This window comes from Anopheles maculipalpis, chromosome 2RL (assembly GCF_943734695.1).
Source record: "Anopheles maculipalpis chromosome 2RL, idAnoMacuDA_375_x, whole genome shotgun sequence".
NCBI classification, from domain to species: Eukaryota; Metazoa; Arthropoda; class Insecta; order Diptera; family Culicidae; genus Anopheles; species Anopheles maculipalpis.
The window spans coordinates 51,195,353-51,337,479 of NC_064871.1; the positions used below are offsets into that span (position 1 = coordinate 51,195,353).

The 142,127-nt window shown below is 41.7% G+C and overlaps 11 protein-coding genes and 1 long non-coding RNA gene across 16 annotated transcripts; 6 read left to right on the forward strand and 6 right to left on the reverse strand.

The window, feature by feature from the left end:
• Positions 1-3,707: 3,707 nt before the first annotated feature.
• On the forward strand, positions 3,708-35,338 carry LOC126558320 (allatostatin-A receptor). Its single transcript, XM_050214314.1, has 8 exons — positions 3,708-3,984; positions 10,876-11,030; positions 11,137-11,267; positions 11,610-11,757; positions 30,518-30,636; positions 34,348-34,423; positions 34,511-34,666; positions 35,075-35,338. The coding sequence occupies exons 1-8, from the start codon at positions 3,738-3,740 to the stop codon at positions 35,177-35,179; spliced, it is 1,137 nt and encodes a 378-aa protein (XP_050070271.1). The 5' UTR covers positions 3,708-3,737; the 3' UTR covers positions 35,180-35,338.
• A 3,914-nt stretch (positions 35,339-39,252) lies between these two features.
• LOC126557864 (uncharacterized) lies at positions 39,253-45,654 on the reverse strand. The gene is made up of 4 exons (XM_050213773.1): positions 44,908-45,654; positions 42,741-42,978; positions 40,125-40,210; positions 39,253-40,039 (listed from the first exon to the last, which is right to left on the reverse strand). Exons 1-4 carry the CDS (start codon positions 45,446-45,448, stop codon positions 39,432-39,434), a joined length of 1,473 nt encoding a protein of 490 aa, XP_050069730.1. The 5' UTR covers positions 45,449-45,654; the 3' UTR covers positions 39,253-39,431.
• A 9,862-nt stretch (positions 45,655-55,516) lies between these two features.
• On the forward strand, positions 55,517-60,586 carry LOC126557758 (F-box/LRR-repeat protein 7). 3 transcript variants are annotated; one of them, XM_050213638.1, is made up of 5 exons: positions 56,282-56,390; positions 58,107-58,133; positions 58,924-59,248; positions 59,323-60,313; positions 60,387-60,586. In XM_050213638.1, the coding sequence occupies exons 1-5, from the start codon at positions 56,346-56,348 to the stop codon at positions 60,520-60,522; spliced, it is 1,524 nt and encodes a 507-aa protein (XP_050069595.1). In that variant the 5' UTR covers positions 56,282-56,345; the 3' UTR covers positions 60,523-60,586. The 3 variants fall into 3 exon arrangements, with proteins under 3 accessions (XP_050069592.1, XP_050069595.1, XP_050069593.1); XM_050213635.1 differs by lacking the exons at positions 56,282-56,390; positions 58,107-58,133 and adding an exon at positions 55,517-55,693; XM_050213636.1 differs by lacking the exons at positions 56,282-56,390; positions 58,107-58,133 and adding an exon at positions 58,635-58,790 and having other exon boundaries at positions 60,387-60,585.
• Positions 60,587-61,169: 583 nt separating this feature from the next.
• LOC126559136 (prenylated Rab acceptor protein 1) lies at positions 61,170-61,971 on the reverse strand. Its single transcript, XM_050215250.1, has 3 exons — positions 61,853-61,971; positions 61,564-61,773; positions 61,170-61,472 (listed from the first exon to the last, which is right to left on the reverse strand). Exons 1-3 carry the CDS (start codon positions 61,936-61,938, stop codon positions 61,181-61,183), a joined length of 588 nt encoding a protein of 195 aa, XP_050071207.1. The 5' UTR covers positions 61,939-61,971; the 3' UTR covers positions 61,170-61,180.
• A 531-nt stretch (positions 61,972-62,502) lies between these two features.
• On the forward strand, positions 62,503-67,837 carry LOC126557625 (dual specificity protein kinase CLK2-like). Of its 3 annotated transcripts, XM_050213470.1 has the most exons (4): positions 62,503-62,787; positions 65,506-66,597; positions 66,699-66,934; positions 67,628-67,837. In XM_050213470.1, exons 1-4 carry the CDS (start codon positions 62,543-62,545, stop codon positions 67,714-67,716), a joined length of 1,662 nt encoding a protein of 553 aa, XP_050069427.1. In that variant the 5' UTR covers positions 62,503-62,542; the 3' UTR covers positions 67,717-67,837. The 3 variants fall into 3 exon arrangements, with proteins under 3 accessions (XP_050069427.1, XP_050069429.1, XP_050069428.1); XM_050213472.1 differs by lacking the exons at positions 66,699-66,934; positions 67,628-67,837 and adding an exon at positions 63,600-65,114 and having other exon boundaries at positions 62,646-62,787; positions 65,506-65,790; XM_050213471.1 differs by lacking the exons at positions 66,699-66,934; positions 67,628-67,837 and having other exon boundaries at positions 62,646-62,787; positions 63,600-65,560.
• Positions 67,838-69,130: 1,293 nt separating this feature from the next.
• LOC126559889 (uncharacterized) lies at positions 69,131-70,620 on the forward strand. The gene is made up of 2 exons (XR_007607044.1): positions 69,131-69,266; positions 70,435-70,620. It is a non-coding gene; the product is annotated as an uncharacterized LOC126559889 (long non-coding RNA).
• Positions 70,621-72,481: 1,861 nt separating this feature from the next.
• On the reverse strand, positions 72,482-73,471 carry LOC126558634 (hatching enzyme 1.2-like). Its single transcript, XM_050214685.1, has 2 exons — positions 72,829-73,471; positions 72,482-72,756 (listed from the first exon to the last, which is right to left on the reverse strand). The coding sequence occupies exons 1-2, from the start codon at positions 73,469-73,471 to the stop codon at positions 72,485-72,487; spliced, it is 915 nt and encodes a 304-aa protein (XP_050070642.1). The 3' UTR covers positions 72,482-72,484.
• Positions 73,472-74,994: 1,523 nt separating this feature from the next.
• On the reverse strand, positions 74,995-76,502 carry LOC126567231 (CAP-Gly domain-containing linker protein 1-like). Its single transcript, XM_050223464.1, has 4 exons — positions 76,207-76,502; positions 75,950-76,119; positions 75,124-75,881; positions 74,995-75,042 (listed from the first exon to the last, which is right to left on the reverse strand). Exons 1-4 carry the CDS (start codon positions 76,500-76,502, stop codon positions 74,995-74,997), a joined length of 1,272 nt encoding a protein of 423 aa, XP_050079421.1.
• Positions 76,503-77,154: 652 nt separating this feature from the next.
• On the forward strand, positions 77,155-78,599 carry LOC126567233 (tropomyosin alpha-1 chain-like). The gene is made up of 4 exons (XM_050223465.1): positions 77,155-77,429; positions 77,517-77,686; positions 77,750-78,471; positions 78,534-78,599. Exons 1-4 carry the CDS (start codon positions 77,155-77,157, stop codon positions 78,597-78,599), a joined length of 1,233 nt encoding a protein of 410 aa, XP_050079422.1.
• Positions 78,600-78,814: 215 nt separating this feature from the next.
• Positions 78,815-81,662, reverse strand: LOC126558202 (uncharacterized). Its single transcript, XM_050214170.1, has 3 exons — positions 81,605-81,662; positions 79,993-80,099; positions 78,815-79,899 (listed from the first exon to the last, which is right to left on the reverse strand). The coding sequence occupies exons 1-3, from the start codon at positions 81,660-81,662 to the stop codon at positions 78,817-78,819; spliced, it is 1,248 nt and encodes a 415-aa protein (XP_050070127.1). The 3' UTR covers positions 78,815-78,816.
• Positions 81,663-89,486: 7,824 nt separating this feature from the next.
• Positions 89,487-96,595, reverse strand: LOC126557062 (protein TRC8 homolog). The gene is made up of 7 exons (XM_050212710.1): positions 96,266-96,595; positions 93,467-93,743; positions 92,699-93,388; positions 92,383-92,524; positions 91,841-92,015; positions 90,522-90,718; positions 89,487-90,442 (listed from the first exon to the last, which is right to left on the reverse strand). The coding sequence occupies exons 1-7, from the start codon at positions 96,528-96,530 to the stop codon at positions 89,576-89,578; spliced, it is 2,613 nt and encodes an 870-aa protein (XP_050068667.1). The 5' UTR covers positions 96,531-96,595; the 3' UTR covers positions 89,487-89,575.
• A 748-nt stretch (positions 96,596-97,343) lies between these two features.
• LOC126559876 (SAYSvFN domain-containing protein 1) lies at positions 97,344-98,065 on the forward strand. The gene is made up of 2 exons (XM_050216051.1): positions 97,344-97,528; positions 97,596-98,065. Exons 1-2 carry the CDS (start codon positions 97,385-97,387, stop codon positions 98,028-98,030), a joined length of 579 nt encoding a protein of 192 aa, XP_050072008.1. The 5' UTR covers positions 97,344-97,384; the 3' UTR covers positions 98,031-98,065.
• The last annotated feature ends 44,062 nt before the right edge of the window (positions 98,066-142,127 follow it).

Genomic DNA, 142,127 nt, shown 5'->3' on the forward strand with positions numbered 1-142,127 from the left:
CATTACAAATTACATGGCTGAAGAACGGCCAAGCCTTATTGCAATACAAATTAAACTTGTTTTCACTATTTTTTATACTATAACCTTTGTTTCAAGTACTGCTCCTTACAGATCATTTGCACTCTTTTGTGGCATGTATTTTATGTACACAATACACCGTTTTCTTTTTATTAGGAGGATATAAGATCTTTTCATTACTACGAATTTGATGTCTAAGTGAAGAAATTGGAAATGATCCACATTCTGATAATTGCTAACAACTATGTAGAGTTTATTTGCATTTTATGATTTCTGAAGAAAGTCACATTGAAAAACGTTTTCTGATCGTAAAATGTGTCAGCTTTATAGTTGTGAGACTTAAATCCATGGATCAGAGAATCCGTTTAAAGGGGGGAAATTTGTAAAAGATGGATCAAGTTACTCAAAACTCGCCATCTGTGTTAGGGACGATGTCGCCTCGATGACTGATGACACCACTGAGAAATATCTTTTCGACAGTAAACACGCCGTCAGTAGAAGATACACACAACTATCCTCTGATCAATTGACACAGCAGCGACCGAAATATATTTTTTGGTCAAACTTTTATGACAGGATGAAGCTCATTCATTCAATACAATACGAGAGAACAAATAGTCATCGCAAGATCACTCTCAATATTAGCTTGAACAAGAACAGACGAAGAATTGTTTTGCAATACTTTATTCAAATGATTAACATCTGACACATCTAATTTCACTTTCATTTAAAGGTGTTTGTATTTCCTTAAAATCTTTCTCTACCCAATAAATAAATGATAAAATCTTCAATTCAAGACTTGAACAGTGATTTTCTTTGTTGCTCCTACATATGAAATGTCCCTCACAAGAATGAATAATTTTTTTCATTCACGATAGGTTTCCCAACACTTCACAGTTAAACAGTAAAGATTCAATCAAGGAAATATTACATTGAAAACATTGCATTTAAACATTCTTTTTTTTACCGATTACGAAAAATTCCCTGCTGGAATAGCGTTTCAAAATTTCTTCCACAATAATGGAAGCCTCTAAAGCTAAAAAAACTGTTTTTTTCTATCTGCGTGTGTACATACCATAAGTTCTAGACGTAAAAGGACGTAATTTGCATTTTTCGTCCCTAGTGCGATGTAAGCAAACCTTTGGGATACTTTTGCACATGTAGGTAGGGTTTTTTTTACCGACATTTCACATGCTAAAATGACACACGTCGGCACCGCTCCAATATTTTCCCTCCATCTCATTAAACTGTTTTCCACGCTTCTCTATTTAAAAGATTTTACCGCCGCGTTCACTACGCGTTTACCAGCTGTTAATGAGAAATATTGTTACGAAAACACGGTTCACTACGGTGTTCGCGATACGTTGCCCGTAACTTTAAGGTAAAGGAAGCTTTATCGGAACCTCACAAGGTTCTTCTGGCTAGGTTTGAGCATAATCCAGTCAAGCTCCAGAACGCTAACCACCAAGCGTGCCCACAAATGCTTTCGGGTACGTGTACGCGTAAGATCAGCCAATCGGTTTTAATATACAAAGTAAACAGACTTTAGCTTTTCACACGTTGCGCTGGGTGTCCGCCCGGCGAACAGCAGCAAACACCAGCTTACTGGTTTTCGCAATTAATTTATCCCTTCTTGTGCCACCCGTTCATCCACCATGTTCCAATAACTAAATGAAACAGGGAAACCAGCATTAGAATATTCAATCAGCCACCAACTATGGCGTCACTTTGATACCAGCTAATTTCTTCACATTTCCATCTAAGAAAAGTTTGTCTAGAAGCGATCAGAAACGGAACGGATTTATGCGAAACGGTAGGACAAAGAGCAGCACCACCGCTAAGCAACATCATCAGTTAGCGTGTGTTGCCGATACAGTGCAAATGTTTGAGCAACTGGGCCGAAATTGCGTACCACGGGAAACGGGGGAAGTCGCGTCCTTGGACGGAACGCACACGACCAAATGAAATTCGATACCGGCCCCAGGACCAATCACAATCCTATCACGCTCCATATGTTGCGGCACACAGCAAGAAGCCACAACAGGGACGGACTCTGTGATTGATGAGGGTTGTAATTTATGGCGTTCATCGCACAAAACTGCTCAACAAGTACAATTACATTCATTTACATTTTGCTCTCGATCGAGATCCCCCTCGGAGCGGGAAGGAGAGTTTCTTGTGAATGCTGCCGATGTCGGTGATCGTTGCTAGAAGATAAAGTTTAGCCGGTATATATCGCGTAATAGTTTTCAGTTGAAAGTTTCAGGAGTTTCGCCGTATCCATCTATTTAAATCTCGTCAAGCTTTCTGAGTTTTTTTTTCTGAAAAAGCTATGAAACATTCTACGAACTTTGCTTGGTATATCCCATTTTATTCTGCCTTTACTTTTCTATAAATCGGGCTCCAACCGATGCTTGACTTTTGCCTTTTTCCTAGTACATTTGAGGTGAATGACTTGAAGAATTGTAATTTAGTTCAAGAGAAATGCATCAAGCAGCTATGGCAATTATCAGAAATGTTTCGAGTTAGCAAGAAGTTATAAATATTTAAGATGTTTTTTTGTAAACATATTTATAAACACTTTGACTCAAGCAAATCATAGATTTCCTAGTAAATAGAATTGATTTCATGCTCATAACTCTATGTTATATGGTATGGCAGTTCCATTTATGGATCAAAATATTTTTAATGTAGGTGCAATATGCAGTCTGTACCTTTGAGTTTATTGAGTCAATACAACCTGTTGCGCCAAATCAACGATAATCACTAACCAATTTTTACCTCCTTTTATGATGTATCTCATTTAATAGTCATCAATCATCATGAAGCATTGTCAGATAATGTCAACCAGATTGACATGAATGATAATCGGTTATAGGTCAGATATCTGGCCATTGTCACTATTGCGCTTAAACGAATGATTTTTATCCTGGTCAATATTTTTCCGTCATACCTTTTTATCAAGTTTCATAAAGTTACGAAGAGATTGAGCACTTTAATCATATAGTTTTGCTCGGAGTATGGTTGAACATACCTCTCGCTTGGGAACGATCGTTCAATAATCGATAAAAATATTTCACCAACAGAACAATTCTCAACATTTCTCGCAACGGTAGTAATTCTCAGTTGCGCAAAAAAATTGTATTCTTTGCAAGTAAAATGGACAACAAGCTTAACACGAATTTCTTTTTCTACATTTTGCAGGACCACAGTATTTGTGCCGTTGCCAACAGCTCTTCATAACACATCTGTGTTTGTAGTGCATGCTAGTGCTTTGTTTACCTTCCGTTATACACTGGACCAACGCCATCATGGCAGCACAGAAAAGATGGGATAAAAAATCCCAACGCAAGATCACGTAGAGAAAACGAGCGCTCTTAAGCCTTTATTTATCCTAGCAGTTAAAATGCAGCAAAACACAAGTTCGTCGTTTTGTGGATAAAAACATTGTGCAAATGAAGATGATTTAATCGAAAGCAGTATCAAGCGTCGTGATAGCAAATAAAAAATTCGAGGCATACAGAGGAAAAAAAAACAGTTGCATTATGGATTAAAGTGTTCAACGATAGTGTGAAGAAAACTGAATGACCACAGCATAAATAACGGAACATAATTTTTCCACTCACACCTGCAACCAGCGCTAGCAGGTGGTGTGCGTTTTTTCGCGAATCAGATAATCTGCCGATTATTTCAGATAAATCTTCTTGCGTACATCGGCGATGATGAACGATTCTAAAATTACATCCACTGAACCGCCCGGGCTGCATCATCAGCTGCAGATGCTAATGTCAGATGGGACGATGAGCAATAGCTCGTGGTCGGATCTGTTGAACTACACCTTCGAAAATGAGGCTCTCTACCACGTCAACACATCCACCATCGAGCGGATCGTCTCTATGATGGTGCCAGTATTTTTTGGTTTCATTGGACTAGCTGGATTGCTTGGTAATGGATTAGTTGTACTTGGTAAGTAACCCATTTGCTAAGCAAATCAAGGCTAAGCACATCAAATAAAATATTTGTTTTCTGAATGTTTCTTTAACCATCTCATTAGACTCAAAACCCCTACAAATATACAAAATCTGCTTTTTCTTATACCTGGTCTTCGAATGTGATCTGGATGGAGGCGCCCAGTCAATTTTAACTCAAAGATTTGTATACCTGTAATTGTTTTCATGTATGGCTTGCACTGAAGTGAAAAGAAGGGCAATTTGATGGCAGATACGATGTAAAATAAAAAAAAAAGATTTTCAAAAGAGATTCAATTCCCATCCGGGCCGTTCCTACGTAGTTATTGCTGACTACAGTTAGCCATCAGATGGCTTGCAAGATCTGGTAGTTTGTTAGAAGAGAAAATAAGTAACGAGTAAGAATAAGTATTAATTATACGTTGTGTAGCTTGGGTAGTGAGCAAAATGAACTGTTTTTATCTACAGGTACATCATATTTAACAGCATTTATTATTTATTTAGTAGCCCTTACTTTAGCTTAATTTTGATGAGTAATTTGATGAAGAATATTGAAAATACAATTAAACTACCTTAGAAGTCTTGGTCTAAGGGGTTTCCCCTTGGGCCTCCTTGGACCTTGGGGTTTCTTCTTTCCTTTAACTTTTACCTAGTATATATTCAATATCATTCTTTGAGGCTCGCTCGAAACTGCTACCAACTATTCCATCTCGTTTATCGTTCTGCCTATCAGGATACATGACAACAACTCGAAATATATATTATTCTCTTCCAACAAGTATGGTAGGAGCAATTATAGAATCATGATATAATAGCATAGTAGACAACACGGTAACGTGCCGTCATTCTTAGTCGTGAATAAAGAAATAAAATATAATAGCATAGAGCAAAAGGCAAAATTTGCATTATTGAAAAATAAGCATAAATTTTATGAACAAGTTGAAACTTAAAATCACAGAAGTAACAATTATTTGAGCTAGTTCTTCTTTTTGATTCTATTTCGTACACAAACTTAGGTTGTTCTTGTTCTACTGTTTTTTATTTTATTTTATTGGCTTAATATTGTTGGAGACTCAATGCTTCTTTGTGTCAGATCAGCACTTTTATCACTTAGGGATTGATCAATAGGAACTATTAAATTATGGAACTGGAACTCAAATCTGAGTCAATTAGTCGTTTGTCTAGTTTGAAAGCACTGTTTGAGTTAAACCTTGGCGTGGTGTAGGCGGCGCCGGTGTTCAAACGGCAGGACCGGGGTTCAAATCCCACCCGGACCGTCCCCCCCTTGTGAGGTCTGACTTATCGCACTACGTAGTATCTGTAGTCTAGTAAGCCATTTCGATGGCCGGCATGATCTTAGAGGTCGTTAAGCCAAGAAGAAGAAGAAGCTTAACTTTAAATTTTTGAAGTACAAGATGGTTTGTCGATTATGAAGATTAGTTTGTATTTTTTAAACAAAATTTATTTGAAATTTCACACCAGCATTTTTTGTCACTCAGGCCTTTAGCTCAGTAATTTAGTTTTTTGATGAATAGTAACAAAGATTATGCACCCACACTGCTTTCAAACATGCTGTGATTAATGTACGGACATCAACCAAAAGGCGAAACAAATAAGATATCAACGCTGCTTATGATTTCGACAAGCTTATCACACAACGCCCCCACATGTTAAGCTGAAATGTTAATTTTGTCTGCTATCAAAAACACTCCCAAACACGAAAAACAATTCTCAGAAGATATGGTGCAAAATTCGAAAAAATATCTTACCAGATACTGCGAGTATGTACCCCCCGTGGACCATGTTCCAGTAATGAAATTCAATACCATGCTTGAGCTTTAAAGATCGGTACCATCGCCGAGCTGGAGTATGAGTACGGAGCAAAAAAATAAAAAAATATATCCTCACTACCCTGCTAAGCCTCTGCCGTTGGGCAGAACCGTGAAACCGATCCATCTTACGCCCTCGTATGGGCGTATCAATGTTTGATGCCCCAAGTGCTTTCCGCCAGGCTCTGCCGAACGAAACCCGATACCATATACTAAAAATCAATCTCACTGATGTTGCCGAAGCACAAACACCAGTCGGCTTTGGGGCCCGGTAGAACGGAAACTATAAAATCGACCCTTCAACCAGAATGAAATTCATTGGCTTTTTCAAACCCCACTCAGTCAGCGGTGCAAACGCTCAGCTACCATCAATTGTTGATTTTTTTTGCCAAAACAGCTAAAACACACCCATTCGGGGCAAACATAAATCTTGTACACCGTGACGGAGGATGGTTTCGGAATTTAGAGTACTGAAAACAAACGCTGAAATAAGGACTCTTGAATGCATCACGCGTGTTCTTTTGGAGGTCTGTCGACAGATTAGATTACTGCAGATTATCGATACATTAGAGAAATACAATAGTTTGTTTAGAAAACCTAGCGAAAACGATACCGCTTCTTAAACTAGGCAATCTAAAAGGATCACACAAGCCTTTGTATTATTTTGTTTAAAAAATCTCCCTAGCACTTTAATCGCCACGGAGCGATGATTTATTTTTTTCAAGGTGGCGCTTCTATCCTCTTTTTTTGCTAAGAAAACAACATCGTCATCATGGTGAATGTGTTGTTAAGCTCACTTCGTGTAACTTACACTTCAAGAGAAACCGATAACTCGAAACCAAACAACACACACACACACACATCATGGTACCCTATCAATCTTCAAACCCGCCTTCTTATGAACATCCCGTTTGCCTTTTTCTATGTTTTCTCTTCCATTTTCTTTGCATATGATTCAAACACGTCCGATTTCTGCCGCACCATTAGCGCCTCTTACGCTCGTTCACAGCTCGTGCAAAGATCGACGGTACGGTTTGATAAGGGTAATTAATCTTGTTCGAATGCGCTGGAGCCGGGTTGATTTAACCCTCCCCGAACACTCCACGGCGCATTATTACATATAACCTTCGCCATAGCTTGCGTCCACATTACCAGCACTCCAGAGCGGCATCCGTACGTGAGCGTATGAATGATGGCCAACTAAGAGTATCTTTGGCACCTCTCGGCTGATCTCATCCTACTGGGCCCATTGACTCATAGCAAAGTGATGAATGAAGTTGTCTCCCAGTGAGCAGGGACGGTGAAGAGAAGCCTCGAGCAAGGAAACCTTTTCTACTCACGGCAACCCTTTATCAAAGGGATACGGTTGCTGGTCCTCGGAGGATATTATCTTCCACCCAACAAACACGGAAGGTCAATCTCCAACAAAATGTATTGGATGGTGTGCGACGTTGGTATGATTTAATGAAATCGCAGACATTTTCTGTCTTTCATCCCTGGCTGCACTAAAGCAAAGAATGTGGCTCTTCTTTCTATTCAGTAACCGAAGTAGCTTACATTGAACTTTGTTGCATTTGAAACATTCTAATAACTTCAAATGCTCCCACGGGCTTGTGCGGACAACTTTGAGTACATATTTTCCCCTAACCGTGCACTGCTGCATATCAACACTCGCTCGCATAATACCGTAGACAAAAGAAAATGCAAAGTATGTGAAATTATTTCTACAGTACACTTTTTGGACCAGCACTAGGAACCTCATTTGACATTGGTGCACTCATTGCTTTTCACAGAAAGCAGTAGTTTCCTTTTTCAGCATAATGACAACATCTTACTCATACTAGAAAGCTATGCATCCTCAATGCAGCATAGTTGCCATGAGAAACTGAACGTTAGAAATTGGGGCAAGTGTGCCTCGTTAAGCAACTGCACGCATGGTGTAACTGAATAAAACTTGTTTTATAAAAGGTAAATATGCTTTCACTGTCATTTGACATTTATTTCACGTTATTCATGTATTAGAGCAGCCCTGTGGTGCGGTGCTTATGAGCTCCCCGGCAGGCCGGAGTTCGAATCCCATCCGGCCTTGTCTTGCCTTGTAGTTAGGACTGAGTATCCAACTACGTGGTATCAGCAAGATTAGTAAGCCAAGATCGGCGTGACTTAGTAGGGCATAAAGCCAAGAAGTAGTTATTCACATATTATTCAGTAGTAGAAAAAAAATAATGCAAAAACATATGTTTTGACAACTCAGCGATAAGCCATAATACAAAAACATAAATTAAAAGTAACATCTGTTTCAAAAAAGGTTTAAAAATGGTAATTTTTTGTGTATTTGAGCGTAAGAGTGCCACTCATTCAGGGTAAGATGGTTACATAAACCACATAGACATAGATAAAAAAATCATGAAAAAATGGAAAAATAACAGATTAGGTGTTGTGTCAGGGGTACATTTGCTTCACCAAATCCTTGTCTTGTTGCGCGTTAAAAATAGTTTTGCCTCGACCAGTACTTAGCTGTAAGCTGTAAGCTGTAAGGTCTAGGAGTTGATTCGTTGGACTTCAAGTATGTGACATGTGTTATCAGTGTGTCCTAGTAATCCTGAACGGTTCGTGTCAAAGAAGTGATTTTTTCGGTCAACGATCTTACTGCCAATTCTATTCCATTCCATGTAGCACACAGTTTTTCGATTTTTTTGTTTCTATATGCTTTGAGAGCTTATTTGTATTGGTTGAAATATTATTGTTGTTAGTCAATTTATTGTTATTTGAATTTTTTTTATTATTTTATACTTAAATACTTAACTTACTCATCAGCCACTACAACCGCTTTGCGGTCTGAGTCTGCCGCAGAGGAATCCGGAACCGCTCGCGGTTCCGCGCCGTCGTCCGCCAATCTGTTATCCCGGCCTTCATGGGGGATGATTCCACGCCATCCTCCCTCCTGAATCTGGGCCTATCACGCCCAGATTGACGCCCTCTGTCCTTATGGACGGTATCAAAGGACTATCTGAGATGGGTCGTCCGGTGCCATGCGTATCACATGGCCAGCCCATCGGAGTATGGCGAGTCTTATTCACTGCACGACGGTGAGGTCGTCATACAGTGCGTGCACCTCTTCGTTGTAACGGCTCCTCCATTGTCCTTCCGACGTTCTCTGCCTCCTGCTCGATCCTTTGGTAGGCCTCTGCTACCTGCGAGAGCCGCAGACCTATGAAGTCTATATCATCAGCGTATGCCAGGATCTGGGTTGACTTATAGAAGTTCCCGGTTCCCGAAGTCTCCTCCTTCGAGTCACGGATGGCCCTCTCTAGCGCCAAGTTGAATAGCAGACAGGCGAGCCCATCTCCCTGACGCAGGCCTTTGGTGGTAGCAAAGGACCCTGAGAGTTTTCCATCCACCTTCACGTGGCATGTGACGTTGGTCATGATCATTCTAACAAGCCTGATCTGTTTGGCCGGGATTCCAAAGGAAGTTTTACCCTGGCTATGCTATCATATGTGGCCTTGAAATCTATGAAGAGATGGTACATCTTCATCTGCTGTTCAGCCATCTTCTCCAAGATTTGTTGCATGTTGAAGATTTGATAATCATAGATTTTCCGATTATTTGATACACTTTATCTAATCAGATGTACTAACAACTATGTACACTCTCTTAATTACCTTATTGAGTTTTTACTGAATGTTTTTTTAAAAATCTCACTTGCTTCCATGTTAGAAATAAACGAAAAAAAATCACTTGACATGTACAATCCCGTGACATGTACTTGCCTCAACTTCCGCAGAATGACTGGGCGTCTCCATTGTCGTAGCAGCTTCTTAAAACATGGTATGCTGATGAAATACAGCACATGTTAGTAAAGAAATAACGAAAATTTAACTATTTACAACGGACAATACAATCATTTGGAACAAACTAGCAGACTTTTTTACAATTACCATTCCACCATAAAGTCAACAGAGCCAAAATTATGGTTTTTCACAGGTTAAATGATAAATATAAAAACTTTACAAACATCTTATACAAATCAAGACATAAATTTAAACCGACGTGTTTCTCATCGCCCCATAGAAAACAAAAGTTAAGATTTGTCCACAGCAAACCGGTTAACCATTGATGAATTACCTCTCACGACGCCATCACTCACGGAAACTTTCCTTCTCATTCATGTTCCGGAACCACCCACAAACTCTTGATTGGTTTACTTTCTGTCGTTTTACGTATTGATGATGCCCTCTTTCCCTTTCTTTCGTTCGCACCCTCTTTCTTTCGCTTGCTGCCTACATCCCTCCGTATAAGTAAGCAAATATTCATTTCCATTTGACACACCATCCAACGAAGGGACCGTGATCTAATCTGCATTTAACTTGCTCTACTTTATTGCATTGACATAGGATAAAACTTTTCCCTACCGGTGCGGTTGGACACCTCCAAGGAGATCATGCAAATTGAAAGCAATGTCTCTCATCTTACGACCATTTGCTACAAGCAAGAAAGCAATGCCAAGTAGCGAAAGATAATATTCGCCCGTGTGAAATTCCCTGCGCGAATGTTTTAGAAAATGAACACCCGAAATGGAATTCCGAAGCCAAGCGAAGGGCCAATGGGCAAATGGGATGAAGTACGCTTTTCAATTTAGTCCAATGTTGCCGAAGGGAAAAGCATAATAAAAATGATTGATCTACACGTTGAGTAGCGCGTGGAAGTGGCGTTCAAAACATCACATTTTCTTACTCTCAAGTAGGATCTACCTTTCAATACCCAAGAGAGAGAAATAATATCTTAATTCATGCGTTTATATTGACAACAGAACGAAAATAGAGTAGCTTTTAGGGTGTAGATAAAAATTAGATAATCTTGAATTTTTTATTATTAGCAGTAAAATACTTAAAAAAATTACAAATTCACTTCTCAAAACACTCCTAAAATAATCAATCATCCTTCATGATTACCTTCATTGGAACTGATGACAAACATGCTTTTTAAACATACCATAGAATGTCGGGGAAATTTTTTATTTCACATTTTTCTCTTATCTCTCATCTCCTTTTGAACAGTGGTTGCCGCAAACCAGAGTATGCGATCGACAACCAACTTGCTGATCATCAACCTGGCTGCTGCAGATCTGCTGTTCGTCGTATTTTGTGTGCCTTTCACCGCTGTCGATTACGTCTTGCCCGAATGGCCGTTCGGAGAATATTGGTGCAAATTTGTACGTGACGCAGACGAATGACACACTTAGTAGAAATACTGCAATGCCACCATGAACGTCCTTTAGAATATAGCCTTCCACTGCTGTTTCCTCTCTTTGCGGACAGGTCCAGTACATGATCGTGGTCACGGCACATGCCAGCGCGTACACGCTCGTCCTGATGTCACTGGATCGGTTCCTGGCCGTGGTACATCCCATTACCAGCATGTCGATTCGAACCGAACGGAATGCTTCTATGTAAGTTTATCATCTGTTGTACTCAACTGGCTGCATCCTTTCGGCACGTGCTATTTGTCCTCGAAGCGAATGCGAAGCTTAATGTGGTCCTTCATGCTCCATTGACGGCTCCAATTGATTTTCTTGTCCACTTGAGGCTGATAAATTCTGCTTCGTGTGCATGCTACAACTTAGCATAATGAATAATGCTCATCATCACTAATAGAACATCGTACGATACTATCTACGTGTTGCCAAAAGCAATCATACGATGACAATCCGTTTCCTATTCACTATTGCTTAACATTCGATGCTTAACTCAATCGATTTTCTGTTACTTTTTTTCTTCTTCTACTTCTACAGCGCTATCTGTTTGACATGGTTTGTCATCCTAACGACGGCCATACCAGTGGCCATCTCGCACGGTGTGCTGTTCTACCCACGACAAGGTGGATACTACACTGCATGTCTTTTTCTGCACAATGAAGGATATAGTTTAGTTGCCTTCCATGTAAGTAGTTCTATTAATTTTATTGGTGCTTTGTTCATCCATTTAAGACGTTTATGATACATTCAATTATTTCACCTTCAAATGATTTGCTACGTTGAGCGATAATCGAATAATTTATTTTCTACCGAAATCATAAATGTTTTCATGAAGGTAAAAATAAGAAAATTACAATACGGCACTGGACCGTCATAATTAATTATAAATAGATAAAAATATTAAAACTTTGCCTAAGTGAGAGGTTTGATTTTCGGCTCGTAATTTTGATCGTGTTTTACGGGCTAAGTGTAACCAAGTTAAAATAAAGTATTTTCATTTTCTGCTTGATTTTTATTTGCATTTAAACCCGTAATGGGTTTTAAATAATCTCCAATTTTGTTCCCTCTATCGGACATCAAATCGAACATTTTAATGTCGGTAACGATGACTTTATCACCGCTGAAAATCACAAAACCTTGATTCAAGCTACGTTTCGTTATCTTGAATCCATGAATAGGAAATTATGAACCCAATTTATTTCTAAAGCTTAATTTTCCATACGTTTTGTTTGCAGTTTGCCCATTTCCTTCATCCCTGCGTAGTGCGCTTTGCAGTGGAAAAACGTCTCTCCAGACGAGCCCTAGCCGATTGGGCTCGTCCAGTGTAACAGTTTAATGAACAAATAGTAACCGCAATAATGCGCCTCCGCACTTTGCGACCGAGGTAGCATATTTTCTGCTTAGGTCAAGCAAAATATTCATAAAACGATATTTCGATGCCCGGCCAGTCGGACGGAGCAGGGCCAAATAGCGAAGAAAGCATCGTAATATCCATTGTGAAAAGAATAGAAGACGGACGGAAAACATAAGAAAAACAAGATAGAAGTTCCGGACACAACATTGTGAATGGCCTCCATTGCCCATGGGAAGCATGCATACGGCTACGGCTCCAAGTGCAAGTGTGATCTCGCACCGAATCGACCTTCAGGGATGCAGTAGCAGCACCACTAGGTCGCCGAATAAGTACACCTCTGAGAAAATGAGCAAATAAACAATCCTCCTACGGTTTGCTCTCTAGGCTAGCGCTCCCACCCGACTGTCTATCTTCGGGATGGGGCCCGAAAAGCCGCACATGGAATGCAATCTGCCCGTTACCAATGTTCTCCTCATCCAGGGAAAACAAACACTGCATGTAAACAAATACATACGAAGCAAATACATAGCACAGCACGCTTCCCTTCCCTGCCGCGCCGTACGCTTGTGGTGAGAGTTCGCTGTAAAGTGCTTCTATTTCCACACGCTGCGACAAGATAAACACGTTTTTGCAGTTTCATACTAGCTGGTTCATACAAACAACTTCGAGGCAAAAATTGCCACAAAAATAGAGCGTACATGGGTCGTGTATGGGGTGATTTTACTCGGTAGAAAAAGGAAGCAAACATAAAATCAGCTTCATAGCAGTCCCGACAACCGGTGCGGTTGAACTTCACCCCGGAACGGACATTAAGCTCCAGGACATGCTTAGTTACATCGCGCTACACAATCTGAAAATGTAGTGTAGTGAAACCATTGCCGGCGAGCGGTTTCATGCTTCAGCTCGTACATGTCAATTTTAATACTATCAGCAAGGAATGTGTAGTGCACGATGAGAAGCAATTGCAAAGATCATTTATCTTTGTTTGAAATGGAAGAACAGTGAAGTGAAGCCATTATCTTATTGTTGTTTGAAATTGTTTAAGATAATTCATGCATTTCATGTTATAAAATGTAGATTTATTTGGAGTATCAGTGATGTGCTTTTAATTATGCTTTTAATTATTTCTTAATATATTTACTAATTTGTCAGGAGCCACACCTGTTTCACGGTCTTAGCTTACTGAGTTTTTGATAATGGTTGTCTTCTAATCCTATATTTCGGAATTGAACGACGGCTCCATTTCTACATATGCCTATCATTATGCCTCATTTCAACCCGCTACCATTTACATGGCGTCGCCTACAGTCTGATGAGTATAATTCATTCTACATCTAGGTCTTTGTACAGCTTATGCAAAGTATTGGATAAGTTCGGATACACAATCAAAATATGCGATAGAAATTTAAATAAAGGCGGCACAGTGGTGTAAGCTGTGCCGGTCTTAAAACAGCAGGACAGGGGTTAAAATCCCATCCGGACTATCCCCCCATAGCAAGGGGCTGACTACCCAACTACGTGGTTTCAGCAATCTAGTAAGCCATTCGATGGCCGGCGTAACCTAGTAGGTCGTTAAGCCCAGAAGAAGAAGACATTTAAATAAAAACTCTACATTGGTTTCTGACTTAATTTGAAGTACTGAAGTATTCAATATTCAGAAAAATAGCATATAAACTGAAAGCTTAAGACGATTCCCAAAAGAATCGCACGCGTTACGAAACTTGTCCATTGGCATTTTGTTTGGAAGTGACCTCTCTAAACTGCTCCATATGATGTTCGCTTCTCACTTTATGTTTGCTCTGCTCTGTACGATCATACGTAGAAGTTCAGAGGATTAAGATCAGGGGTGCTAGCAGGCCGCATATTATTTTCGATAAAATCGCTCAAATTGTCCTGACACCACGTATGGACGATACTCGCCGTGTGGGTGCACCTTATACTTGAAAAAAGTAATGATCCTTTCCATAAAGTTCCAGAAGTGACAAAGCGAAAAATTCTTCAGAATTTCGGTCTTATTTTCACTAACGGCCCCCATACTATCACGAACGCGGAGCTCTGAGGCCAAGAAATTTTTGTTTAGGATGAGGGAATACTGGAATATTGGATGAGGTGGTTATTGCATCGTTCCGCGATAGTATCTGTTTGACTCTGTCCAGCCTCTTCTTGAATCGCATACCTTCCGTTATCACGTGAACCTGGCGTTTCTTGTACGGTTTGTCCTTCGTCTCCTTCGAAGATCCTTCGTCATGATGGTCAACAACGGGCATCGAACATCGAACAATTTATTTTTCGGTCAATTTGTTCCTTAACCACCTTGATGACTGACATCCTCACCGAATACGGCCGTCCTGATCACGCAAGATTTTTGATCGAGCCCATCTCCTGGTACCGAGTCGCGGTACATCGTCACCGTGCTTAGTAAACACACTACAGCTGGACAAACGACAGCTAAACGATACCATGCGTGTCAGTTAGCCCATATAAGGGGATAAAGTTGAAATCAATATTAAAACAATGAATGCACATATAGCGCAACCACAAAAGTATGCAAAACTGTACATGAACTTATGGAACATCCTCTATAGCTCGTCATTATAGTGACTCCACGCGAGCCGGAATCTACTTAACAACTATTTACAATCTAAATTACAATATTACAATCTTAGTTTCGTCTTTTGTGGCAGGTATTTTGAATGGAAAAGTCTCCTTAGACTATAGTACTGTGACTGTGATCAAAGTTAAATTTTAACCCAAGTTTTATTAAATTTTTAACGAATTCAAAGGTATGAATCATCTATTACCCATTTGTAATTCGATACTAGTTAACAGGACCGCTTGTTCGTTATCTTATCCCTATTCCTAATATTCAAACGCTTTGCCAAAATGCATGGATCTAGGATTTCAAGATTGCAATCGAGTAGTTTTGACGCTCAAAAATATTCACCACAAAAGTTATAAATACTTATTCTTAACACAATTTTTCCAAAATTTTTTTGTTCTGAAACGAAATAAAAGCGATGAATCCTTGTACGAAAAATGAACGCAAGCGTGCACACGAAGAGAGACAGAAGTTTTCTAGTAGAATTTTGATAGATTGAACAAGATTGACACCTGGGAGGGTTGCGTTACGTGGAAAAAGATATTTGAAAAGAAGGTTCTGTTGTATATACGTCCTAGAGTATGTTTACACTTCGGAGATTTGCTGTGTAGCTCTTTAACAGAGTCACATTAACCAGTAATATTAAACAGTATCATAGCGAAAGACAGTTGCATGAATTTTTTGTTTACTATCTGGATGTTTCACCAATTCTTGGAAAAAAATCTGCTTCAACAGTTACAACCATGATGAAAATAATGAAAATCTCAAAGAAAACATTTCAAAGAATATTCAAAGCCGTTCCTTTCGTGGGTAGGGGGTAAATTTGTCGTACTTGTTCGTCATGTTAAGGAATCGTGTATCTTCATCACAAAAAGCTAACCGTGGGCTGTTCTTTGATCGTAGGATATCAAGCATTATTGCGAGCGCGAGATATAATCCCAACGAGGGTGGATATCCGTTGCACTATTTGAATGCTACGTTTTTTACCCTGACGATAAAACATCTTGAGAACATGGGCAAAAGAAATAATCCAGTCCATTTTTTTTTTCTTCATTCATATACGTTGCGATTCATGTATACTATTTCAAACAACATTCGTTTTCATAGCCATAGTTTGTAATGGAATCGAAATCGATAAAGAGTCTTCTTAACAATGTGCTATTATTCATTGAAACCAAACATGTTTACCCATTGCGTGTAAGCGTAGCATACAAACACATTCGTACCATACGTTCCACGGAATGTTTTGGATGTACATGTAGTGTGGCTCATGTAAGGATCGTACCTCGAAACTCGCTGTTTCATTATGCGCTACTATAGCTTCCATCACCGTTGATGATTAGTTTTCCTACAGTCAGGCCAAAGCGCTATTCACAACTTCAGGTAACGGTAGTGCTCATTAAAACCAGCACCAAATCGCAATACGATGATCTCAGCGCCGGATTCGCTTTTCTCAAACCCATTAAATGAAATTAGATCGAATCTTTGGAACATTGGACCGGGTTTTCATCCATTGCTATAGCTACATCAGAATTTGACCAAAAAGCAGACACGCGTCGGCGTGGTCACACAGAACGATCCCATTTCTGCTCGGAGGCTACAGAACGCTACTAAATGGTAGTGAAGCAGAAAGCACAAAGCGCCCTGCAAGAAGATAGAAGCATCGTTAACACACTTGGATGCATTTCCGATTGATTGGACTTTTCCTCGATTTTATGGGAAAATGGGTTTCCCCAAACCCATGCATACGCACAATGGGAGGAATTCGTTCATCGAACAGAAGCAATAGAGGGGTTCGCTCGCTGTGCAGGTATGTCAGTTATTGAATTTAGCACAAATGCTTTTAGCATACGTACAAATTTGCTTGGGAAAAGCTGAAACTTTTTCGCCCCATCACTGGGCCAAAAAACCAGGCCACCAACATACAAACAAATACTTAACTATATTTGCCCAATCCAGCTAAGCGCTCGGCTAGAAACCATAATTTTATTTTCTAAATTATGCACAGAATACGACACAAATAGACTGGCGGGAGAATAATTTTCCAGAAAAGCAATTTACGTCACCCATTCAACTGGAATCATCATATCGGGTTCTGCTCCATCATCGTGCTCTCTAAAAAAAAAAAAAGCAGACCATAAAATTACATCGCACAGCACATTACGGTAATTGGTGCGTGAAATTTTGTGCCAATAAAACTTCCATAAAAACTGTTAAAATAGGAATACTGCGGCAAAATGTGCCAAGACGAACCCAGCTACTGCTGGGAGTGTGAAACCATTCACTTGTGGATTTCCACTAGAGCACATATATACACGTACACATACTTCTGAGCCCATTCAAATGTGAAGCAGACTCCATCCAAAAGCTGGTAAGTGGGATGCCAACATATGAAGAACTCGAAACTAAAGATTTGAGAGTATACAAAGGGACACACAAAACACAGCCATACGGACGCTTTGCAAGAACTTGGTGAAGAATATTTGTATCATCTAAAAATGGCAGTGTGTCGCGAAGCGCATCTGCTCCACCGGCGCATGAGGATTCCGGCAACGTGCGGCTTAGTGCTATGCTAACGTTCAAAGTTTGGCTCACGTTTCAGGCGCGATTGAAGAATAATTCTAAATGATCCTGTTTGTAGTTCGTGCGGACAAACAAGTGTGCAAGAGTTTCGGTATTTCTCGCGAGTGTTTTATTGTTTTTTGTTGCTTTCCATTTCTGGGAAAACATTTGCTTGATATTATGTTTTTAACACTTGACACCACCGAACACAACTAGCAGAACCGTTCACTGAGGAACGATTCCAAAAAATAAAAAAATCGTTCAAATGTGCAATGAGTTGCAAATTTATTCACCCACAAATTGGTGCTGTGAATCTTGCATTTGCGAAAAGGAAGCCTGTTCTATTAGCTTTGAAGGTTTGAATTCCGTTTTATTGCTAGCTTTCGTTTGTGTAATATGAGAAAGGAATGAAAAGAAAAAGGGAGAAAGAAATTGAGAAAATGACGAGTTACATTGTATATTCTATTGTACCTTTCGAAAAAGAAAGGGGTTGAACGATACTTTTTAGCATGGTAATGTTTTCACTTTGTCACAGAGGAGCCTCAACTGAACAAGCTTTGAGCGATTCTTTATTCATAAGCGGTCGTTGTTTTGATAAAATGCATGCAAGGCAAAACAGTTTTACAAATATACATTGAATACAATGTTGACAAAAATAAATTGATTGCTTATGATTGCATTTTTTAATGTGGAATCATTCGTTCGAACAGTTCCAATGATTTGCCATTTGCTAGCCGTTCCCGAGGCAATCGATCCTAGACAGATATACAAAATTCAATAAATAATCAGTCGAAACAGTCGTTGTCGATTAAATTCTGAATAATGAATATGCAACAACCCGCACGCACCGCAAGCTCATCATTAAACATCAACAAAGTGTATTGTATTGCCGACAGACTTTAGTTCCAGCGCAACTACTGGTGTGGGAAAAATAAAATGTAGCAAATATATTATGAAATGTTAAACAAAATATAATCGCAAAAACAACTTTTCATCGTAAACCAAAATCACACATTTTGTATATTAAACCAAAAATAAAAACACCAAAAAACACAGCTCATAAAATCATCGTACGAAACTTTACGATCTGCGATACGTTAGGCAAGCGGACATATTTTGAGCTCTACTTTTTCATACCAAGGCAAGGGTTGCAAATAATCCTCTTTCCTCTATTAGCCGGTGGCATGATTCGTACCGAGAATTTCAACCGTTTCTTTTTTCTTTCTGGTGTTTGGTTTACTTAAGCAAAATTTAATGGGAAATTTATGCTGCGCCCATCCGGTCACTCCTAAATCCCCAGCTTAGCGTGGGAAAAGCCTCTAGCGGAAAGTGCTTCTCACTGTTTTACCTGTAAACTCGGAAGACCGGAAGGCACACAATTTTGCACAACAAAGATCAAATGAAAATTGTCGAATGTTTTCAACGCTCAACAGTTCAACTAGGTGGAAAATATGAGACAATTTGTTTCATTTGTTGCTTACGGGAGGGTATGATATGAAGTGCTGTTTATTAATCATTCTTTCGTTATCATAGCATATTCGCTATCTGTTTACTACTGTATTTTATTGATAAAATTAATTGAACGGCTGTTACGAACACGGAAAATGAAGGTTTTTTAAGCGATAATCAATCAGGCTTTCCCATACCGTGTGGCTGTGTATTAACTATTAAAGACTTATTATGAAATTATGCTTAACTCCTTTATTCAATCAAGGCACAAAATGTTTCTTTGTGATTCATCCAAACCTGCATAGCAAACTACCATCTCGAACGGAAACACTAACGCAACAATATTTACAACGGTGCCAGGCAACAACATTCCAGTTTTTGAAGAGCCAATCCATTGGCTGGAGGGAAAAGTCAATCTACTCCGCTCCAGCATCCTGTCACGGGTACAAAATTCCAACATAAAATACGTTAGTCTGATACATTGAAGAGGTGGCACAAAATCTGGACAAGCTTAACTGCTGCTGCTTGTCCGACAGTACACAAATACGTTGCGACAAGTGCTTGCCCCATTTTTCACATGGAACCTCTCAAGTGTGGTGAACCTTACGGAGACGGCAATGGCATGACCGTTCTGGGAAGGTTTAACTCGGACTTTGCTTCCATCGCAAAGTCTCACCCGGACCGCAGAGATCCATGTTTCATGACCCGGATCGGCGGTACGAAGCACCCGAAAACTAGCAGTTGATTGCAAAAGATAGCTTGCGAAGGAGATTTACAATCTTAGAGCATGTAATCGTGTAACTTGTCATATTATGGAAAAATTGACAAATTTCATTGACGGATTTGTGTGTCAATATTCTCATTTTCAATATACTGCATGTTAGTTTATTTTTCTGTAAGCTTACATCTGAAATCAAGGCACATTATGGTTGACTAACTTATTGCTCCAATGATTTAGGTGAAAGGATTTGAAAGGTAAAAGGGTAAAAGATAATTAAAAATGATGATAAAAATACCATGATTGTTATAGAATTTAAAATATAACTTGGTCTTGACAGTACGACGACGTACCGTCCTACTTAATAATAATTTGTCCTATTGACTGTGGCGTGAAACGAGGCGCGATTCCACTAACAGTTTGTTTTATACTTCTAAACAAAGAAAATCCGCTGTTGAAGTAATATTTGATTCGTTCTCGTTCCTAATTTGATTCGTGGTTGATTGCTCGCTCCTTAACTGATCTCAGGGCAGACTTATCCTGCCCTTTTCCGATCGTTACTCTTTTTCTTTTCCTCTCTTGTTCTCTTTTTTATTTTCTAACTGACCATGCGTTGTGAACCCCAGAAAGTTTGCGACATTAAGGGGCAAGATTGCTCCGCGACACGGGGCGAGATTGCTCCTTGCTGGATCACTTCTTGACGTAGGGGAACGTCGTACTCGTTTTGGCGCCTCTAATTCGTTCCTCGTCATGTGCCGCGAATTCAACGCCGTGTGTAATCGTTTTGAACTAGACCTGTCGTGCTCTGCGTTCCTTAATTGTATACGTACAGTGCGGCCAATTACTTGTTGAATGTAAAATTGTATATGTTCACTATAAACGTAAAACGTAAAAAAAAATCGCTTCAAGGGGGCCACATATAGTTCGTTGAATTCAACAAATAAAATAACAAATAACAAATATTCACATACAGCGAAGTTTTGAAACATTGATTTTGTTTTTCACTAATCGTTCAAAAACTTAGTAAGTTATTAATTTATTTATTAATAATATTCTACTAGCAAATAAATGTTCATTCGTATCGAATAATAAAGTAAAAACTCATCCGTAAAAAGATGGACCGGTCATAAAATTGGCAACGATGACGGCAAGTGTTGACACAAAGAGACCGGTATCAAATCCCGTCCAGTTCATCTCGCCATACATTGAGTAGACTATTCGGCTACATTACATCGTGGTAAAGAAACCCAGATCTCTTAAGATTGTAGAGTTAAAAAAGATAAATTCTGTAACAGCGGTAACGATTGAGAAAAAATACAGCTTTTTCTTTATCGAGAACATGCCGGCCATCGAAATGGCTTTCTAGACTGCCGATAACCACGTAGTTGGTTAGTCAGTCCTCACTATGGGGACGGGACAGGACGGACCGGATGGGATTTGAACCCCGGTCCTGCTGGTTGAAGACCGGCGCCACTGTCACCTGTACCACCGGGCCGGCCCCAGCTACGAACGCTTGTATTACATATAAATTGTATACTACCTATACAGCGCAGAACCTGACTTATAAAATATACAACATTACTGAACTCAGCGAACTATGCGATGTTTTCAACAGTATACCAAATATCTTTGGGATCTTTAGAGTAGCACACGCTTAATATATTCAATAATTAAACCAGTTAACGCAGAAGAAAGTTTGTTGAAAAAAATGGTCAGAATTCATGCTTTTTTAATTAACGTTCACAGTAACGGTAATTAAATTAAAGTGCATCGCATTTGAGAAAAGTGCCTTCCTCGGTACATCCGGTTTCATCAGTGTGCTTCCGTCCGATGCTTTTAGTTCTTAGATCCGCTTATAATTATGGCTACCGTGCACTTGCTTCATGATGCGATTCGACAGCATCAATAGAAGAAGCGAGCGAATGAAAATTAAAATGGTCTGCTCACCCAATGCACTATCATTAACAGGTCCCCACACGCGGAAATGGTGTAGAATGTGGCCGACGGGATATGCCAGACTGTCCGTTCGCTTGCTGAACCCAGCTCGCTTCAAGCATCCCGACATGTTTGCACTCTTTAATCCATTTATCGATGCGCGCATCCAGTAATGAACCAAGCGCCAAACGGAGCGATCCCGACCTACTGGGAAGGTCACGTAACGCTGGATGTCGGTGCTGTTGGTTTCAGTTCTCGGAATGAATTCCGACGCTGTCGATGATTATTATCCACCATTGTTGGTGGTAATGTACGTACGCTAGAAAAGAGAAACCATGCAAAGCAGTATTTGAATAGTAACCAGAATGGAGTGGAATTTTGAAGGCTTTGTTTTTGTTTTTGCTCGTTTTTATTCAATTCTTGCGTAGTTTTTCTCTCGTGCATGTTCCAAAGCGTCTAGTCAGAAGTAGTCTGTGCCACTCAAAAGTGTTCCAACTCTCACAAAAAGAAACATTATCACAATATTTTCAAAGCAATGACTATTGCGTCCACTGTTTGTTACACAATAAAACAAAAACAATCATGCAACTGTCAAAAGTTTTAAAGTTAATTTCATGGGACAGAGAGAAGAGTAGGGAGAGCGATTTGGGATGACAGAATGTGCCTGCAGGTTTAAATTTGTTAAACAGAAAACAAGAAGGACACTTGTGAACCGTGACTGACATCTCGTGTAGCATACGATATTAATTGCTTCTCTGCTTTGCTAGAACCTTCCTTCAGACGACGTCTGTTCAATTCGCTTTCGATAGTTGGTTGTTCGCACTTCCGCTGCAAAAACCACATCCTGCCCTTATCCTGGTCCCTTTGCTGTCTAAAGTGCTCCCATCAGCACAGTTCCACTCATCACAATCAACTGTTTGAAAGTTTTTCCGGCGGTCTCACACAAAAAAAAACTTTCTTTTTCAGTGCGCACAAATCTTTACCAAAACATTCTGCCAACATGACTTTGCCGTGTGTCACTGTGCTGCTGGGAATTCTCTTCTGGGCCATTGGGGCTCAGTTTGTCTTAGGTGTCACTGCAATAAGCAAATCCCAATGGAACCACCGTTCCATCGTGTGCGGTGTTCTTTGAGGGTGCAAAAGTTTGAATCTAAACTTTACGAACTGGCGCCAGGCTCCTGTCTGCTGTCGTTCATGTTGGGTAAAAGTTTTGCCCTGAACCGGATGGGATGGTCGATGATTAGCTCAACTGTTTTTTAGAGCTCTCGAAGAAACTTTCGTCCGCTTTCATCAAGCATTCCAAAGTGTCAAATTATCTTCCCTAAGATCGTGAAACGATAACGGCCCTTTCAGACATGAGCTTTGCTCCAGTTTTTCCGTTACCATCGAAACTGCACTGTGGGACAAATTGCGGTAACTCTAAATGTTCGTCCTTGGATAGAGAAAATTAGAACATTGAGGTTTTTGAGCTCTTAACTCTTCCGTTCTCTCCGTGCCACTTCGACAAATGGTAGCTTTGCTTTCAAGATTTTCTGCAAAATTAGTTCCGTTTTAAAGTACTTTCCGTTTTCTGGAAAGTTTCCTTTTTGTTTAATGCTAAAAATAAAACATCCTTGAAATGAACTTTGCTGATTGATGGTACAGTTGGCTTGGGGTTTTGTTGTGTAAAGTTTTCTTTCAACTTTCCAATTACATTTCTCGTGATATTTGTGGCTTCTAAAAATAACATCTCTAGGCTGTCCCTCGTGTAAACAAAAAAAGCATCTCCAGCTTACCAAACATAAATCATACCATAAAAGCTAATCTAGCTAAATCTTTCCTGAAGCGCGTTTAATTAATGTTCATAATTTCATTAATAAATTGTAAACATTATTGCTTTAACGTTTAATTCGCGTAATCTGCATATTCAAGGTCTCATTAAACTGCAGAAAAAAAAATCGTTTACTTCAACTCATTTATCATAAGTTTTTCTGACGAACAAAAACATTCCAAAGTTTCGAAGTTGAAGGAGGAAAATGCTTCCTACATTTAGTGCAAGTTGCAATAGTAGATCAAAACCGGCCGGATTTCATCGTAGAAAACGTCGTGCTGGGATCCTTCTCTAGCACTAACAATTCATCAAAATTAATCAACGGAATTAATCTCGTCTAACATCCTGCATACCTTACCGTATCATTAGCTAAACTACGTTGCCGTTCCACAGCCCACACAAACGAATCCTAACTTTGTGGAAAGGTTAATTGATTCGCCTTATCAGATATACTTTACGTGTTCGTTTTTCGCAATCTAATAAACAGTACAATCTTGAATCGATCATTGGACACACAGGCCCGGCATGTCGAAGGTAATGTGTACGAAGGCGTGAAATTGTTGCATGGAAAAATCTTCGCCTTACGTGTAAACATCCCGGCAAAAGCATGAGATGAAACGATACTTATCCGTTTCCTCCAGTAACAACCATTTTTCATATGAGCATCCTTTCCACCCATGCTTGTCGGTTGGTTAAAAATGTATGTAAATTGAACACCGTACGTACCACCCAAATCTAACCCCTTTCGGCGGTTTTGACTTTCCGAGCACGACGGTAAAGTTTGTCGCTCACGCACATACACATTTAAGCAACACAAACCTATTCTGTGTGGGCACCTCTTCACTTCGATCCTATTTTTTCCCGCGGGTTTTGTGGTTCATGTTCATTCTCTGTTGCCCGCCTTTTTTTCCGTTCGACTGAGCTGCACGTGCTAATATAAAGCTCGGAGAGTAGAGAAAAAAATAAGGCCCAATTCAAATGCATCTATTATGAAACGTACGGCTCGTGGTGGTGTGGTAGAGTGGGCGCCGGAATGGATGAGTACGGACAGCCAAACACCACATTTTACCGGATTAGCGCAAATTCCATCCGTCCATGGAAACGAATTTTCCACATTGCTACACTACGCCACGTACGCTCGTGCCTGCGTGTGAGCGAGAGTGAGCGTCGGTGGTGTTATGGGTCGAAATTTTCAAATTTTCCTAAAAATGTTCACAGCGAAGCTAAAGCCAGAATAGGATAACCAACGTCCTTTCCGCCAGGAGTATTATCATGTCAATTTTCGGCCCTGTGGATGTGTTTCATGGAAACCGGGATGATTTTGCATCATTCGTATCTTTTGCGATACCATCTTCGTTACCCCAAATGGCTGTATAGGAAAGGCAAGTATATGAGGCGTGAGGCTAGTCTATGCGACAGGATTGGATGTTTGTTATTAAATCGTTTTTGAGCAAAATTATTAGAAAGGCATGAAAAATGTGGAAAATTCTTCACCGATTTATTGATCCTACGTTCCGCTTATAACAACAAGAACGAATAGATTTAAGGTTATAAAACTTCTTTAAACGTTAAGTTGATCGCAACGAATGAAAGAATCGTTAACAATTAATTTTCCTTTAAATAGTTTTTTTTATACTTTATTGTGTTATAGTTTGCAGTATTATAGTTTGTACAATGTTTGAATACACATTGTTGATTCATTAAAGTATTTCATTGTCAGTTGAACGACTAAAAGTCCTACGAAAGTTATGTAAACATGGCATTCTTTTGGGCAGGATATAACTATAACTAACTAACTTCTTCTTCTTGGCTTTACGACCTTCTAGTTCACACGAATACAAGACCTAGTCCAAGGAACAATTTACAAAAATATTGCCACCAGATGTCAATCAGTTTGAATCTTGAAGGCATAATGAAAAATAAGGTCATCTCATTCCCCAACACTCTCTTTTTTATCATTGAGGTGATTTGGTAGTCTTTTCTATCGATGACGCGTCCACCGTTTGACATTTATTTCTCATAAGCTTCGTCGGTGGCTCATACGGAGGAATTGTCAAACAGATGACTTCAGTTTCGGTGGCTTAGGCGATATACGACGCCGGTCTGGCCAACGAAGGATCGTAAATCAAAAACTGACGATTGATTATTCAACTACAATGTTTCAATAAGTTATAGTAAGCCACGAGACGGCCGGCATGACCTAGTAGGAAGTCGTTATAAGGAGAAATGATCAATTTTGTACGGCTCATTGATACTTTTTCAGATACGTAATAAATCAGGCGTAAGTGTTATGTTCTTAGTGTCTGTGCACTACACTGCACTGCAAATAAGCATGCGTACACGGATAAGTACAGTATAACACTTAACAACCTAAATTTATGATGCAAGTTAACTTGGTTGATTTTTTTCATCACCACAAACTGATCTAGCTTTAAAATTAAATTGCTGACCAGTCAGTAGTTTAGAATCTGCAACTCGCGAACACTTGGTTGTTTTCATCTACCACACTAGGTATGTGGAAACCTTAAAAATATGCAGCGTTCTATCCCGCGAAAAAAAAAAACGAAAAACAAAATGGTGTAATTAAAATACACAAAACAGAATAACAAACAAACTGATCTCGTTAGCAAAGGCACGCATACCACTGGCAGCAAACAATGAAGGTAAATGTTGTGGTTGGGGTTCCAAGTTTTTTTTTGGTTTTGGTATTCCGTTTTGTAGCTCCGTTTTTATGCAAACAGACAATACTTCGGTATCGGTGAATGGAAACCACTGATGATTTGCGAAATATAATTGTATAATGATAAAATGCGTACGCTCCTAGTTGACTATAAGTGCTTGTCCTCCAGTCGAATACTTTATATTCTCCGACAGTTTAAGCGCTGTCGAAGCATTAAAATCTGTGAAGGCTTTTAAGAGCCCGGACCACTTCGTAAAAGAAATAACAAAGATCTTAAGCTCATTGTTTGAGAAATCATTCTAGATATAACGCTTGTTTGGTTGCCTGCACATTGCGGTATCTTTGGCAATGCAAAGGCAGACTAATTGGCAAAAAAGGGTGCTTCGGAAGGGTCCTTTTTCGACAGGCTTATCCTACCTCACGAGTACATGCGTGCCCCACAGTCTCTCTGCATGGCTCGGTGGCAGAGTTTGTGGGACACCGATGAGCTCGGGAAGTTTCTATATTCGATCACTCCCCAAGTGTCCTTGAAGCCTTGGTTCCACGGCATCTCAAGTGATCGCGTGTTCATTCGAATGATGCCTAGGCTTAGGTCTAATCATTTCGCTTTGGGCGCGCATCTCCAGCGTATTGCAAAGTTACCAAACATTTAGTCTACCGGAGAATAATCTTTCTTTTTTGCCGTGCTAACGGATTATTAGTGTGATCTCCCTCCCCCCTCTACACCCACTGTTTGTCTGTCTTACATGTGTTGTACTTCGCTTGTATGAATGATGGTAGATGAATGAGTACGATGCGTGAAGGGTTGGGTACCATATGGAAGAAGTTGCACCGGCCGATGCTATGGATGGACATGCCAGCGAAAGGGAGAGGAAGACTTCAAGATTGGACACAATCAGGAACCTTCGAAATGGAAAACGATCAAGACCCCCGCTACCATCTGACATACCCTGGGATACGGTGCCCTCACACGATAAAACCCTCGCTATGAACACGACTTTGGCTTTGGATGACGGAACATACGCAACGGAACAACCGAGCACCCCTGGGATATGGTGCCCTTTCACAGCTCGGAGAAGGAAATGTCTCCCAGCAAAGATGAAAGAAGTATACTAATTTTAAGTTTATTGCAAGCAATACGGCCTGGCCATCCTTTATGAATAAAAAATGGGTACGCTCAGGTGCGAATCTTAGTATAAAGCCAACTAAGTAGCTTCTTGAATCATCACGGCCCCAGTAGCATCATGGTGTCATGAGCTCCTCGCCAATTGTTTGTACTCGGAATTTCCTTGGGGCTCTTTTTGAAAAGTTTACGAGCATTCTTCAACTCATTGTTTTAATTTTTTTGTAGTTATCTTTTGCGGTTCAATGCCGTATTGCCATGACCTCATGGTTTCCTATCAAATTATTAAATCTGTTACTTTTACATGTACATGTTCTCGCTACATTACGGTATTGTTTATTAAGAAATGTCCACCATTGGTTTAACAATATTGTAAGTTCTTAAAACTAAACGTAGGGGTTGGAGGTAGAGAGAGAAGTGAAACACTTATGAGGAAGCTGGAAAGGCTAAAATTTAACGGAGCATAATTATTGTTAAAGCAACGAATGATACGCAAGAACGGATCACGGGCACCTATTGCCGTGCGGCAAGTTTCTACAAAGATGGGAGGGCGTGGGCTCAATTGGAGCAACGGATGCGTAAAACCCAATTGAGGACAAGAGAGGAGAAACGTCAGAATGATTAAGGAGTATGTAATCAATTAAAGAGCCTTGGACATGGAATGCGTCAAATAAGGTGGAAGAGCACCATATGGTATTCGTATGCATTGGCAGATCGCTAAACGGGTAAATGCCTTTTGGATGCGAACGATATCCGAAGCAGTCGATGGGGTCCAAATGATGGACGCATATTCTAGGATCGACCTAACCATCGAACAGTAAAGTGCTTTTAAGCAATCCGGATTAGAGAATTTAGATGCTAGGCGTCGAATCAAACCTAGACACTTGTTCGCTTTCGGTGTGATTATATTCAAGTGATCAGCGAATGAAAGTTTGCAGTCCAACCAGACACCCAGATCCTTTACCAGTTGGACGCGGGTCAATGCCAAATCGGCTACTTTGTAAACGTGTAAAATCGGATCGCGGGATCTGCTGAAACTAATCACTGCGCATTTCGGGACAGATAGGAGTAAGTTGTTTGACAGACACCACATGTAAAAGTTGTCAAGATGGGATTGTAGGGACGAACAATCAGAGTGAGAGCATATACAGGAGAAGACCTCGCGTAAATCGTTAATAAATAAAATAAATAGACATGCACTTAACGCACTTCCTTGGGGTACGCCAGAGTGTGACATTAAGCATGACAAATAAGTATTGCCAAGTTGGGTTGGACCGGTGGTGTAGGCGACAGCGGCGCCGGTCTTCAAACGGCAGGACCGGGATTCAAATCCCATCCGGACCGTCCGTCCCCCCGTAGTGAGGACTGACTTACCTCACTACATGGTATTAATAAGTAGTCGATACGGGCCAGGCCGTTCTTTACGAAAAAAAGTATTGCCAAGTTTGACTTGATATATGTACACGGTTTGATAAATAAGAATAAAGCCACGAGAGAATGTCGTCCGACAGTTCAAAATGTTTTCATTTTTTTAGGCAAATATCGTGAGGTAAACGGTAAAATGCCGCTTTGAAGTAAGTGTAAATTGTATCAATTTGGCAACCTGAGTCAAGTGCTTTGGATACAAAGATATTCATATTCAAAGCATTTTGTGTGTCAAAATAATTTGACAACAACATTCAGCAAGTCTAAAATTTATCTTTTTTTCAAGCATGATGCTAGCCTATGGTCGTATTAGTACAGAATACTAGGTACAATTATAAAGTTTTTTTCATTTCTGCTGTCATCGCAAGAACTACAATCTACATGTAAAAGCCAAAGTACAAAAGGATACTTGGAGCATCCATATATCACACACAGAACGTCACTTCGCTGTAATGTCACAAATTTATTTCCAGGGGAGTATATTTTCAAACAACATGTACATTAAAATGTACGTGAAACATGAAACACAATTTCTAGAAATACATTAAACAATTGTGCTAGTATCCAAGTACAGACAAATAGCAAAGGAATACTTTCAATCGACTGCTTTATACAAAGCTCCCTTCAAATTAAACGAATAGCTTCACACAAAATCCCCACCCCACGCTGAACATATTGCTTAGAAATCCGCTTAAAGCTAATTACTCAGAAATTATGATTAAATTTTAAGCTTCGGGCGAACAAACATAGACCATTGCGAACTTAGCGTGCCTCCGCAAGGCAGCAAAACGCACCATCCAAACGTTCCGCTTTGAAGCGGATTGCCGCATTCAATTAAGCTTTTTTAACTCTAACTTTCATCGCCATCGTGTAGGATGTATATTTTCAATATCAAGCTTCAGGCGCACGATTTTCCGCTCAACCCACAACGGGCGCAATAAAGCTTGTTTGATGTTTCGCGATGGAGTGAACTAGATCAAATTATCTGCCTTTATTTGTTTGCAAATCGACATTACGTTCAATGGAATTTTCCTTCACTTTCAATCTCTCCACCTGTGCGGATCAAATTCACAAATCGGTTGGAAACAAATCGTAATCGCTGCTACGATCATGTCATAATCTTTTACGACAAATCCTTGGAATAGATTCCCTTGTCACATTTATGCATTTGTTCCTCGAGGGTTTAACCGTGAAGCAATTATGTTTGATGATTAAAAAAGATGCTCAACGTTGAACATTCGTTGTTAAGTGTATTTAAAGTGTATTTAAAGTGTAGATAAACTCTTGTACTGTATGTTACTAGCATAATTTGATATTTTTTTACAAGCAAACAATGTTCTGATTTGCTAAAAATAATCGAAAATTTCATCAATTCAACACATTCAGAAGATCCGCTCAGCAAACAAAAGGAAATTGAGTATCACAAATAACTGTGTGATGAACTTGAGCGTACAATAATGTATGAACTAAATGGGTCTAAATTTTAAGGTAAAATTCAGCTGAAACATTCGCAACAAGTAATGAGTGTCCTAGCGTCCACGTAGCATAGCGCAATGTAGACGCCAGCTCGTCCTCTCCCCTGATATCTGTGTTTCTTCCTGGTTGTCACACTAGCTCCTCCAGGGATCAACCTATATTTGCCCGTGTCAAATCCACCCGTCTACTGTAATCACTTCATCTGCCATTTTCTCGGACCCGTACGCATCATCTCTGTGTACGTTCCGTGCGATTGTAGCGAGTTTGTTTTCATGACTGAGTATTCTGTTTCTTCCATTCCTTTTATCCTTTAGGTGTCATTTTTCCTGTCATCGTACGTGGTACCGCTGTCACTAATATCGTTCTTGTACATGGGCATGCTGGCACGTCTATGGAAAGGCGCCCCCGGAGGCCGTGCATCAGCCGAATCCAGGTATGTGTGCAGTATGTTTTTTTTTTCTCTTCCATTTCACAAGCCACGGGCACCTTTCGAAGAATATGTCAGCCATACAGGAACAGGGGAAAAAAATCAACAACAAACCGTTATTACTGTCTTCCCACGAGGCGGGCCATAATGCCAGGAAATCATCACGATGCTTTTGCTGTTGGGGACATACTCGAAGCGTTAGCATGCCACCGGCCATGCCCTATTTAATGTGGCTGTCAACACGACCGCTCGCTACCCCTATTACAGCAATCTTGCTGCCTACCTGTTGTTGTTATTTTCTCATCGGCAGGGAAGACACACAGAAACCTGTAGCATATTTAAGACAGTCGTTTGGCTGATCAACCAATTTTAGCATTATTCAATTTTCGGTCCACACAGCATTATCCAGCGCACCGTAATGGAGCTCCATGATTTCGTCTTATGCTTGTTCTTGTACGTTGATACCATTAGAAAGATCTTTAAATACTGTTATTTGTTCTCAGTGCTAGGCAATTGCTGCTTGGCCTGAGATGTGATACACAGAACTAACCAGTAATAGCATTCCATCATCAGTTTAAATATTTAAACGTTTAATTTGCAATTTTTTAACAGTCTGTTTTTGCACCATCCTTCTTTCCAAATATCCATGGCATGCTGCGCCCGCTGGCGGCGTAGATGTGTGTGTACAAGCAAATAACGTAAAGTTGGCTTCACTTCGTCCTAGAACACCATTACCGACTCTCTGTGGAAGTGTGTATTTAGGTGCACCAATTTGATTTACGTGCCATCAAAAAGTTATAAGTACGAAGCTCAGTACATAAGGCCGAGTCCGGGGTTCTGAGCACTCGACAGTAATGCAATGGTAGATGCTGCTCAGAAGATGAGCATGTTTATGAGTCTTCATTAGAGCTGTTTCAGCTACTCTAAGATGGTGTGTTGTGTATGAGGGGGGAAAAAATGTTAAATTACCCCAGATGTTTCTCGTTTGATGTGAAATACAGCGGTCGTACGTGGCCTAAGTAGAGTAGCTCTCTGTGTTAAACTATCATGGAATTTTAGCACATCACATAAGGGGTATTTGAAGTAGTATTTTGAAATCAAAATTGAAATTGTGTTCCATTTATGTGGCTAAATAATTTTGAAGTTCCTTAATAAATTCTATATTGCAAATAATATTATAATAATTGAGTATAAATATGCAAAACCGGGAAAAGCAATCAATTTAAGAACATTTTCTCCTAACAATCATGTTTTTCTTTACACATTTTACTACACCTTCCAACATACGATTTTTTTGTATAAAAATAAAATTTTCCCTCCCACCAACAAATGTCTGTCGACCAATGCTCAGTGTTTTCTTTTTTTTATTCATAAAGGACGGCCAGGCCGTATTGCTAATGCTCAGTGTTCTCCTGATTGCATTACATTGATTGCCACCAGTTTGCTGTGGTTGTGCATTGTTGTTTCAAGTGCGAAAAGTGTAAAGGCCCGCAGGCGGAAAATCTTGTCTGCGTTGAAGAAAAGGAGCACCATCGTTCAGTGTCAAACGAAACAAGCAACAACAAAAGTGCTGTAAGGTACCATTATTGTTACTAATTGGCATGACCGTGGTCGAGTGCGCCGCACGTTTCAATCACCGGGCAGGAATGGAAATTTAATTCAATTTATTGATAGCACCGTATGTCGCACGACGTCAAAGCTATATTTGCTGACGCGTACACGAAAATAACACAACAAAAGATGACACTGGTGAAGATAGTTGAAAAAAACAAACCCCGCCGCCAGCTTACCTGCGTAAGAAGCGTCAAAAGAAGGAAAAGTTAAGTAAACTCCACGAAATCATGAGCAAGGTTGGCCACGAAATTCCATTCATTTTGATCATTGATTGTCGTGAATCAAAATGTATTTCACTATTAACTTCCATTAGCATACATCAAAATTAAAGCTCAAGCACGAACTCTTTCATGTTCGAACGTTCATGGCAAGTGTCCGCCACCAGGCGGCTCCATCTACTAACGGAACCTTCACGCTCGGGAGTGCTGCTTCCATTTCAACATGTTTCACACAAACACACAAACACACACAGGTTCCATTTCGTTTTTATACTTTTATGTTTTCGGCACCAGTTCTATTTGTTTTCATTCTGGACAGTTTTGAAGAAAAGCAGCAAGCGTCCAAATCACGTACACGTGCAGAATATCCGCATTCGCATCGTATCCTCTCCTGTCATAAACTAATTTATTTTCAACCTCCGTTTCACCCTGCTACTTCACGACCGGTATGTATGGAATGGACCCAACGGAAAAGAGCAAACGAATCACAACGGGTCACCTGTTGTGTGTGTTTGCAAAGTGTGAACGGAAGAGCACGCTCCACACATAACTTTCCCTGCCGAATGCCATGTTCGTCGATTCGTGCCTCCAGGCAATTCGTTGGCGTTCGATTGGCTTTGGGCCAATTTTCACCCAGCAGAATGTTGAACTGCTGAATTGAAAGCGATATCGAACCGTTAAGGGGTGTGTCGATGTTACGCTCCGGTCCGGTACAATTCGAAACAGTAATAAATTCTGATCCAACACGGACTACTTCTGGCCATGGTTGCATCATCATCGGAGTGGACGCTTCTCGCACACTTATTAAATATGTGGCTTTCGAGTGAAACTGCCATTTCCACAAGACCAAGAACTGAACTATTTGAAAACCCTTTGGCAACTCCAGCATGACTCCTTTGAGGTCGGATAGTTTGTTAGCAAGCAGAACCGGATGCTTTCGACCTATTTTTACATCGAGACGGGAGCGAGAGTGCACCACAACGACCATCCGACTGGCAATTATTTAAACAATGCCTACGGAACTTTGTGGCTAGTGAAACGTACTATATAAACTTATATCTGAGAACGCCTGGACGGCACTGGACGTGATGGGGCGACACTATCAGGATGGAACTACCATATATGGCTACCAGACCGAGACTGGTTCGTACCATCGTATCGTAGTTAGTAGTTGCATAACGAGTTGCTGCTGTAAAAAAAAAAAAAAACAAATTTCGCACTCGACCACACAAATGAACAGTAATTGATGTAGGTCAGCATGGTTCGGTTTACGCCAATCGCTCAGTGTCATCAGTCGATTGCATCAGACATCCCAGTAGCCTTAACATCTGCTTTCAGTCGTCAGGTTTTCGATATTTTTCAGTGTGAGCAAAAAAGCGATGTATCTTCGATACAGAATAACATTGGAATACATTTTGTAGCACAACTTAGAGAAATCTTAAATTTATTATACTGTCTTTTTTCTCAAATAGTATTGCTTTTGTGCTTTTGTATAAAAATTAAAATATGATCAATTTATAGCGCATACCAGCTTAAAACACGCCAGACTTCTTGGTACACTCAACGTTACGTTCCCCAACGTAGCATCTACTCAACAATTTGTAACGACGTGATATAACGCATTCGAGTTGACTTAATCACTTTGTCACTCGTTCTCCCCCGAGAACGAGATGCTACCGTCCCGTGCCTTCTAGAGAAGTCGGCCAAATGGAAACATGTCCATCGTGTGATGTATGTGTAAACATGCCTTGACGCACATTGCCCTCGCCCACAGCATCCATCTCGCAGACACATTTCTCCCCGAGACAATTTGCATCGCCTTCCCAAGGCGTTCTACCACACATCTACCGACATTCATTCAATACTGTCTTTCTTTCTCATGCAGGAGAGGCAAGAAGCGTGTAACCCGAATGGTCGTTGTTGTGGTGTTGGTTTTTGCCTTCTGCTGGTGTCCCATACAGGTAATGCAGTGATGGGTGATGGGTGTTGTACCGTTGAAAGAGCAAACTAATTGAACAAAAACTTTATACCACGTTGAACGTGTTCAGGTGATCCTGCTGCTGAAGTCACTGAAGCTGTACGATCTGACGCATGCCAGCATCATCTTCCAGATCGTGTCGCACGTGCTGGCCTACACCAACTCCTGCATCAACCCCGTGCTGTACGCCTTCCTGTCGGACAACTTCCGGAAAGCATTTCGCAAGGTAAAGTTACCGCTTACGGTTTACGGCCCAGTCTAGCCGTTGCTTGTGTTGGCCATGTGGAGTTCGTCAATTGTCGAAATGATTTATCAGTTCTTGCAGCTCATCTTTCACATCCAGTGTTTACGGTGCCTCGATAATGATCGTCTTGATCGCTTTCTGTTGTGAATGTTATGTGTTCCGAAAAAGTTACAGCCTCCATTTTGTTGTCTTATGTCCCCCTGCGACCCCCCCCATCACTCATTTACTGCACACTTGTGTAACCCTTGCCATCGTGCGTCCCAGTGCGTGATTTATAGCCAATATGAACACCATGGCCACCGTAGGCAATAAACAACGCTTTGGCCACTTTACACAATGGTAACTAAAGAAAATGTTTCTTGCTCCCCATACACACAAACACGTTCACAGGTCGTATGGTGTGGTAAACCACCACCACCTACCATCCCACCCGCCGCACAAACCAAAACTACGCGCACCACCGGCAACGGTACATCGAACGCGGACGCCTTATGAGCGGAGGAGACGCCGGCCGTCGACGAGAGCAGATTTATGATGGAGAAATACATCGAAATCGCGAGCGTCTGAACAACGGCATCCCGGCGTCCTCCTGTAGCTTCCGCAGAGCGGGAGCGTTTGGAATTTTACTAAAATCATCCTGAGAAGGAGGCCAACGCCACACGGCAAACCAAGTCTGTAAATATTAATTTGTTTTGTTGCGTTTGCTTTTATTTTGCCAAATGGTACCAAACACAACTAGCGGCTAGATAAATACACTTCCCATTTTAAAGCATCTTGCGATGAACAAATAGCATTACCTCCTGCCAGCACTCACACTACAGTAATGGCGCAAGTGCAAAACTTTGGTAATTATTTTAGCTTGCTCCAGAGCTACACTGCTCTAGCAGCGCACGTAGAAGGTCAATGCTGTATCCTGGTGATACCTTGAACACTCCACGAGCCACCGCAAATCTCACGCTACCACGTCCGACAGTCGAAGATCTCAGCTATCAGCCCCCTGGGTTCTTCGGATGCGAACGCCAGTCTGAGATCGTGGTGGTCGTTGACTGTCGCTATCCGTCCTTCCCTTCTTCCTTCTGCTCCAGGCATGATTATCGGAATTCTCGCTAAATTCGCCCAATACTGAGGCTGATTGATTTCAGCAGCAAACCGGTGGAGATTGATTGCACGTAACATTCTTCACATGGAGCGTATACTTGCCTTCCACATCGTCAGCTGCACTGTTGTTCTGCAACAAACTGTAACATCTTCACTGGAGGTGGTCTCGCGCGCGTTAGAAGGTTGCAAGTAAACAAACAAATAAACAAACAAACGCGGTTACAATTGCGAACCGCCATTTACGCTCGGTTTGGTCCACCAAATTCTGTGGCTGACATGTACGAGTGACAGTTGTGTTGATGTGCAGGCCGCGTGACTCACGCGATTTCATTACGTGCTTCTTACCGCCCACTGGGAGCATGTAATGACATTGTTTTGGGGTCGTTCCATTGGCAAGCGAAATTGGAAGTGATAACGCCAACATAATCCGTCTCCCGGATTTCTAATCAGTACAGCTAAACGCTTCCGGGAGTTCTGAACGGGAGACTAATGGCTTGGCAGGAGCATCATCGCAACAGTCGCGGTTGGAGCTCTGGGGCGTGACGTTTGATTGTGAGAGACGCCACAGTGCCGGCTGCTAGCAGTAGATCGATGATTTCTAATTATAAGCCTATTAAGTAGTAAAAGTCTGCCGCCTACATCCAGCAGCGCGAACCTCCCGAACGAGATAATCGAACAGATGAAGTTCCTGCTTAATGATTAGAATATGGCCCTCCCGGGCGTTAAACAGGCGTACCCATCAGCCCATCGCACGCAATCGCGCGCAATGGCCACGGACCGAAAAGTGATTTGCTTATCGATGCAGAATACGATGGTCATTAATTGCTGCCGGCTGTACATCTAATTTTACTGCCAAATGCTCAAACGTCCGAATCCGAACACACCAAACCTGGTGCTAAATGATGTGTAAAACATCCCACTGACACTGAAGTCACAGTCCGGAATTGTCCGCAGGTGTGCCATGTTGCGTGTGCGGAAGTAAGGAATACAAGATTTCCAACGTGTTCGATTCCTGCATCCATTTCGGAACAACCTGCTGGGGCAATGGCGCATTTTATGGTACCACAGATCATTAGCTCGCGTTCATCATTGTTTGCCACAATACCCGTGGTGCGCGAGCTGACGTCAACGAAGGAATGGTGTTCCATCTGATCATACACAAACAACCTGCGTGAATGGTCCCACGATACTGTAGATTTGGTGTGATGGACCGATTATGCACACCATGGGAGATGGAAGTGAAAGTAGATATTAATTTAACACAAGCACACAGACCGGAGCGTGTGCCTAAACGTTTAAACATTTGCCAGTATACTTGTCACGGTGATGGAATACAAGTCAAGTGTCCAGAAGTGTAATTATGTGTACAGATGTTATCTTCGAGCGAGGAACAATGTCTTGAAAGCACTACAAAGATTCGTTGCTGTTTGCTGGGGTAATACTAGAAACAATTGTAGCTACCTGACATCTAGTAAAAATGTTGCCAATCTTTGGCAATTGGCGAAGCGACATCGGAATGTTTTGCGAAGCACACGGTGCTCTAGAGAGATCTTTCCTGTTTAGCGTAAGAATAAGAATGTTTTTGAGATGTAAGAAGACGAATTTTATCTAACACTGGTTATATCAACTAACAACTAAGCTACTGACTCAATTTATCACGTTCAACAAACCTGTAGTATAACTATAAAATTACGTTTAATCTGGAATGTAAAATATGTACAACAATAGCTGTAAATCTGTCCACTCCTTTATATCAACGTGAAAAAGAGGATCAAAACTCTAATTTGTATAAAAACAATGTATGTTTCGATATGATGTTATCAACAAATATATTCTCAATTTTTTACTGGTCATTCACTATATTTGTTTGACATTTGTTTCCCAAAAGCTATGGGTCATATCCACAGATTTGATAGTGTTTTCACATCTTGAGAGCAGTATCAAATCTGACATGATTTTGAGCATAGAAAACATCCGACAGAAATGCCTATAATTTAATAAAACATTTTTTAAGAGTAAAATTTAGAAAAAAAAAATTGAGAAATTCATATTGCATTGGTAAACTTTCCACTAAAATGCTCAAATATATGACATTTTGAAACCCCACAATTTATTGTTATGTAGAATAATTTAATCACAAAACTAGTTTTATCCAGAAAATTCACTTACCAAACTTATTCTTTTAATTATGCGTTTTTTTTTTTCGTAAGAACGGCCTGGCCGTATTGCTTGACTAATGAATACCACGTAGTGAGGTTCCTTATCCTTACTATGGGGGGACGGTCCGGATGGGATTTGAACCCCGGTCCTGCCGTTTGAAGACCGGCGCCGATCTCGCCTGCACCACCCTAAGCCACCCCAATTATGCATTATTTTGATTTAAAATTTTTAGTTTAATGTTTTGTAAACCAGAATAGAAAACAAATACAAGGAGCTAGTAAAATTTTAAACCTCTTAAGAGCCGTTCAAAAGGCGGCTCAAAATCTTCCCAATGAAATATTTCAGGCTTGGCTCACGTGAAATGTTTCGTCCACCGTGAAAGTTCCAAGTTATTACTGAAGATGTCACTAACCTGGGCATATTACAAGCAACATTTAAAAAATAACTTTGCTGCATTGGTGAACATTTTATGAAGATGTTCAATGTTACTGATATTTTACATTCAGTTTGTTATTTGTTTTCAAACAACAATACATCGCTAAACCGTTATACTTTAAAAAAATATTTGTTTTTCCACTTTCAGTTTCGGATAATAAATTACAAAAAGTTACGCATTTTGGTGTTTCACGACAGGTTTGTATTTCTATATAATAAAAAATAATATAATCTAGGCTTTTCGTTGCCGCAATGGCCGAAACAACATTAATATCCAACCTGTGCAGCTGCACTGCGTAAAACTTACAATATTGCTTAATTGAATCGCATCTTTCGATCAAGTCGATTAATGTATATAAAAACGGTCGAACTTTTAGATTGCTGTTCGGTACGAAGCTGATTAAAAATGTTCAAGACTTTAAGGTACAAAAATACGCACCGCGCAGTGTCAACAAGTATTATCGACTCTGTTCCCTCTTCAATAACTATGCACAGCTACAATAAATACTCTCCTTAAACATGTATCACTCGTTGTCCGCTAAAGGACGTTTGAGCGCAATTATGTCTGATCTATCTAGCAGTATCTGCCTTATATGCTTCATGGTTTCCTACTTATTTAACGGCAAATTTGAGGCAAACATAATTTGTACAAATTACTATGCAATGTGGCTAGCACATCACACGAAGGTCTGTATAACGTTCGTTAGAAAAAAAAAATCTCATCGAAATTCAGCTTTTTCGTGTAAAACTGGACAACTCTTGTAATTGCATAATGTAACTGGGGACATATTAAAGTCTTCGAACGAGTCAGAAACAATCCCCCTTTGAACTAGCGCCACGTTTCTACAAGATTTGTTTCTATTTTCGATAGCATAGATATTTTTTTGAAAAAAATATCCAACATCGAAACGTCCTTATAGCGCTTTCCATGGTTCATAAACAATCAACTAAACACGTATCGCAAAAACCGCCGATACGTCGAGTGTTTCATGTGGTTATCTCCATACATCGACCGTCAGTTTATTAACGGTTTTATTGCGGTGGGTCACTACGGTCAGACCAGCGTCGACAGTTCGTGTGGCGAGTTGGCAGTCGTAACATTGCTCATGTCTAGGTTGTTGTTATTGTTCGCGCCACTGCCAGGCATGCCGGGACTGACCGAACCAGACGCATCCCGATTTAACAACGAACCGATGACCTTCGGCGTCGGCGGTGTAGCCGTGGCGGCCCGTACACCCGCGTACGGTGGCGGAACGTAGGAATGGTTGAAGCTGATGTGCGAATGGTTCCCGGACAAGGGCGTTACCGGTGTTAGCTGTGTAATCGGTGTCGTGTGGCTCGCCTGCGAGTTGTGAGTGAGTGGCGTGTGGTTGTGGTTGCTGTACACGTGGTTCAGACTGATGTGATGATGGGCGCCCGGTGCATGTCCGTTCTGGTACTGGTGAGCCGCAGCAGCCGTTGCCGATATCGTGCTTATCTGTGGCGAAAGGGTGAGGTTTAGGTTGAGCGGTGTCTGCCGGACACTGATTGTCTTTTCCCGCTGCCAGACGAACACGTTATGCACCATAGCGCCACCGCAAAACACGATCCCAACGCCGATTAGTATGCTCGTCACGATGGCCGGTGTCGAGTGGAACTGGGTGAATGTGTACAGGATGATACCTAAAACAGACGAAAAGAGGTAAAAATCAATCATCAGAAAGCTAATAGACATCTGGTCGATTACATTTTAAGGATCATTACTTACCGGTCAAAAATATTGGTATCGAAATAAAAAACCCGCCAACTGCACACACGCGACTGACGCTGGACTTTTGTAAGTATTTGTTCCCCCTGGAAAAATAGAAGAAAGTGAAATTATTTAAATAAACCTGTCGGTATTCAAACAACGAATATCAGCAGCTGATGACGCCCGTAAAATAACTATTTGAAGTGTCAGTGACTATAGTAATTTTTGGAGTAAACCTCTAATATCTCCTTTTTGGTTATTGGCTCAGTCATGCTGGCCAACTGATGGCTTGCTAGATGTATTGATACGACGTAGTTTGATGGTTACCATTTGGTCAGTACTCTCTACTATTTTATGCATACATTACTACAACAATTACAATGAATGTACTGCTCTGAAGTAAACTTTCCCCCCATTTACAAAGATTAACTTATATTGCACTTTCCTAAGTCGCACCAATTCCTTCACGGATGGATGCAACACACCAATTTATCTATAATTAAATCTTAAATCCCCAAAGCGCTACCATCTGCTCTCTGCCATTCTTCTGCCGAATCGTCTTAATCGATCTCATTCCGTTCCGAATCGTTTAGCTAATGAATCAATAAAACCACACGTTCAACAACATATAAAACGTTGAGCGTACCGTACCGGAATGTGCTAATAATACACGAATCGGTCGAAGCCCTAGAGCTACAGCAAGATTCAAAGAAAACACTAACCCTATATAGAGCATACCTGCAACGGAGTGTGTTTGTGCATGGCAGGCACATAAACATGGATCAAAACTAACTCCGGACTGGGTGGGACCAGCTAGTATCCGGATTAGTCTTGCACTGGTCGACCGTATCACATCAAGGTAATGCAACAATGCAACAAATGCTACTAAAGGAGCGCTACGCAATCACACCACCAACACGTAATCCTTTCACGTATGGTAATCGAATTAATGCGTGCCGGGAGAAATAATACCGTGTTCAAGGAATCAAACATGCCAACATCCGAGGTCAGTTATGTAAACTTGATAACATTGCTTTCGAGTTAAGGCTTTGAAAAGTCCGGATGGGTTGTTAATGTAGGTCGCTCGGTCAATCCTAAGATTGATTTAATGTGGAATCGTTGTGCCAATTTGATGTTGACACTTTTAAAATTAATTTCTAGATACTTACTAGATCGATAAATTTAAAACCCAATTAACTTGGTAGATAATTCTCACACCCAAAACGCATGAGAATTAAGCAAATCGAGCGTAACATCTTCTTCATATCCCGATCTCTAAATGTACATCGCTGTGTGCGCCTATAATCGACCAGGAACACCTCAATATCTCCCATCATCAGGTACAGCAGGTGCTAATGCTGCTGCTGGTACGTATGGGTTAAATTTAGTAGCCAAAGCATAACGAGTAAAAACCATCAAAAGTATCTCCCAAACAGCACCCAAAACGCAAGGAATGCAACCCTTTCGTTGGCCTTTTTTCACGTTCAAGCTCTTCAATACTCTCTACGCAGTAACCTCAAAGACTTGTTCCCTATCCGCCCTGAGTGCTGCCTCATTAAAGATTACAATCGCGAACCAAACCAACGCCAACGGAAACTGTACTATTGCCGGTCGGCGATACACACTTACGAAATTAAAAAATTCGTTCCTCAGTTGAACAGGCCAGTACGGTTTGAAGAGAACACGCCAACAGACTGTCGAGAGGGTGTTCAGGCCAGACGCAATTGTTCGATTGCTTATCGTTTGTTGCAATTGAACGTGGAGTCTATGGAGGCAAATATATGATCATGCTTAACGCTGTAACACTAGCGCTGCAGAATAAAAGTTTGCAAACCAGAAAAGTATAAATTTAACACAAAAATATGCCTTAGCAAGCGTTTCTGTCTGTTTGTCTCGAAGCTGTCCCTTTTATTCTACGCCCCCTCTATACAACCCTCTTATAGCTACTTTGTAAGGGAAGGTGCATCAACCGTCACCAGGACATTGGGTATAATTTGTTTCGCTTTACTCTTTTCTCTACCTTGCTTTAGTTTTCACGGTTCGATGAGCATTTTCCGTTAAATGGAGAAAAAAAACTACCACGTGCACAACAAGCCAAAGCGTTCGTCGTATCAGCTTTCCACACTTAATGTAAACTAACGAAAATTTACAAATTTAAAGCCAGCAGAAGGGGTAGCTTAACTATCTTCCCTAATGTTCTTTTTGGGAAGAATAAAACAGGAGGCCTCAAAGTGAGCAGTTAAGTTCAATACACAGAGAAATTTTAAAAAAAAATGGAATACAGCACGTGTTTGATGTGTTTTTGTTATTATTGCTAGAAGGAGCTGAGCTGCGCACAATGCAATTGGTAAAAAGAGGTTTCCTGTCGATGTCCTGTTGACCGTCTCGAGGACCATGACTAGTGAGTTCAATAAAAGGGGAACTTAATAAAACCGAACCACTGCCTTCCGAACTGGTCTAACATAAAAAAAAACGCTTATATTTGCTCTCTTGCCCTCTTGCTCTTGCTCTCTTGGACAAGAACAACTAAGTGACGTGAAAAAGAAAGGTAGAATGATTGTATTCTTTGTAACGAGAGAAAAAAACTACAGCAAATATGCACCCCTCAGGTTGCGTTTGTAACAAACAACTTACCTTCCGGTCGTGGCAGGTGCGCGGACCAGCTTGACGGCGAACAGGAACTGAATGGCACACACCAGCAGGCAGCACAGGTTCAGCGAGAGCGACAACGCGCACAGGGCCAACGTCACATCGTACACGATAGCGTAATCCTCCAGGACGGCAGGACCGATTGTCGGTGGCGGTGGATCACGGCCACCGGGTGATATTTTGAGCAGAAATATCAACGAAAGCAAAGCCAACAGAAGTGACACTGTATATGTGGACGATTCATTCGGCAGATCCAGATGGTTCGTAGAGACCATCCAGCGTACATGAAATGAAATAGAAAAAAAAAAGGTGAGCTGAGTTTCGTTTTGTCGAATCGCTCTATGTTTGTCTATTGCTTTGTAACTGACGATGTGACTGAGCTTGTGCTCTTGTGAAAGAAAAACTTGAGAACCCGCATGAAAAACAACGAAAAGAAACATTTTTTAACCGCTCGAAAGAACCATAAACCAATTAGCTCAAACGGCATCTAGCAGGGGCAGGAGGTTAATGTCAGTAATGTGTGTAATAGGAAGAACAAACGAACGAAAAGAAGGATCTTTCCACTTCCAATAATCGATGATAATTGATTTAAAAGCTGTGAGTGGATCGTTTAAAACTCTATCGACTCTTGGGAAAAGTTTTTGAATGTTTGTTTCGGTACAGTGACATCGTGAAATTTCGACTATATCCTTTTGAGGGTAATGCATTACGCTTCTTTTAACTTTTTCACTGTTTTACCGCAAGGAAAACAATTTCAAATAACGTTTTTGGTGTTAGTAATTGAGTACTTTCGCTTTTTAAAAAATCTTTTTCAAATGCTTTACATGCACTATCAAAAGCATACATTCTATACAGAGGTAGTGTATTTGAGGCACATAATTGTTTAATATTCTGTTTCCTTTTAGATTTTACAATCTCAAGAAGCTATCAGAAAACTTCTTGACTTAGATTGCCAGTAAAAGTTTTAAACGGCAAGTATGCTTTGAATATTTTTGTTTTTATTTATTACAAAAATATTTGAAATTAATCAAATAAAAGATAGTATTGATACGAGGAAGTCCGTTTTCAGAGCCCATCCTGACCGTTCCTCTGTCTACTGAGGCGGTATGAACTGGAAGGTCGTTAAGCCAAGGAGAAGAATGGACTATTTACTAGCTTGAGATTTTTGAGCGATGCTTAATATATTTCATTTAATTTCTTTTCCGTTTATTGTACGCTGCAGTCGTAAGTAAGTTAGTAGAACTTAGTGAACAGAGAAGTCTTTTAGTTTCATAAGTTTTCAGTCTATTTTAAAACATAATTCCTTCTTCTGCGAAGCATGTTGCAGACAGAACTGGAATCTAGATTGTGACTTTACTATTAAACAAAAAAATACAGCAGTTTATTTCCTGCTCACTACCTACACTATTTTGCCGTAATATTCGTCTCACTGACGTAGGAGTATGGCGTGTAAAAAAATAAAATAAAATAAAAAACAGAACACACTCAATTTAAAAGACGTGTCCTTGCATTTTTCATTATTCCATACGCATCGTGCAGTACGATGGAACAGTGTGTGACCTTTAAAACATTGTCTATATTCATTTGCTAACGTTTATAATGCTAAGATATAAAAATAAAAAGCATAAAATATCCAGGAGCTCGACAAATTAGCACAAAGATCAAATACACATCAATAAGAATATTCAATATTGACTTTACAAACATTGGAACACTGTGGTAATCTAGTAGGAATACTTAAATAAGACAACAGCTGCGAATATAGCGAATAGATCATCCGCACTATGGACAGCCATGCTGTAAACAGTGACACAACAAAGTGTTACGTTTTACTGCAATCTGAAAAGACACGCTTGATTTGCACTTTCCTCTCGGCTTCGTTTCACACATGTGTTTCCCCAAAAATAGCATTGCTCATCAAAGCAAAACAAAACAAAAACCCCTTTAGCTTAGCCTGGGAAATCATTTTAGGTGGCGCTTGCGGGAACATTTTAGCCGAAAGGCAGTATGAGTCAGCTTATTCCTGTGACCATCTGGATCATCATGAGAAACATGTTGCTTTCGACAAATGAATTCCTCTCAAAAAAAAAAAACTCCAAAGAGTGACGTCATCATCATCACACAATTACAAACAGAAGAGGATAACACATACCCAAGCACAGCAGCCCGAGACTGGTCAATGCTTCCCGTGCTCCTAACCGGTCCTTGTTCATGTTGATCGTGCTGCTGAGGATGTTGTTATTCGTCGTCGAGTTGTTGTGATTGAATCCAGCCAGGCCCATCGCTCCTCCTCCACCGCCTCCCCCACCACCTCCTCCTCCGCCGCCTCCGCCAACTCCACCGATCGCTCCGTTGCCCAACGCAACCGACAGCCCACTGAGTGCGGACGCGTTGTGTAGGAGGTTGTTGCTGTTGTTGGTATTGTTGTTGCCGGTCCCATTCCCCGTGGACGGAGTGATGAAGGAGGATGAGAGCAGTGTCCGTCCCGGTGGTCCTCCGTTCATGTGCTTCGTTCCGACCGCACCGGATGGTCCGGTGTTGGTCGAGTTGACCGTAGCAGCCGAGCTGGCCGACACGGTCGACACGTTCAGCGGTGGTATGGGTCGACCGAGACCGCCTCCACCACCGGCCGTACCCCGTATGGAACGGTTTTGGCCCGTCGTTACGGGCCCGGTATGTATGTGTTTTAGCATTGAACATGTAATGGATCGGTCCGACCGGGTGCTCGAAAATGTAGCCTTCCCGGTTTCGCTCGTGCTGGACGGCTTCTCTATCGCAATCTCATGCTCACTTTTGCGATGTCACGCATGCACGCATCAAAAGCATGACCGCGGCACTACATACCGATCGTAACTAATCGGAAGCTGGAACCACACCAAAAATAGCACCCTGTCTCACTCTCCCGCCCCTGCTTTTGTTTTTCTCCGGGATGGTCGACGATCAATCTCTCGATTAACAAATGCACAGGTGGCCTTGATCGCAAGAAGCGCTTGACATTTCTTGCTTTACACGTAAGTAACGCGCGCACAAACAACACCAGCAGCGTCGTAAACTTTTAAAGATATTCTTTTTATCTTCGACACCAAATACTTTCTGATCGGTAAACTAGGCTATGTTGTGTAGGTTTCTCAAATTGCTTCCCATTTTGTAAATAAACTTTACTCGCAGCCGGATGGCAAGTAAATTAGTAAGATCACCAATGAAGCAGCACACGATAAACACGTAACACGTAGCATCAACTGAGAGAACGACTTGTTTTCTTCTTCTTCCACATTAAAAAAGCGAACGAATGTGTGTGAGATGAAACACGCGCATTCGAATTACACGACGAAGGAACTGGCAGCCAGATTGTAACGGAACTTTTGATTCTGAATTGCTGAACACGTCTTGTTTCACTACCGAAACTAATGGGCGCTTTTACTCTGACAGTAAGGACCCACCAAACACTTTGCACTCAAAATGACACTACCAATCCAACACTCACAAACTAATCAAATCAACTATTTTATCGGCCCAACACACTCACTCACACACAAACACGCGAGAAGCACTTCAGTTCACCATGCGATCGATCGTCTCACGGAAGAACACAAATTCGAACGATCTGTACAGCCTGGCGTGCTTTTAAAGCGGTATTTTAATAATATTACCAACTGTGAACACTTCTTGCCCGAGATCGTTTAGCTTCATTCATCACCGATCACACACCACATCTCGATTGCGCTTGATCGAGCACCGCAACGAGCACTGTGAAATGCACCACGTCACAGAAGCGTTGCCGGAGCAACCACGATCGAGCCGCCAACAAGAAGCGAGCGCGTTCGAAGCGAGTCTGAACCGTTGCGACGACCACTACGACACATCGAGACGAACTGGTTCTGTCTCTCGCGAGAGTCGCGCTTCTCCCGCTGGGCTGAGCGTGGATTGCGCGCGGTCGGCGCAGTTGAATGGAAATGGGACCGCGCTTCCGTACGGGTTTCCACCCTTGCGCGATCAACTATTTCTCGAACACCGCAACCCTTCGGCGCTTTTAGTGGTGAGCGTTTCGCACACCCTGACGATGCGAATAGTTTGGCACGCAGGCAGACTTTGCTTCAGGGATAGTACGGGTGGCAGACTGAGGGCTGTCTTTTTTCGCCGAGATGGATGTCCGCAAAGATGCCAGGATGGTGCTTACGATGAGACCGCCTCACTTTCAACGTTTCAACGACGGAGCTCCCGATTCTTGGCGCAGCCCGTACACATGACTGCAGGACAGCCAAAGGGTGTCGCTCGGTTCGTGTCTGTGGAAAGAATGTGGTTGCAAGGAAGAACAATGAGCGAAAGAATAACAACAAACATCAGTGGCAGGAGGCTCGGTGGAAAAACTGGAATCGTACCGTGTGCGAACGAGACCGCTGCCTTTCCATTCAGAAGAACCCACCACAGCATTGGAGTGGAAAGAATGACCGATCGAGTGGGTAGGTTGACCGTGGTTACTACGAAGAAGAAAACCCATCAGCTAGGAACGTCTTTTGGCCGCCTTTCCCACGACATCCACTACCCTGTTTTGAAGGTGGTTGGTGTTATGTTTGTGTATGCGTGTGAACGGGTAGGGCGCGCACAGGTAGAGGCCGTTCTTTCGTCTTCCCTTCGGGTGAACACCAAAAAGAGAGTATGATGCTGGCTCGAGCCAGAATGGAAAAAATAGGTATTTTACCTTCCATCTCAGGCAATCCACCTGAGAGAGAGAAGACCATTTATTTGTCGAGGTGAGCCCATAACGTCTGGAGGTAAGACTCCGTAGGGTCTTTCACAGAGAAGGCTCTTTCTCTCAAGCGTCCATTCCTGTTTATGGTTCTTTTTTTTTTTAGCTTATGTTACAAACTGCAAGCCACAGCAGCCCGAACCGAACCGGTAATATGTGTCAAACATACCACAAAGTTTTCCTGTTACGAATTGCTTTTTGCTGTTATTGCAAAGATCATAAAACCATTTACGATTGGGGGGATGACCAAGCTGACGATCGAGAGCAACAGCGTTACCGGAAAAAGCGAAATTGTTTAACCAACTCCGTTAAGCCTCATTAACCCTTTTTTCGTTACTCGCAGGGAGATATGAGTATTAGTGTTTGCACTTGTTTCGTAAGTAAACCTTCCAACGAAAAGGGCACGCTGGAAGGGGACACATGTTCCGCTGTTCTGCTCTCTTTCTCCACATTCCACGAGACATTTTTCGCGCGCTTTGTTTTCTATCTCACTTTCCCATCTCTTTCGGCAGGGGCTCAGGGCCGAACGAGGGTCCTATAAGGTCTAAGCACACCCATACACATACCAATCGAGGCCCATAGTGTGGTGTGTGAGTAAAAGGTCATCCGTTGATCAACATGTTCAACCGATAACGGTTGACCGGCAGATCCTCTAGCACGTTTCCTTTTCACCTGCTGCAGCTACCTGTAATGCAGTTTCTACGCCGCATTCGGGGTTTTTTTTTTGAAAGTGGAAAATAATCGAGCCCGGTAAAAGAGATACATTTTTACGACAAGCAATGCAACTGAGCAACTCAATCGTGCAGTGTAAGGTGTTTTCGCATCTTGCATCCCGTTGAGGTATCATTTTATACCGATTGAAAGGTCTTTGCGTGCATCCATCATCATCATCACCTTCATTATCTGCGCCGTACGGAAGGGGAAAACCTACATTAACCCTTTGAGGCAGGATATGTTTAATGTTTGGTAGAACAAAATATTTAATCCAACAACTAACAAACTTTTGTACAAAAATATTGAAATCATTAAATTTGTGTAAGTTTCTATGGAAGTCACTTTTCGATTGAAGATGAACCTCTAAATTTTTGAATTTTAAAAACCTCAAGCTTTAGCTCAATTACGCAAAGTATCAATTTTCTTTTCGCATCGAACCGTCGAAACCTTTGTACCATAATTGCAGTGTTATGTTTGGCGAGTTTGGTGACACCGTGAGCACCATATTACCCTCTTCTGGCAGTCTCAGCTGTATGGCTTCGTTTTGGTTACGGTGCCTAACCATAGCCGCTTCCGAAAGGTAATAACGCCGTAAAAGAAGCAAGACAAAATGTCAACTTCACTCGTCCCACCATCATCCAACCTCACCGCTGGCCAATGAACTGTTCCACTGGCCAGTAACTCAATCAAACTTTGTACAGTCTACAGCAGCTTTGCTCGGTTTTGTTACTCAAAAACGGAAAACAACCGGAAAGTAAAACGAAACATTTCCACCACTAGCGGATGCATCTCCCAGAAGCTGCACCGGTATGCACCGGCGATGTTGGGTTTGTTTGTTTACACAGTTCGTTCCGAATATTTTCGGACGAATGAGTCGTAGTTTTTTGGTTTATGGTTGGCGAGTTACAACATTCCCGTCCCGCGTTTTGCTTTTTATGTAGGTGAAGCAACTTCATCAGAAACGATGCTCTTTTATTTTGTATTCTGTTGCAAACTAGCCTAATTTTCAAAAAAACAGAGATGAGTTTGAATTTGTCTTGCAGAAACGTTACTCGATTAAAATTTGTGAACTATGTTATTAAAACAATAATTTTTTTTTCAAAGTTACACAATTCGGTTGCGACATCCAATCCGATTTTTCTAATTCACTCAAACTTCGCTTCATCTTGCATCAACAGAAGATCCAAATTTGAATTGCCCACCACCATTAGTCAAAATCCACAGCAGTCGCACCGAATAATTTAAAAGATTGTCATTCATTAATGATAGCACCGATTCCCGTTTCAAATCCAATTATCAGCGGGCTCGAGTTGAATCCACTACCGTTACACTGAGGTAAAAGCTCACAGAATAAAGTCATCCAAGATTTTGAAACTGCACATCAGACCCATTATAACTCGCAGCTCATTAAAATACGTTTGCCATTAAATGACCAAAGACGAGGGGGGAAAAAGGTCAGCATTGTATACACATCTTCCGTCCCAAATCATCTTCACACCTTGCACAATTGATGAACCTGAACCCGCCACAAATCTCGTCCAAAGTATTTGTCCAAACGAGCCCGCTTCTAATGCTTACAAATGTCTGTTTTTGAGGAGAGAGTCTTTTTTTTGTATTTGTTTTCTCTACAAAATAGAAACATCCCACCACACCGTGGCATAGCGCATCAACCAGCTTTATTGGTGGGGAATGTTGGGGACCAATTCATTACATTCCGTGCAGGCCAGTTTTTCCACGATCTCTCACTGACCTTAGACAGTAGCGGGTGATGCAAGGCAGGTGTTTTTCAGGTCGATTCTTGTGCCGAAAGAGCCGAAGGATTTATGATAATGGCCGATGCTAGGCCGTGTCTTCTGACGTACCAGGCCGTGTCTTCGGCAGTTGCAGCAACCTGTGGCTGGATGGCATAACCGTAGCACGACGGTCACTACGCTAAATACAATAATTGAATACGAGAGTTTGAACGATGGGAAAAGAGTCAAGTAATTCCTTTCTCTGCTAACGATAAGCAGCGTGTCCCAGTGTACGGTGGAAACAACAACCCATTTCCACCTTTATTTTCTTCACGAGGTTGGCCAAAGGCGCTGTACGAATATCTTCATCGTACCAAGAACTTCACTGTGGAGCGTTTTCAAAGCAAATGTTCCATGGGAAACTCTTATGAAATCTGAACTAAGACCGCTTCAACAATTGAATTCAATAATATACCCAGTTCAGATGGGCAAACAGGCTGGCCATAGGCGGAAGAGAATGAGTGACAGTTATTTTATACTGATTTGTGAATTATTACTGATGACTTTTTCGTGCAAGATAATTATGGCAAATTTATATGAACAGAAAAATATCGTAACATAGTTTGAAGTCTCTGTAAGCTACAGAAGCTAGCTTTCGTCTAATTAATCTGGAATTTTTCTTCTAACCGGTACCAACCGATGTTCGGAGAGTTCTTGACGGACTGTCCAGAGCTATGGAAGCATAATGGATAGTAATTTTAACGGATTTCATGTACAAACCGTTCCCGGAAGTTTCGTGGTTCGACGGATGCGAGAGATAAATAATCGTTTGCACTACAACAGTGGCCAAGCTATTCGTGCTAAATGCTTAACAAATCGATGTATTAATTTGGGAAGGGTTGGGAATCTTATAGGCCTTGTAAAAATTTGTTCATTTTCAAACGGAAATCTTCAGTTGTGCTTGAACGATGAGTAAAGTTTTTAAAGGGTTCAAAAATGAAAATTCTTAATATTTGCGAAGCATAACTTTTTGCTATGAGATTCATGCTATGAGGTACTGACCAAACCCCTTGTACCAAATAGAAGATAGCTAGTATAATTACCCTGCCGTCCAAAGTGGGAGCATCAGCGAGAAAGAACAGTAAACTGAAGCAGGAAAAAACACACACACAATCCCATGTACGGCAAGCGAACTGTCCAGCGGACACCAACTAAACATCATGGGCGAGTTTGACCGGAAACCGGAAAGCTTCTCATTCCACACACTCTCGGGGTCTTTGCACCTGATCGGCAAAATTGTTCCTTTAGCGACGGCCGGCATGCATATGAGCGGAACATGAAAAATCCGGCCACATAAACAGAGCGCGCTGTGTCTTGCGACTCGCGACTTGCCGCAATCTTACCGCGGGTCGCTTGCTCAATCGGGAGGAAAAGAAATAGAACGAACAGGTCTATAATCTGTGCTGGTGCATAATTAATTCAACGACTACGCCAATCTATATTCTACCATCATTACACCTGGTTCCACCACTACACTGCCTCCCCTAGCTAGATGATGCGATCCAGTAATTGAAACAACACCTAAGCACGTAACGTCTATTGAGCGTACTGCTGGTATGATTTTTTCGATCTTTTCCTCCCTTTTTTCCAACATGACAGACTGCTCTATTTTCCACCTGTCCCAATCTTAATGGCGAGCATCATATACTGTTACAAGGCGGAAGACCCCGGGAATCAACAAAGACTGGGAAGAGTCAATACGAATTATGTAAGAAAATAAGACCTTAGCCGACGTACTCAGGACCACGAATGATTGGTACTAATTATGCATGGTAGGAGAGTTAAGCTAACGATCGATGAATGTCGGTACAGATCTAGTTGATCTAGGAACGTTTTTTTAAATACTCCAGAATCTTAAAGGCATTGTAATCGAGTTACTCTACTTAGCCAAACACATTCATTGATTAAATATGCATAAAAACATGCAAATAGATGAAGGGATTTTTTCAACATTACATTTAGATTAAACTTGTAACACAGCCCATTTTTGGTGTGAAAATTCCTCAATCATTTTGTAACATGATTTAAATACTATGATCTTGCAGTCTTGCGACGTAATACCAGCATTAAATTGACCCGCAGACTACACTATTATGTTATGGCCCATGGCTGGTAACCTACTTTTTCCAGTTCTTATTTTCCATACATAATCAAGGATATATTATTCATAGTCCGAAAGTAACGTTACCTCTCGTTGCTCATTACCTCGCAATTATGCCTCGCCTGTTGTTGTTTTTAATAACCGTTTAATAAAACAGGTTTGAGGAAGATAAATTTACCAGAATATGATCTATTTTTCCTTACTAATTTTCATAACGGATAATGAGTCCATAACTAAACGAGGTTGTTTCGGATATTTTAGCATTCATTAAACGGATGCATTAACACCTACAGCGGGTTAAACACAATTTCTTAACCGGCGGACGAACCGGTGTAAAAGATTATTTTGCTGATTCATAAATTGATTAATCGCTTCGGACTGATAGTTTGCTAGCAATTATTCAATTCATCCAATCCGTTCATTGCTTCAAAAACACTTTGCCGATCCGAAAGCCCGTACCACCGGCTGCTAACGCAAAGCATGAGTGTGGATGTATGTAAAAACTAAAATATGCTCAAAAGGCATTTCGAAAATGTTGCCGGGCAACGGGGTAGACAAAACGAAGATTTCAAAAAGAAACTGGCAAGCGCGCATAACTGCTTGGATGTCAGAAAAAAAACCGGTTTCGCTGAATTCGGTTCGTTTTTGGCAATATCATAATGAAAGAAACCACTCCAACACGGTCTTACCGGGGGGCTTTGATTTTAGGGTTTTTGGATGTACGGTCGTAAAGGAGGTGACTAGCGGAAGATATCACGTTTTACGTTATTACTAAATAGGTGGATATGCATTTTATGATTTAAAAATTTAAAAATTTTAATAAACATTTTTATTCATTTCATATAGAAAACAATTTTTTAAATCTAAAGATTCTAAAATAATTTAATTTTTGATTGCTGATCACAACATTGTACATGTGCGCCGATTAAAGTCTTGTACACAGGCTGTTTACTTAGTCAACGCTGCACAAAGACATCCCTTTGCAAACGACCCTTGATTTACTGTAAACATGCCATTTCAACGATTTCCTTTCGCATTCGCGTGGTATGTGGTTTCCTGCAAACAAATCCTCAACATCCAACCGCTTCATACGGCCTGGTGTAATAAAACGACACCCAGTTTAAAACTGTTTGCTATCTGTTTAACACACGTACCTACATGGATATGTTTGTTCTGCACGTTTACTTGGACAAGGATGCACAAAGAAAGCGAGGAGGCAGATGCTATCTAGTCTAGATGCAATTTTGATGTGTAGAAAAAGGCTTCTTCAATAATAGAACTTCCCAAAAATCGTTCAGTTAAGATCACTAGTAAACAGTTGAGTAACTGTTTTTTATAGACTTTACGCACCTTTAGTATTGCGCCCTTTTAACCACACCAATCTTGCGATGCCGCCACGAGACACAAAAAAAGAAAATACGCAACCACCTCACAACAATATACGCGCGAGAAAGGTAAGAACGACCGTTACAACGCGCGCCACGCGCAACAACTACGCTCACGAGCAATCCGAACCGTTTCTGAGCACAACACACAACTCACGCAAGGGGAACGCCAAACGCGCTTGCTGAGGCAGTGTTCTATTAATGAGTAGAATACATAAATTGAGATTATTTAGGAATAAATATCAAAAACAACAATTTAAACTTCGTAAGATGCTGTGCAGGTTTTCCAACATGGTATAATTTTACTATACATTTTGCCTAGTATCTTCAATGACATATTTGCTCCAATATTTACCTTCAAATTACATTATGTTAATGGCAAAAAGTGTGTGTTTTTGTCAGTTCGTAACGTCCTAAATATTTCTTGCTAAACGTGCTAAACTTGCTAAACTTGCTAAACGTGCTAAATATTTCTTATTTAGCATTTCTCTATTAATAACTTAGTGCCTGTTCAACGAATTACCTTGGACTGCGCCAGGGTAATCTGGACTCCAGAGGTAATTTTAAGATATGGTTCAGATCGGCGATTATCAGTTCGTTGATCCACGGTTAGACCATCTCTGTGCGTGCGTCTCATTTAATAGGGATCGCCAAATGTTGGACTTTCGCCTTCCAATTCCCCACCAGTGCCTTATAACCATACATGTATTAATATCCATTTTTCCCCTACCCTAGCTATTAGGAGATCAAAATGGCCAGTGGCAGACAATCATAGCATTTAAATGAATAAATTTGCAGTCTACCGATTGACCACCGATATGGAATATTTTTTCTAAAATGAATTTTATGAAAAATGCCTGCAGGAAAACACGAATGTCATGTCCTACCTTTGCCCATAGTGCGAAGTTTCTCTCTTTAGTCTAAAGTATCGCTTTTTATTTTTAACCAGAATATTCTCTCATTTTTGCTTCATGGCCAGTACCGCAAGACGCACAGTGTGATGCATGCAAATTTCGATAATGGATACTATCTGTTTCAAACAGCACCACGTTGGAAGGAAGTGTACATTTAGTAGAAAAATAGAAACGATTGTTAGCTTTTCGATTTTGTTTTGACCAAAAATCTTCATTAACTTCATTAACAATCTTTCATTGGATAGGACTATTGGAAGAATCCAAAATATTGTGTTGCACGTGGTCTTCAACACAGCAGAGGGCAAGCAGTAGGAACATTTCTAGCTACGCGTCGCACACAAAAATAAAGAAAATGGAATACATACATTAAAAAACAAACTTGTAAAACCATTAAAGCTTTACAGCTTAGGTAAATCATTCCATGAACATCTATAAGAACTACTTTTTTACACGATTCTTAAATAATTCTTCCTGAAGTATTGATCCGAAGGAAGTGATCTGCTTGACTGCAGGGTAAGTGTATCTCTTGTAATTCTGCCATTCTAAAGCGAATATGGACGAGCAGATCGTTACGGCACAACAACAAATATGAAATACACAAATATTATCTCATTACACCAGCCATCCAACGGACGTAGAGCTACCCTTTCACCAACGATCATGATACATGCCAGGTTGGCAATTAATTTAGCATACCAAAGCCTTCAACGTGTTGCTGATCAATACTGCAGCTGGCAAATGTCATGCCATAATGGAAAACAAGCCACCTTGACAGTGAAATACGTTGCCAACCGCACAGATCCGTAGGACACCAAACACCCGTTGGTGTGAAAGAAAAGTAGCGATGAGTTTAATAATTATAAATATATACATAACACCAATGAAACTTATTCACCACCTTCGATCGTACAAAGGATCGCCTATGCCCTCACAGTATTGCACCGGATCGAACGGAATGGATTATGGTGGATTTTTATTGCGCCCTGTTGGCATTTCCTACACCTCTGCAAAGCGTGGCAAAGATCGTCGATCAGCGATGGGCATTCTCAACGGTGCATGAATCGGTTCACGGTAGTGTTGCTTCAGAATCGAGCAAAGTTGGACGCTAAACGCTGTCAACCGATCCTGCTGACTTTTGCGGACAAGTGAACTTACGGTTACGAAACAAAGCAGTTTCTTAAGATGAGTGCGTTTAAGCAGCGACAAAGCATTGCAAATTTGTTGTTAGGAACAAACATGAACGATGACGAAGATGCTCGGAAAGCAATTTTCATATCGAACTGTGTAAGTAGTGTATTGAAGCACCATTGTTCGCTCAAATGCAACAGTGTTCGGTTGTTATATTGCGCACGGTAACCACGAACGTTTCATCGAACACAGATCATCATTGTCACCAGCAGCAGTGCAAAGTGTTTATTTGTGCACCAGTAATCAAGTTAGTTTAATTAAGCAGTGTTTTTTGGTTTGGTTTGAATTAAAACAGAGCAGTTTAAAAAGAGCAGTGATCTACTAAAAGAATGAACTGGTACGCAAAGTTTGAAGTGCATTTTTTTTTTAATAATTATTCGGGTATACTTCTGCATGCCGTAAAGTTCGTAATATTATCTCAAGGTATACTAATTCGTACAAACCACCAGGCACCTCCATTCATGCAGCCATGCTTCAAATCCGCAATAGCACTTTAGTGTATCAAGCCAACAGTTCTCGTGCGATTCGATTTTCGTCGTGTCACGATCGTTACCGAACAACACTGCTAGCCTTTCGTAATCCGATCCCGAGTTCCCTGCGAACCGATCGGATGCCAAATCGATCGGCGAACGGCTGACAATCGCCTTAACTCCTACCGTGAGTGACAGATCAATTTACACTTTTACAGTCAGTGAGTGAGTAACGTTCCAATAGCTGTAACACTGCGCTTGCATATTCATACTTCTCGATGGATTTACTTTTTCCGGTAACATTCAGAAAGCGCCCGTCCCAGGTAGGTTCGTAAGATGCTGCTAATGTCGTCAAAATATCCCAGCAATTAAACAAAAAAAAAACAAAACACAAAAAGAGTTTTCATTTCATGGCGAATCAGTGAGTTCTATTTATAGGCGTAATTTGAACCGAGATGCTAGTGATTGACATACCTTTTGGCAATATGATCGGGTAAAGAAGAATATGGTAAATTATCCTCCACCGGTACGTGCAAGCGGCAAGCACACAGCGTGTGCTGTGCTTCAATGCTAGAGGGAATCCCGATATACTCTCTAGCCATTAAAATTGTTGACGAAAGTCCAACGTATTGAATCCAAAACGAAGAAATGCAAAAGTAGAAAACACCAATTGGCACCACTACCAGACGTGACGACATTTTGTCTTTTCGATGATCGTAAGCTATAACGATTCAGATGATGATGCACCGAGGGTGAGGGGGGGGGGGGTGATTTTTCTTTTTGTTTTAACCGAAACAAGCCGTAAAGAAAATTAATAGAATGTGAGGAGATTTTGTTGTTGAGCGAAAATATGCGCGTGATAAATAAACACGTTTTGAGAACATTGCATGCATGTATTTTTTATCGAAGGCGAAGCTTACGAAAACGTACTTTGGGTTGTACCATAAATTTGAATATAGAAATTAATTCAAAAATCAATCATTTTAATTCATTTTAAAGTGTTTATTTTTAGTCTTTAGATTTTGTTCGATTTTATTATTGCTTTCAAAATGATTCTATTTTTATTTAAAAAATATGTAGAAAAAGGCAGATAACTATAATATTTTAGACCATTCAAACATTACTGACCCTGCGTAAGAAAGATAACTCAACATCAAAAGAGTAACAAACCTATTTATTGTACTCTCTGATTCGAAGAGAAACAGAGAAGATGAGCCGATACATCCAAGGAAGTATCACTTTTAATTATAATTTCTTGTGCGGAACTCCCTCACATTGGTTCGGTGTTGGATCGGAACTCACGGTCACATTAGACAGTGCCACCAGGCTTGTGCGTAAAGTACGCGTCGCGAAATCCTTATTGTTGAATGGTGAGTTTGGTGAATTGTTCCTATTTTACGATCAGTTTATTAGTGATCATACGTGGCATACTGATAGCTTGATATGGTCCATTGTGGCAGATCGTAAATCATTTCGACCTCGTAAATGCCGGTGCGAAGTGTCATTCTTAAATCTTTCCGCACGTAATGTGCGTTTTGCAGTTGCGTTTTGTGTGTTTTATGTGAACAGTTGTAATGATTATGAAGAGCATTATTAACTTTAAATCTGATGAGAATATGAAAAACAATATAGACACACAGAGCGCTGCGCACGCTGGCTTTCTGATTACGTCGAGTGGTCATAAGGTTGAAGAAATGAATAGTGTTCAATATTCACATCTTCTAGTACACATGTTGCAGTGCGGTTAGTTTTGTATGATAAAATCATTGAAATCTAGTGTAGTTTGGTTATTTTTTTTCTATAAAGCATAAAGGATGCAAGCATGGAATGCAATCGATTTCTCTTCATCGCTAGTTCATAGTGACAGTTTTTCAAGCGGGAGTATACGTCAGAGCCGCATGGTAAGTGGTCGGCATAATCCATACGAGCAATGAAGCAACATTTCAGGATTGATTTAAGACTTTAACATTTAAGACTAATTCATGTAAATTATTGGCTTTGCTGTAATGCTTCAAGGATCGCTTCTATTCTTTTCCTAGCTATTTTTTGGCGCTTCCGATGGAACGGTTAGTATTCATTTGGGACAATCTGTTGCTAACCGTATCCATGACAACCATGCAATAACTGTTCATTAATTTCTTACCGTCAGTAAACTCATAACTGGACCGCATGTCGCTTACTAACACTCGCTAAAGTAGTTTCTGACCGATCCGGTAGCATCTTGTAGTCGAACTACGCATGAGCAGTATTCTACCAAAACACTGGGATTTTCCTGTAAGCACCACATTGTTTAAATTTAGCATATACCAACACACACATCTTTGATGTCGGGGTTTTGGGAGAGCGTTGAACATTTCAAATATGCTTATTAAAAACAGAATCTCTCAAAACTTGAACTGTATCTAACAACAACGACAACGAGCTTGGCAAGGCATCACCACATTGCTTCCCATGGCGATCGTACGCACACAGGAAAACGGTACGATCACACACTTTCATCGTTACGAATGTCAAAATTTTCACTCTCTTTCGGAAAATTTGGACGTGCAGCTATCGGTGGTCCTGCATTAGCTGGTTCCTTCCCTAAACTTTAACTTTGTGCCCGAACTATTTTCAACAAGTGATTTAGGATGGATATTTCGAGTGATGTGTGGAACCAAGTGGCACTGGAAGCATCGCAGCTCTACTTTACCGAAGATGGCAAAAGCCCGTTCGCAAATACGGTTTGCTGAAAATAGTCCACCCCATTTCTTTGCTTCATTTGTTGCATGCCACAATTATTAACGTGCTCGTACATCGCATCGTTTGTACAGGTCAATAATCTAACGCTGCTTTTTCTTTCCTCTGTAATCGTAGTCCATTGAAAAGCTTCCTGATAAGGTCATCTTGCATATCTTTTCCTATCTGAGTCACTTGGAAATATGTCGCATGGCTACGGTATGTCGCCGCTGGCGAACCATAGCGTACAACACTCAGCTCTGGAAGAATGTTTCGCTGCGGCCGGAAGTTTCGGGACTGCACGTTGGTTCGTTGGAGTCTTTGCTGCAGCTCATCTCGGTGCGGTTCGGACCATCGCTGCGTTACATCGAGCTGCCGATTGAGCTTATCACGCACACCGTATTGCATGAGCTGTCGTCGAAATGTCCGAATCTGACACACATGCTTCTTGATTTCTCTACGGGTAAGTGCGACACGCTTTGATGACTATCCGTTGAATGTTGCACCTAATAGTATTTAACGCTTAAACACTTTCAGCCATGCAGCTGCATGACTTCAGCGAAATGCAAGCGTTCCCGGCCAAGCTACGTTATATGTGCATCTGCTTGTCAGAGGTAATCTTCATGGAGGGTTTCATGCGCAAAATTTACAACTTCATCAACGGGCTCGAAGTGCTGCATCTCATCGGCACGTACGAGAAATGTGAAGAAGAAGAGGAGGAAATCTATGAAGTCATCAACGTGCATAAGCTCAAATCTGCCACACCGAACTTGCGTGTGATCAATCTGTATGGTATCAACTTCATCGATGATTCTCACATCGATGCCTTCAGCTCCAACTGCATCCAGCTCGAGTGTCTGGCAGTTAACTATTGCAACAAGGTCGTCGGATCGACCCTGAAGGCTCTGCTGGCAAGATCGAAACAGTTGAAATGCTTGCTGATGAACGGTACCAGCCTGAAGTCGGAATACGTGATGCAGGCAGAGTGGGATAAATGTTCGGTGCAGGAGTTGGACATCTCTGGCACCGATCTATCAAGCGAGTGCTTGATCGATGTTTTGACAAGAATTCCTACGCTGCGCTTTTTAAGCGCTGGTCAAATTAATGGTTTCAACGACTCCGTGCTGAAGGCCTGGATGGAAGGTGGCAATCCGAAAAGCCTGATCGCTCTGGATCTTGATTCTTCCGACAATGTGTCCGATGAAGCTTTGGCTCGATTCATCACGCGTTACGGTGCACAGCTTCAGGCGTGCGTGCTTTCCGGCATGACGCACATCACGGATCAGCTGTGGATGACCATCATGCCAATTCTGACCAACATACGCATCATCGTGATGGGTACAACGGAACGGCTCGGTGGTAACATACACGTGGACCAGTTGATGGATACCATTGGCTCACACTGTACCAAGTTGGAACGTTTGGAGCTTCGTTGGGATCCGGAAAATCTACGATTCTCCGACAAGAGTCAGAAAGCGATCGATTTACTGCGTGTTAAGTGTTTGAAGCTGCGCTGTCTTGTGCTGAGGTAAGTATCAATATCGTTCCGCTTATTTTTTTTTTTTGATTTTCAAGTAATGTAAACTCATTCCGTTTCGCAGTGATGGGCGTTACTACGAAACGGTGAAGGCTAACTTTGAACGTGCTGACCGTACGACCGTGGTTCGCACTACCACCAGCTGCCGCGTGTCGGCGTACCATGTGCTGAGCAATTACAACGATTTGGTTTTCAATTGAATTTTTTTCGCTTACATCACAATAATATCCATAAAGGGTGTGTTTTTATAGTTACTATCTTCAAACGCAGTTTATTCATTCGAAAGAGAAAAAAATCTTCATTTTATTGTGAACTATATGAGTAATTGTTGAAATAAACGTTGTTATTAATCTCTAACATTTTAGCATTGCTATGTTTAGATCGTTGAGAAAATAAATCAGGTCTCACGCTCATATTTTTCACGGCAAATTAATTCAACGGCAAAACGATTCGTGAAAGAAAACAAATAAATTATATTTAACATTTAACATGTTCGTTCCGGTGATGGGAGTTGGTTAGTTGATCAAGTTAGTTGATCTACAAAACTCTTGCTTCGTCAATTAAAAGGATCTGACATTTTTGGTGTACAAATTCCTTTATACTAATTTTTTATCAGTTGACAATCATAATTTTCTTAACTGCAGTAGCGTTTCACAGAAAAGATATGGAATATAATCCATTGTTTAGTTCATTTCTAATTGATGTATCTTAGTTCTTTGATTTCGTTTACCATTAGCATCGCTATGGAAGGGGCATTGATTTTTCAAATCAAATCGTTCAATATGTTACGTTGCAATATTAGCCAAGGGCGCTAGAGCTTACAGTCTATTATAAAATCCATTTGCTCATGTATACCTTTCAAACCGTTTCGGTGAGGAAAGTTTCCATGTCCTCGGTAACAATTGCATCGATGTTATAGAAGGCCGCATGAAGTGATATCACAAAAAAGGAGGCACCCAGCACCCAGAACATTACAGCACCTGCTCCGGCTAGGTAGAGCACCGGAACTGATGCAACACCAACAGCAATGCACTGCTGGTTCGTATTCAACTGCTTGCTGAAGAAGGCTACAGGCGTGCTGTTCTGCTTAATTTTGTAGCAAGCATAAAACACAGCTCCCAGCACTATCAGTATGAGCGGAGAGGTCAATCTGTAAAATACAATCGCACGTATTTATTGTCAATTAAAAGGATTCAGGGAGAAAAAAATAGGGAGAATACTATTAAAACGCTAGTACTTACAGACAGTAAACGATCAACCCAAGAAACACAAACAGATAGTTGCTTTGGAAGTAGGCCAAATTGCGTATGATGCGATTCGTCAACCGGGAAACGTTGGCCACAGTTTTGAAGTTGGATGTCTGTAGAAATTCCGACCAAGGACGGATGTTTTGCCGGCTTAATCGCAGCAGCTCCCACGGGCTCGGAATACGGGTGGAGATGTTGGAAAACCTTGAACAGAGCATATTCCATTCTTATTATTGTCGATGCGTCATACGTACAGCTGCAGCAACATCGAAATTTTACTTACGAAGATAAATTAAAACCGGCCTTGGTATCCTGCTTTGGTGTCTCCATTTCACCGCTCACGTCGATATGAACTTCCGGCGTTTCCATGATGATTTAATACGATGAATAACTTCTATAAAATATACCAACTGAAACTCAGCAGATCCGCACTAATAAGGAAGGAAAAGTTTTGTATTGTTTGGTTTGACAGTTCATGAAAATCAGTATTGTTTACGTTTTCCGCGGACGTGGCAAGAATGAGACATGTCTACACGGTGCAAGTGCTAATTCGAGCAATTATTTATTGTAAAATACATTTAAATTGTTAATTAAACGAAATATTTTTGTAGAACGGTATGTTCAAGTGTAAAAGAATCATATTTTTTTTTACAATGCTCTTGTATTGAGACTGTCGACCCTACGTTCCATTAAACCATTTTCAGCGAGATATTGATACATTAAATTGGATTGCTGACAACCTCTGCTACTGACGTTTGACAGTGTAGAAGATGCTTAATTTGCACTCGCATGAGCAGGAAGGTTTCTTCACATGATGTAGCAGCGTGGCTTTCTTTCGAAAATTGACCGTGATTAGGTAAGCATCTCGGTTGGTGTGTTTCCGCTGGAAGTTGTACCCGTGACTAGCCAGAGAGATGTGCTAGTGGAATGGTGCAATAGTGAAATCCGTCGGCGGAAAAAACCACACATTAAAATGTTGGGACTTACGTGTCGTCGGTCGCTAACGACTGTTCTTCGCTCGTTTTGCAGTACATCTTCATCGGCCAATTTCGGTAGTCGCTTGCGAATCCCGGAAGTCAGCGCAGCAGTAACTACATCCCGACATCCGTCTCGCTGCGATCGTTCGCATATTGTACTTTCCACGGCACTATCGGTCAGTGGCAGTCGATTTTACTCGACTCCTATCATCAAGGAAGGTTTTGTGGACGAATTTGACATGTAAGTAAATGTGCATTAAACTGAAAAAGCAAAAGCAAGTGATGAAACATTAGTTAGGAACATGGGCCAGGTGTGTGCAGCGTGTATGGTTTGCACGTGGTAATGGCGTGGTTGTAAAGAGGTTGAAAAAGGATGAATAAGCTAGATGGGTCATTTATGCTTTACGGTAATGTTGAGCGCTCCTGTGCTCGGGCATATTTTGCAGTGGGAAAACTGGCTGGTAAGGTGCCAGAAAGCAGCATAAATGTGATTTTTATTTGGCCTTGGGTCTCCATGTTGGGAAACAAGATGGCGGCCCGTTAGTCACACACATCTTTGCTTTGTCGATGGATTTGCTGCTTCCACCACGCAGAGGCGTCATTAGCTTGGTATGGTGGTGTTAGTGCAGCAAGAGGGCAGCAGTGTTGCCTGATGGGAAGTTTTTTTTTCTCGCTCGCTCGCCAAATGCGTATGGGTGTGTGCGTGCGTGCATACGTGCGAAGAGATGGAATGGTTGAGTGTGTATGTGTTAGTGAAAGATCATGATGATGAACCGATTCGGTTAGGGGTAAAAATTGAATCATGAATAGTTGTGTGTGTGAGAGTGCATGCGTGCGAACGCCTAGCAGCCGAGCGCCATTGCGCCTTGAGCGGCATTGTGTGTTGGCTTGTTGAATCAGACCGAGTGGGCAGTGTAGTTGTTAGTGCCCCCCCCCCTCGCGTTGAGTAAAATCAAACTTTTTGACTTTTTGAATTTATTACCCATCAACCGTCCAGAGTCGGTTATGATACGTTTTTTGGTGCTTGTTCTCGTAAATCTGTCCACATATCAGCATCAACCATCACACAGACAGCGATGCCACGCTCAAAACGCAGGCTTCATTCGAGGTCCGGGTCCAGGGCGTCTGTCGGCGGCCGGTACGAGGAGAAGCGAATGAAGCATACAGAATCCGGTGACTGCTATAAGAGTGCGAGGGTATCAAACACAAGCTCGTCCCGTAGAAAACGGAAGCGTTCAGAAGAGTCCCACCACCAGCGCAGTGTCGGTTCCACCAGTGGCGGTCACAAGAAAAACAGATATCGGGAAGAGAAAACGTCGCGGCGCCACGAGCATCGGGCATCCCGGAAAGATCGCGAGCGGGAACGGGAGCGTGAACAGCGGGAACGCGATCGAGAACGGGAGCGGGAGAGAGAGCGTGACCGAGAGAGGGAACGGGAGCGAGAACGTGAACGGGATCGTGACCGCGAACGAGAGCATCGGACGGAAGGGACAAAAAAGCACAGCCCCATTAAGAATGACTCCCACGGGCATTTGATCTACCAACCGGGTGATGTAATACATAATAGATACAAACTATTATCTACCCTAGGTGAAGGTACGTTTGGTCGCGTCGTGAAGGCGAAGGACACGGAAAAGGAACACACGATCGCACTAAAAATCATTCGGAACGTAGATAAGTATCGCAAGACGGCCAAGCTGGAGATAAATGTGTTGGAAGAGATCATAGCGAAAGATCCGTCCGGTCGCCACCTTTGCATCCTGATGTTGGACTGGTTCGATTACCACGGGCACATATGCATTGCGTTCGAAATGCTGGGACAGAGCGTGTACGATTTCATGAAGGACAATAAATACCAACCGTTTCCGATGGAGCAGGTACGGCACATGTCCTATCAGCTATGCTTTGCGGTGAACTTTCTGCACAGCGTCAAGCTCACGCACACAGATCTGAAGCCGGAAAATATACTGTTTGTTAGTTCGGAATACACCACAGTAGTTAGTAGGACGACGCGGAAGAATCGCGAACTACGCCACGTAAATTGTAGTGATATACGGTTAATCGATTTTGGCAACGCTATATTCGATCACGAGTATCATAGCACGATCGTTTCGACCCGACACTACCGGGCCCCGGAGGTGATACTGGAGCTGGGCTGGGCACAACCGTGTGATGTGTGGTCGATCGGATGTATCATTTACGAGCTGTACCTGGGCATAACGCTGTTCCAAACGCATGACAACCGAGAACATTTGGCAATGATGGAGCGAATACTCGGGCCAATACCGTACAGTATGGCGAAGAAGACGCCAACACGATATTTCCCGCACGGGAAGCTGGACTGGGACGAGAAAACTTCTGAGGCGCGGTACGTGCTGCAGAACTGTAAGCCACTGTTGCGCAGCGCCATGTCGGATGCACCGGAGCACATGCAGATGTTCGATCTGATCGGGAAGATGCTTCTCTACGAGCCGAAGGACCGCATCACGCTGGCCGAGGCACTTGATCATCCGTTCTTCGCGAAGCTACCCCCTCATCAGCGATTGCACCGATACGGGAGCGATAAAAGTATGTCCTCTTCTTCTGTGCCGCCGAGCAGTTCGCGCGAGTTCTCGCACAGTCTGTCGAGATGAAATGATGAGCATGCGCTGCTACTGTTGCTGCTGCTGCTGCTGCTAGTGGTGGAAGATATGATAATATTAGAAATTCTGATTCGCACACGCATGTACACTGACCTAACTATCATGACCATTAGGCGTAAATCGACTCTCCTAGCTTGCAACCACCAACCCCATACAAGAGCTATTAATTAAAAACCATACGATCTTTAATCGAAACCGAAAAAGAGAAAACAGAGAGAGAGACCCTTCTCAGTGACAGTAACCGAGCGAGATTTTCAGAAAGAGAGAGAAAGAGAAAATATCACATGATTTGTATTTTTTATCGTTTTATCTTCAAGGGCTCCGAGATTCGAGCGAGAAGACTACAAGAAGGAACCGTACCACGGTGTGAAGCGTACCGGAACCGAGTTCAAGCGAGGAACCGGTTCGCGCAGTGGTGGTGGTGGTGGGTACGGTGGTAGTAGCGGAGCAAACGGCTCCGGTGGCGGTTATGGAGGCGGCGGCGGAAATCGCTTCGGCGGTGGAGGTGGTGGTGGTGGGCGTCGCGACAAGTGGGCGGAAGCTGGTACACTCCAGAAAATCGACTGGAGCAAGATGACGCTAGCGCCGTTTAAGAAAGATTTCTACCGCGAACATTCGGTCGTACGCAACCGATCGCAGAAAGACGTGGACCGTTTTCTGGCCAAGCACGATATCACATTAGTCGGCCAGTGCCCGAAACCAATCACCGAGTTCGACGAGATCGACATTCCCGACTACGTGATGCGGGAGATTGAAAAGCAAGGCTACAAATCGCCGACTCCGATCCAGGCCCAAGGTTGGCCGATCGCTCTGAGCGGCCTCAACATGGTCGGTGTGGCAAAGACCGGTTCGGGAAAAACGCTCGGTTACATGCTGCCCGCGATCGTGCACATTAACCATCAAAAACCGGACCCATCGGTGCGTGGACCACTGGTGCTGGTGTTGGCACCCACCCGCGAGCTTGCGCAGCAGATTCAACAGGTCGCCACGGACTTTGGTTCGTCGTCGTACATTCGCAACACGTGCTTATTCGGTGGCTCCAGCAAGGGACCGCAGGCATCGGATCTTCGGCGTGGTGTAGAGATCGTCATCGCTACCCCTGGCCGTTTGATTGATTTCCTCGAATCTGGAACGACTACGCTGCAACGCGTAACGTACCTAGTGTTGGACGAAGCCGATCGTATGCTGGACATGGGCTTCGAGCCACAAATCAGAAAGATTCTGGAGCATGTGCGCCCGGACCGTCAAATTTTGATGTGGTCCGCTACCTGGCCGAAAGAGGTGCAGCGTTTGGCGCGCGATTTCCTCGGAGACTACGTGCAGATCAACGTCGGTTCGTTGGAGCTTTCGGCAAATCACAACATCACTCAGCATGTTCGTGTCGTTGAAGAAAAGGATAAAAATCAAGAGTAAGTGTCATCAAGAAGCAGCTTCGTTAGCTTTCGATTTCGTGTATTGTATTTAAGTGCCATTTTTTGTTATTGTGCGGCTATTTCCAATTTCTATTTAGACTTGGTAACCTTCTGGAGGAACTGTACCGCGGTGGAAACCCTGGTAAGATTCTGATCTTTACCACTACCAAACGACGTTGCGATCAGATAAGTATGCAAATCCGTCGCTATGGTTACGACTCGGTTGGAATGCACGGAGACAAATCACAGCAGGAACGTGAGCGTGCTCTACACCGTTTCCGGAATGCACGCTCCTGCATACTGGTAGCAACAGATGTGGCCGCTCGTGGTTTAGGTAAGTGTTTGACACTTTTTTTTTCAAAAACAATGATCCGAGATTATGAACGACGAACGGCACGGTATAAATGATGTCACTGAGTGTATATGAACGGCTTTGTAATGCATTTAGACCATGTTATTTTTGTGAATGAGCGAGAGAGAGAAGCAAGCAAGAAAGAATCGAATGTAAGAGCGATTATGTATGTATGTGTGCTGTATGAATGATAGCTAAAAAAGCACAATAATTAGTAGCATCAGCAGAGTACGGGGTGAGCCTTTCCTCACAATGTGCGCGCAGCAGGCTTAGGAACTGATGAGCATGCTCGGGCACATGACAGATGTTTTGTTCTTCCAATCCCCCCTATCTTTCGAACCACATGTAATGTGATTCCCGTTTACTTAATTGAAATTAACAATTCCTTCACGTACGTTCAACATAACTTCTTAGACACGAGAAAAGAAAGCAGTAACGTAAACTAGAGCATCTACACTACTGTCCCAAGCCACTAAGGCGCAAGATGGAGAATTCATCATCGGTGATTAGTATCGGAAGGCGTCTGAGCAGTGGAACTAAAATGTTAGTGTGGCGCGCATTTGTAGATTTCTCCCTTTAGAGCCCTTCTTCGCTAAAAAGTTCTACAAATATTTTTTTTACTCAACTTTTCTGCTTTCTCTTCTTCCCGATCTCGTGTCGTTCTTTCTATTACAGAGGCCGGACCATCTTGCTGCTGTGGTGGGGATAGTGAGCAAAAGTACATCTCGGCCCGCTGTTTTACATATGTTTCGCCCGTACAATGAAAATGAGCACCAACTCCGCGACTCGCAGAAAACCCGCGTCCGACCGCCTCTACCCGTATCCTGTTGGTATTGGTTGGCGCACGCGGAACGCTGTGTGTGGTGGTGCGTTCATGGATAAAAACACATGATAAAAAAATGGACGGGAAAAGTGTATGTTACACGGTGCGAGCCTTGCACGTAGCGCCCTTCTGAACGAAAGGGACAGTGAGAGATGCATAATGCAATGTCACGAAACAATATCCTCGCCAGGGGCAAAAGGTTACCGATTCTCAAACGGCCTCTTGATAAAAACAAACGGGTGTTGTGCGTGCGGTCACAGAAAACTAGGTGGGCTGCTGCTATATTGCGTGTAAGAGTCATTCAATGACTCGCGCAGTGATCAGCTCACTTACGAAATTACGTAAACACACCAATGATTAAAACTCGACTACTACTACTACTACTACTATCAGTACTTTCGTACGCCCGCAAACACGTATCAAAGCATCAACCACGTCCAGAACGAAAATGCTTTATTTTCAATAAACTGTCAGTATCGATGTGTGTGTATGTGTGCGTGTTCAACAAATCTGCCCGAAGTTACTTTGATTTGTATGAGGAATTGCTGTATCGCGCAAACCGACACGCACACCTGGCTGGTTTGAATATATCGTAGAAAACAGCGAACCAACGATATGGCATAACGATCGGAAATGGTTAGAACAATCAGCATATACTGCTGCCAACCAGCACTTACTCTTCAAAATTGATTGATAGTCATCATAAATGGCAAAAAAAATGAAGTCGCCATAGGCTCCATAGTCTCTATACACTAATCAAACATCATACATGGCAGATCTTCATCACTCCTATTGCCAATTGCCTTGTAGAACCTGTGAAACTGCGGAAGAGAAGTGTATCCAGGCGGATCCGACAAGAACCACCATCGTCTTTTATCTATGATACGTGTGCCGGGACTGCGTACGGAAGAACATGCGGTCTCACGGAATACTGCGAAAAGATCAATACGATTGGAAGTAGACGACACCCGGAGGAACGCGTTTGGTGTCCTCCTGGCAACACACTGCATACTCCTAGCTGCGTCGACATTAACGTGTTGACCGGGCAGTAGTAGTGATAAGCACCGGATGTGTCCAGTCTTTCCAGGTGGCCCTAAGTCGTCGATCGAATCGATAACACCGTGAAGATAAACGCGCCGTGTGAGGCGGTGCTGGGCTACAGTATTTGATCGACTACGCGCAGTATGAATCGCAGCTGTAGTAGTAGTAGTGTCCAGCGGCACCCCAAGAGAAAGACGTTACGTCTTGTTTAGCGTGTTTAGTAGTCGCGATTAGACTGGAAATCTCTTTCGTCTTCGTGTGTTTTCTTACTATTCCGCATCTTCATAACATGCGGTAGATGCGTACTTCGATCTCTATCGTTGCAATAGTAGGGGATTGTGGAAAGAGCACTAACGTGTGTATCTGTGAGTGTGTGAGAGAGAGATAGAAAGGAGTAAAAATCTGTTTACTCACTCTGGAAAGGCTCTGAAGAAAACATACATAGTGACGGTTTGTATTTTGTGCTGTTCATATTAATTTCGAAGTTCCTTTACTATTAGAATTATCTACCACTAATCATATACACTTGCGAAAAGCAAACAAAAGCCAGATAAGCAAAGTATCTGTAAGCTATTAACATAGTTGATTATGAAGAGTCTCCTGATCAACCATGTTTAATAGGTTATAGCGCAAAAATTAGGGTAGCAGCAGTAGTAGGTAGTCGTCTCATGGGGGGACCATCCGGTTTATACAGGCAAAATTTCACTGCATCCATTTATCATGCTTTACTCATGCTAATTATCATTCATTGTCATCGTGTGGCGCAAGTCCATCCTCTGTCCCCCTTTTGAATATTTCCTAAATCGAGTTTAGAGTCGCTGGTATGAATGTCAACCGAATCCGTGTTCTGCCAGTGCTAAAACAATTGTACTCGAAAATTATCTCCCAATCTTCAGCCCAAACAAAACTCAACGAAGCTTTGTGTGCCGTTGCAGCGTATATTTTTTTCGCGGAAGATACAATATCCTCAAATCTTGTGAAATATTTGAAATTTGATTTTCTTTTATTAATTTCATTTTTACTCCATTCTCGTTCACCATGCATGATTGCCCAAGGAGCAAAATATCATGGCCCAGGACCACGAGAGCCGAGAAAAAGCTGATAAATAACTGCTCTTCCTCTGGCGCCTTACATATTTTCTCAAAAAAAGTGAAAATTTTAGCTACACATAAACAAGCCAGTATCGAGCAAACGTTCAAATTTTATCAACGTTTTTCCCAACTGCTACTTGTGGGTATTCTACGAGAATAATTTTTCTGAAAAATTCTGTTTTGAGAAGATAATCACGGTTTTTCAGCTCTCGTGGCCCTGGGACTTCATATCACACTATAGTGGGAAGTACCTGTTCACTATAGTGAGAAGCAATATTTTGTTCCTAGGATGATCTTCATCATTTCTAATTTTTCCCTTCATAACGTCCATCTTCAGTACTCAGTTATGGTAGTAGCATATGTAAGCTAGTAGGGCGCTTGAATTTGCTTGTTTTTTTTGTCTTAGCTCAGTATTTTAAAAGAAATTACACGATAAATTGGTCGTCGATTGGCAACAAATGGAACTAACTGTATGTTTTACGTTCGATTTCCCTGTATCTCTGAACGTTGCGTGTGATATTTTGCAGATGTTGACGGTATAAAGGTGGTCATCAACTACGACTATCCCCAGCAAACGGAAGATTACGTGCATCGCATCGGACGTACCGGACGCTCGAATGCCACCGGCGAAGCATACACATTCTTCACCCATAACGAGCGTAAGATGGCCAAAGAGCTGATCAGCATTCTCGAGGAAGCGCACCAAACCGTACCGCCAGAGTTGCTTAAGTGGCGCAACATGTTCGGCGGCAGTGGTGGCGGTAATCGCTTCACGCGTTTCGGAACATTCCGCGGTGGCAACGGTGGATATGGTGGTGGTGGCAACCGGTTCGGCGGTGGCGGTGATTACCGAAATGGAGGATCATCGATGGGAGCGAAACGACCATATGACAGCAGCAGCCATGGTGGTGGTTATGGCGGCAGCAGCAGCTACTCGAACGGTGGCGGTTACGGCGCTGCCAGCAGTAGTTCAAACGGTTACGATTCCCGATCCACAAAGCACACCCGGTTCGATGTGTAAGAAGAACAAGCGAGAGCCAGGGTTTTAGGGTAAGACCAGACACCGTAGGGTAGTACGCGCACTTTAACGTACACGATCGGCGCGATTATTTTTTTAACGTAAAAGAGAAGAAATAATGCGCTCGGCGGATTCTGTAATGCATTCGTTCGTTTGCACTTAATTCCTTACGATAGAAACATAGAATTACTTTTTCCTCAATTCTATTCCTTGATTATTATGCATCATATTAACGCCTTTTTGTGTTGGTCATCATGTCCCGCCAAGTAATCTTAAGTTATATTTTAACCGCCACCCCTCCCCCTGCGTCACAAGTGTTTTGTCCAGATCTACCTACTACTACACACATCGAATAATGTTTCCTTTGGAGAACCTCCGCTACATTCATATGTGTGTGTACGATCGTAGTAATTTAGAAGACACTGAACTCTCTGCGAGAACAACCACTTGTTTTCAATGTTCATGCTTGTGTCCCAGATACGCGGGACACGCACAAGCACACGGTACAGAGAGAAGAAATGCAGAGGGGATCTTTTCCATAGCGCGCGACTCACGGTAAAAGAGAAAAGTAAAAACAAAAAGCGTCATAAAAATCATTGAAATGTGTCTCTCATCGGTATTTGATGTGTATTATCTCCAGATGAAATTTAGTAAAACAGAGAAGAATAGACACACCAGAACAAGTTATGTAGAACTATTATATTACTTTCTATCTCTCTCTCTCTCAGGCAAGGCAAGGTAAAGTAGACCATCATTTGAATAACTCTCAGAGCTCAGTGTGTGCGAATTCGTCGGTGGGTCGATTTTCTTAATATTATCTTAACATTTTCTAAGAGCTACCACCACCTCTCTTAGTCATCAGAGCATGCGAAGGATTTTTGTTTGTAATATTTCTTTTTTTATATTACTCTGTGATAAATGACAAAAGTGTGTTAGCAAACACGTATACAAAACAGAAAGCCACCCGCTTGCGCAGCGCGCGCATTGCAGTTATATGTGTACGCGTGCAAACATATATGCTCGATCCACACACCGGGTGCAAAGGATACGTGGCTAACACACATCCTGTTACTGTACACACAAGGATTTCGCAAAAAAGAAACATATTTGGGTTTTTTTTCTCTTTATCTTTCACTCCTTTACTCGCTCGACTGGCATTATTGTAGATCCTTTGCGTCACAAGTTCTCTTCCAGTTGGCGATTGCTGCCCATAGGGAGGAGGAGTGTGTTAGTAAACGGTCGGTGTGAGAAACCGGGAGGAGTGAGGAGAAGAGAAAAGGGAAGCGTTTTTGAAATCCTTTTATATGTATGTATGGATTCACCCACCATCTATCTCGGATTCCCCGCCACCTCGGGTATGTAACACGCATGTCCAGCAGAAGAAACAAGAAGATACAAAAATAAAATAATTTTAAAAACACAAGAAAAAAGTATTGTTGGTTCACTTGTTTTTATTGAGTCTAACTGAATGCAGAAAGAAAGACGCAACTAGAGCGACATTAATTGTTGACAATAAATAAACTTTCTAATGGTACATGTAAAAACCGGTTGTGACGACATTAGATGCCGAGGGTCTTGCACAAGTTGTAGTATTTTTTGCTAATTTTGGGATTATCCAAACACCGGTACAGATCGTTAATCTTCAGACAGTCCGTTTTGCTCAGTGCCTGACGTTGGCCAAGCTTGATGCCCGGCATCTTTGTTTCGATCGTAGTTTTGCCCTTGCCGATGCTGAAGTAATTTTTCCCATAATGCATAATGCTGTTGTAATCGTACTCGAAGCTGTAGGTAGTGTTTTTCAGCGATTGTTTCTCAAAGTTTGACTTAAAAGCTGCGAAAGAAGAAATCGAAACACCCATTCCATTCAAAATGTTGATACATCGCGCTGCGCCCTGGCACTTACCCGGTATTATGTTATCCCATATGATCTTCACAAAACGGTCCCGATCGGCACGTGACTGCTCATGAAATATGCCGAGCGCATGCATCAGCTCGTGTATAGCACGGCCCTCATTGCCCAGGCAGTTCGGACTGCGGTCGTCCGGCGGCTGCAGCGACACAATCTGTGTACCCCCAATCTTACCGACATAGCTCCAACAGCCCTTCGGATACTTGATCGGCCATATCAGTAGAAAGTCTTTGTCTTTCCCGTTCCACGGTACGAAATTGACGCACGTCATAAAGTTCAGCGTACGTATGGCCTGCAGAATTGTCACCTGATCGTCCACGTCGTACAGTGGGCTGATCGCGTACGGCACCGTACCGTTGGGCCAGACACGTTCCGGAAATACGTCCCAGTTCAGTCCTACACGCCAGTAGCGATACATACGATTGTCCATCGCCATATCACCCTGGAAGAGGCCCGGCGTTACCTCGGGATCCTGGTCGGTGCTCTCGAGAAAGGCAGACTGTTGCACTAGATCGATACCGTCCGGTACGGGTGGATTTAGGACATCCGGAATTTTTGGCAAAATCACAGCACCGTGTACACTAACGAACGCGACACAGACCCAGACAAACGTGATGTACCACCGAAACATGATCATTTTCAATGGCAATGGAACCTGTACACAAACTCTATAACCTACTCTCGTCACAAGTATTAGTCGCAATGGGGAAACTGATGTTCACACACCACACACTGTCGTCAGTCCACATAAGACTGGAGTCAATCACCGACTGGCCCTGATCTTGCTACACGAGGAACTGGAAGAAATTTCTCCAGTCACAAATTGACATTCCGCCAGGCACACACGCCGCTCAATCGATCGTGTTGCGGTTGGCGAACTCAGTGAAAGTGAAACTAGTTTTGGCGCTTTGGTCGCGAGAACGGGATCGCATCAGCGTGCCGTCGTAGGTCGATACATTGAAAGCAGAGGAGGAAGGTTGCAGATATTGCTCGGCACGAGATGAAAACACTGAGCGTATTTGCTAATTTATGGAACGGGTCCCTTAATAACATTTTATGTTTGAGTTGTAGGTTACTATGGCACTTACCGTGGAAACCATATCAGAAGCAGCATTCCTACTTGTAACAGAACCCCTTCCTGCAGTTGGTTATTGTTCGTCTATTACTTTTAGTATATTTTATCGTATTGCTATAGAACCTATCCCGCAAGCAGTGCCAACAAATTATGATATTTAATTCTTTTAAAAAACTGTATTGAGCTGTATCAGCTAATTGGTGACAATACGGCGGAAAGCCATAACACTATAATACAAACAAAATAACAGCTAATTAGTCCGCTCACATGCGGCAACGCGTGTGGTGTAGCACACACTTAGCTCTGAGTTTACTACACATCAAAAATCAATGAAGGATCAGCCCATCAAATCCGTTTTATCGATGCTTAACACTATATATCAGAAGTTTCTACGCTCAAAACATTCACACATGTGTGTTTTCAAGGTTGGCCAAAAACTGACAAAAATTTCATTTTATTTGTTTTGTTGCAATCTATACATCAGGACTACAACTCATCCATCCTATTCTTACGTTCCTTGCAATCCTTGAAACAATTACTATTTGACTACTTGGATAAACCTTAATCCGAACGACTAAATTTTATGTGCGAAGGCTTGGTACTTAATGCATTCCATAGCTCCTGTACTTATAGCATGTGAAAATCCCTGAAAAAAGGCTTTAGACTCTATTAAATCTTTTATTTGAGTGACCACCAAATGACTAAGTATAATTTGAAATCTGGAGAAACGTTACTTATCGACTTATCCGAATCAATATTGGCTCATTTCGGCGAACAACGCAATTATCTATTAGGATCCAGATCAGTTAACGGTAGGTAAGCTACCCTATCCTGAAACTTTGTTGCAACTATATTGAAGTTGAATCTCAATAACATACTACACCGTGGGTACGACAATTTTTCTATTTAGTGGCAAAAACAAGATATTTATTATTGCTGAAATAGATACGTTATGAACACTAAGGGTGCCAATTATGTACACATACATGGGTACTGAAGCATGGCATAGATGATTCAATGTGAATTGTATTGAAATGTATTATAAAGAAAACGGCAAAGTAAAGGGGAAGCATTATTCGGGCATACTAAAGTTTGCCCTCAAAGTAGACCGATTTTTCGAAGGAATCAGATAGCTGTAATAAAAGAAAACCCATTAGCAACAACAAAATAATCTCAATTTGTTCAGCCGTGTGGTCTTAAAAACGGGGACTTACATCGCTATCGCTGATAACACACATTGGGTCCTTCGACGGTCCTCCTTTTTCACCGTGCTTTGCTTTGATGAGCACGCTCTTTTTTTGGCAGTTGTTCAAGATCTTGTTCGGCTTGGCAGCTTTGACGGCTTCCTGTAGTTTTGCGAGCTCCATGTCCTGCTGTTTGCTTCGATTAAATTTGCCAAGCTCTTGTTTCAGCTTGACATTACGTTCTTTGGATTTCTGCAGCTCGTCCGCCAACTTGGATCGCTTATCGTTCAGCTCATTGATACGTTCTTCAGTGGCTTTGCATTTTGTGTCCAGGGTTTTCATGTTGTTTGTCATGTCTTCAATCAGCTTCTCTTTTTCCACTATCATATCATCAAATGATTTTTCCGAAAATTCAATTTGTTTGGTAAAGTATTCATTTTTCTTTTCCAGCTCAGCCTCGGTTGTTTGCTTCAGCTGATGGAAGCTATTTTGAAGTGTCTCATTCTCTGCTTGTAGTTGATCGTAAGCATCCGTCTGTTCGCGCAACTTTTGCTGTTCACGCTGCAGTTCTTCGACGAGCTGCTGAATTTTAGATTTGTTTTCCATTAATTGATTTTTGATTGTTTGCATAATATCTGCCTGTTTCGATAATGTAGCACTCATTTCACATTCCTTGGCGTGACATTCTTGCTGAATTTTGTCTTTCTCTGCCGACGCATTTTGGACCAGTTGGCTTAAATCTTTCAGTCGATTTTCTCCTTTCTTAACACTATGCTCTAGGCTATTCGCTGGAATAGATTGCAACCGGTTTAAGATAGTTTGGTGAACATTTCCTCTTACATCGTCAAACACGTACCTTTTCCAGTTAGTGCGTCCAATAGCTTCTTAATCTCATCCATTTCCAATCGAGCCATCCCATCGTCTTCCTTGAGCTGTGCGCGAAGCGCTTCGTTCGATTTGATGAGCTCATTGATGGTTTCCAATTTTTCGCGTACGCGTACGGAGGTTGTACGATTCAAATCCTCGCTACAAAGATAAAACGCCACACAGATCGAAAGTTAACACACTGCTCTGCGTTTGACACCGCATGAAAAGCTGTAAAACAATACTCACATTTGTTGTACATTTTTCTGAAAGTTGTGCTGTATGAACAGATCGCTTTTGGTCTGCATTCGCTCCTCCAGCACTTTCTTGATGGATTGCTGCAACTTCATGATTTCCTTTTTCTGATTTATGTGCTCAATGCTTAGCTCTATTACTCGATGCAACACGGTGAACTTATTCTGCTCCACCATCTCATGCACTTGCTCCATCACCTTCTGGATCACGTCTTGCGATGGTTGCTCCTCGGGGAAATCACATTCCATATCCATGTTTTCGTTGGTAATTTCTTGACTGTTGTCCGCCATTATTTTTCAATTCTATTTTTGCACAGTTTAATATGCAAAGGAGGAATTTAGGAACGAAGAATGAACCTCTGTACAAAGCGTCGCGTCCTGCCGGTTAGAAAATGTCTTTTCAATGTGAAAAGAACAGGAAAGTTCATGTACGTATAACGTTTTTAGTAGGCGTTGCTAGCTCGTCGGAAGCAGGAACTTGCCAATGTTTGTATAAGCAAGGTAGGGTAGTGACATCGAGAATTTTCTTATTAAAATCATAATTCATTTTTCGGTGCAAAGTATTAATGCTATTGATTGAAAAAATGAAGAATACCTTATAAAAGGATAAAACTTCATTTTCTGCGTTGTAATTATAATAAATTAAAAACTTAATCGCTGTTATAAGGTTCTAGCATTTGTTCACAGCTCTCAACCTTGGCCATAAGTTTATACGTGTAGTTTCGCGCCATTTTCAGTTTTCGTATCATTCTCGTAGAAGAGAGTGTGTCTCCAGTTTTGCAGCGTCCCTCTTTGGGGAAGTGATTGATTAATCGGTGCGAATTCCTGTGATTCTGAAATATAACAAAGCCATTTTCGTAGACAATCCTCATAGAGGGGTGAATATAGTTCCTGACACGAAAAGAGTTAGTTGCAGTGCACCTGACGACGAAGTGCTTCGATAATGGCTGACGACCAGCAGGAAGACCCAACCTCACCACCCATGACATTAGAAAAATCGGCTACGAGCAACGATATGGTAGAAATTGTACGCGAATTGTTGTACAAAAACAAGAACACTGCTCTGGTAAAGGCGGTAGAGTTGCTGGTACTGAATATCCAGCAGCGGCAAGTAATTATTATGCTGAATCAAACACTGCAAGAAGCGATTGTACAGACGGACCAAATGCTGAAGGATTTGCATGATCAGCCGGTAATGGAATCGATGCTGAACAATATGTAAGCATTATTTTTATGATAATAAATTGTTGGCAGACTTGTATGGATTTGTATGACAACTACTGAATTCTTATATCCATTTGACAGTAAAAGCCAGAACCAATCCACCCGGAAGCAACTTGGGGACAAGGTGGAATCGATTCGTATGCACATGAAATCGAACGAAGTGCTACGCAAGCAGCTGAAAAAAGAAATTATGTGTTTTCGCTCAGGCATAGAGGACATAAAAAGAAATATGCACGACAAGGAAGAAACAGGTAAGTAATATTCGTATAAAGTCGTTATTTCTGTTCGTAAATCTACATAATGGAAATTTGTAGGGAAAATGCTGTTCCAAACAATAACCGATACTAAGGCGCGTGCAGAAGTACTTCATGAAAAATTTCGTATTATAACGGGCGAGAAAGCTAAACTTCTTGAAGAAACTCAAGAAAGATTGAATCAATTAAGAAATCAAAAGTCAATTTGTGAAGATAATGTTCGACAGATGAAGCTGGAACTGGCGGAGTGTGAAAAAGAAATGGCCCAAGATTTGGTAGAGTATGAAGCTGTAAAGCAACAAGTAACCGAAATGATTCAAGCTTACCACCAGGTGGCGTCTGAGAAAGCAGCCATACAACAATGTACTGTCAATATGGTAGAGCAGATGCAAAATGAAATGCAAAAGTTGGAACAGAACTTTGAGGAGAAAAAAATGCAGCTTGATCTTGCATTCGTTGAAAACTCTGATAAATACAAACAGAAAATTGAAGCACTAGACCAAACAATCGGTGACGGAACGAATAAGTACGCAGAGCAAGCGAAACATGCTGCAAATTATGAGGTCGAAGTGTGCAAGATGGAAGACGAGTTAAATGATTTTAACAACGAAAATGTAAAGCTGGAAAACGAACTCATCAAGCTTAAAACATTGGTCCAGGTAAACGGCGAATTGTCAAAGATTAAACCGACGAATCTATTCGGAGCAAGAATTATTACACGGGCAAGGCCATGCAAATCAGTTGCCGAATATGCATCATTGACCTCGGACAACGAATTTGATGTAAGTATTGCTACGTCATTTGCACAATATACACTGAAATTGTTTTTAATTTAATTTCACAGGAATCTTGCCACTTGGACAATGAGCAAAGTTTCACCAGTACGGAACCTAAAATAGGTAAACTTTGAGCTCTATTAATATCACTCTATCGAAACGTACTGTTTGTATGTTTTGTCTGTCAGTTCACGAAAGCCTACGAAGAACTTATCACGATTTTCTTTTCTTTCTGTATTTTCCGTAATTACTACTAACACGCAAAACATAATAAAAGACGAAGCTCTTCATTAGATAGCAAAAATAATTTATTACATATTAACATACCTACACATGGACGGCGTGTGTAAGTTAACCGTACGATAGCGTATATCCCATGCTTTCCATTAGTGTTTCCTTGATCGCAGGCTGGAGGGCTTTCTGCATGTAGGTAGTGAGGAGACCACGCACTCCTTTCGAAAATAGGTTATCAATTTCATTCGAGTAAGCATCATCCAATGCTTCGTTTGTCTCAACATTTTGCCATCCGTTGTCCGGCTTTCCATGCTCGTGTGCGTAATTGTTTGAGGGTCCACCACCGTAAGCCGAATACGAGAAAGGGTTTCTTTCCGCAAAGAATGTTCTACTGTTCGGATCCTGACTGGGCACGCTCGGGCCATCTTGATTATTTTCACCATCTATATTGACGAACGTAGAAGGCGATAGGAACAGGGCATCACCGTCATTAAGCTTAAACACATCGTTCATTCCATCGTTGGCGATCAGATCATCATCGAGGAAATCAAGCGACCGCCGTCGATCCCGTCCATAGTACGAAGCTGATGTAGGAGGTTGACGGTTGAAAAAGTGCCGTCGTTTCGAATTGATTCGATACTTTATACCGCTAGGTCCTTCACAGCTATGAGCAAACACGGAAATGAATCCTGGTTCGGAGAAATGTGAATCCGTTCGCACATTCGCCTGTCGGCTTCGTTCACCAACGCCCGACGGTAAAAGAGGAATGGTGCGAAATTCGATACCCGCGCGGCGCAGTCGTAAAATCATATCACATCGGCCACCCGACGGATGCATGATTACGCGCCCGCTTATCTGTAGATCAGGGAACTCGAGCTTTGTGTCTAGGGTGCGATTATGTTCGATGAATTGACACCGATCGACTACAACCCAATGATTGTTTTGCGGTATTCTCACTTTTAAATTTGCCACTTCAACTTGTGCGGCAGCCAGTGAGTTGGTGGGACTGGCGGATGGTTGAAAGTACGGAGATGAGGAACCGCCACTGCCAGAAGGATTACCCAGCTTGTGTTTGTACTCGGAGACTATTTGTTGTATTTCTTCGTTGTAATTGCTGTTGCTAAATGGAGACCGTTGTCCTGTAGCATCAAATAAGGTGGGTCTGTGCGGTGGTCCGTTGTCGGAAAAATCTATGATCGACTTTAAAGCGATCGAGTGGTAAAGAGAACTGATTTAACACATCGGTTTCAAGTGAGTATCGATTTTAAGGATTATGACGACAGTGAGACTTACACTAGAACCTGAACGCTGCTGGCTACGACGCAGTGTAGTGTCCAGAGCCGACTCCAAACGATTTGCACATCGTTGTCCATATAGATTGCGGATGGTTCTTGTGTGTCCTAGAAAATGAAGGTAAGTAATATTTTGTAATAAACGACTGTATATGTTTCATTACAATTATAATACAAATACTTCAAAATACAGTTATTTACAATGAGTTTGATCTGTTTATGACGAATTGTTCGCTAAAAGTTTTTTACCACACAATTCTACAAAAGTTTCTTATATTATTCATTCATATAAATGTATATGATATGATATAAATACATAGTATATGAATGATCTATTAAATTCTAAAATTTTACTCATGCAAGTAGCATCTTGATCTTCAAAAGAAGTATTTTTAAAAGCTTGGGTAAAGTTATACCCATTATGAAGTTTACTGTGTTTAGGTATTTGTTGCAATAGTAATTGATTGTTAATTTAGAGTGTTTTCTCAGTACTTCATATTCTGATACTACGACGTAAGCCGTAATACTAGAGTATAAATAAAATATTCTGATACTATAAACACACATTATTTTTCTTTTAGATACTGTTACGACACCCCATGAAATACTTCGATTCTACTACTGATGATGGAAAGAACACGTCCAGTAAGTAACTTTCTCTTTTAATAAGTAATTGTATAAAAGAAAGTATTTTTTTTTACCAAATTTAATTTATTTACCAACGTTAAAAAAACGAACTGAATTTCAAGATTTTTCCTGCTTTGTCCTATGGATCAAGACAACCATGTTCATTGGCGTTTGTGTCAAGCATTTTATATATAGATAAAAAATTAGCAGCATTATCCTTTAATGTGGAGCAGTTTTGGCAAGAACAGTCGAACCACTGCTGCCATTCGAAAAAGGCTAGGCCGTTCTTTTTAAGTAAAAATGGCTGTTTATTTCCTGAGCAAAAAGAGTGAATGGAAATATGGATATACGTCCTGAGGATCCGGTTATAATCGCATTAAATTTTGCTACATCGTTTCATTTCCAGAAAATGTCGATAAAATAGTTTCCAACTCAAACCTTTTGTAGCTGGTACTGTTTTCAGAGGTATCATGTATGATTTTGGAGTATGTATTGAACAATAACTTATGTGCGATTTTTTACAGGACGGTACTCGTGTACACTTTATTTCTTGTAGTACATATATGTAGTACTTTATATCTTGTAGTACTGCCTGAATCGTGTACACGTTTGAGTCTTGTAAAATGTTACTTTAGGTTTAGCGAGTGATCATCTGACTCTATTGTGTTTTTCTCGAATTTTCACGATCAAATTTTTTGTTTTCTTAATTCACTACCAAGCAAAACTAAAACAATGGCCAACGAAAGTACGGGAACACTCAACTTCATTAATTACATCACTCTTTTCCCATGAGCCATGGCGCTGAACGCTGAATGATCATTTTTACATGCCATTTGAGACACACCATATAGCTTAAGCTTCGTGTTACGGCTACATATTTTCTTGAGTTTATTTAAACACGCTCACCAAAATATTGTTAAAGAAAATAATAACTCTTTCTTTGATTGTTATCACTGTCCGTGCGTGTTGCATCACTCCAAACTCACCAAAAACTACGTCGGACGTGGAGAAACATAAAAAAATAATCCAGAATTTACGACACATTGCAGTACTACACAAAAATCCGTCTAATTCACTGTTCAGTTTTCTATAATTTCACACTTTTCACTGATAACTGAGGCAAGCTGGGGCAAATGCTTGAACAATTTTTACAGTCCTATTAAATTTTGGAAACATGTAATATTATCCAGCTTGTGTATCGTAAAACCGCGAATGGGTGTTGTCGATCGCATAAGCACCACTCCAAGAGTTTCGTCGTTGAAAGTCATTGGTAGACTGAAGCACTGTGGATCGAAATGGAAGCCACCTCCGACCGAAAGTAACCACCCACCACCTCCACCACACCACATCGCTATTAAGGCACGAGAAAAGCATTTCCCAGCTTTTGCATCCTAACATGGGCTACCTTCCTCGTTTATGGGGCCGCGATTGCAGTTGTACCCTTTTTTTCCTATGTTTTTTATTTCCAGTTCCATTTTGTGGCACATCTTACGTACCATCTGGGGAGCAGGGTGGGAGAAGTTAATACTTTGCAAGGTCTGCGAGAGAAGGCAAGCTTCTCCCGGGCCAGTATGTGGCTGCCTGGGATTTGGTTGGTTTGGCAGCGCTTTGAAAGGGCTGCGAAAGAAGGCAAGCTCCTCCCGGGCCAGTATAGGGCAGCCTGGGATTTGGTTGGTTTGGCAGCGCCACCACAGTCTGGCGACGTTCCCTTCTCCCTTTAGTCAGTTTGGCTGCTGCAACTGCCAGGTGCAACGGGTCGCTAGGGGATCACAGCGAAACTGGCATTGAAATGTGGTGCTGGAAATGAAGAGTAAAGTTAAGAAAAAGACAGATAACCGAAGAAAAGACGCACAGAGAAAACCGAATACAAATCATGTTGCGTGAAATGCGTCTTCCGCCCCCAACGTTGAGGGAACATGTCTGAATGTTAGCACCCAGCTGAAGGTAGTTTTGAGACCTGTTTACTGGGTTGCATACATATTCTTCGTCAGGGCCGGTTCTCACTTCGTTTTGGATCAGTAAACTGACGACGATGATAGCGTTCTGTTGTGATTCTTCTTTCCGGTGCGGTAGGGAAATTTTCCTTGTATCCTCTTGACTGCTGCACCGTGAAGAACTCGTTAGTAGGTTTGATTGTGAATAGGACTGTTTTGCTGCAAAATTTTAACGCCTGGCCGTGACTTTCGGTAATGTGAGTGCAATTATATACCATGGAGGTAAAATGAAGAAAAAAGAGGCATTCAAATAATTTTCGTTTGGAATATGAGGTAGTTTTTAATAACTTCCACTGATGGCAAATCTTTTAATATATGCACGTTCATTTACACTATATGAACTTGATAAGAATTGATCCAAAACAATGCCAACAATGCCTTTAATGCCAGTCCGAATAAAGCTTTTGCTCGGCTCCTCGCGAATCTTTTCAAACATACAAAAGAGTACATGATTAATCTCATTTGTTATTTGTTCCATTGCATGAGACTAAAAATGAATTATCAGTTGCATTTCCTCTTTTCATCAACACATTCATTACTGTAATGGAGACTCTTTAATCCATCGGAATCAAATATGCGGTGGTAATAGGGCTAACGACTTATTTTCTACTAAACCAAGACTAAAGATCCAGACCCTGGAGAACAGCTTCAGAACAATGTATTAGCAAAGGATCCCTTTGTATAAATTCAAGAGTTTCTGTATACCTTGTAGTATTATTGAGCTGCTTCAATTCTTCTTATCAATTCTTTTTCAATACTGAGCCTCAGCCGTAGCTAGAAGGCGGATGGGTTTCCATATGCGGTCGTGCCGTTTGAAGATCGGCTTTGCAATCGTCACCAGACCGTCCATATCTGACCATGAATATTTTTTTAAATACTACAAATGTTCATGTAAAATACACCAAGCAGTTTTATGTAAAATAGGCCAATAGTTGATGATAACACGGGAACTGGAAATGTGAATTTTATATATTGTAGGGTATTAAGTTCTACGGCGTGGTCATTATTCAGTGAATAAAAAAAAAATGTGGCAGAGTATAATAATAAGTTGCAATAAGAAAAAAAATCAGCAGTGCAACGATTCAATTTTCAAATCGATTGAACATGCATTGCGGCTGCTGATTCAATGTGCGAAACTAATGGCGGGTGCTGGTTTTGCTCTCAAGAAAGTTTTAATATAATATTAACAAAAACACTAATTCTCACCTTTGTAGCTATCGCAACTTGCAAACATTCTACGTCTTCTTCGTGGTTTAGAATCGGTCACCGAATGGCTTATTAGACTTACTGATACTATGTAGTTGAGTGCTCAGTCCTCAATAAGGGTGAACGATCCGACGATAGTATTTGAACCTCGGTTATGCCGTATGACGCCCGCTCCGCTATCGCCTTTACCACCAGACCGTCCCCCGCAAGTAATTGTCGCTTTCGCGTATGAAGAATATCCGCTGACACTGCTGACCGTTTGGCACGCGTATTAGAGTATATGGAGTATCGTGAGATGCCGAGCGTCACGGGACAACAGAAGTGAAAATAATTGGACGAAGCGGTGGGGCCTGGTGGTGTCGCTTCATGGCAATTTTACATTGCCAGTGCCAGCTTTGGAGACTTGCAGGTGCGCGGAAAAGGAGAGTGCCACCGTTCTTTCCACAACCATGACATGAAGCGAACAGGTGAAAAAGAAGCTGTTCATCTGTCAAGTCACTGGAACGATAGGAAAGTAAAAGAGTACATTTTTTCGCCTACGAGACACCTTGTGACCCTCGTTGATTTTTTTCCTAAGGGCGGAGGGCGAAAATGTGGCAAATCGCGCACACACACACATACGCAAATACAGGCACGAAACAAATTGCCTTCCAATTGAAAAGACAATGGGCATTCATTTCTCTAACAACAAAAATCGACAGAAAGTGAATCTGATTGTGAGTTGTAAAAGAAGCCACCTTGCAAAGTACCTCATTCACTACCTTTAAACTGTTTTTGGTGCCACCTCCAACGTGGTTTGTCTGGCGCTAGTGACAACGTGCCAGCGGATGGTTGAATCACATGCAGTGGCACCACGAGGATATGAAAGTGAAAGAAAGAGGAAAACAACAGGCATAAAGCCAGAAATAGTCGCTTTACGTTTCTGTTCATTTCTAGCAATTCGACATGTCGCATTATCGTCTAATTTTAGCGAACCCATGTACTATTACGCCTATTTTCATGGGTAACAATAGGCGGGACGAGTTCGTGGGGTGTAATCATCATCATCCTTCTCTGTGAACAATGTGTCACTTGCGTTGTTGGATATTATGCATATTGTTATCGGTTGAGAGTGTGCCGAGCGTTGCAATTATTTGCACAAACTATGCGGCAACACGTGTGTTGGTTGGTATATGTGAATTGAGTAATAGTAATGCAATTGATGCACAGTTACGTGTCGTCTAGGATGATTTATTAGGAACGGAAATTATTTAGTTATTTTTAAACAATTTAAGCTGTTCACATGATTAATCATATAATGTGTAAAACAATAATTAAAACAACGAAAACACTATCCATTTTATTTAAAAATAGCCTATTTCTTTGAGCTTCGTATGAAAGTAAAAATGACCGAAGGTTCAATGAACATTTCATTTCACATGATTGCCTTCAACGTTGTATACAACATCAAACCCAAGGGTAAAACTGTACGAAGGGGTGAATTTTGTTAGGCCAACCACTTGTCTACTACCAAAGAGATTCGGAGGTTAAATTGCAGGTATCATTTTCTAGAGGACAATCCCTATAGTGGCTTACGCCGATGACATAGACATCATTTGACGTATGTACGTAGCAGAAGCTTATCAAATGATCATCTAACCGACACAGAATCTCAACCTCCGGTTATAGATGGGGAGAAAACCGCAGTTATGGTGATAGGTAAGTTGAAAACCAAAAGGAAAGTGGCATCATTAGAGGCCCTGCTAAAAAATACTAATTTACGTTGGGATGATGTAAAGATAGGTGTGCGCGCATCATTCAGGATTTGCAAACCCCCTTTCTTGGGTCAAAAGTCTGCACTAACGGGCAAGTGCTACAAACGCTCTACCATTGTACAGCGAATTAGATTTGCTAGGGTTTAGTGAGCTGGTGATGTATTGTACGTTTGTAGCGCTTGCTATGAAAGTATGAATATAATAATCTAATGCAAATCACAGGTGTCCCAGCTATCGATACAATATATGAAATCATTTGTTCTATAGAAAAAAACTCTTGAGATTTTAGTACTACAACATTTACCGAATATTTCAAAGGATCAAGTGAGATCCGCGATACTAATACAATTTCTTATTTTTCTTTGTCTTGGCTCAACGATCTTCTTGGTCACGTCGACCATCGAATGGCGTACCAAAGTTAGAAAAGAAACAAATTTAGGATCAATAACTATAAAATGTGTTGGATTTTCTCTAAATATTCTATGATTTATGTAAAGCCGAAGAGTAGCAGTAGCATCCATGAAGCATAAATACATCGTGTATGATAAAGTGGGAAAAAACATGGGCAATGTGGCACAGTTCCAGCCTACAAAATACAAAATAGGTTACGGAATTGGCAAAAAAGTGCTTTAAAATATGTGTCAAGTCGTGTTAATGTATGATAAAAATAAGTATTAACAATGCCGGCGTACGGTTAGAGTCGATTGTAATTTAATTATGATTCATGACAGTGCGAAAACGCCTTCTGAACAGTCTGCGGCACATCTTCTAGTGCTGTATTTGCTTCCCCTTTGGCAAACATTCCCCCCCCCCCCCTCTCCCTCCACTATCCCCGTGTTTAACGGTAAGCCAGGCATACGGTTCCCCAATTGCTGCCACCTTTTTCATAAACCCGCCTTTCCTACAGTTGAGGAGGAGGTGGGAAAACGTGATACACATCTGCATAGGGATGGTGTGCGGTAGCGAAACAGCGGGCAGAATCGTTCGGGGCAGCTTCTTCCAAACGGAAGAAGAGATCCATCCATCTAGGCAGGTGTTACAAAAAAGCTGGCAAATGCGGCGCGCGAATGAGATAAATATTTAAAATTTCAAGAACCCACACTCCTTCTACACTGCAACTGGGCCATCCCCCTTTGGAATAAGTTGATGAACCGTTTACGTGTTTGGGGTGCAGAAAGTGAAATAAGGTCACCGATGCTGAGTAACTGATGCAACAACTGCGATTGCGCCTGCTGCTTCTCCCGGCAGCAAAAGGAAAATAAAAACGGCTGGTGTCTCATCAGGCATCTGATTTTCACCTAAATGGCACACATTTGGGTTTGTTGGGTGCTTTGACTCCGAGGGGACGCAATTTTTGTTTTTGTACCTTTTCGCTTTGGCGCTGGTTGGAAGTCTTGGGCATACTTTGTGTAGCTATCTTTTCAATGTGTTGGATGTTAAAAAGCGGCGTTCGCGATCAAGTCACACAATGCTCTGGTGATCTTAATGCTGGCAGAAGAGTAGTGTACTCTACGGTGATGGGGCTTCGTTAGCCGCTTTGGTCGTGGGTCGTTTGTAACAGAGCCATTCGGAACGCATTATTTAGTGCGACGGCCTATCTCTATCATCGCACCATTCTTTTCTTAAGTGTGTTGACTAGTTCTCTTTTTTTGGCGCGAAACTGCGTGTTTTAAGATGGTGCTACACTCGATGACGTTGATTGGATTTTTTGCTGAGTGAGAAGGAAGGTAACAATTGCAAATGGAAAATTCATTAGAGTAGCGAATGAATCTAGTTCAAGACCAATCGTTCGAGAAAAAGCATATAAAATTCGAGAGTATTTAAAAAAATGTATCATAGAAAATAATTTTCGCTTTTTTGTCAGCTCTTTGAGAGCCTTAGCGATTAGTTGCTACTCCATCTTTGGAATCCATATGGAATAATCGAAAAAGATCATCCAGAACACAAGGCCCATCGCATGAAAAATGTCGAAAATCGGTTGTATGCGTTTAAACGACCTTATAGGCCCCGCCAGCCGCGCGATTAATAAAGCACGGAGCCTCATTTCTCGCATGGCTTCTGAAATACGAGATCCTTTGTGTCTAAACTTTGTGCTCTGTACTGCTGTTGGGTTTGCTCCACTTGACACTATGCCAACGTAATTTGTAGACCTTATTCTCTCCGTTGCCTGATATGTCTCTATATGCTCCTTCTTGTCCTTCTCCTTCGTGAAAGGCCTCCTATATTCATCCCTTCTCGCCGATCAGTTTTTGGCCAGAATGATCCTTGGTTAAGAGTTTGCCCTTCGTTGAAAAGGGTACAGCAAATGTTTTACTTTTATTTTCCTATTTCCCACTTCCGTACCCACTTCATGGACTGCACAATTCATTAAATATTTCGGATGTTCTAACCACTGATTCTAGACTTTTTTTTAGGAATTTACCTACAACAGTTTTACTACTTTGTTTATTATCTCACAGCTGATGTTTTTTTTCTGATTTTTGTCTGGTCATTTTTGGTTACCTTTTTCAAGACCACAGCTATATACACATATTGCCCAGAAATTGCTTCTGTAAAAAAAACACGATAATGACGATACAGTAGAAAGTGTTAAAATGTTCAACGATCAAAAGTAACGCATATAGCCTGAAAACTTGAGCGTAAGAAGTAAAATTGGCAAAACAACATGAACACCTCACCTTTTTCAGAATTGAATAGAAGTCTGAAAAATAAAACTGTACCTTGTGCAGTGTGCATAAGCGTTGCGCTTAAGATAACATGTTGTTCCATCGTTTAATCCCTAGCTATCTGTCTGTAGGAAATATATTTGCAGTTTTGTGCATTCCGTCGAACCTGCTGTAAGATGTAGCACGCACATTGTGCCCCAATAAACCAGGAAAAGATTATTGAGAGCCGTATTATGCAATGCAGCGATTAAACAACGACAAATCGGCTAATTGATCGTTTTAATTTCTATCCATTCGTTTGTTTCTTTTTCTGTCTTCTATTTTATCCGTTGTTTTGCTTTATTTGGTTGATACATCTGTTGCTCTCTGTGTGTCTTTCTGCATACTTAATGGGAGTGCGGTACATTTAGGTACTGCATCAAGCATTAAGGGACACAGCTCTTGAAACTACCACATTGGACGGTAATCAAACAAATGGAACGTAAAGTTGCCAACGCTTCTGCGACCTCCTCGCACGTTCAATGGACACGATCTAAGCGGTCAACTGTAATTTGTGCTCGATTCGAGACAATGTGCATTTAATTCCGCGATATGCTTTGAGGGGGCGAGAGAAAATACATCGATACACAGCAATAAGTGGTCAGTTTAGTATTCGAACCCGATGGATGAATAATGACGAAAAAAAAAAACAAACAAACAAATCTGCTATTGACAATCCGTCCGTCTGGCTGTTTGCTTATTTGCGGCTACAGGATGTACTTTCAGCACACCTAACAATCCCTGTGTTTGGTTCACCTCTAACTTGTTACAGTGAATGGACGAAGAAGCAGTTTCCGCTTTCGTTAGTGTGAATTTCCCCGTTCCCAAAACTCCATCCCTTGCTTTGTTGTGAGGCAAGAAAAACAGTATCATGCGCCAGTAGCAGGCAGTCTGTTTTCCCTTTTCTCACTTCTATTTGTGTAAGCCCTTATGTTCCGGTTCTTTATAAAGGAGTTAATATATAAATATACAACGCTGCTACATTTTCATACCACTTACTAGAAATGTACACTCACATAACTTCTTACCCGATAAATCCATACCACTGTCTTTTTTTTTTCGTTCAGTCCATAAATTTGCAGCACGGATAGTCTTCGTCCGTATTCTTCTGTTTCTTGACCTCATTGATAGCCTGTGTGTGTGTGTATCCTACACTTAACTAATCGGTCAAAATAATCTCATGTGATTAGGCAAGCGCTATTCTAGCTTGATTATTCAACAGAAAATGACCGTCTTCGTATGCCGCTTCTATCATTCCGAAATTGTGCGTCTGCTGGTGCAGCTATCCGTTTTGGTTGTTATTCTCTTGATGCATTTGGCTGCTGTTGCTGTTGCTGCTGCAAAATAACGGGATGTCGACGGAGGTTGAATGAAATGGCGGCAGCCGACACCAGCGAACTGTTTGACAGTCCCGACAGAGTGCCACTTCCACCACTGTTGCTGCTGGTGCTGCTCCCACTGCTGCTACTACCTCCCGTAGCTTCCGTATTGCTGCTGCTGGTACTATCCGATGTGCTTGCATAGCTGCTCCCACATTCACTCGGATGTGTCTCTTCCGGTGTTGCTATAAGCTCTGCACCATTATCTAACAGCAACGGCATCAGTAAATTATTGCTGGATTGTCCCGATTCTGTTGCATTTGCAGCTTGAAGAAGATTCGCTACTTTATCACCTTGTGGTCGCTCGAATCTTACATGATCACGGCTATAGATTTGTTCCCTAGCGAACTGATCTAGCAAGGTGGTTCTTCTTGATGGTTCCATTTGTGCGTCCTGTAAGCCGATCGCATTTCCACCTAACGTTCTACCGGCACTGGCTGCACGATTATGATTGATAATTTGTTCTTCTAAAAACACATCATCAAATAACGGTTGGTTGTGTTCGTCTGTGTGGTCAGCAGGTGCTGCGTGTAATATGCTAGCGGATGCAACGTGAGGTTGCCGATTGTTAGCCTCATTGTCGGGCCTACCGATGTGGCCTTCGGCTCTTGCGTTATCAATATTGTTGCCGGCGTGCTCCTCTAGGCTATCCTCGCCCGAACTGCCATCCTGATTCATGATGATTTCGTGACACAGCGGGCAACGATCCTGCACGTACAGCCACTTCCGAAGACAGACACCATGGAAATAATGATTGCATCGTGTGATTTTGGCTGAAGTCATATCCTGGAAGGCAGTGGAAAAGCATAACGTTTACTCTGACCTGATGCTAACATTTTCAAAACAAAACAAAAAACTCATTTACCTGATAACATATAGCGCAGACGTCATCAAATTGGTGTAATTGAGCAGTGGTCGCTTCCGGTAGAGAGGAAATTTTGTGTACTGCTGTGCGACGCTTCATAAACACTACCCAGCCAGCCCGAGCCTCGCACCAGATGTTGAAGTACGCATGGATACCCATCATCAGTGCACGTATGGCACCGCCTATTGGAATCATTTCTAAATGTAAGCGAGCCATCAAGCAGTACAAAATCGACATTTTGACGGAGTCGGGGAAGTATGTTGGGAGGAGTAAGGAGACACAGGGAAAGGGTTTTTTTATACAGAGAGGACGTCAGCAATAAATATATCAATCGGGAGGAGGGAGGAGGGATAAGGTGTCGTGTCCATAATTGTTGTTTGGTGGTTTAATGCGATCGGGAATGTTTGTATAATCAAAACAAAGAAAGAGAAAGCACAAAACACAAAACAATGAGAATGAAAAGGAATGAAAGAATTAGAAAGAAAGGAAAACTTTCGTAAATTGAATGGAGAAACGACAAAACAATAATAGTATGTTGCTAATGAGCCTTTTGTAATTGTGAAAATTTGTTTGAGCATGACTAACGGAAAAAAATACTGAATTTGCTAACAATTCGTTACATCGATAGAAATAAGTTTGTTGAGTTTGAATTGTAATTACACAAACGAAAGTCTGAACATTTTGAATTTGAAAATCGTGATAATTTTGCTAACATTGAAAGCAATACGGCTACGTCCCTCTCGAAATAAAAAAAAAATTCACAAGTGGCCAACACGGATAAAATAGAACATAAAGCCCGACTTTTGGGGTCAAAAAACTTGTGGAAGACAGAACAGCTTTAAAAGAAAAACGAATTAATTTTTCTGGAGCTATTTTTCTACTAAATGCAGATGTGTTGATTTTAAAGAACAAAAAGCTATATTTCCATACTTTCATCTTGGATTTTATATCAAGCATGATGAAAAATTAGGCGATATAAAAAGCCTCAAAACTACAGAAAAGTTTGAGAATAGTACCGGTCAGCGAGAAAAAATATGATTTAAAATGGCTAAATCAGAAAAAATAAAAGCTCTAACTTATTGTTATTAATTAATTATTATAAACAAAACAAAACAAGCATTGAATAGAAGAAGTACAACAGTTTTTAGGTAATTTGAAAAGGAAATAAACTACCAAACAACAAGCTAAGGGAAAGGATAACGACAGCAACAATATTAAGCACCAAGGCGAGTGACGGCAGGATGTGCAGTGAACAATCACTTCCTCGAGTAGCCTAAAATATATTAAATGTGGTTTTAAACTAACAAAATTTTCCTTACCGGACTCGAAGATCAATATCCAGGCGCCATTGAAAAAGAGAAATATTCCGAAGCAAAATTCTACCGAATTTCCAAACGCTCGTATGTAATAAACGTAATCATCCAGTTTTTCCCAGAATGTTTGGCGCCTTGCATCGAGCAAGAATAGTGTGTATGTGGCCAAACTGACGAGAACCTGAGGAAGGAAAGCAGAAAGTTGTGTTAATAATGGGTGTCATATCTGATCCAGCTTCCCAAATAATCTAATTTAAACGGAGACTTTGAATTGAATCCTAATAAATTTTACGGAGCAGTAATAATTGCAAGCAACATTTAGTTACAGAATTAAATTTTCTCACGGTACTCCTAAGACCAGAACTTCCATGTCTTCTCCCCCTTTGCCGCGCGAGGTGTTCTGTTCTGCCATTACGGACTTTCCTCAACCTAATTTTACCCGTAAAGGAATAATCAGCCCCTTGCGAACACCGACGCTGCTATTGTTTTTGCCACCAGAATGTCCTACATTTACGTTTACTGTCAAGTTAAAACAATGCCCAACATACCTTCACAATCACTTCAACCGAAAAAGCTGTAACTGCCAACAACCACGTGGAGGGTGAGTGGCTGGCCCAAAGTACGGCCAGCAATGATCCGGGCGCAATAAGAAGGAAAGCACACACGATTAATGCCCGTGCGTGACGCTTGCTGTGAGATGGGAAATATTCCCCACGATCGAGAGGCGAGTGAGCAAAACAAGGAAGAAAAAAAAAAGCCATAATTAGGAGGACACAGTGACTGGAAACGTGGTTTTAGGTGGTGGTGATTGTTATGGCATTGCGCTTGCGGCAACCAGAGCTGGAGAAGGTCCTTAGTACTCACCGTGACGGATTGCGGGCAGCACTCAGTGACATTAGTATGGGTGCAACAATGTTGTGCAAAAAGTGCAATAAAGCCGTCACTAGCAGACACATATTGCGACACAACCGAATAATGCGCTTGTCCGGTGAGAGTGAGGTGAGTCCAGTTTGTAGGGCCAAAATGTAGAAGAGTATCGCTGACACCGTACCGATTGATTTATCCTCATCGTAGTCTTCGGAAAGCAAGAACAGCTGAAACATCTTGCCGATGTAGTGACAAATCAATGAAATTATGCTGGTCATGCCGAGCACGGCCGTTAGAGTTTCGCACCCGCTGACTAGTACGCTCTGCACGGTGGCAGCAAAGCGCAGTGGAGCTTCGGACGACATGAGCAAACTGATGAGATGCTCCGTCAGCCGTATGGTCCAAAACACGCGCAACACGCACGGTACGTTCAAGCGTTGCCATTCGTTTTCGATCAACGTCGCGATGCCAAAGTTGCTGGCAAAGTTGCGTGCGTGCTGGTAACCGCTGAGGATTGTTTTCACGACATCGAACGAGGAACTCCAGAGCGCAATTTTGGACAGCACGAGGGGCAGGATGGCGGCAAAAGCAGGGGAATGTTTAAGGACTACCGACGGCAGTGGCAGCATCGCAAGCAGCAGTGGCATTAAGAAACTAAACGGAAGCGCCTTTTGGACGATTTTGTGCCTAAAAAGACAGAGTTAGATGAAACATAACGTTATGCTGTGGTTATAGATATATTTTGCTTGCTATCTCGTTACGTACCGTGGTCCCAAATGTATATAGGCGAATATGACACCCATCAACCATTGGGCAAGGAGGTGAGGCAGTATTGAGATTAGAACACCTCCAGGATCAAGCAAACGTTCCATATTGAGCGAAAGGACATCCTCCAACAGGCTGGGACTGTCGGAGATCACCGATAGCGCGGAGACGTTGCTCCAATACGACAGGAAGATTAATCCCACGGATACGATATACATGTACACGATGACTAAATGCCGCGTCCATAGCATGAATACACAGGCTGCACTGATGGCGCCTGTCGGTGGAAGGAAGAAAGAGGTGAGACAATTACATTATAAAGTGCTAATAGGCATAAATATTTACATTGTTTGCTTGGAATTTTGTAAGGAAGCATTCATTGGTATGACAATGAACAGAAAGCCTCTAGAGAGAATATTGGCACTCCATGCTAATGCTCTCGGTTTATAGAATGGTAACCTGAGCTCTCAGCTGCAAAGTCAGAGTGACGATCTGCAAGATATTGTTGTCCATCAAGACTAAAACTGATCCTGATACCATGCAAAGATGCTATGATAGTTTCGTGATGAAATTTAAGCAAACTAACTTCAAGTTTAGTTCTTGCTTAAAATTTCTATTACGACCTCTAGACGGAAAGTTGCGATTTTTATATATTTAAAAACATTTCGATGCCAGCTCTTAAAAAATTTATTCTCAAAAAAGTTGCACTCTATGGCAAAATAGAGTTAGCTCTTAAAATAGTCTTAAATACACTTAATCATTACAAATTTCAATAAATAATGCATGTCATGAATATCTAAAGTTTTGGGAAATTCGTCCCGCTTGCGATCACGAACGACTATACTGGAGCCACTATTTCTGTTTTTAATTTTAATGTTATTGTTTATTAATAAATCTGTTTACTTCTCGGGCTAAACAATTATAAACTTACTGTAATTTTAAAACTAAAAACTATATTAAACCGAATTTCCGATCAGATTTGCTAAGAGCTGTCTTTGGCCTAACTATCAAGAGGTGGATTAAGATGGTAGCCAAACATGGAAGGATACCACGATTGAGGCACGCGATAAGCTTGCAAAAAGCTCAAAGGTTGGCTCTCGATTTGGCAAATATGCCCCAGTCAGCATGACTGTTTGACTGGAAAGTTCTGTTGATACATCTTGCATACGTATGAAATTCTGAACTTTTGAATCCCCCTTTTCAATTCGCCTACGTGTACTATGGACAGAAGGGTCTTTTAAACATGAAACTGAAGCATTGTCTTCACCTTCCCATTCGTATTATACAAGAAACAAGCTGCACTACGTACTGTTTGCACAATATACGGAGGCGAAACCCAAACAAAACTAACATTTGTACATGACTCAACTACAATGTCGCGGATATTTCTATCACTTCAAGCAGTTGTGCTGTACGATTTCTACCGGTGTACAAGTGTGTGAGGCCAACAAATGTGGTAATCCACTGGGTACCATCTACCGTCAGCGTGTGCCACCTATTGTATGGTCAGACAGTCGATAGAGGAAGACAGACTGAAATGTTATCAGGAGGAAACATGCTGAATCATTTAACAGTAGCTGCCACAACCACTCTGCTTAGCTTGCATACTCGCTATACGCACACGCGGTCCATTCAATTGGGTGGCCAAAGTTGCCGTATTCGTTTAAATCATTAAATGAATTTAATTTCGTGTATTCTCGAGCATATGTCGCATAACTTGTGAGCGTCTAAAGCGGCAACGAAATGCCAGAGAGGTTACAAAATTTAAAAAAAACATTCAATATCTTTTCCCAAGTAAGTGTTCGGAGCCAATTAATCATTCAATCCTTATTTCGATCAACAGATTGTATCTCGTCACGCAACGTTAACTATCAATGAGCTAGTAATTAAAGAATATTCGTTCTAATGCGATAAGCAAACAATAACGACATAATTTCGTTATCGTTTATATTATGCTGATAGTGATTGTTTTAAATGAAAAAACATATTTGTAGATCATAGATTCTAGAACGATGAATGATAATTGTAAGAAAAGGAAGGTATTGATAAATTCCCTAGCCCGATACCAACCCAGTACAATACTGTGCACCACGAAGGAATGACTAGTAAATGGTTCGTTTTGGTGTGGTTCATTAACTCTTGCTTCCATTGGAACCTTGAAGGTCGGCAAAAAAAAACCAGACAGTTCAAACGTGCTGATGGGAAACTGTGACGCATTTGAACATGATGATTTAGATTCTAGACATTTGGCAAAATAGAATTTTGGAATAAAGAACACTATTTCTTCTGATCGTTTACCTTAAACTCGTAAATTAGCAATTGGTATAAAAAAAATGCAGTGACGTCAATGGGATGAAAGAATCATTTGATAAACATTGGTCTATTTGCTGCATCCTTGCTAGCCAGCCGGGGGAAGAAGGCCACCCAACACCAGAATGCAGGTCAGAGAGCCGTTTAAGTGATGAAAGAGAGATGGCAATACAAAATAACCCACATCCGAGTGCCAAGGCTACGCAAGGCTGCTAGTCAGGTGAGGAAATAGATGGTCGCATAGTCTTTGCAAACAGGTTGGCGGTTGTCCGTAGTGATACGATGGCGAAACAACTAGACGGAAGAAAGACGGTAGGACGGTGGCAATGCACGAGAAGTACAGTTAACACTAGATAAACCGCAGTTAAGATGGATGATGACCATGACTTTTTTTAACGATATACACGTCCTCTGGAAAAAGGCTAGGTCGGTACTATATTTGCGAAAGTAAACCAAATCGTGTGGTCCCAGACAGTCGCCATAGCTTACCGAACAGACAGAAGAGAAACTTTAGCACCGCGAGCGAGATGAATTTGTACACCTCGATACTGTCCTGCATTCCTCGGTCGTCTTCTGGCAACATTGCAGCTACTGGCGGGTCGAGATTGATGGCGGTACTGTTCGCAACCTGGCTGGCGGATTGGGCTATCGGCACGCCCATACCCATCTTAAGGATTTCATCGATGATAAACAGGCTGGGAACGCGCATTATAACGTCCACCAGACCAAGGACCTTCGTTCGTACCACGGACATTTTGGGGGGCGGGCTATGACGTACTTAATTGCACTCAATGTTGGAAAGAACAAAACACACACTCACACACGCATATCTGACTTTTTTCACTTAAGCATTCGTTGGCCTTACGGCAGGTGGTTTTATAATGTTAAGAATTTTGATATTTCGTTGGACCGTTGCAGGGGAAACTGGGTAACTATGTTTCGCAGAAATTATACCGAACGGATTCACACAACATCACAGCAGCCATCCATTTAGGGAGCTACAGCTGTGCAAGTTCAGAGCGGTTCGGAGGCAACAGTCGGACGTACTGTTCAATTTCGGATCAGTTTTTCACTAACATACTGTACACTTGGTTAGTCTACACTCGTTTTAAGCACGTTCGTGTATGGAGGCGTTTGTTTTTCGATCGATTTGTCGTAATTTTTCGGAGGATTGCAGAAAAAAACGTTTTCGTTGATGTTATTTTTTCGCAATTGAGCAAGCTGTACAGACACAGCTGGTATTGGACAGCAGACGAGTTGTTGACATTTCGTTCGATGACATATGGATTCCAGTGCTAGTTGTACTAAAAACATTTCTTTTAAATATTTAGCAATGAAAAAACAGGAATTTGTATCAAAAATATCTGATAACAAATGCATACACATAACATTATATTCTCAAAAAAAAAAATTCACTCCATATAAAACCAAATTGCTTATTGTTCTTAATTTCTATGTACTAAAATTGAATGTCCACATCCCACCTTTACTACATCTATCTTGACAGTTGTCAATGTTTGTTGTGAAAATATTCCGGAATGCAACAGCACAAAGTTCTTTAAAATCGTTTGTTTCGCGTTCTAAATGCATTGAATTAGAAAGCCCCGCATGGAATCCAAGTTAGATAACTACAGAAAGACAAAACGTCGTCAAGCTTTGCTGAACGACGTGAAAGATAAGATTTACAATATGGTATCCTTCCACCAAGTGCAATCGGGAGAGAAAGCATCCCACGTCATTATAGAGGCAGATGTGCGTAAACGTATAGAAGGTTTTACAGTCGAACTGTGTTTGCTAACATTTGCTTTTATTTTTCCAGAATGAATTACCATCGGATGAAAATCCTTCCAAGAGAAAGAAAGAAGATGCTAATCTACCGACCAAAGCAATAGTTAAAACTGTACGGTTCTGCCCCAGCCCGGAACCAACACTATCAGATCCGGACCTTTCGGACAGCGCGACAACGAACGAGACAGAGCAGTCGGAAACAAAACGGCGATCCTCCTGGTTGACGTACATAACTTATCTCGTGTATTTCCTGTTCTGGGCAACACTCTATGCCATCGCGATAGAACTACGTTTCGGTGTGGTATTTTTAATGCTTTCGGCACTGTTCGGGATCTACTTCAATACCCGCACCAAGAAGGCTCCCGGCGAGATAAGTGCGTACAGTGTATTCAATGAAAACTGCGAAGCTATTGACGGTACTTTAAAGGCTGAACAATTTGAACGTGAGATAGGTATAAGGCACTGACTGTATAGTGGTTTTATAATGGAAGATTCAAGTATTTATTACATATTTTGTTGTTTGTACAATGTACAATTATTACACAGGAAGGGGTCGTTAGAAAAGGAAATCTAATTGAGAAATTTTTATCATGATTTAGTATATGAATGCCTAAGCGTATCTATTACCTAACATCTTAAGTATTCATTGCTTATACACATTAAATATTAAATTGTACTTTAAACTGAACCGAGGCCCCTGTAGATCTTCATCGTCCGACCAGGAGTCCATATACGAGACAGCTATCTTTCGTAGTACTCGTTCCATAACGGCTTTGGTCTAATCATTCTAAGGCTAAAGGGGTTCTCTGACCGGTGAGGGTCCCTGTCCGGAGTGGCCCGTGGTGGGTCCTTACTTCACCCATAAGTTAATCCTCGACTGACGATACGAGAGTGATTCTCCTGATAGTGATCGTGGTGACCCTTGTTACAGACTTCGTCGGAAGCTTCCAAGCTGGATTTGTTAAGGGCAAATCGACTGCCGACCAAATCTTTACGCTACGACATCGGCCTTCAGAAATGTCGAGGGCACCAAATCCCTATGCACACTTGGTTCATAGAAGTCAAGGCGGCCCACGATACTGTTTATCGGAACAAACTAAGGAACATCTTGCAGCTGTGCGGATTCTCTGGGAAGCTGTTGAAGGCCACTATGGTCTGAGGATTCTCAGAGGACGGATTCTCCTGTTAACTGTTTAACATCGCCCTGGAAGGTATCATGTGAACGACGGGCTTCGACATCCGGGGCACCCGAACCTGTTGGCTTTGTGGATGACAATGACATCATCGGATGGGGATCTGGGGAGGTGTGTCGATAGGATAATGAGGATAAATTCGATGAAGACAAAGTACCACAGTACAAAGCTTGGGACTCTGACCTTGATAGAGCCCGACGGAAAAATAATATCAGTGTTTAGCAATGATGTAGAGGTGGTAGAGTAGTTCTGTAGAGTAGAGTAGGGGGCGGCCCGGGGATATAGGCGACAGCGCCGCCGGTCTTCATACGGCAGGACCGGGGTTCAAATCCCATCCGGACCTTCCCCACGTAGTGAGGACTGACTAACCAACTACGTGGTATCGGCAGCCTAGTAAGCCATTTCGATGGCCGGCATGGCCTTAGAGGTCGTTAAGCCAAGAAAAAGATTAGTTATGTTACCTTGGTACGCTCGTAACTTAGGACAACCACGTAAGCAGTTATGTCCGAAATATTCAGGGAAATCGTGCCTACTACGGCTACAGCTCCATAAACTCCAGCGTTTCAGAAGACTCCAACAATACACTTAACGCACGATATATCTACCGCCCATTGATACGCCATTTAGTCCTCTACGGGTACGAATCCAGGACTATACTGACGAAGGACTCCAATGTACTCACCATTTCCGAATGGCATGGTACACTGGAGCATGGCACCATCAAACACCACTGACTAGTAGTATAACAATTGTTGCATACTGCCCAGTATAGTGAAAACGCAACGATGGGACCAAGTCAACCTAGAGATCACTAAGTCAGAGATTCTAACTAACTCAAACAGGACTATTTCCCGGTTGTGATAGAGTTTATCGACTCCAACTCCAGTGTACCATGCCGTCGTCGAAAAGACTACCACATTGTGAACTGGCAATGTTTTGGGAGACTAGTGGATTGATTGATGGACTAGTGGATTAAGAGAGATTGATAGTTCAGTCTATGACAACAACACGACCGCTAAACAAGAGCTAGCCGTTCGAAATGCAGAAAATGCCTGTCTGCGCTCAGAGGTGATCCCTTTAACATTAATCCCTGTACTACAACACTCATAAAAGTACAAAGCTGGTTTATAAGGTACACCGCACTGGGGGGATTAGGAAAATGCCAAGATGGTAGGTGCAACAATGTCCTTACAGATATCCTAACGAGTATAGGTACGGCACCTGCTTTTTGAAAGGTGGCCATGTTTTTGAAACAGAGACCGGTTGTTCCTCCATCGGACTTTGCTAGAGACATATTAATCACTTCTATAGATAAAAGTAACGCTCTTGCTATGCAGTTTACTAGTGCACACTTGATGGGTGCAAATACTGTCAGCAACAGTGGCTGTCAGTTTAACTCACATTGAATGCACTGTTCCTTATTATCATATTATAAATACACTGAGCAGATAATAGGGGCCCCAAGTCGACAATATTTTTCGAAATTTCATATCGGAGGACATTAGAATAGGAATATTGGACATTTAGAAGACCCCGGATTATAAGGGGCTCTTGGAAAGTGGAAAGGATATGTTTTAATAGAGACAGAGAGGCGACATCATAAGCGGATAACTCTTGTTTAAGATCAACCAGCCATTACTCTGTTATTTTCAGGGATCACTTAGGGAAGTAATTTGGCTCCTTGTTCATCGGATATCCTTACTCTCGCTGGTGAAGGCCATCTATTTCTATTCGCATCTATTTCTATTGATATAATTGAGGACCAAAGCAGGATACAGCTTAATTGTACGTTCTACTTAGGTATGTTAGGTTAGGAAAATTACAATCAATCTTGGTAAAAATAAGGTGATGATTTTCTCGCATGACTTGTCGAATGACTTGAATGATTGAATTCTCTCAAAGTGTCTGCAGCAGAGAATAATGCGGATGATAGTTAATGCGTGTCCAGTGTGGGATTCACATGGTAGAATGCACCTTAGGGCCTGCCCGTTGGTAAAGGCGACAGCGGCGCCGGTCTTCAAACGGCAGGACCAGGGTTCAAATCCCATCCGGACCGTCCCACCGTAGTTGGGGACTGACTATTGAGCTACGTGGTATCGGAGAGTCTAGTAAGCCAATAGATGGCCGGCATGGCCTTAAAGGTTGTTAAGCCAAGAAGAAGAACAATAATAACGCACCATAGAAGACTTCAAGTCGTGCAAGTTTATGGTTCTTGGTGGGCGAAAAATCACTCATAGAAATTATGAGCCATCTATCACATCGTTATTCCAGTTTCCTCGCGGGTTTCCCTCTGGACCTCATAAACGCTTTGCAGATGTGCTGTAGTGAAGTCTGTGCTGCACTATACATTAAAAATAGTATTAGACAATGTAGAATTGGGTATTATAGAAAAGGTACAAAAAACTCATGCGTCACACTCATTGAATGCGTACAACTCCAAAACGTCTAAAACGTCATACGTATGGACCATTTTGAAAAGCGTAAATGAGCAAGATCGTATTGAATACTAATGTATATGAAACTTTTAGTTCTAAGATCATCTATAAACATTTGTATGTATTTCTGCTATACCTGGTGTTGTATCGAATTTTATCTATACCTACAAGCGTCAACACAAGCGCTTGGCAGAATCACGCAAAATGGACAAGTTCAGTTTAGTAAGTGACTGGAGTGGATTGGATTTTATTTGCTCCTCCTATTTGCTCGTAAAGCCAAAAAAAGAAAAAAAAGCTTCCAACTGTATGATTACAGTGTAGTTTTAAATAGGCGAATTAGCATAAAAGAAAAATATATTTGTACCGTTTGCTTTCTTGTATAAATTACAAAAAAGTAAAAAAAGTTCCTCGCTTTGATTATGTATTCCACAATCGGTTCCTGTACAGTCAGACAGTTTTAGCGTTGCAAATCTAAGGTACGGAGTTCAAACTAGGAACCAGGAACGAACCTTTTTCGGTTGTCGATCAATCGAGACGATTGCCATCGTTCTGGATAGCCCGGAAAGGGCATTTCTGTGGCAAGTGTCCACTTGTGGATCGAAACGATAGTATCAAGCGCGCGCATTGATTGTCGGTGCACCATCGTCGCGAACGAGGTAAATGATTAATTAAAAGCTCATTGTCAGCAGCCACACGACTCGATCGCACGAACTGGTAATACGGAAACCCTTGCGAACTCTGCAGCAGTGCGCACGCAATTGGCAAAGGTGTTAAATGGACGCACGATTTGTATGTCTGGTAGTACCGTCTATGTGAAGTTATTCTAGGAGCACAGTAGCGAAAAAGATTGAACGCTTATAGATAGTGCTTCTGCATTCTGTGTTCTGGAACGCTGCAGTTTGCGACATATTTGCCGCCATTTTACACATCTCATCCGGCTAATTCGAAATCAATTGATCCGCCAGGAGATTGGTGAGACAGAGGTTCTAACCGTGCCGTAAAGGTCATTGCTGCACGTTGATGAAAAGCATCACGATATTGTACTGCACGCCTCTCTTGCTGAAAATCACTTTCTGTCACGCGTCGGCACCGACAACGCCGTTGTGAGTTGTCAATCGTCGAATTAATTAGTCAACCCTTTGCCACCCTTTTGAGCACACTGATTTCCACTCGCCAGAAACGGTAGGACAGCCCTAAAGCTGTCGATGGTTTCAACACTTAGTCTGAGTTGTCCTTTGGCCGTTTTTGTTTTTGTTCGCGTACATCCTTACAAGAGAACCCAATTACGATTGCAAGGGAGGATGCTTGTGCACGTGCATCCTCACCCGTGTCCATCTCGAGGTTGAGTGACAGCAGAACGCATTGGGGAGAAATCTTGCGATGGGCGGCCACTTCTCGATGTCGATCCTGCCAGCGATCACATCGCACCATCGCTGGCCATTCGCGTAGTGTTGTGAGCGTCAATAGACCACCACCACCACCACCAACGCCCCAGTTCTTCCTGCCGTTTATGGAAGCGCTGTCGTTTGACGAACGTTTCATGAACTGAACCCGCGACTGTTTTGATTTGGCCACTGTTGAATGTCTTCCCCGACAGCGGGACATCCGCACAGGAAGACATTAGTGTGCGCATTAGAGACGCGAGTTTGTAGTGCGTTCCTTTTTCGGGGATCTAAGGTGAATGCCGCCACGATTGTCGCGAATGGTGGGATTGTAGCGAAAACGGATGAGGAGGATTTGTACCAATTGCGGGGCGACTAGAGTCATCCGCAAAACTAAAGATACTGAATCACGCATGCAGGGGCTAACATAGATATTGTACACAATGAAAAGCCTATAGAAACGATACGATACTAAGCCTGATTGAACGTTAAAGCGTTGTGGAAAAAAAGGGACCTGGTCAGCTGTTATGTTCAATTATTTATTTACGGCAATGGTTACCAAGTCATTCCCTCACTTGGTAGTTGCTTGTTTTCCCCATTCTGTGATTTGATAGCAAGACGTTAAGCAGGAAGAGTCCATCGTCCAACAACCATGCAGGACACGGCAAGCAATGTGCGCAAATGAATCGCAATTGGTTTTGCACAGTGTTTTGCATCGATGGTATGTGTGATTCAATTGAACTTTTTTCGGCTGTTGGACAGGCAGATAGGCAGATCGAATGCCCATATCTGATCGTGTGCAAAAAAACACACTAACAAGCACTGCTAATGGTTAGTCGATAGCTATTGCCCTCAAACGACGCGTTATCGATTGCTTTTTTGTTTATCTTTGCAGTTTGATAAGGGATTGGAAGTTGCGGGGATGATCATAAGAAAATTTAAACGACATAAAAACATGTGTGCTTATGCGTAAGGTAGTCTGCAGTAAGTCACATAACGATCGTAGCTTCAATTCGAAGATGGACACTCAATTAAAGCGTTTGGTTATGTTAACAATTATTTCTCATGTCCTAAAACTCCAAAAAGAAACGATCTTACGAAGTCCAAGTTACCTGCATAAGGAATTCGGTATTTCAATATGTTGAAGTACACAGAAATTTATGTAAGCCAGTAAAATTCTTAGCACAAAATAATAACGCACAAAACCCGTTAGTTGTGACCATAGTAAAATTGGGTCAGTAAATACTTGTGATCGAAAGCCCAAAACAACAACATTCCAATTGAAAAGCAATAGCCAACAAAGGTAGCTCACGATCCCCTCGCTGTTCCTATTGACTCTATTGTTATCCAAAAGCGGGTGTTTGAGTAATTTCCCTTTACTTCCTATTACTTGCATCCCGCAGGAACGGTCGTACAATAAGCGATGGCCTCATATACATCCCCAATGCTCATGTCTGTGAGTTTTGCCGCAACAATCAAAAAAAGGAAACGGACATTTTCAAAACAGGGTGCAAAAAGTTGCCTTCCTTCGCCCACACCCAGGCCGCTCTTTTTCTTTTGGGAATTGAACGCAGGCCGGTGGGGAAGCAGGACGTGGCCGTTTTTGCCTATTAACATTTTTCCACATTCCATTTCGATTTTTCCTCCACAATCGTTTCTTTTGCCTGCCGGAGAGTGACTGCATCCGAACACCGATCACTCGGTGGTGAAAATGATTGGAAAAAAAACGAGCCTCAGCTTAATAAGCTATAAAATGAAAATCTTTAATTTTTAATGACTCTACATTGCTGGCATTGCGGGAACAGGCGTGTTAACCACCCCCTCTTCCCCCCCACAGCTCAGTTATTACCAAGCAGATCCATTCTTGTTCGGCTTCTGTTCCTTCTTTGGGTTTTCTGGCCTGGTTTGTTCGAAAAGGAACGCTGCGCTGACGAGAACGTATTCGTCTTGATGGAACAGATGTGTCTGCGTGTGTGTGGTGTGGTGTGCTTCCGTCGTGGACATTTTTGTGTTTCTGCCCGGTGGAGCGATAGGGCCTCCATGCCGGCAAGCCATCAAAAATAGCTTTTGGCAACATTCGTCCATTGTAGATGTCTTTCCGACTGCTCCTTGCCGTGGCATTTTCGTTTCGCTCTTATAACAATTTGTTTCCATCAGTCGTTGTGTCAGGCCCGTGGTTGATGCGACGGGGGAGCTTGGCCATGCTTCGACAAAAGTCACCAAAAGTCCCGGGAGCCAGTGACTTCAATGCGTTCGCATTCGTTATTGCCCGGGTACGCTTTTGGAAGTGATATTGGAACGGCACAGCGAATCATCTTCAACGGGGGATGTTGGATTCAACATGGACGAATTGTCAGAGCGTTCGAGAGTACTCCGACCCCCAGAGGAACATTCGCTCCCGAAATGGAGTGCGGAGTGTTTTCGCTCGGAATCTCAACCCCCAGGGCGTACTTCCATCATCGACCGTTCCCGATGACCGACGTACTCGCACGTGGATGGCATGTCTTTTCGCTTCCGCAAAGCAAAACGCACCAGGGTTCGTTCGCCACGGCAGTTTCCACGGCGACCAGTAATGGTTCCGATGCTATAATTGATATAAATTAATTCCTTTTATAAAACATTCTCAAGCCGATCATGGAGACGGCGTGTTATTTTTTTATTTTCGTTCGACCGTAAGAAACTTGCACAATGACACACAACAACAGCCGATCGTACACATTGTTCGAAATTTTGTCCCGCTTTCTTCTTCACGATCGTACAACTAGCGCGTGCTTTTTTTTATTCTATTTTTTCGACAGTTCAAATCGGCCCGCTGACAATTCCCTTAGATGCGAAGCAATTACGATACCAACAGGATGCTAGTGCGGTTTGAAAGTCCATCTCAGTCCCGTCAGTTGCTTCCGCATATGGCAACACACTGTGTTTGCAATACTTGGGCGACGTAGTAGCTGGTGAGGCCGGGCCAATGATGAGGGCTGTAGTGAAAGCGGTACGATACGCCAGTTTTGATCCAGCCTGACCCTTACCGGGTGTGCAGTTTCCTGTTTTGTTTCGTAGGTCATCGCCTGCCGCAGTTCGGGTTTGGAAAGGGTGCATGGTACTGATGCTTATTAAAATGGTTATTAAGAATGGTGGAATAAAATCGTCAAAGCTCAAAAGCTCATGACCGGCCCGTTGTCGGTGGAACGTAAAAGGTTTGTTGAAGATTTGGGTAGCATTTTTTTCTGTTTTAGCATAAGCTTATAAATATGACGATTGTTCGATTGCTGCTGAATTTTTAAATTAGCATGTTTGAATTCGTCTGCAACAAAAAAACACAGGACGACTGGGTGTCACGTATTAGCATAATAATGAATGCCAACCGAAGGTCGGCTGGGGTGTCAATGATCGGTTCGAATTGGTATATGATTGGAGCCCAGCGTGATGCACTGAAGCAACGTGGAACGTGTCATTTGTTTTATTTGTATCACATTTAGTAAATATATAATAATAATAAGTAAGCTTTACTGAAGTAGAAAATGTCTAAAAATGTCTTTTTTTATGCTAGACTCTGTGCTTAGTTCTTTTAAAAACTTAAGTTATGATGGTTAACACTAGAACTACCGTAATTTTGGCGCGTGCAACTCTACCGCGACCACTCAAAATGTTGGTTACCGAATAAATATTTTTTATGATCTGACTAACATTTTCCTATTTCTTTGAGTATGTATACTTATCTTAATACACTTTTTATTGGCTGTTTCTTACACCAGCAGTGTTTTTCAATCAAATAGAACAAGCCAATAGGTTATACTGTTCTGTAGCAAACTCGGAGATTCAAATTGTTTACAGGTTTGTTCAATATTGGATTAGATTTTTAATGTATGAATTCATAGAAATAAACAACCGATTGAATGTGCAAAAGTCATGCATCAACATCGACAGAATTGTATAACTATGACAAATAAATCCACTTGAAAGGTATCTTCTTTTTCTTCTTGGCTTAACGACCTCTAAGGTCATGCCGGCCATCGAAATGGCTTAATAGACTGTCGATACCACGTAGTTGGTAAGTCAGACCTCACTACGGGGGGACGGTCCGAATGGGATTTGAACCCCGGTCCTGACGTTTGATGATCGGTGCGGCTGTCGCCTATACCACCGAGCCGGCCCAAAAAACTTGAAAGGTATGTAACCAGTCAAAATGACTGATCCGGTAGTTCTAGTGTTAATAGTCGCCTACAAAAGAATTCCGCTTTTTCTAACGGAAGATGTCTGATAAGTTTGCAGTATTAAAGTATAATTTATAAAAATTGATGGTTGCCTTCAATACACTAAAGATCCCAAAAAATGAAGTGACTTTGCGTTTTTCTCTTAAATGTTTTTTTTTTTTTTATAATGACAAATGAAGGTCGACACTTTAGAAGTAATCCCCATACGATGTAATGCACCTCCTCCACTTCTTCTCCCACTCCTCAAAGCAGGTGGAAAACGCGAGTGCTGAAATGTCCTTTAATTCCGCCGTCGCTGCGGCTACTATCTCCTCGATAGTGTGAAAACGGTTTTCCCGAAGTGGCCGTTTTACCTTGTTGAACAGCCAGAAGTCGGCTGGTGCCAAATCTTTCGAATACGGCGGTTGTGGAACAATATGGGTGCCAGTTCTTGCGAAAAACTCCATCAAAATGATGGCCGTATGGCAGGGCGCATTATCGTAGTGCAAAAACCAGCTGTTGTTTTTCCTCAAATCTGGCCGCTTTCGTCGGATGGAGGTTCCGAAAAATCTCGTATCGTCAACCGACGCTTGTTCACCACCAAATCCTAGATTTGGACGACGTGGGAGTCGTCGGTCGAGGTGGATGGTCTCACCCGGATGGTCCTCGTCTTCGAGCTTCTCATGGCCATTCTTGAAATCACTGTACCATTTGTACACATTTTTCTTGGACATAGATTCTTCCCCGAAGGTTTTTTGTAACATCCGCAATGTTTCCGCAGCATTTATTTCATTGCTCAAACCAAATTTGATACATGCGCGCTGCTCCACAAACTTGGACATGGTCAATATGGACAAAAACACTTGGCGCAGCTCCGAAAACAATTTGTCACTCCTAGCCGGGTTGATGTTGTGTCTTGAAACGTGTCAGAACTGTCAAAAACATACATATTGACAAACAAAAAACAAGAACAAATGGCTTCTTTTGGCGCGCGAAATTTGACATCCAATTTCACCTTACTTTTCGGACACAGTAGTATATATTTATTTTTTTACAATACGGCGAAAGTTTCTACTATAGTTTAATATTGTTCAATCCTATTCCAAGATCTTTTTTTCAAGATCAATCGAAGTTAATCTAATGATCAAAACAAAATCATGCAGTGGTCTCATATTTTCCGCAAAAAGACTCTTTAAATGATACATTTTGGAACTCCTCCCAAAATAACTAAATTTATAATGAAGATGGCCGATTTCCTTACTGTTAAAGGAAATCTACTTTTTATACTTGCCCTAAAGACCGACTATTTAGTCCATGTACCAACACATGTTTAACGTGTTATACATTATTAGTCTCTACAATGTAAGATTTTCCGCCACTTTTGCTTTTTTATAAAGATTCTTAAATGCACACAACACATAACACATAGACAAGAAACGGAAGTGTGTCTATACATTGTAGCTGGTCGAAATTCAACACTCGCTGCTTATTGGAGTGATTATCAGTCGTTTGATACTCGTTCAACCATTCGTATCGTGCTGACCCCTCTTCTGCCTGTCCTGCACGATGGCGTGGACCGTAATACATGTATCTTGTCCTATCGTACGAAGGGGAGAAATCTACAACTAAAAATATGATCAATGCGGAAGTACTGCGGACGACCCTAACCGTGGGGTTATCTATCTGTACAGAGACGCGCTTAATGGCAGTTTAATTCAATTTCCAGCCAATTTTGGCAATCGTTCCCTCATCGTTCACCATATCCTACTGTTCCAGTATCGTTTACGAATTGTCGAGGCTCGTTTGATAGAGAGCTGAGGCGTTATCCGGAACATTGAGAGGGTCTATTCTGTTCCAACCCAGGCGATTGTACTAAAAATGTTAAACACCATCGCACACCGGTACGATGAGCCATTTTATGTGCAATGCGTGAGTTAGAAATGGTTGATTTATTGCTGTTTGAGGATACGATTTGTGCTATCTTGGCTACGCTGGTTCTGGGGACTGGTTGGCACAGTGTGGTCCTGGTCGAATGTGAGGTGTGCTTGGTTGTGGGAATATGGTAGATATGTTACAAGCAAACCACCAGCTCGGATTGCCGCTATCACCAGGAAGTAATGGCTTCATTACATGATCTCTTGTTGTGATGAAATTATCGCTCTTCGTAGGTCGTTAGCGTGGTGATCAGTAAGAGACAAATTTTCTTGCGTATTAGGAACATTTCTGCTTTCAGATAGTGTTGTGTATAAGAACGAACTTATTTTTTATATTCTCAGGGCAGCTATCAGTAATATTTGTAATTTGGACTTTTTGTAGAGAGGGCTTAATAAGTCCAAATACGTGGTATCAACCAGTCTTGCAAGCCATTCGATGGCTGGAGAGACCTAGTAGATCGTTAAAGTAAGAATGAAGAAAAAGAAAAAGACTGATGTGTTTGTCACTTAGAAACATGCTTCAAGAGCCACAGAAAAAGAGACGAATATTTCGTATTTTAGTTCATCAAGGCTTTTTTTCTTCCTTAATGAAACTTTAATTGGATTATGAATAGTTTCAAATTACAATCCTGTATGGAGCAAGCATTAAATACAGTTTAGTTGTATTAAATAGTACTGAATGGCAAGTCATCTGCCAAGGATTCAAACTACTCGACATATTTTTAATGCCTTTAGTTCTGCCACACGGGTTTATAATGCTTTTTCAGCTTATTTTTCATAATTTCTGTCTTTCACTTTGCCTTCGCGTCGGACTGTGTGAGGTATGGGATCCTTTCGTCGCTTCTGGTGCAGCAAACGAAGAAACATTTAGCAGCTAAATAAAGGTACTGACTGGGATGACAATGACCTCCTAATAGAATTTCGGCCTCGCACATGTGGCATGGCATGTCGTCGAGTATGAATGAAATTTCGGCGTATCATTACGGGCTGTTTATTTGTTAATGATTAACCACTTCAAGATGCTCGGCGGCCGCGTCTAGTGTGAAGCAAGGGTGGGCAATTAAGTCAGCAGGCGAGGACGGTCAAAAAGAAAGTGAGAATATCAAATGCCGGGTAAAAACCGGAGTCACAATTCTCGAGGGTCCTTCAACAACCATAAACTAATAGATGAACCGCTTGATCCATTCCGAAAGGATCCAAAAAGCGTAAAGAAAATGTTCGATTGATGATGACCGTGGGCAATCCGACATTGACGTGCAGGGGAAATAAGATTTATGACCGAACATGACTTTTCTAATGTAGTTGGGCTTGTTGAATGGTGGTCGAACGCGTCCGAAAAACGGAAAGACCTGCTAGGATATCATGAATGAGTTCCGTTGAGAAAGGACAATGATTTTTACGACGAAGGAGAATGCACACTTTTATCCCATTGAGCCATGAAAACGTTGAATGAATCCTCGAAACATTGACACGCTCTCACTTGACCAGAATGCATTCTCGAGGAAATGTGTAAAGTTTTGTGAATGAAAGAGTTGCCAAGTGGAATGTTAATCCTACATGATAAATGGTACCTGTAGCTGTTGCAAGTACTTGTAGCTGATTCTGAATGATAATTGTGTGAAAATTTACCGAAAGCATACAAATCTGTACAGTCTCACTCGGGGGGGAAAAAATAAATTTAAATATAATGTTCTTCGGGTGAATTGAAGTGGAATGTTGATGCTCGAAAAGGTTACGGATTAGAACTCTGAATTTTGGTTTGATTCAATCGAGGTAATTGAAAAAGCAGATTTAAAAAAATGGTACTTTCCAATGATTGTTGATCAATTATAAAATTATTTTCATATGAGGTTGAGCAACCGGACAATTCTTTTAGCAAAGTCTTACCCACTACTTACTTACATGAAGTGATTTAAACAAACATATAATCATTTTAAAGTCTATTTTTTCTTGTCTTAACGATCTTCTAAGTCACGCCGGCCATCCTCAATACGGGGGAACGGGCCCGGATGGGATTTGATTCCCGGAGCTGCCGTATGAAGACCGGTGTCGCGGTAGAATCCAGAAATTGCAGGCCAAAGTCTCTTGAAAGAAATTTTTTGAAAAAAATGAATATCTTGTGATAAGTACACACTATCGTCTGTTTCGTTAATTGAAGTTTGTTATGTTTATCTGTTTTTTCCATCTTTATTTTGTATGCTTCGTATATGTTTGCAACGCATCCATATGCGTCAGTCGCTGTTCTGGTTTAAGAATCAACAAAAATTGGTTTAAGAAGAGATCTAGGCGTTGTTAGTGGCAGCCTTTTTTGTCGTAAGAAAGGCCTGACCGTATTATTGCTTGACTCATGGATACTTCGTAGTGAGGTTAGTCAGTCCTCACTACGGGGGGACGGTCCGGATGGGATTTGAACCCCGGTCCTGTCTTTTGAAGACCGGCGCCGCTGTCGCCTATTCCAGCGGGCCGCCCCATAACTGGTGGACTTACCTGCGTTTTGTAGGCGTCAGGGTCTTGAACATTAGATTGCTGAACAAATGAATAAGGTTTGGGAGACGTGAAGTTGAGACTGGCGGCCTTACTGTTGATGGAAATGTTTTTTTTTTATTTCTTTTATAGAGGTTTTGAGCCGTTTTGGCTACATTCACCTCTCCACGTTTTGATATTAAAATTTTCGGTTTTAGTGCTGTATTTTTAAAAGTTAAGTAAGTTTTTTCTCTCTTTGTTTTAGATTTAGATTTTTTTATTTCGTAATGACGGCCAGGCCGTATTCCTTAAAATGTAATCTTATATCCAGCTTAACAAATCATCAAACTTATATCCTATTTTGAGGGTATAAATTTCCTTCTCCCTCAATTCAAGCACCTTATCCCGGGTGAGCTCGGTTGTGGGTGTTGTTGCTGTCAGGTATGGTTCTGATGTCCTCTCTATGTCCGCTAAGAGGTTGTCGTGCCGTGGAGACTAATAATTGGCTCCCAAGAAAATCCCTTTTCGTGGATACTCCTTGGTGTTCATCACACCATATAGTTGCCAGCATTTGGATGTTATGGCTAGCGGCTCCACCATCGGCTTAACCATTGTCGTCCAAACCTGATTCAATTGGTTCAGCGATATAATGTTGTCGCTGGTGACCCTGACGCCAGTAAAACGCAAGGAGCCGACAGCCGCAATAATTGTTTTGTTTAGATTTTTGTCTACAAATTGGTCTTTGCCTTAAAAAACATAATAGATTTTGTTCTGTTTCTTCGTCGTTTGCAAGTATGTCGTCGATGTTTGCATCAAGTAGGTGTTTTGATCTTTCATTGGTGTACTCCAAACAATCGGCCAGTATGTGTCGGATAGATAGTTCCCATCCACAAAATTGGAAATTTGGCGGATGGCTTCCTTTGCCAGGATGTAGCTGTGTGCAAGGTTTGTATGCCCTATACGTAGCCTGGAGAGTACCAGTTGTTCTTTGTTGCTGATGTGATCAGTATATGGTATGACAGATGTTTTGTTGTACCTCAAGAAGGAGTCGTTTTCTTCCAACCATTTTTGCTGCCACGTGTTCTTTAATATTTCTTTGGTCCATTTTTCAAGTCCTTGTTGGAGATCGTTTGCAAGTTGCAACTTTCGTTCGCCAGATAGTCAACATCTTCGTTGCCTTTTCGCCCAGTATGGTTTGGGATCCAATAGAAAGTGATGGAAGGTGTTAAAGGAAGGTCATCGAGAATTTGAATACATGGGTCTTTTGATTTTCCGTGTTCTAAGACAGCCAAGACACTAGCGCTATCTGAAAAGATAACGTTGGGTTTGATGGAGAATGTCTATTCATCTGCCGCTATGATAATTTTTCTGTTCTGCCGCCATTTTCTGTTGGCGGAATGTGTGAGCTGGATATTACTGTAGCTTCACAAAGTAGTAATAGCTTTAGCCTCCTGCGTTCTACCGATGATGGGGCCGCTAGCCACAGTATCTATATGCCCTCAACGAAATGCAGTAATCGCAACAAAGGGAGTTATCTTGGGATCCAGTACCAAGTGTCCACAGTAAGATGCTCCAAAAATTCGCTAATCCCACTGAACAATATCAATAGGACACCGGGCAGGCATAAAAACATCCACATTTAATCTGAGAGAGAAGGAAATGTCTACCCTCCATATAGCATATTAGATGGAAGAATTGTAAAAAAAACTAGATATAAGTTTAGATTTTAAGGCAAACAGCTTGGTTTCTTTAAGTTGAATGTATTTTGAAGCTGACGGATGCGGAAAACATGTGTCTTAATGTGAAAACTAGTTACGCACGCAGTATGACGAATGTTGGAGGAATACGATCGATATACGAGTTCTAGCTCATAAGTAGATCATAAGATGGAATTTTCGTATCTTAAATTGTCGCGTAGGTTCCTACCTACCAGAATGTTCTTTCAAGGCTCAAGGAATAAAGTTACCATCACAGGTTGCAGATTACAATAGCTGTTATACTTGTAAATGGTGTAAAAATTAGACAGTATCTCTAATTTTCACATATTATAACAGAATTGCGGCATCACTGCCTCTCTAACTGTTTACGACTGAGAGAAGAGGAACTCTTTTTGGTTGGTTGCTTCGTGACCCTTTCATCGTCGTTGCAATTTTGCACAAAAACACTCGAGCAACCACACCACACACCATTGTGGCCTAGTGGTGTAGCAATTGCACAATTAATTAAAGTGACTTATTTATGATAATGTAATAAACTTTCAATTGGACACAATTAGCCGATCGTGCTTGGGCAAACGATCCTCATAGTGTACATTTGTAGTGTGTCCGTGCTGTGTGACATCGGTTAACAAGGGAGCAAATCGAAAAAATAAAAAAAAAAGTTTTGTGACAAGCTGCACGCCGCAATTGAGTTGTAAATTTATGTGATTTAATTAAACTCCGCGTACGAATGTGATGTGACTTATGTATCGTTGAGCTCTGCCCCCGCACGCAAGTGTGTCGGTTGTGGAGGAGGACGGTCGAGATTTCCCGGAAAAAAGATTGAATCTTACGCTGCGTGTAGTGGCAATGATGATTTGTGATGCTTTGTGGTGTCAGTTTGGTGCCATCCGAGGAACATGAGAGCAACGATCGTAAAACTCTAGAAGATCACGCTTCATAACTGTACTTTCTACATCCGTGAAAAAGTTATCCATCGGCAATTTTCAAAATATGGAACACCGATATTGAAAGGATCATTGACCTCTTCATCTTACGGGCATACGGTAATGGGAGAAAAACAGGCTAAAGGAAAGAATTGACAAACGCCAACCATGGGACCAATCAAAATATTTTAATTCCAATAAAGTTTTTGCGCGCTTTTCTTAGCGTTACACGACCACAGTCTTCAACAAAATATAGAAACAATTTATCGCAAATATCGCGCTTTGCTCCACGCCGTCCGATGGCAGGCTGAACCGAGCGGCCGAGCGACAAAAAAGCGGCCGCTCCTGGTGAAAGAAGAATTCGCTCTGTTGCATTGGATGCAGGAGCGACGCCTTACATCGCTAATGAGTTGTTTCGGAAATGAAGCTATGGTCCACACGAAAACCAGCATCCGTCATCAAAGTGATCGTTGCATTTTTGTCGTAATTTGTCAAGCGCTTTTTTTTTCTTTTCATTCCCTTTTTCTGCTTACTGGTGCTGTTCGTCCCGTTTCGTCAAATCGGTTCTTGTTTCTTTATTGTTTTTTTTTTTTTTTTACGATTCGCTCTACCAATTGTGTTTGTCTTCCCTGTTTGGCTGATCGATCAGCAGTTTTGAATTCGTTTGATATTAGTTTTGGCTCTTTTTATTTTATTTTTGGGGCTAGCTTTAGTTATTTTGTGTTCTTCGGTTCTTAGGTCCCCGGTGTCACATTGTTGTTGCACATAATTCGGAGCGTTAAAACAGCGCTCGCCATACGGAGGCTGTGTGCACGCGTTGTGTAAAATGGCGGACCGCAAGAATGGAGAAATGTACCGAAAGTTTCCTTGTCCTTCGTATGGTCGGATGGCAGTTTTTTTTTTCGCGTTTTGCACAAAACATTTTTACCGTTTTGTCCTTTTGGTGATTGTCTGTTGGCTGGCTGTTGGAGCTAGTTTGGGTCCAATTGTGCGGGAAAGGGAAAAGAAGGAAGCGGTGTAGTGTGTGCAAAAAATGGTTGGAATTTTAACAAGATGTTTATTTTTATTTCGAACAATAAGAAATGTTTACACATGCAGAAGCCGTCGTTTTCAGGGGGTTTTTTCCCTTCTTTTCTACCAACTGCAAAAGTATGATGCGGTGAACTGCTGGAAGCTCGATCAAACTTTTCATGATATAATTGTGATCCTTTGTGGTCAGTTTCAAACGGTGCTAAATTGATAGGAATCATTTTTTTTTTTTTTGAAGAAGCATACGATCACAATAGGTTCTTTACAACTATTTTTAATGTCAGTCAATCGCGTTATTAAAATAATTACTAGTATTCTCACACGTATCGTTTACTTCAGGCTCTAATTATTTTACAGCGGGGTGCGTGCACTAACGAGAACAGTTTTCATCTTGTTTCTTAACACGAATATCGATACACACACCGATGCGACGCCAGGCAATGGTCCAGCAGTTTCCTACGTGTCACTCAATCAATAATCGATCGCTTAGTTACAGCTCTATTTGGAAGGGAGTTAACGTTAAAAATCGACGACATTAATCGTCGTTAGGTGCGTGCAAAACGTGAGTATCTGCGTGATTGGCCTCGTCCTGCTGAACGTGCCGAAATGAGGTATTACGAGCGAGTGCGACGCTTACAATTGCAATTCCAGCACATCTGGCCAAACGGTCGCGCGATTTGTGGGAAAAGTCCCCATTACCACGCTTGGCCGGCCAGTTCGAGGGTAGTGGTTTGATTTATGGTGGTTTGTTTTTTGTGCACAGTCACTCCAGTGACAATTTTGTGATCTGTGAATTGATATGTTCTCGGAAGGAAAATTGTAAAAAGAAAATACACTATTTTGAACGCTCACGATGCTGAGGATCCTGAAGAAGTAATTCCTTGTCAAAAGCCAATAGTCAGTTATTTTGTTAAATATCGTATACTTTCATGCTGAAAACACACTTGTCGACACTTTTGCACAGGAGGAAAGGGAGCACTGTGAACGATGATAGATAATTATCCGTTAGGTCTCCAGGCAGAGCTCACCTCGCCCTCGCGCAATATTTGTATCGTAATTCGTGATCGAGTCGATCTCACCCGGTTAGCATTCCATCACATCGTTATTAATTGAAAGTAGATTGAGGATATCCTGCGACCGTTTGCTGATAATTGCGAAAATATCGCAAGCCGCTGGAAAAATGGTTTCGAGCCGTTTACGAGCGAGTGTCAAGGTGTGAAATGAAGCATTCGTTATTAAGCGGTGTTGGTTGGTGATGGAGCTGTGGGAGCGTATTTTACCGGAGCCCTAGAGCCTCGACACATTGCACAGGAGCCTTTATTGGAACGGCAATCACACAGCCTGGGCTGGGTGTGCTGACTATGCTATTGGTGAGTAGCTAATTAACTTCCATGGCTTTAACCATCCGGAGTAATCGAATGGGTACGGCGATCCTGTTGGGGACGGTCGATATCGGTAAATGAGTGAAGCAATTGCAAAAATACATTGCGGTAGGTCCCCGTGTTTGATGATAAGCGGAGTGATTTCCTATCACATCTTTCCCTACATGTGGATTCACGGTGCATGGAGATGTTCGCCAGAGATGGTTCGAATGACAGTTAGTGTCAGTGCAATCAGTTAATCTGATTAGTTTTTAATTAACAAGAAATACTCTTATCCAACTCATTAGAACGTCCCAATCAGTGCTGCTGTGCTGAGGAGAATTATCGCATAAATTGATTCTTAAAGGTACTTCTTCCGTTTTTGATCAAAGATGAGATATTCTACATCGACAGTTTGGTGATCGCTTCCTTTCACTTTTTGTATGTTTTATACTACTTTATGGTCAGGCACTGATCTACTGACAAGATTATATTATTTATGTCTTACTTGACAGCAATATTATTTGTACTAAATAATTGCATTGCACATTGCATCGTTCAACAACATAGTTGTTCAGAAACATAGTTCAGCAATGACTGAAAAGTTTCGTTCTCTACTTTCTACATAATTGAAAATGAGAAGAGAAAGAAAGCGAAACAAAAAGCATATAATAGTTGTACCTCATCTTGACTAGAATCCAGCAGTTGGGCTTAATCTGTTTTTCCATCTTTAAAACCCTGTAGGATGGATTTTTCAAATATATTATAAATTTATTTATTTTTTTTTATTCATTTATTTTTAAGTATAATGGCAAGTTACCGTATTGTCAACCATTTTTGAAACAATGAACATTTTTAATAAGGCATTTCTTCCTTATTTTTTACCTTAATCTTTATTTTCTTTAGAAATTGTTTGTCACAAATTTTTCAAAGAAATTATTTGCCTAAAAAATTACATTCGCAATACAAATAAATGACAGTAATCCAAATCAGTGTAACTAAACTGAAGCTAAACTGAACTTAGTAGCTTAAACTCAGCTATACTTGAACTTGACTTACTTGAAACTTGTTACTTGGACGTTAATCATCCGGAAATAGAAAATATTTTTTTTTTCAAACAAATAAATATCAACATGTAAATGAGTTTAAACGGGTTAAATTATATTCGTTCATTGACGTGTTTCGCTCCACATCGTAATCGCGTGTTTAGTTTGTAGTGTGCGATCGAAATTTTCCGATAGCTGCAGCGAACGGAACGGTTTGGTGAGTGTTTTGCCGCAAACACGGTGCAGCGATTTGGAATTCATTAACATTATTGAGACCAATGACTTGTCGTCTTAGCGATATAGTAAATAAATTATGCCCACATTGGGGTTGCGTTCAGGCGAGCGATCGATCGATCGATCGATGTGGTCCAAGGTGTGACGTGGGATCAATGTATGGCCAGCCTCTACGTACCGACGGCTGTCTGCAACTGCAATTTCGCGTCTTGGATCGCAGCTATTCAATACAGACTCCTCGGACTTGTGTTTGTGTACTTTTTTACCACACCATTTGGGGTACTCATTGGATCCCAACGGTGGCAGAACGGTTTCCGTTTGCATTAAAGCTATTCGTTTTACAAGTATATTAAGCTGCTGCACTAAACTTGGCACTGACTGCCGCCCTTTGCCGTGCAGTTCTGCATGTACGCGGGCATAACCAAAACAGGCCCCGGTTAAGAAAAGGGGTACGGTGAGAAAAAAAACGGCTGTAGTAGCAGCAGTAGGCAAGCTTTTCCATGGGCAGCGCGGATCGTGAAACTGCATCGCGATTGATTCGCCAACGGCACGAACACGGACAGCGCGAAACACAGACCGCAAAGAAGCGAGATCTTGTGGTAATGCGGGGTCAACTAATAAATTATAATACAAGATAAATGTAATTTACATTTACACTTTTATGTTAATATTATAATCTAATTTTCTTAATGTAAACCTGCCCTTTTGCTTTATGCTTCTTAAGGGTTGTGTGGTTTTGTTTGCCGTTTTGCTTTTTGGTGTTCGAACTAGATTTCCGTCTCGTGCTCTTACTTTGTGTGTTGTTTTCATTGCGCGTGGAAATTTATTTAGTACAGGACCGACGCAACTGTGGATTTAAAATAATTTTGAAACACAAAGACCATCGTTTTAACATTTAAATCAAGAAGGTAGTAAACGTAGACATCCTTTTATTAAATAGCAACATAAGAATAATGAAATTGTATAACCTTCATCAAATATTTCGAAAAAACTTGTATGCATTTACCTAATTAGAACTGATCAATAAAAAGAGCAATTACTTTCTATTGCAGAGTAGCTTGAAGCTTGGTAAGAAATGAATGAAAATTAATGCTATCATAAAACGGCCTAGTTTTGGAGGAAGTACGGAAAGCAATAAATGTTTCACATATTGCCGTCGGTATTCACAAGCCTTGCGCAACACATTATGGCACTCCCGCAAAGTCGGGCAGCAAACTCTGGTAATGATTGGTTGCTTGATAGGCTTCAGGCGCGCTACACGGGCCCAAGTGAACCATGCTTCCCTTTTCCCACTCTCCCCGAAACCCCTTCCCCAACCGGCACACAGAGTTATAAAAGGGTATAAAGCTGGTGTTCGACTATAAATAAACTCTTTCACGCCCGGTAGATGATGGAGCGAGGAGACATTAGCCTTCCCGTTCCTGCTTGCGGTCACTTTGCTTAGTTGTTTCAACATGATCGGGGTAATCGCCAACTGTAGGACCCGGGTTGCAACCCTGGGTAATTAAAATATACTAATGAGCTAATAAATGTTTGAATAAATTGTTGACAAGCATGATTTATTAATTGATTATTTCTCAACAAAATGGCATGACAGTTCGTTTGCTTGGGCCTTTAACGTCGTCGTCGCCGCCGCCGTCGTCGCTGTCGTATTTATCGTCATCGCAGTTGATTCATGTATGTTCTGTGTGTTACCAGATAGCAAAAAAATGAGGCGAAAAGTTACCGCAGGTCTCCCAGTTTAGCTTCCAGCTGATGGGAGGTGATTGGTGTCCATAGGTGCAACAGCTAGCCGGAGGCTTGCTAAGGTACATTGGTATCGTGTCAGGCTTGAAGAAGGTTGGAAACTAGTGTTACGAGCTGTTTGCGGGATGCATCACGATTTTTCAAGTGCACGATCGATAATAGTAATAATAATATCAATGACAATACAAGGATAAGGCACTAGCTTCCGTCATACACCGAACGAGCTTGTGGAGTTAATAGGCACAAGCATGAAAAATCTCTGCACATATTTATTACATTTTATAATGACAGAAATAATGACTTTTGGAGCTATTTGCAGTTTTAGAGACTTACTTTACTTTCGTTGGGACTAAAATATATCTGACTAGATGTAAAGTTTTTACGTCACTTTGGTAGGAATTCAGAGAAGGTAACAGATTGCAGTTCATCCCAAAATTTATTTGACTCTATCCTGCATAGAGCTCAGAGTTGATTATGCCATCCTAAAAACTCTGTAATTGCATAGAAAACAACAACTTTTCTGACTTTTCTGGATATTGTTTATGAAACCTATAAATCAAAGAAGACTTTTTCCCCTCTTTTACAAATTTCTACTGTTATTCAATACTTACATTCAATTACACTTGTACGACTAGAGCTTATGGCGCACCACGAACCTGTAATGGCAAGCAAAAATGTACAAACCATTGCTAATTTGATCCTAACTCTACTCACTTGAATGCCATTCTCCGTGCCTTGACACAGCCCATCCATCCGGTCCGAAACAATGGTCCGCTTTCAACGGCAAGTACTCGTTTGGTGCGGTTGCGTTCATTAGACGGCTATTTCTGCACCATTGGTCCGCAACAACTGACCCGCTGAACAGTGCGGCGTAAGCGTACATGCGTGCAGCAGCATCACCAAAACACGTCAGAATGGACGAGATGAGGCACATCCATGACGTTCGATTGCTATCGCTGTACGCGGCGTACGAGAACCAGTTGCTTCAGTCGAGCAATTGATTTATTTCTGTTCGATCGGAATCGATTTGGAGCGATCGGGCAAGAGCTGCCGATTGGGATTGGGATCGGTTGAATTACTTGAACATAAAACCAAGCTGAACGGAATCGATCTGACAGCGGAGTTATCTTCCCCAATCGATCTGTCAAAACTGTTGGTCGCTTGGTACAGAGGGAGCGGGGTTGCCGTTAGGCAAACAGAACGATGAAATGCAACTGTGCAGCTAAAACAAACACACATACATTCAGAGAATTCTTCGTGGCTGAAAGGGTTAAGGGATTGACGATGCTGGGAGTGGGAACTCCATCTAAAGTCGCGTCTAAGATTGAGCATATAAATTAATTTAATTGATTCCTCCCGTTGTTGCGGCCTACTTTGCGTTCAACTCCATGTGTGTGTGTGTGTCTGTACCCACCGCACTTGCACGATCATTCGCCTTATTTATTTATTTATTTGGCCATTAAGGTTGACTCTCGGCATCAGCAAGAAACCCGCGACACATTAGGCCTTTGCAATCGAAACCCAAGTATGGTGGAATAATTCAAGTGTGTGTCACATGGTGGAATTAGTTATGCGCGATCGTTACAGCCAAACCGTTGTTAATAAAGAGATCAAAATCGAGCTTTGACTTTCAATGAATTTATTCATACACGAACCAAATGCACTGTTAAAGTCTTATTTCGCAGGCAGTTCATTCAATGGAGGGTTGGTGTTTGGGAATGAATGTGTGGCAATTAATGAGGCATATTACTTGGCATATTACTGAGGGTGTAAGTTGATACATTTTAACACGATTTGGTTTGACACTTACAAGGGAATTGTAGTGGTTGGCGCTTGGAATTAGAAAGCATAATTAAGATATAAAGAGTTTACCTCGAAGTAAACCAAATGAATAAGGAAATATATATGCAATGCAATGCAATGAATTGATTTTATTTGAGAGTTATTAAGTTTAATAACGATTTTTCTCAAAGCTTTGAAAAAGACTTCTTTTTTATGATCAACCAAAAATTAGTCTTCGTTTGTTTGGTGCAGCAACACAACCTCAGACTGTGTTCTGCCACGATCCTGTCCGGGCAATGCGAACAGGTTACATCACTTGGATATGTGGTCGGTTTTGCTCGATCGCGATCTTTGTCACCATAAACGCCAACCAAAGAATTACCAGCTCCACCAGCCAGCCAGCCAGCCCAGATCGGTCACAATAAATTTCCGTCAAAGCAAGCAATCAACCACACAATATTGGTGATAAAAATCTCACCTCAAACCCTGTTGCTGAAATGCTGTGGCTTCTCTTGGGCCCCTGTCGCCGGATCCTGCGCGTTAGTGCATCGCATCGCAGATTGCATGGATTGCCGCATGGAGTGTCGCCGGTATTGGCTTGACGGCTTATCTTCCCGAGCGGATCTTGCGCACGTTTTCGCGGTTGCTCGCGTAATGGAGCAAAATGGCGATCGGTGACCATTTATCGAGCGGCGGCGAACGGTTTCTGCGCCTGTGCACATGGTTAGAGATTTGTTATTCCTAATAGTTTTTGTTCGACAGCTGCCCCGCTCTACCGCGCTAGTGCATGTCCCAGCGACAAAACGATCTCAGCCAACCTGTCTCTGACTTATGGCTTTTCGAAGCGCGTCAGACAACAACGTTGCGACGTTTTTCTTTTTTTTTTGTTGATGCAATGTTCAATTGCATTGCACAGATGAATGAAAAATAAATGTTATAGCTATTGCTCATCCGCTAGCACTGATCCGCTACCCGAATGAGCTTTTCCTGAACGCAATCGATCATTTTTGTTGCTTTTAAACAACAGTCAAAGAACGTTGGCAGCGATAAAAGAAAAATGGAAAGAATGTCTTCAAGACATGAAGAAATTATCACCGATCAAGACCGTTTAAAGGTAAGGTTGGTACAACTTTGTTTACTCTTTAACTCCGAACCGGGTAGAGTGAAGGAAATCGTTGAACGATGATTTAGTTAAAACGGCAATCACAACTTTTGGGTGATGTTTTGTGAGCTGGATGCTTAAAATGACAGAAAAAATACACATAAACACGAGGAAGTTCGTACAGAATGTCACCCACTCGGGGCCGTAATTTACGACAGGCTGTAAACAGTTTAGAAGTCTATAGCGCACTGTTTCTTTAATTAATTGTCTCGGATAGGTCGAGCCATAGGTAACGAACCGAAGGAAATTCATTTACTACAGTAGCACGTTCGTTCGTATCCATCCACCGGGCGAAAGTTTCTTCCATGGGTGTTTATTTGTGCGTTTCGTTTTGCTGGACGGCAAAATTTCTACCGATACACAGGTTGCGTGTGGAGATGGGTTTGATTCGATGTTTATGCGATTGAGTGGGTAGAGGTGATTTCAGTTAATTTTCAGCGCTTCGCTTCTGGTGTTATACTACAGGAACAGAAAGGTGAAGCAATGACGAGGGGCACTGGTAGCCAGTATTTGCTATACGTCCGTCCTTGTCGTGCGCGAGTTCCGGCGATGGTTCTCCGTTAGGCTTCCAGATTCATATCTTGATGAGAAGGAGTTAATTTTGTGTCGTTGGGGCTTTATTGTTAATTTCGCTTCCCCGATTTCCGAATCCTTTTCCCCGTCCCGAGGGATGGAGAGCGTATGGGACGAGTATGCCAATAATCATAAAGATTCGATAACGATTTAACAAGCAACGGTTTCACAGATCAACCAGCCATTCATCCCAGGCCCAGTGTGTCCCAGCGTTGCGTTGGTGCAGCTAACCAGCGGTGGTGGTGCTGCTGGTGATGATTATACCGAAAGCAAGTTTTTGTCGCTCGCCCGTTCGTGTGCGGAAGCGATCCGGTTGGTAGCGATCGATTTTCTGTGGTGACTGCTTGTAATTTACGGCTTCATCGCACGTTTGACAAGACGAAGGGTCACGACGAACCTTCATTCCTTTGGTGTGCTTCGCGCTGGTTGCCAGTGCGGTACGGTCGGTTGTTTTGATTTTCATAGCTTTCCCGTCCCCGACATGATCGTCTATGTGTTTTGATGACCATACACAATATAATTTTATGACGATATCTTTTGTTTCCCATTCAATCTGCCTATGTGGAGATCCTACTGTGTTTTTTATTGGAATTATGTCAGATATGCGTTTGTCGCGCTTGCTGTTTTCATTAGCTGATTATGTTTATTGCAAAACTAATCAAAGTATTTAAATAAGTTTATGGTTTTTTGATAATTATTTAAGTGAATTAAACTGTTTTTTATTAGTTAAATATAAGGAGGTAACTGGCTGTAACTCGAATTGGCTTACCTACAGAAGAAGATGAAAAAGCAAGAACAACCAAAGTATAAATGGAATATTTTATGCAATTCTACAAATCAACAAACAAACAAAAAATTTGCAATACGCCCAGGCCGTTCTTAAAAATAAAACAACACAAAACTATATCTTTTGTTTTGAAGTATATACAAATGATATAAATTTATTAAGTTCAAATTCGAAGAACGTAAGTATTAGGTGCGCATTAGGTTTTTAAGTCAGTTTAGGCGTCAGTTTATTTTTACTCGTAGTATTTTCATTTGTAGAAATTGGGTCAATCAAAGTACTGGCCATTATTATTTATTACTTTCTTCCACCTTTCGGGTAAATCGCGGATTCCTTTTCGGAAAAATGATACGTTTTTCGACGCAATCCAGACAACTAACCAATTCTGGATCTGTTCATAGGAGGAAAACTGCTGGTCAGCCAATCCATGTGCCATGGATCGGAACAGATGGAAATCCGATGGTACCAGATCCGGTGAATGCGGCGGGTGCGGCAAAACATTCCATTTGAGGGTATTAAGGTAGTTTTTCACAAGTTGCGCAACATGTGGCCGAGCATTGTCGTGCAGCAGAATAACTGTGTCGTAGCGTAATGAGTATTCCGGCCGTTTTTCACGTAGTGCTCGTCTTAAACTCAATTGTTTCCGGTAGCTTTTACCAGTGATTGTTTTTCCCGGTTTCAGAAGTTCGTAGTAGATGACGTCGAGCTGGTCCCACCAAACATTCAGCATAACTTTCGAGCTATGGATGTTCGGCCAACCTGAAGATGTTGGGGTATGACCCGGGGGGATCCCCATGATTTTTTGCGCTTAGGATTGCTGAGCAAAATCCACTTCTCGTCTCGGAGATTCACACATGAAGTGTCTGCGTTCGATGTCCTGCGGCTTCAAATCGTGTGGTATCCATTTACCCTCCTTCTGTTTCATGCCTAGCACGCTCAGCCGTGATGATATGGCCTGACGAGTTACACCAAGCACAGCTGCAAGCTCTACTTGCGTTTGGCAGTGATTTTTCTCCAGTAAAGCCGTCAATTCTTCGTCGGCGAACGTTTTGGGCCTTCCTTCACGTTGAGCATCCTCCACAGCTAAATTGCCGCTTCGAAAGCACCGAAGCCAATCCCGACACCCAGATACGCTTAGAGCAGCCGTTTTCTTCGCTCGAAACAAAAACAGCAACACCTCCTACATATGGCGCTTATCCGTCTCAAAATCAGACATTTTCACGAACTAGGAACTTTTACTCGCACGAAATAATCACTAATCTGTTTACGTAGTTTGAGTATGTCATTCCCGAACTTGATTTATGACGTTTGTAAACGTCAAAATCGCGCCAGAGTCCCCATTGGCCCCATCGATTTCAAAACGACCGTTATTTATTTGTGAACCAAATATATTTCCTTTAATGTATAATTATCATAGCAGTTGTATTGTTTTATGTTGCCAGTAGCATAACAAAAGGAAAACAAAATTACACCCCAATGAACGGTCAGACAAGTCTCTCGGATACAAGGGACATCGGACCACGGTCATCCAATTAGACAATTTCTCGAGAACTAATGAGCCACCGTGATACAACAGTCTATTTCATTTATATTGCTCTACATAAATCCTCCCATCACCCTGTGTGTGGGAAACGTATTGTGAGGGGAAATATGTGTTTTCTCTTGCTTCGTCGTGACCGCTTGTCGCTCCCGATACCAGTATTTAAATTAATATATTATTGGACCCTCGTGATGGCAATTCCAATATCAGCAGAAATAATCGGCGCTCCATAGGGATGATCACGTCCGGTGTAAACGCGTTGCGAGATGCTCCCGCAGCAAACAGCATGATATGCTTGGCAGGCCGAAAAACGGTAGCTTGACGGTCCTGACGGATCTGAGAGGCGATCTACTGATCGTTTGGCACTGATTAACCCTTGAGAGGGTTAGGTGCGGACGCTTCCCCAGCGTTCAGTCGATAACGAATTTTGGGAGCTACCAAAATTCATTTAGGACCCCGCTTCAATCCCAAGGACCGTGCCTCCGGTTTGTTTCGAGAGGGCGATCGATTTGACAGCGGCTTGATCGGTGCGGCTAATGAGGATGAGGATCCATTTTGTGCGCCATCGTTGTGCGTCCAATCAGCACCCTCTACACGCGGGAACAGCATCAACATCGCGGAGCATAGATTGGAAGGATTTGATTGATGTAATTTATGGTGCATGTGTTTGCGCGGAGCCCTGCCCCGGTTGACGAAGCTGCTGATGCTCGACCAACCGATCTGGTTTATGTCGATCGTCCCACCAACGAGAGAGATGCCGTTGGTTTGCTTTGGTCTTACTGGTGTGCAAAAGCGAGGCAAGGAAATAACATAAAATTTATATTCCTATTTGTACCTCATGAATATTTGATGTTCGATCGAAAGTTAGATCATTTTTCTTGGCGACAGCGCGCGGGAGAAGGTATTATTCTATGCTGAAAGGGAGGTGTTCCACTAAGTTCGGTCTTGATTGCCGTTTAACCAGTGTTTCGTTGGAATTGAGATCTTTAGGCATGAAGTTTTAATGATATGAATAAAAAAAGAAGCTTTCCTTGGATAGATCCGCACATTCCAAACGCACCAGGGTCACGGTAGCAAGGTGTAGGAATATGGGTTGCGATACAGTAGTTCTTGGGATTAGAAAATCGGAGGCACCAATTGTGGCATTTTCGATTAATTAATCATGCTTCGGTTCGGATAGAACGGTTCGTTGCTTGAAGAACGGCTGCAAGACAAATACAAGACTGCCAACATATTTTCTCAACATATTTCTTAAACTGATCACGATCCTGCCGTTTCCCCTTCGAGGTTCCTCCATAATACCAAAATCAATTCGATAACGTCATTTGTGCGTCTTCTGTTCCACCAGAACATGTCTATTTCTCGGAACACAGGTAGTTTTTAGCTTTGGAAAATTGTTCTTGTTATGATAATTTATGATCTGATAAGTTGCTTCCAACCACGGTAGCATTTCTGCTTCTCTTTCTAATCTTTTCCTACACTTCGTTGATTGCAGAGTACGGGCGGTTGGTTATTAGTTAATACGTCACATTGGTGCCGAGTGTGTGTTGTTTGTTTTTTCGTCCGGTTTTTGTTCTTTAGAGTGCATTCGCTTTAATTCAGATATCCTGATCTGTTTGGTTGTCCTAGGGCTCGAGACGATTAACAAAATTGTTATTATTGGTATGCGTTAATTGGATAGCATTCAGGAGCAATGGAAATGAAGGATCAAAATATGCTGGCGTTGGACATGTTTGTTACTGCTGGTGAAATTCGGAGAATCCTCAGGGGACAAAAAGATCGTTTGTCTTTCTCGAAACAGAAGTTCCCTAGCGTGATAACTTTTGTGAGTTGTTGCAACAGTCTTTTCTTTGTTATTATTTTTTGCTTATTTATTTATTACTTTGTTTGCCAAACCATTTTTTCTAAAAATGCCCTATTTGTATTGATATACTTGTGTTTCGAACCATAATACTCTTTCTTTCACATTTATTTAACAAATTTTTCTTTCAATTGCTAACTCTAAGTTTACGGAATTTTCCTCAAAACCTATCGCTACAGTCACCCGTAAAATTGACGGGTTGATGAAAGTAGGTTTTTAATTAAACAATACAATTTATTCCAAACACATAATTCGATTAATATGGCTATTTGAGGTTCTATTGGTATAAATGTTTAGCGTATTAGAGAGATTCCTTCACTATTTTAATGAATGAATAATTAAAAATATATAACTAAAAAAAGTTAAGATTAATTCCTTTGAATTGTGTTGCAAATTTTGAAATCTTGTTATATAAATCCTCAATACCACTTACAGTCTAGCACTATTCTCTGCCAGTTCAATATCCCGGAATTCTTGCGATATTAAAATCAACACTGCTCCACCTCCGTTCATATGGATAGACGGAAAAAGACATTAGAAAAGATATTACGGACGAAAGATATTGAATTGTCCGGTGTCATTCTCGTTGCCAGAACCTCGAAACACACCGTCATCGCAGTGCCCGTCTCACTAATTACAGTGCGGTCTCCGTGCACTTCATAGAGATCGTCACTGTAGTGCAGGTCTTTGATATGATTTAATATTGTTCTTATATGTTATTTACTGTACAAATTAATGACGAATTATTGAATTGAAGTAATTTTGTGCTGGAGTATATATTATGTATTTGCATATTATACTATTTGAAAAAATCTTGATTTTGTGACCGTACAAGCTGTCATAAATCGGGCGGATGAAAATCAATGCTCCCAATGAAAAATCCCATGATTGCATTCCAAAATATACACAGCCAGTCAAAAACCGAATGCGGCAAGTCAAAACATGTGGGAAGCCATACCAAACTGAGACGGTAAACCCTGTATATTATTTGTTGAATGCCGGCTATCGAATGGCCGAACTTGATGCTGAATGTTGCCTATAAGATCCTGTCTCGAGTGCTCTTCTGCAGACTGGAGCCCCTTGCTACAGATTTCGTTGGAAGCTACCAAGCTGGATTTGTTGGAGGCAAATCGACAACCGACCAAATCTTTACTCTACGGAAGATCCTGCAATGATGCCGGGAGAACCAGATCCCTGCGCACCACCTGTTCATTGACTTCAAGGTGGCCTACGATACCATAGATCGGACCGAACTATGGAACACCATGCAGCAGTACGGATTCCGTGGGAAGCTGGTACGGCTGCTAAAGGCCACTATGGACGGGGTGCAGTGCAAGGTGAGAGTTTCGAGCATGCTGTCAGAATCGTTCGAATCTCACGATTTACACCCGATCTCTCCAATTCCTTGGCTTCGCGGATTACATCGACATCATCGGACGGACAACTGTGGTAGTGTGCGAGGCGTACACCCGACTGAAATGCGAGGCCAATATAATTGGATTGAGCATCAATGCGACGAAGACAAAATACCTGCTTTCCGGAGACTCTGACCGTAAGAAAGAGCCCGACTCGGAAGCAGAGTATCAGTTGACGGCGACGATCTCGAGGTGGTAGAGGAGTTCTGCTTCTGGTACGATTGTAACTTCGGACAACAACGTAGACAGCGAAATTCGAAGACTCCAGCGATCCAGAAGACTCCAACAACACACGAAATGCACGATTTACCGCACCTTGATACGGCCGGTAGTCCTCTACGGGTACGAGTCTTGAACTATACTGACGGAGGACGCCAATGCACTCGCCATTTTCGAACGGCGGGTGCTAAGGACTATGTTTGGCGGTGTGTGCGAACAGGGCGTGTGGCGAAGAAGTATGAACCACGAGCTAGCTGAGCTGTTTGGCGGTGCTGATATCCTGACGGTAGTCAAAGCCGGAAGTATACGTTAGCTGGGGCACGTGATGAAGATGCCGGACTCATGCCCCATCAAGAAGGTGCTCGTCAGCTACCCGTTCGGCATGAGGCGTAGAGGAGCACAGCGAGCTTGTTGGCTGGATCAAGTGGAGTAACCTGTCGGAGATCGGATGCAGCCGTGGATGGAGGAATGCAGCCCTAGCTTCGAGCTTCCTGGAAACTGATTGGAGACCTGGCCATGTCGACACGACGTGCTCAATCCTGAGCAGGCCAAGAAGAAGAATAAGAAGAAGACTAGACTTGATGATAGGTACTACGTAGTGGGATAGTCAGTCTCTCACTACGGTCGTGCCGTATAAAGACCGGCGCTGCTGTGTTGCCTACAACACCGAGCCGTCTTCCTGCTGATTATGTTCTTAAAGCAAAAAAATCTTTTACTCATTACCATTTAGTTGTGTTTACTATGACCGTACTTAACAAAATAGTGTGTTATAGGATTTCTTTTGTTCCAGTAGAACTACCTGGCCGTATAGCTGCATACTTAAATACTGTTTTATTAACAATCTTTGACTGTTTACTGTTTACTACTAAAAATTCATACAGTTCTTTAAACACTTTTAACTCCTTTCAAATGTAATTGATTTCACACGGAAAATATCCTTTCATTTCATTCCATTCCATAACTCACCCGAAGAATTGATTTATTGAGAAAATGATTTATTAATTAAATTATCGAACCTTCTGCATTGTTCTGATTGGTTCTTTGTGAACCAATCGAAAATTGGATTAAATAAATCTACGGGCACGAATTGAATTATTCCATTCATAATAAACGATATCCACTTTCCGACCGATTTGAACAAGGAAAACAATAATCTATATCGTGAAGAGGCAGCTTTTAGAAGAAAGAATCGTTTTAATGGTCAATCGATTTGTACAGTTCGCCTTCATAAAAAATATATCCTTTTATGATCACATATTTCTCACACCAAAAGTATCGCCGATCATTCATTCGAAGCGCAGTTCAATAATTTCATTCATTCCAATCTCGCTAAAGATACCTTTTTGAACTTTTTCGAGGTTGAATTGATATAAAAACTATAAAAAACACACACACAAACACAATCAGATTTGTCGTGTGGCCCTCGTCCATTCTTCTTGAGGGCCTTTTTTTTATTCATTGCAAAGGTGGAAGAACTGGACCCATTCCGTAGGTTGTAAAAATTTACGACTTGCACATAACCAGCCACATAACGACCCAAAACGGGTGCTCCTTGGTAAAGTTTTTTCTTCCCACTCTTCCTTCTCATTCTAGTTTACGTTTGCGGCTGTCCTAGCTTACGGCTTTAATACGCATGATCCATTGATCACTCGGTCACCCATTGAAGTCGTTGTTGGACACGGGAAGGGAGGGGGGAAAGAAAGTTTCATGGCTTCATTCACAACGACATCGGTGATGAGTTCGATAGCAATTAATTTCCCACAATCTAGCAAACGGTGTGGACGGTATGAAATATGTTGTCGTGCGAAGGAAACGAAGCTTGAAGCAAATCCCATTCAGCGGAGTGTGAAAAGTAAAGATAGCAGCAACTGGGCCGAATCTATGTCCAGATTTCTTATTGTATAGTACGGCGGATTTGACCGGTACGGCCATTGTCCAGCGCATGAAGACGATCGGGCAGTCGTAATGGATGACTATGCCCATGTTCCTAGGCATGCGAGAAAAATATTGTCGATGAAACAGGACCTTGTGTGTTGTCTTGAAACTTATACCTTGATGTCTCTTAAATAACTTGTTCTAGGGTGATTTACGATTCGTGCAGAAGAAACGTTTTTAAGGAAACAAACGCCAATGTTGTTCATCTATGGAACGATCAGTTTCAGAGGAGAATAATGTTCGCCTTAGGGTCATCTGTACGCGAAACAGATATAGTTTTGATGAGGTTTCATCGGGGTTAGTGAGGGCATTTCATTTCTTTTAATTATTGATTTTATAATATTGTACCTTGTTGGCAGAACAAGATGCCTTTTAGAACTTTATACAATTTAAACTAATTATCTTCCCCTCCGTCAGATATTCACAGGCTTTTAATCGCCCATTTCTATTATTTTTTTTATTCCTTGGCTACACAAATTTAAGGAGCATTTCGGACTTCTCGTCTGGTTTTATGTGCAGCATATTTGTGTATCCTGTGTCAATGCCTATCGACAGATAAATAACTTGCATTTAAAACTAAATTTAACACGCATGATTAGGCTATAAATTTTTTAAACATAATTTTGCCAGAAAACATCCTTTGCAAATTGAAAATAAATCATTTTATCTTACCATATGAAACACAAGCAATACGGCCTGGCCGTCCTTTATTAATAAAAAAAACATATTAAACACGGCGATATTCTTTCGCAATTGTTTAGAACAAACCCCACAAAGCGTGAGTCTGATCGATTAAGTCTTTAAGTAACTCCAGAAAACATAGTTTCTCCAACAAAAACCATCTGGATTCCAGAACAAAACTGTCATGCAATCGTAATTTAGTTTTACTCACTTTCACTCATTTGTTTGGCCTGGTACCGACGGGAAATAAACCCTTAAATAATATTTTATAAAGACGTTTTTTTTTAGTTTTCAAACATCTAAACAGAATCTTTAGAAGAAAGAAAAAGGCAATTACGTGAGGAAATTTAAAAGAACTCATTCATTTTAGTGTAGTATTTTATTCTTGTTCTTGTGGTTTTAATTTATTATATTTAAGGATTTATTTAAGGATTAATTTCAAGATTTATTTTATTTATTTATTCTGAGTATGACGGACCTTCAGAAGATGTTATTAGAAAAAATCTTCCCTTTTTCGACTTTTTGTTTAGTTTTACATGTCGAAAAGATTGTATTTCAATTTTTTATATAGTATTGCAATATTTTATTCCTGTTGGATTAATTTGTTTTTCGAAGATAATTATATTCTTAGCCAAATTTTATCTTCTTCTGTTATGAGTCCACCAAATGAAGGTTATTCGATACTTGAACTTAAATAAAATGTTTTTAACGACGTCACTGAGGAAAAAGGGTTTTTCATTTTGGTCTAACGACCTCATATTATAATTTTTTTTTGGAATATGGTTTTTAATTTTTGTCATTCGATGGTAAAAACCAAGCACTGTGTGTTTAACCAATATAAAAATATAATTTTCATTTGGTTTTCGCGCGCAGAAACCAGGTGATTTCATAAAATAGTTATGTAAACCGGCTAGTATACATTTTCCATATCAATCGCACCGACTTCCGTAACTATTTTGGAGGATTTTGTATCTGTTTTTACTGACTCGCTGTAAAGTGTTGGGGGTTTTTATATCAGTGGTCGAGGATTTCATAAGCGCTTGCGATATTTTCTAAAGTTGGCCCGCCGCACGCTATCATTTGCATTTCCCTGTATTGATATCATGTAGTGGGATAGTCAGTCCTCACAACCGGGTAACGATCCGGAGGATATTTGAACCCTGGTCCTGCCGTGTGAAAACCAGCGCTTCTTGATTCTACCACGGGACCTCCCATAGGATAAGGTTTAATAATGAAAAAGACTCCTTATATAAGTTAAGCAGCTTTCTAAAAATGTTTATCATTGAAAATTATTAATATTAATTAATGTTAAGAATATTGCTCAACACATGCAGCCTGGCCATTCTAGTAATAGTAATCTTTTAACTTAAGCTTCGTTTTCAGTTCTTTGGCACATTCAAATAGATACAGATATGTGAACAGTTGTCGAACATCTGTTAATCCCAAACCAATCACCGAAAAACAAACGATGATTAACAACTTTATATTATAGAACATTGCATAAACATCGAATAGCCCTATGCTGACCGCGCTGGGTGTCAATTAAAGCAGCCAGTCGCACTTCCGTCGCGGGAATGAAAGCTGACTTCCTGCGCTGGATCCCAAAATCAAAAGCTCGATCTCAACCCACCCTGTCCGCGTAAACTACCCACAGACGTTGCGGGCGTTCGATCGTCAATAGGTTAGAGATTCGTTTCGTAGCTATCGAGTGATTTCCTCGTACCTCGTTATTTGGCGTTTAATCGCCTCGCAGCTTGTGATTGGAAACGTTAGGCAATTGGGAACGGGTCCCAAGATCCCAAGACTTGTCCCAGACGAGGGCAATTAATTTTGCTCGCTCGTTTGACTTTTATTTGGCTACCGCAGCCTCGCACCACACACACACACCAGTTCAGCGATCCGTCATTCATTCGCTGGCGGCGCGGTTGCACGAGACACCGCGGGGTGGCTGAGTGTTGTGTGCGCGCCGCTAGTGCTACCGCTAACGCAAGGTAGCAGCATCCAATTAAATTAAAATAAAACAATTGCTACCACTGTTCGCTGCACAGATCTTACGCCGAGCGAAGACGTAGGTGATGTTGGATTTGGAAGTTTCTGATAGCCGAGACCGTTTCGGTTTCCTTTCGCGTTTGTGTTTCTTCGTTTGTCCCCGGTGCCAGTTGGGATTTGGTGGTGTTGGCCGATGTTTCAGCCCGCTCAACACTCATTTTAAAAGGCCTGCGTTCGGTGTACTTGCGGTGGTCGATATCAGCATTTACAAAACGGTTTTACCTTGAAAATAGCTTCGCAGCTCCTGGAATTGGGCGTTCGGTTGCAGGATTTTGCAGCGTTGCGTCCACTTGCTCAGTGGTTGCTCGTTAGGTTTTACTTCTTCGGAGATGAAGATGGTATCATTAGGCAGCAAAACTGTGCCCCAGCTTCACGTATCGTCTTCCCGAAGCATTCGCACTATCGATAAGTATTAAGCATGGACAGTTGTGGTGGCAGTTTTTTGTCGTTAAAAGAGTGAGACGATTTTTTTGTCTTGTCTGTTTTCACGTAAGAAAGGGGTGATGACGTTTTCGCTGAATTGCTGCTGGTGTTGAGCCAAAGTCAGCAGTAGTTAAAAGTGAAGTGCAAACTGAAATATGTTGAAAGTTGTGAAGCATCGATTAACGATCGAGCGATCGTGATATCGCCACGAAACGGTGGCGATGTTATGCGGCATTAAGAAATTGCAAGAAAAAGTTGCCGTGGCGTGGTGCACCGGACGTGAGGCATGCGACGCAACTGCAAGCGGATGACACACCAATAGGTCGTGCCGGATTGGAAACCTCCTAGCACCTCGTGAGTGAAGGTGGATGACAATGCTATGGAGCTGAGGCACCTCAGCATGGGAGAATGTTCGAGCTGAGAGAAGCGTCGCCCGGGGGATGAGAATGAGGGTCCGATCTTGGAGGAGGATGAAAGAAGGTGAATGCGGCTGTTTGGAAATTGGCACCGGTACGAGGAGATCAGCAAAAAGGTTATTCGGATTTATCACTGCTAATTGGGATAATAAATTGTCCTCTTTAAGGGCTGCAACATTGGAAAACGTTTGGGTTTTGGTGTAGCAAGGAACGATCGCGATTTAAAGGAGATGTTGAATGGAGTACGGTTGGTTTGGTGGTTGGGTGAGTGGAACTGATCCCCACTAAGTGTATTGAGTTTCTGTTTTTTTTTGCTGGTGCTCATTGGTCGATTGTTAGTGTAGAGACGGGAAGAGATTATCCTTAATCGCCTTTTTAGGACTTATATAAGACGAATCGAGGATTCCTTGTTTTCTCAATACGGATCAAGTGAATGTGTAGCTCTAGGAGTACATTTATTTTACCAAATATTAATGCGCATTACATCAAGTTTGTATGAAGTTCAGTTTTTAAAATGATCGATGTTAAAGTTTACGATACAAAACGCTTTTTTTTCGCGCGCGGTGTAATATACGAGCGCGATGTAGTCGCGTCAAACACATTCAACTCAGACCGAGGCACAATAAATCATTCAGCAGTAAGTTCTCCGCGATGAGTGATCCCCGATAAGCTGTTTCCGTTCGGTTGCTCAATCAAACAGCAGGAGACGAAGAAAAATGCGTCCCCTCTAGGGAATGTAGGTAATTTTCAAACTTACTTTACTAGCTGACTCGAATACCCGCACCAATGGCCGCTGGCAGGCGTAACAAACGGCAAGTCTTCGAGTGAATCGGGTGGGCGAAGAGGGCACACGATCACAGGATAATTTTTGCGGACCACGCAAACGACTCATTGTAATACATGCTCCGTAAATGGGTGCAAATATGTGTAAAATCATTGATGGGCCACCGTATTTGGAAGTCAACCGATAAACCGATTTGTGTAAGTGCTGCACTCTTCCTCCAGCGGGCCGAGCGCGAGCCCTTTTGAATATGCGTGTATCCGTTTACCTCGTTTTGTAGGTTGCGTACGTGTGTGCGTGCGAGCCGCTAAGGGCTGCCGGTTGCCATTGCAGCAGATTGCGCGTGAGCGAACGAACGAAAGGTTACAAATAAATGGCTACCCAAAGATTATCTCGGTGTGTCCTTTTTTGGCGCACTTTAACGCACAACCGTCCGTCCATTCGTTGGTTCGCTTGCCCGCTGTATCCCGTATTCAGGCCGCATGATCGCGATGAAAAGCACCACCGACGACGGATCGCCAGTCGTTGTGTATGCGTAGTGCGCATTGGCAAACTCGCGTGTAGCTGGTAGCTGAAGAACAAAGCTGTACAACATTCCATCCACGCTACGGATCTCGCCACCGCACAGTGCACGGCTCGGGTGAGTTAGTAAAGTGTGAAACTATTCACAATCACCATTTTAAACTTCATTCGCATGTCGTTATAGCTCTCTGGAGATAATAATAACTACTGCGGGGCGGGAGTTTCAAGACTCGGCCGGAGGGAGTCTCTGCAACGAAACCAAAACGGTGCAAGTTCGCTTGGGAATGTGGCAACAGTTTCCTGGAACAACAGTTTTCTGTAATTGCGCCAGTCTCGCGATGTACCGGCATTACGAAAGCTTCATCTGCTGGAAGAAAGAAGCGAGATCATCACCATCGTCATCATCATCATCGTTGGTATTATCATCATCGTCAGCGTTTAAAGCCAAATAAGTCTCGGTTCTATTATCGATTGACATTATCTTGCGTTTTGGCCGCGCTCGTCGTTCCCAATCACGAACATGGTCCCTTTCACTGGCCTTGCATGGGATGGCCAAAAGTGGAAAGTTACCATAATGGAGCGAACGACCAGGCCGAGTAAGCAGAAGGCAGATGCGTACCGAAGCGGTTCAATTAATTGTTTATTGAATTTAAATTTTGCTACCGAGAGTAATTAGCCGAACGTGGCGAACGCGACGGACGCTTCGCGACGGCACCCCGAGGAGGAAATGGGCCGCGGTGGTTCGAGCGAGGAACCTTTTGGGCAAGGATTCGGATCTGAGCATCTGAGCTGGCGAATGGCAGAATCGTACACAGGTGAGATCTCATTTGGCGTGCCCATTTATGGATTGGTGCAACCACACGGTACACGGCAGAGGAACGGGTTTGCTCAACTTGAAGCGAGTCCGAGTCCCCCGGGGAGGGAAGTTACTCGTCCTGTTTGCTTGATTTTCCAGTGGTCCATCCGGGGAAACTCATGGCGCGACTGGTTTGCTGCCTTGTCTTACGAGAGCCCCATAACTCGGGAGGGCACGGTTGGGGCAGGGTAGCAGCGAAAAATAAAGAAATTACAATTACAAATGGTTTCTACGCAGGAGCCCATGCCGCTTACTTTTAGGTCCGTTTTTCCCGCCGCCTGTTCCCGGGTAGCCGTGTTTGCATTCATCTACGAAGGGCGGGAACTTCTTTGCTGCTGTTCGAATGGCTCTTTTCAACTGACTTGGCCGGCATTCCCTAACGCAAACTTACCTCCTTTGCTTTCCCACCCACCGGTTGGACGGTATAGAAATGGTTGAATCACTAATTTATCGATAACATCTTAATACAATTCACATGAAAACTCATTTCAAACGCAACGGACGCATGTGACAGTTGGAACAAAACGCGAGTGTAAAAACAGCAACGGACGGGCATCAGCAATGGGAATAGGGAGTGCACTTTACGAGATGACTGGCACCACACCAGCTTTTTCCTTATGCGAGAGCAATAAATATGAAATATCCATTTTTCCGCCATTGCCCTAAGTGGAGAATTGATCGGACAACATGGTTTTTGCAAAGCTGGCATGGCATGCAAAGCTGGTACGTGGAGGCGTTGATCTGTGAGACTGGTTGAAGAGTTTCCTGCTTCTAAAATTGAATAGTTTACAATAAAATAATAAATAATAAATGTGTACTGGATTTATACATAATGTATGAAATGACAGGTAGAAACTATTAATTAGAATGCTGACAGTTGATAAGATTTTGTGAAATTTGGTGAAGTTTTTTTTCGACTTGTGACAAAACTGACTCAATGCTACAAGAATTGGATAGGCGGGTGGTTTTTTAAAAAAAGTTTTAAGACGCTGTCAATCTGACTATTAGATCTTCTTCTTGACTTAACGATCTTCTAGACCACGCCAGCCATCGAAATGGCTTACTAGACTTGCCGATACATCGTAGTTGGGTATCCGACAGTCCGAGAGGACGGTCCGGATGGGATTTGAACCTCTTTCCTGCTGTTTGAAGGCCCCTGTGCCGATGTCGCCTACTCCACCGGGCCTCCGTAGCCTACTATTAGATGTTGAAGTTATTATCATAAGAGGTATTATTTTGTACTATTTACATCATATTATTACGGCTTAACGCCGTCATTTTTCCATAAGAGGTATTATCATAAGAAAATAATTTGTCGATTAAAATGCTCAGTCGTCCTACGTAAAAAATCGCTGCAGAAATTTTGCTATGGGCAAAGCGTAGTTTTTGCCTCTACTAGGATGATAAATTTTTCTCCATACAAATTTAATGGGAAAGCACGACACCGTAAACTAGAGTAGACTTTACCCCTACTTGGATGTGTCGTTTCTCTGTATTCATGATATCTTCAATGTTTCCCCGAAATCACACATTAGTATTACAAGTCTTTCAGAATAATTTTGTGATGATCATTAGGTTGGTTATTATGATTAAAAAAGTTAAATAATTCATGTTTGCGAATATTACTGTTATAAAATGATTGAACAGTGTCGAGAGCCACGAACGGTTATGCATGTGTAATTGACACACCTTCATCAGGACAATCGAAAGTGCTGACCGGAGGACGCGGAGGGAAAGGGGAGGGGGGGGGGGGCTGTCCTGTGTCGCAGAAGGAACGGTACTGCCTTTGGTTAAAGTTACGCTATCGAAAGGTTCCGACGTCATTTATGGATCTACGGACAGTAGAAGGTACTACTTGTGCTTCCGTTCAGCAGGCAGCCACTGCAGCCGGACTTTTGCGAGACGATATTGAGTGAGATCGTGCACTCCAGGAAGCTGTTTCATTTCGGATGACCTCACAGCTACGCCAACTGTCATCTCTCAATTCTCAACTCAACAATTCTTTCTGAAGGAATGCCTCAGAATCGTCACCGCCTTTAAGACGCGTACGTGGATGATCTTTGCGAAGATTTTCATCGGAACCGTCGAGATCGATACACTACGGAGAATTCAGATCAGAATCAACTGTTACGCAATCTTGATTATCTTAGATCTTTTTGTACCTATCTATTAGTATATTCGCGGCACGACTCCAACAAAAACGCTTGCCATTTTCCCCGAAATGCCTCAGGTCTAAAATTATTAGCTGGTCAAATTTTAATATGTTTTTGTGCATCCCGAAAAAGCGTACACTCTGGTTGTAAGTTATAGTCCGGAGTCTTGTTGCGTAGCCTTGTAACCGGGCCCATTGACTAGTAAATAAACAAAGATAATAAATAGTAATTCAAACAGTGAATAGAGAACTACCGCCTAGACATTCTTCATTCTATGGGTCCTTCTCTAAAATGATTTTGCTTGTGGAGTCTAAAAGCAATCTGTTTTTTTCTTTGAGGAACGGCCTGGCCGGATTGCTGGACTTATTGAAATACCACGTTGTCGGTCCTCATGACTGTGGGACGGTTAGGATGAGATTTGAACCCAGGTCAGGTCGTGTGAAGACCGGCGATGATTGCGCCTGTACCACTGGACAGGCCATCTCAAGCAGTCTTCTTTAGGTCAAAAACTCGATTATGTGAATACGGTTGATATCCCGGCTAATCTGTTTTCCACCAATTCTGTGTGTCGGATGTTCCTGGTGTATTTAGTAGATAATTTTTGTATTCTTTGGGATTGTTGGACACCTTTGAATGATTTCTATTTTTGTACAATCTTCTTTATTTATTTTATTTATTATATTTGAATCTGACGGCGGTCCGCCGTATTGTCTGTCCAATCATCTTCTTCTTCTTTTTTATGACACTATAACCGTTGCGGGATTAGTTCGAAGGATACTATGGAATTCGATGCACTGCTTAGAAACACAAATGCCTCGGACGTTTTATCGAGCCCCAGTTTCTCATTCGCTTTCACCAGGCACTTTCTTTTGCTCTAAACTATTTCGATTTAGAACAATTTGAAACTCATAAATCTTAGAAACATTGAATGCTTGGAATCTGGAAACTGTTAGAAATGGAAACTGGAACCTTTATAAAAATTGCGTACTCGTGCGGTTCTTGATCATTTGCTTCCGTCCGTCTCTTTAAACCTTCGCTCACGACTTCCTTCCTTCCGAACGTGAGCTCATATTTTTCATCCTTCTTTGGTATTTGCACGTTTAATTCGCACGTCGATCTTCCCCCGGCCGAAGCCCGACCGTTGGCCTTACGTACGAACTCTGTCTTTTCCGAAATTACACTCTCTCGCACCGTGTGGTGTTTTCTAATCGCTGATCGATTGTAGATTAATCGACCGGCATACCGCACGGCATTCTCTCTAACGTCTGATGTGTCGTGTCAACAATACGCGGTGCAGTTGCAATTTACCATATGTGTTGCGAACAACGGCTCAAAACAATAATTAATTCACAATAATTAGAAATTACTAATGGATACATCTAAGGCTGGTGTCATTGCTCGGTGGCATGCCAGTAGTTGCAAGGAAATTGTATGGGATTTGACAGATGAGGTTGAGCGTCAAACGTCAAATCCTATACATTTCCCTTGCAACTAGTGGCATGACACCGAGCAATGACACCACCTTAAACACATAGATCACAGTGTTATAGATGATAGTAGACAGTGTTATAGGATGAAACTGAAACTGGAATCGACATATATCATAGGGAAAATGAAAAGAATGGAAAATTAATCGCATCACTAATGACATTAAAATAATAATATTCCGACAGTGTGGACATGACATTCGAATGACACTATTGCGGGTATCATTGTTTTTTGTCAATTTAACAGAAAAAAACATATCGCTCAAGCCATATGACGGCAGCTAGTTAATTTCAAAGAACATGACAATAAAATGATGAAAGAGAACAATTACTATAAATAAAAGTTAAGAATTCTTTATACATTATGTTTCACACATGAAGTAGCTAATTTCTTTTTTCCAAAGCGCGTCTCTCTATAATTAGTATTTATATAAGGTTTTGAAGGTTTGAAGGAAAAAAGATGTGTGATGTTTGAATGTACTGTATCCTACAGTATCTTTTAAAATTCGATAAGCTCCACACGTCAACCACACCATCGTGGATTCACCTTAATGCACATAATGGTTCTCATGCAACACATGTACACCTGCAACATGACGCGACACGCAACAACAAATGGTTCATTGAGCAATTGCATACCTGCCGATTGGCTGTCCCCGTAATGGGGTGCGCTTGAGTAGTTGATTTTATTGATTCTTAATTTATTTCTGTAAGTCTGTCGCCTGCAGCTCGGATGCTCTTAACGCAACGCATCACCGTCCGGAGCACTTTCGTTCCAGCGTCACACACAATTATGTACTCCTGCACCATTGGACAACGGAAAGCTATTTTCCTTAATTAATTGCAACTGCAATTGCCTCGAATCGATGGAACCTGTTGGTGGGTACGCGGTCCGGCGGTACGGATTCAACGTTTTGCACCGAAGACGCACGATATGGAAGGTGCACCGTTTTCTTACCCGTTGGTAATTAGCTAATTTCGACTGCAGCAGGCACAGTGCAACGTGGCTGCAAGTGGCCGATTGCTGATCACGGTCCGGTAAGGAATGGTACTGCAAATACATCAAGTTAACATTTTCCTGAACGTGGCGTGTTGTTGGGGCTACCGGGCGATCGCTATCACACAGCTTCAGTTATCACAAAACACGATGCTTGCTACCGTGCTCCAGAGGAGCATGGACAGGATTGAGCGAAAATTTCGCAATTTGATAGATAAAACCTGCTTTTAAAGGGCAGTTACGCAAGGTGCTGTTGAATCGAGAGCGATCAAAAGAGCATCACGGCGATGTGTAAATTCATTTGTTCGAACGGACGCCGTCCGCCGAATGCGTCACGTTGCGATGTCACGCAGACCGCATGTGGGGCAGCCAACAATCAGCATTGGGAAATGGCAACGAATATACGATTTCTTTCCCTTTGCTAAGAGTCGCAGATTAACTGGCCGGTGTCGGCACATCATCATCCTTCGGAACAAATTACGGAATGCGTATGAATTAAAGATGAAGGCACACGGATGGCTACTGATGAGCGAAATATGAAAGTGTACGGTACATCGATGGCTGGCTGGCTGGAGCAGATCAGTTTAATCGACCAATGGGGTACGATGGAAGGCACCAAACGACGACAGGCGATTGATTGGCGAGTGAGCTTTTCTTTTCGGAAAAATTATTCTCCCTCTTACACACACACACACACAACACTAGTCCATCTGGCAGGGTTGCTAAATCTGAAAGTCACGAGCAAGCAATCCAGGATGGCAATGAGGGTTGGTTGATTATGTAGAAAGCGTCCAGACATGTCCAGCGTATTGGTGGGAAAATCTTTGCGATGCGCGATCGTGATGATCATGGCTAGTTGGGGTGTTGGCTTAGTGTGATGTGTGGATTCCTTCGTTAATTGAATTCTCCGTCCGTGATGGAAAGATGGGCGAACGGGTTTATACTAAGCTATAGCTAGAGCACACTCAACCTGCGTATGCTGCGCGAAAAGTGCATGAGAAATCAACATTGGACCACCTAAGCTATGTGTAACGAATGTTGGAGTATTTAATGTTTCATAGGCAAAGTTTGTATGAAATTATTTGTAGGAATTGTACTTAAGTTACTTTCGTTAAAAGTTCATATTTACATAATATATTTGTTATTCGAACAAATTATGCCTCGTTTTAATGCTTACATCAAGTATATTTTATCTGCAAAAGTCCTTGATAGTAATGCTACAACACTCGTTCGGTCTGCTCACTATCACATTGCAAGAAGTCGTCGAATG

What these genes read in the sequence shown, in the direction of transcription:
- LOC126558320 (XM_050214314.1), top strand. Translation starts at nt 3,738, where the DNA reads ATGATGAACGATTCTAAAATTACATCCACTGAACCGCCCGGGCTGCAT. An exon ending in TAATGGATTAGTTGTACTTG is followed by an intron (nt 3,985 to 10,875) that starts GTAAGTAACCCA and finishes CCTTTTGAACAG; the next exon opens with TGGTTGCCGCAAACCAGAGT. An exon ending in ACCGAACGGAATGCTTCTAT is followed by an intron (nt 11,268 to 11,609) that starts GTAAGTTTATCA and finishes CTACTTCTACAG; the next exon opens with CGCTATCTGTTTGACATGGT.
- LOC126557864 (XM_050213773.1), bottom strand. Translation starts at nt 45,448, where the DNA reads ATGCTAAAACACATACATACCGGGCCCGTAACGACGGGCCAAAACCGT. An exon ending in TCTCGGGCTGCTGTGCTTGG is followed by an intron (nt 42,979 to 44,907) that starts GTATGTGTTATC and finishes CCACATATACAG; the next exon opens with TGTCACTTCTGTTGGCTTTG. An exon ending in GCACCTGCCACGACCGGAAG is followed by an intron (nt 40,211 to 42,740) that starts GTAAGTTGTTTG and finishes CTATTTTTCCAG; the next exon opens with GGGGAACAAATACTTACAAA.
- LOC126557758 (XM_050213635.1), top strand. Translation starts at nt 55,592, where the DNA reads ATGAGTGCGTTTAAGCAGCGACAAAGCATTGCAAATTTGTTGTTAGGA. An exon ending in CAATTTTCATATCGAACTGT is followed by an intron (nt 55,694 to 58,923) that starts GTAAGTAGTGTA and finishes CTGTAATCGTAG; the next exon opens with TCCATTGAAAAGCTTCCTGA. An exon ending in GCTTCTTGATTTCTCTACGG is followed by an intron (nt 59,249 to 59,322) that starts GTAAGTGCGACA and finishes AAACACTTTCAG; the next exon opens with CCATGCAGCTGCATGACTTC.
- LOC126559136 (XM_050215250.1), bottom strand. Translation starts at nt 61,938, where the DNA reads ATGGAAACGCCGGAAGTTCATATCGACGTGAGCGGTGAAATGGAGACA. An exon ending in GCCGGTTTTAATTTATCTTC is followed by an intron (nt 61,774 to 61,852) that starts GTAAGTAAAATT and finishes GCTCTGTTCAAG; the next exon opens with GTTTTCCAACATCTCCACCC. An exon ending in GGGTTGATCGTTTACTGTCT is followed by an intron (nt 61,473 to 61,563) that starts GTAAGTACTAGC and finishes TGTATTTTACAG; the next exon opens with ATTGACCTCTCCGCTCATAC.
- LOC126557625 (XM_050213470.1), top strand. Translation starts at nt 62,543, where the DNA reads ATGTTGGGACTTACGTGTCGTCGGTCGCTAACGACTGTTCTTCGCTCG. An exon ending in TTTGTGGACGAATTTGACAT is followed by an intron (nt 62,788 to 65,505) that starts GTAAGTAAATGT and finishes TTTATCTTCAAG; the next exon opens with GGCTCCGAGATTCGAGCGAG. An exon ending in GAAAAGGATAAAAATCAAGA is followed by an intron (nt 66,598 to 66,698) that starts GTAAGTGTCATC and finishes ATTTCTATTTAG; the next exon opens with ACTTGGTAACCTTCTGGAGG.
- LOC126558634 (XM_050214685.1), bottom strand. Translation starts at nt 73,471, where the DNA reads ATGATCATGTTTCGGTGGTACATCACGTTTGTCTGGGTCTGTGTCGCG. An exon ending in ATGGGATAACATAATACCGG is followed by an intron (nt 72,757 to 72,828) that starts GTAAGTGCCAGG and finishes CTTCTTTCGCAG; the next exon opens with CTTTTAAGTCAAACTTTGAG.
- LOC126567231 (XM_050223464.1), bottom strand. Translation starts at nt 76,502, where the DNA reads ATGGCGGACAACAGTCAAGAAATTACCAACGAAAACATGGATATGGAA. An exon ending in CAGAAAAATGTACAACAAAT is followed by an intron (nt 76,120 to 76,206) that starts GTGAGTATTGTT and finishes TTATCTTTGTAG; the next exon opens with CGAGGATTTGAATCGTACAA. An exon ending in GTGTTATCAGCGATAGCGAT is followed by an intron (nt 75,043 to 75,123) that starts GTAAGTCCCCGT and finishes CTTTTATTACAG; the next exon opens with CTATCTGATTCCTTCGAAAA.
- LOC126567233 (XM_050223465.1), top strand. Translation starts at nt 77,155, where the DNA reads ATGGCTGACGACCAGCAGGAAGACCCAACCTCACCACCCATGACATTA. An exon ending in GAATCGATGCTGAACAATAT is followed by an intron (nt 77,430 to 77,516) that starts GTAAGCATTATT and finishes TCCATTTGACAG; the next exon opens with TAAAAGCCAGAACCAATCCA. An exon ending in GCACGACAAGGAAGAAACAG is followed by an intron (nt 77,687 to 77,749) that starts GTAAGTAATATT and finishes GGAAATTTGTAG; the next exon opens with GGAAAATGCTGTTCCAAACA.
- LOC126558202 (XM_050214170.1), bottom strand. Translation starts at nt 81,662, where the DNA reads ATGTGTCGTAAATTCTGGATTATTTTTTTATGTTTCTCCACGTCCGAC. An exon ending in CACGTCCGACGTAGTTTTTG is followed by an intron (nt 80,100 to 81,604) that starts GTGAGTTTGGAG and finishes TTCATTTTCTAG; the next exon opens with GACACACAAGAACCATCCGC. An exon ending in AGCAGCGTTCAGGTTCTAGT is followed by an intron (nt 79,900 to 79,992) that starts GTAAGTCTCACT and finishes ATCGCTTTAAAG; the next exon opens with TCGATCATAGATTTTTCCGA.
- LOC126557062 (XM_050212710.1), bottom strand. Translation starts at nt 96,530, where the DNA reads ATGTCCGTGGTACGAACGAAGGTCCTTGGTCTGGTGGACGTTATAATG. An exon ending in TATATACATTTGGGACCACG is followed by an intron (nt 93,389 to 93,466) that starts GTACGTAACGAG and finishes CTGTCTTTTTAG; the next exon opens with GCACAAAATCGTCCAAAAGG. An exon ending in CGGTTGAAGTGATTGTGAAG is followed by an intron (nt 92,016 to 92,382) that starts GTATGTTGGGCA and finishes TTCCTTCCTCAG; the next exon opens with GTTCTCGTCAGTTTGGCCAC.
- LOC126559876 (XM_050216051.1), top strand. Translation starts at nt 97,385, where the DNA reads ATGGAATCCAAGTTAGATAACTACAGAAAGACAAAACGTCGTCAAGCT. An exon ending in ACGTCATTATAGAGGCAGAT is followed by an intron (nt 97,529 to 97,595) that starts GTGCGTAAACGT and finishes TTATTTTTCCAG; the next exon opens with AATGAATTACCATCGGATGA.